Below are 144,179 nucleotides of genomic sequence, written 5' to 3'. Positions count from 1 at the left end.
CACTTCCAAAATTCCTTGCATATACTGCATCCTCCTCATTAAACAACAATTCCTCTCCCTGAGCCAACTGACTGGCCAAGCTAGTTACCAATTTCTCTTTATTGGGATCTGTCTTTACTGCTTCCATGTGCACTTTAAAGTGTCTATTAAACAGTAATTCAGAAGGAGATTTACCAGTAGTAGAATGAACAGTTTTCCTTTGATTATATAAAAATCTACAAAGCCTTGTATTAATAGTACCTTCCGTAAACCGCTTTAACCCTTCTTTCAAGGATCTCACTACTCTCTCTGCTAGACCATTTGAAAAAGGATTATAGGGGGCAGGTGTTACATGTTTAATACCATTTTTCCGAAAAAAAATCCTCCATTTCCATAGAAACAAAATAAGGAGCATTGTCTGAGACAATTATGTCTGGCAATCCAAAATTACAAAATGTTTTGCTTAGTAATTCACAAGTTACAGATGTGGTGGAATTACACACATGCACATCCAGAAATTTGGTGTATGAATCCACCACCACTAGGTAATATTTATTATCCATAGGTCCCGCATAATCTACATGAAGTCTAGACCAGGGTTTTCCAGTACATGGCCAAGAAAGTACTGGGGCCTGGGGTTTCTGATTATTCTTAAAGCAAATATGACAATTTTTTGTTACCTCAGCAATATCCTGGTCTATTTTTGGCCACCAAACCCAACTTCTAGCTTCTGCTTTCATAGCATTTATGCCATTATGGCCTACATGCAGCTGTTCCAAAATCTTTCATTTCAGTTCCCCAGGCACCACCACTCTATTCTTATACAAGAGTACATCCTGGTGAATACTAAGGTCTGCCTTCACTGCAGCATACTCTGACAATAACAAATTATCATTCCAACCATATTTGACATTTTTCAACAACAGACTTAATTTAGGATCTCTACCAGTTGCCTTCCTAATAGTCTGGAATGAAATATCCTCAAAAGACATAGATTCCACCAGGTTAACATACTCCACTGGAATACTGGAATTTAATTCTTCTGTCACAGGCAATCTACTTAATGCATCAGCTACTACATTATCCTTGCCTGGCTTAAACTCTAAATCATACTCAAACTGAGAGAGTAGTAATGCCCATCTTTGAATTCTAGCATTGGCATTAATTGGAATCTGCTTACCTCTGCCAAACAATCCTAGCAGGGGTTTATGATCTGTTCTAGCAAGAAATTTCCTCCCCAGCAGAAAATACCTCAGCTTTTTTACAGCATATACCAAAGCTAAGGCTTCTTTATCTAACTGAGAATAATTCTGTTCCGCAGGAGATAATTTCTTGCTAGCAAAATATACTACTTTATCCTGACCATCTACTTCCTGTAATAATACACAACCCACTCCTACTGGGGAAGCATCTACCTCCAGTTTTAACGGGAGTCTACCTGTAAAATTAGTGAGCACTTTAGAATTGATCAATTCCTGCTTAATATTCCTGGATGCATTTTCTTCTCTTGCTGCCCACTTAAATCTAGCCCCTTTTTTCAACAATTCATACAAGGGTGCTAATTTTATTGAAAAGTTCTTCACGAACTTACAAAAATATGTAACCATCCCAACAAAAGACTGTACTTCCCCAACTGATGTTGGGGCTGGGGCATCTATTATAGCAGCTACATTTTTGTGAGAAGGAGCAAAGCCCCTTACCTGAAATATGGTACCCCAGATATTCAATGGCCTTGGTCTTCAACGTTGTTTTTCCCTTATTAATCCTCACATTGTGCTTTTGCAAAACATGCAAAACTTGTTCTAATCTAGCATCATGCACTTCCTCATTCTCCCCACATACAATAATAGTAGTGTAAAGTGCGACTACAACCGTCCCAAACCCGAGGAGAACCTCCGGGATTGAACTCTGCCATAGTCAAAAGTGGTGTGGGAGTCCGTAGAATGGGACGGGTTGCGTCGTGGGGGACGGGTAGCGTCGCAGGGGTAAAATGTAAGGGATGTTGTGGGTCATGTAGGTAAGAGGGGAAGATAAGTATGTGGGCATGTGCACATCATCTCAAAGGTTTCCCGGATGTTATGACGCATGGCGTCCGGCCAGGCATCGCTTGAGAGCGTCATGTTGGGTAGGGGCTGGAAGCTAAGTGGATGGTATGCAGTCATGTAGGGAGGAAGAGGAGGAGTATGTAGGTTATGTTGTGTAGGGAGAGGGGAGCCCCCATTCCTGAGAGGATAACATTGACGTCCATTAGCTTCCCCTACAGGAAGCCGTAAGTGTTGACGGGGGTATGAGACCGCATCCTCTTGCGGATGTGGTCCATTTGCTTTAATGGTTTTTCGATGTCTTCAGAGTTGTCTGGAGATGTTCACTCCAGCATGGCTCTCCCTCCACTGCGGATTTGTTAAGGAGGGGCGAGGTTCATACTCCCACCAGCAGGCCCTCACCTGCCAACCATCAATCATATACCTACCACATAGCTATGAGGAGTGACACCACATGTCCACATGGGTTACCTCTTCAAAGGCTGAGGCCTAACTGTTGCGAATGTCATCATCAACCTCTAACATAGTCAGTCATCCCCCCCCTCCATCCACATAGCAGGACATACCACATACCAACACCACCACCACACTGCTGGGAGTGACAGCAATACGGCATACCATACTCTCTCCTGACACAGCTCACACCGGCACATAGCATTGAGTGTGACAATGTTCTTTCTCAAAGGTGAGCCATGAGCACAACATACAAATTCCAAAATGCAGTCCTGGGAGTTTGACACACATTGATTAACAGGCTATCTGATTATTTATACATCTCACTCTCTTTCTCTCTCTCTACATTATATGCGGGGTTACATAGTGTGTCAAGAACTACCTACGTGATGCTAAACAGTCCAATCTCACACAAGGCTGTCATATGGGCAGTAAAGGCTTGCAGAGACGCATAAAGGAGTCCAGGACTGAACCCCAACAATTCATTTTTAGCTAAGCAAGTTACAATCATGACGAGCTAGTTACAAATTTCAATATAAATCAACACATTGTCATGGAGACGCGATCTCTACCTACAAATTGTTCTTGTTAACTGTGATCATTGAAATGTATGCATGTTTACTCAATCTCCATCACCTCTTCTTCCTACACCCATTACTGCTGTGCAAACCTTGTAACACACAACGGCGTTATCATAGCAAGACAATGTCACAGAATGTTCAAGACTCCTGAATGAATGAAACAGCAATCCGTCTCGTTAAGGTCTAACCTTCGTGGCGGTTTGAGGCTTGTGAGATGGACGAGGTAGTGGGATGGCCTTACCCTCTCCGCATCCACCCCCACCAAACCCCTACCCCCCTCCCACCCCCCTTCCAAGCCCAAACCATCAAGCATCACTACACCCTTCCCAGACCGGATGTTCTGAGCAAAGCCTTTAGTATTATTTCTGATCATATGTGTAATCTTGTATCGCAATGTGACCAACATGGTATCATCATTCTTTGCTCAAATAGCATTTTTTAAGAATATCCAGTCATAAGCTGGTCTTCAATCTTATTATTATAACAAATCATAATTTGTTGTAAACACAACTGCATGGGATATACATAGCAGTCAGTGGTTTCTCTCTCTCTCTCTCCAGATCATTTAATAGTTGGGGAAAGTAACATCAACTCCTTTCTCCTGTCGCCGCTGTTCACGTATCTTTTTTTCATTTCACTTAGACTGACAGCGCACCATAGGATGGACGACTAATGTCAATTTTCGAGCCCCCATCACTCTCACCATTATAACCTTGTAAGGTAACACGATCAACATGATGACATCGTTCTTTGCCCAAATATCACTAATGTAACGTGATCAACATGGTAACTTCGTTCTTTGCCCAAATATCATTTTAAGAGTAATGAGCAACTTTCTGTCCAATGTCTGAATAATGAAATGTAAACCATGTTTAGCCATTACATCCAAACACAATAAAAGCTTATCACAAGCTTGTTTAGTTCTTGTATCACATAACGTAACGTAACGTTTATTCAATAACTGGTAGACATAACATAATGTAGCTTCATATTAACTGTCGTAAAACAAACAAACATAAACATCACGGTCAGTCCTCGCTATACCTCAAACGCGTCCTTCATTCTCACTCCCTTAGGTGAGCAGTGTTCCACACATACAAATTCCAAGCAAAGTAAACATATATAAGACAAAGTGGAAAAACATAGTCTTGATACTATTATTAAATTGACTTGTTCATTATCCCCAAGTTCAAGGCTGTCTCTTAAGACCTACATCATCCAAATGTAAACACCAATCGATGAGAATAAGACCGGATGAGTCGATAGTGAAATAGCTCTGGGCTATGTCTATTTTCAGTTCTTGTAACACAGTCAATGTAGCGTAATAGGGAAAACAGACTTTCTGCTGCATACATAAATAGCATTTGAACATGTATGCAAGTCTAGACAATCTCCTATAGCCCCTACATTCTAAACACAAATAAAATATTAGGACACGCTTGCATCGTGGAAAACTTCTTTCTGTCTTATGATCAAATATCATTTTTTAATAAATAACCTCAGCTTGGTCTTATGCCATCAGGACTGTATTACACTGTGCGCAACAGTAGACTTGTAATATCATAGCAAGACAATGTCGCAGAATGTTCAACGTTCAATTCTGAAGATGTGAGCGAGACACTTAGTAACGTAACGTGGAGATCAACTTTCTGGCTGTTGTCCAAATATCATTATTGAAATGTGAACCCCATTTAGCCAAACACAATATCTCCATTAGATCTCATACCATATAAATATTACGGTCTGCAAGTTTTAGCCCTCTGTAACACATTGTAACGTAACGTAACGCAAATCAACTTTTTGCAGTCCAAAATGTCATTTTGAAACGAAAAGTGAGGCTTAGTCCATTTCCATTACATCTCTTACCATATAAATATTGGTGTCTACCAGTTTAGACCCTGTAACACATTGTAATGTAACGTGGAAATCATCAAATTTCTACAGACTAAATATCATTTTTAAATGAAAGTATGACTTAGTCCATCTCCATTACATCTCTTACCATATAAATATTACGGTCTGCAAGTTTTAGCTCTCTGTAACACAATGTAACGTAACGTAACGTAACGCAAATCAACTTTTTGCAGTCCAAAATATCATTTTGAAATGAAAAGTGAGGCTTAGTCCATCTCCATTACATCTCTTACCATATAAATATTGGTGTCTACCAGTTTTAGGCCCTGTAATACATTGTAACGTAACGTGGAAAATCAACTTCGTCTGATGACCAAATAACATTATTGAAAATGTCAACCATGTTTAGCCATTACATCCAAACACAAAGAAAAATAATACCGCTTTTCTTTGAGAAACTTATATGTGGAGATCATATCTCCAGAGTCCACACAATAAGCCACACATCACCCATCTTCTGTTTTCAAATCACAGCTCGCCTCTAATTTAATATTATTTTTTTTTTGCAGAAACTATGTTTTGAGAATATGCTCAATGTCAGCAATTACTATTCGTATCATCAAACTCCTTTCAGTCATCAAAACAAGCAGAGGTGCTGCATAAACCACTAAAGATTTGATGTATGCAAGGTACATCATTTTGACAATTCTGTCACTGACCTGCCTTAGCGAGATGACTGTGCGCAACAGTACCCTAGCACTCTTAATAATTTTAATAATTTCACTTACTGAGTTGTTAACTGAATGCCTGAGCTATCCAATACATAGTTGGTAATAGTAGTATTAATTCAAGATGGAAAACTTTAAACTAAACTAAAATGAGCGCACATGAAGTGATTCTCACGTTCATTAAACACTTACTAAGTTGTTAACTGAATGTCTGAGACATCCAATACATGGTTGATGATAGCAGTATTAATGACATTGATAATAAGAGATCTTGAACTAGATACTGGCAGGGGTGCAACAAAGCTGTGATATTGAAAAGAAACTGAACTGAATTTGTAAATTGATTAATATATGTAATGTGAAGCCAATCTACTGGAAAACAGTAAGCAAACTTTATTTGAAAAGAATATGAGAAGACTGAAAAGCTGGGGGCAAGAAAAATGTTAAAAATAAGAAGTAATGATCTTCATAAACATAACATAACATATCCATGACCATAATTAGTGCAGTGTGAACTCTCTTAAACTATGCTCACCGTGAAATCTCGTCACTAGGCATAACTTGTCACTCTGCGAAACAAATTATTGACTATAGTGCGACAGTGAGAATAAAAATGACCACTTATGTTTTGGAGTGCTATTTTTGTCAAGAAATACTGTAAAGGATGATTATTGACTAAAGGGAATTTCGCGGACTGTTGGTGTTTGATGTGTTGAACTGCTTAAAGGAAGCATATTTGCTAGAAAAAATTCCTGTGAAATAATGCTTGTTATATGTTTTGACTATCTAGCTAATAGCGTATTGCCTGGCTAATAATGAAATGTCACATTTTGTCTGACTCACTTAGCACAAGTGAAGAGAAAACATTGAAAAACTGGCAAAGGTTAAAAACTCTGTGAAATCATATCTGTTATGTTAAGTTTTGACTAGCTGCAAGCTATGTTTGCTTTCTCTCTCTCTCTCTCTTTCTCAATATGGAAGTGGGTTGGTGTGGATTATTTGTGTGGACTCGGGAGATATGATCACTACTTATAAGTTTCTCAAAGAAAATGATAAGCTATGTAAGGACCTAATATTTAACACACACACACACACACACACACACACACACACTGTGTGTGTGTGTGTGTGTGTGTGTGTGTGTTGTGTGTGTGTGTGTTGACTACATGATGGAGCTTAAAATTGTGACCAAAGGACAAGAGGTCCGGGAAAGGAGACTTGATTACAGAAAAGGGGACTACAGAAGGATAAGGGACTACCTGGGAGAAGTGCAGTGGGAGGAAGAACTTAGAGGAAAAACAGTGCAAGGTATGATGAACCAAGTCATATTGAAATGCAAGGAGGCTGAAGATAGATTTATTCAAACAATAAAGGAAAAAAGCAGGAGGGAATATAATAACCCATGGTTTAATAGACAGTGTCAGGAAGCAAAGGTGAGAAGCAGGAGGGAGTGGAGGAAGTACAGAAGACAAAGGACAGAGGACAACAGGATTAGATGTAACAGAGCTAGGAATGATTACATTAACATAAGACGGGTGTCGGAAAGAAATTATGAGAACGATATTGCAGTCAAAGCGAAAAAGCAACCAAAATTACTACATAGCCATATAAGAAGGAAGATGTCGGTAAATGACCAAGTGACAAGACTGAGGAAAACAGAAGGGGCATATACAGAAAGCGACAAGGAAATCTGCGAGGTACTGAATGCAAAATTCCATGGAGTGTTCACAACCGAGCCTGAGCAGCTCCCATTGTTAGAAGAGATTACCCAAGATGAAAGACTATCAGATATAGAGGTGACAGCAGAGGATGTAATGAAACAGTTGACAACACTGGATGCAAATAAAGCTGTTGGACCAGACAAAGTATCACCGTGGATAATTAAAGAGGCAGCGCAGGCTCTCAGCGTGCCTCTGGCAATGATCTTTAATGAGTCACTTATGTCGGGAGAATTGCCCAGTTGCTGGAAGGAGGCAAATGTCGTACCGATTTTCAAAAAGGGTGATAGGGAGGAGGCACTTAACTACAGACCCGTATCACTGGCAAGCATCCCCTGCAAAATACTTGAAAGAATAATTAGGCTAAGACTTGTTGAGCACCTGGAGAGCATTGGGTTTGTAAACAAGCACCAACATGGGTTCTGGACAGGGAAATCATGCCTAACAAACCTTTTAGAATTCTATGATAAAGTAACAAGGATAAGGCAGGACAGAGAAGGCTGGGCAGACTGCATATTTCTTGACTGCCAAAAGGCCTTTGATACGGTACCGCACATGAGACTGCTATACAAACTTGAGAGGCAGGCAGGAGTAAGCGGAAAGGCCCTAGTATGGGTGAAGAACTACCTAACAGGAAGGAGCCAGAGGGTAATGGTAAGGGGCGAGAAGTCGGACTGGCGAACAGTAACAAGTGGAGTACCTCAAGGATCGGTGCTGGGACCAATCCTCTTTCTAATTTACGTAAATGATATGTTTACAGGAGTGGAATCATACATGTCAATGTTTGCAGATGACGCAAAATTAATGAGAAGAGTTGTGACAGACGAGGATTGTAGGATCCTCCAAGAGGACTTAAACAGGCTGCAGAGATGGTCAGGGAAATGGCTACTGGAGTTTAACACCAGTAAATGTAAAGTTATGGAAATGGGATCAGGTGACAGGAGACCAAAGGGACAGTACACAATGAAGGGGAACAGCCTACCTGTAACGATTCGAGAAAGAGACCTGGGAGTGGATGTGACACCTAATCTAACTCCTGAGGCACATATAAATAGGATAACGACAGCAGGGTACTCTACACTGGCGAAAATTAGAACTTCATTCAGAAACCTAAATGAGGAAGCTTTTAGGGCGCTTTACACTGCCTACGTGAGACCCGTCTTAGAGTATGCCGCGCCATCATGGAGCCCCCACCTGAAGAAACACATAAAGAAACTGGAGAAGGTTCAGAGGTTTGTGACGAGGCTTGTCCCAGAGCTAAGAGGGATGGGATATGAAGAGCGGCTGAAGGAACTGAACCTTACGACACTAGAGAAAAGAAGGGAGAGAGGAGATATGATAGGGACATATAAAATACTCAGGGGAATTGACAAAGTGGAAATAGATGAAATGTTCACACGTAATAATAACAGAACGAGGGGACATGGGTGGAAACTGGAAACTCAGATGAGTCACAGAGATGTTAGGAAGTTTTCTTTTAGCGTGAGAGTAGTAGAAAAATGGAATGCACTTGGGGAACAGGTTGTGGAAGCAAATACTATTCATACTTTTAAAACTAGGTATGATAGGGAAATGGGACAGGAGTCATTGCTGTAAACAACCGATAGCTAGAAAGGCGGGATCCAAGAGTCAATGCTCGATCCTGCAAGCACATATAGGTGAGTACACACACACACACGACATCCGTGCAGTAGTGAGATTCCCCTTTGATGGCTGTACACGTGACAATGTAAAATTAAAATGTGCAAAGATGATTCGGAGTGCTATTTAGTAGAGAAATGATACAAAATTGTGTTTATTGACTAATGAGAGCCCGCAGCATGTATGGTGTGGGATATTGCGGTCCTTAACCTAGTCAAGCGATACACAGACAGACAGACAGACAGACAACAACAATTGGTAGTGGTCCTCGTGTCTATTTGATTTGATAGAAGAAAAAATTAAGACTAGTAGTCCCTGTATTTTAAGATGAAAAACTTTTAACTATAAAAATGTTTGACTGAGTGACTGACTGCTTTTCTGGACAGGTCTGCAGGTCTGCAAGAAATAATAGTAATGTAGGTAGGGAACATGTCTCCTCGGCTCTTTTATCTTCCACAAAGCCTTTCCTCCTATCTAAACCCTATTAGTTCATGCTCTCGTGTTTCACTTTTGTTAAAACTAAATCTACACACGCGATATGAAATGTGAAAAAAAATCTTACATTATGCTATGTTAATAGTGCTTGAATAAAATTATTAAGAGTGCTAGGGTACTGTTGCGCACAGTCATCTCGCTAAGGCAGGTCAGTGACAGAATTGTCAAAATGATGTACCTTGCATACATCAAATCTTTAGTGGTTTATGCAGCACCTCTGCTTGTTTTGATGACTGAAAGGAGTTTGATGATACGAATAGTAATTGCTGACATTGAGCATATTCTCAAAACATAGTTTCTGCAAAAAAAAAAATAACATTAAATTAGATGCGAGCTGTGATTTGAAAACAGAAGATGGGTGATGTGTGGCTTATTGTGTTGACTCTGGAGATATGATCTCCACATATAAGTTTCTCAAAGAAAAGCTGTATTATTTTTCTTTGTGTTTGGATGTAATGGCTAAACATGGTTGACATTTTCAATAATGTTATTTGGTCATCAGACGAAGTTGATTTTCCACGTTACGTTACAATGTGTTACAGGGTCTAAAACTGGTAGACACCAATATTTATATGGTAAAAGATGTAATGGAGATGGACTAAGCCTCACTTTTCATTTCAAAATGATATTTTGGACTGCAAAAAGTTGATTTGCGTTACGTTACGTTACGTTACATTGTATTACAGAGAGCTAAAACTTGCAGACCGTAATATTTATATGGTAAGAGATGTAATGGAGATGGACTAAGTCATACTTTCATTTAAAAATGATATTTAGTCTGTAGAAATTTGATGATTTCCACGTTACGTTACAATGTGTTACAGGGTCTAAACTGGTAGACACCAATATTTATATGGTAAGAGATGTAATGGAGATGGACTAAGCCTCACTTTTCGTTTCAAAATGACATTTTGGACTGCAAAAAGTTGATTTGCGTTACGTTACGTTACGTTACAATGTGTTACAGAGGGCTAAAACTTGCAGACCATAATATTTATATGGTATGAGATCTAATGGAGATATTGTGTTTGGCTAAATGGGGTTCACATTTCAATAATGATATTCGGACAACAGCCAGAAAGTTGATCTCCACGTTACGTTACTAAGTGTCTCGCTCACATCTTCAGAATTGAACGTTGAACATTCTGCGACATTGTCTTGCTATGATATTACAAGTCTACTGTTGCGCACAGTGTAATACAGTCCTGATGGCATAAGACCAAGCTGAGGTTATTTATTAAAAAATGATATTTGATCATAAGACAGAAAGAAGTTTTCCACGTTACTTAATGATGATATAATGCGATGCAAGCGTGTGCTAATATTTTATTTGTGTTTAGAATGTAGGGGCTATAGGAGATTGTCTAGACTTGCATATATTTTCAAATGCTATTTATGTATGCAGTAGAAAGTCTGTTTTCCCCATTACGCTACATTGACTGTGTTACAAGAACTGAAAATAGACATAGCCCAGAGCTATTTCACTATCGACTCATCCGGTCTTATTCTCATCAATTGGTGTTTACATTTGGATGATATAGCGGCCTCGTAGCCTGGTGGATAGCGCGCAGGACTCGTAATTCTGTGGCATGGGTTCGATTCCCGCACGAGGCAGAAACAAATGGGCAAAGTTTCTTTCACCATGAATGCCCCTGTTACCTAGCAGTAAATAGGTACCTGGGAGTTGGTCAGCTGTCACGGGCTGCTTCCTGGGGGTGGAGGCCTGGTCGAGGACCGGGCCGCGGGGACACTAAAAGCCCCGAAATCATCTCAAGATAACCTCAAGATATGTAAGTCTTAAGAGACAGCCTTGAACTCGGGGATAATGAACAAGTCAATTTAATAATTGTATCAAGACTATGTTTTTCCACATTGTCTTATATATGTTTACTTTGCTTGGAATTTGTATGTGTGGAACATTGCTCACCTAAGGGAGTGAGAATGAAGGACGCATTTGAGGTATAGCGAGGACTGACCGTGATGTGTATGTTTGTTTGTTTTACCACAGTGAATATGAAGCTACATTATGTTATGTCTACCAGTTGTTGAATAAACGTTACGTTACGTTATGTGATACAAGAACTAAACAAGCTTGTGGTAACCTTTTATTGTGTTTGGATGTAATGGCTAAACATGGTTTACATTTCATTATTCAGACATCGGACAGAAAGTTGCTCGTTACTCTTTAAATGATATTTGGGCAAAGAACGAAGTTACCATATTGGTCACGTTACATTAATGATATTTGGGCAAAGAACGATGTCATCATGTTGATCGTGTTACCTTACAAGGTTATAAGGGTGAGAGTGATGGGGGCTCGAAAATTGACATTAGTCGTCCATCCTCTGGTGCGCTGTCAGTCTAAGTGAAATGAAAAAAAGATACGTGAACAGCGGTGGCAGGAGAAAGGAATTGATGTTACTTTCCCCAACTATTAAATGATCTGGAGAGAGAGAGAAAAACCACTGACTGCTATGTATATCCCATGCAGTTGTGTTTACAACAAATTATGATTTGTTATAATAATAAGATTGAAAACCAGCTTATGACTGGATATTCTTAAAAAATGCTATTTGAGTAAAGAATGATGATACCAAGTTGGTCACATTGCGATACAAGGTTACACATACGATCAGAAATAATGCTAAAGGCTTTGCTCAGAACATCCGGTCTGGGAAGGGTGTAGTGATGCTTGATGGTTTGGGCTTGGAAGGGGTGGGTAGGGGTTTGGTGGGGGTGGATGGGGAGAGGGTAAGACCATCCCACTACCTCGTCCATCTCACAACGCCTCAAACCGCCACGAAGGTTAGACCTTAACGAGACGGATTGCTGTTTCATTCATTCAGGAGTCTTGAACATTCTGTGACATTGTCTTGCTATGATAACGCCGTTGTGTGTTACAAGGTTTGACAGCAGTAATGGGTGTAGGAAGAAGAGGTGATGGAGATTGAGTAAATATGCATACATTTCAATAATCACAGTTAACAAGAACAATTTGTAGGTATAGATCGCGTCTCCGTGACGATGTGTTGATTTATATTGAAATTTGTAACTAGCTCGTCATGATTGTAACTTGCTTAGCTAAAAATGAATTGTTGGGGTTCAGTCCTGGACTCCTTTATGCGTCTCTGCAAGCCTTTACTGCCCATATGACTGCCTTGTGTGAGATTGGACTGTTTAGCATCACGTAGGTAGTTCTTGACACACTGTGTAACCCCGCATATAATGTAGAGAGAGAGAGAGAGAGATGTATAAATAATCAGATAGCTTGTTAATCAATGTGTGTCAAACCCCCAGGACTGCATTTTGGAATTTGTATGTTGCGCTCTTGGCTCACCTTTGAGAAAGAACATTGTCACACTCAATGCTATGTGCCGGTGTGAGCTGTGTCAGGAGAGAGTATGGTATGCTGTATTGGTATGCCGTATTGCTGTCACTCCCAGCAGTGTGGTGGTGGTGTTGGTATGTGGTATGTCCTGCTATGTGGATGGAGGGGGGGAGGGTGACTGACTATGTTAGAGGTTGATGATGACATTCGCAACAGTTAGGCCTCAGCCTTTGAAGAGGTAACCCATGTGGACATGTGGTGTCACTCCTCATAGCTATGTGGTAGGTATATGATTGATGGTTGGCAGGTGAGGGCCTGCTGGTGGGAGTATGAACCTCGCCCCTCCTTAACAAATCCGCAGTGGAGGGAGAGCCATGCTGGAGTGAACATCTCCAGACAACTCTGAAGACATCGAAAAACCATTAAAGCAAATGGACCACATCCGCAAGAGGATGCGGTCTCATACCCCCGTCAACACTTACGGCTTCCTGTAGGGGAAGCTAATGGACGTCAATGTTATCCTCTCAGGAATGGGGGCTCCCCTCTCCCTACACAACATAACCTACATACTCCTCCTCTTCCTCCCTACATGACTGCATACCATCCACTTAGCTTCCAGCCCCTACCCAACATGACGCTCTCAAGCGATGCCTGGCCAGACGCCATGCATCATATCATCCGGAGAAACCTTTGAGATGATGTACACATGCCCACATACTTATCTTCCCCTCTTACCTACATGACCTACAACATCCCTTACATTTTACCCCTGCGACGCTACCCGTCCCCCACGACGCAACCCGTCCCATTCTACGGACTCCCACACCAATTTTGACTATGGCCGAGTTCAATCCCGGAGGTTCTCCTCGGGTTTGGGACGGTCGTAGTCGCACTTTACACTACTACTAATGTCATCTAAAAACCTAGCCACACCTTCAATGTTAACTAACAACTGGGACATGAATCTCTGAAAAATTGCTGGAGACGAGGAGAGTCCAAAAGGAAGTCTTTTATACTTAAATAACCCCTTGTGGGTATTAATCACTAACAATTTCTGGCTCTCCTCCTCTACAGGAATTTGCAAGTATGCATCTTTCAGGTCAATCTTAGAAAAAATTGTTCCCTTGCAGACCACTGACAACAACTCATCTATCTTAGGTAAAGGGTACTTCTCACAGTGTATGCGGTTGTTCAGTTCTTTGAAGTCTGCACAGATTCTCATGGATTTCCGATCTGCCTTCAACACTTGTACAATTGGGGCTGCCCACTCACTATGTGTAATTGGCTCTAAGATGCCTTCTGCCACATGCTTTTCTAAGGCTGATTCTACCAATTGCTTGTAATGAAACGGCACTGTTCTTGCCTTGAAAAATTTAGGTGAAGCCCCACTTTTCAGGTGAATTTTTGCCACCATGCTATTAATTGGCTTATCTGCCTCCACTGAATATTTGTCTAACATTTGTTCGGCACTTTTAATTGTTTTAACTATCGACAATTCATCTAGGCCCGCCAAGAAAATTCCCACTTTTTCCATGAGATCCTTACCACATACGCTAGGGTTATGTGAATCCACTACATAAAAATCCTGGACAATTTCTTTTCCATTATAACCTACTTTTGCCGACACCTTGCCATAGACCTAAATCGGTACATTATCATAAGCACTTAAAGATTTTTTACCTGGTTTTACATTCAATTGCAAAGTATCTGCCCAATCTCTAGACAATGTTGACACTGCAGCACCAGTGTCCAGTTCCAAGGGAACTAACTTCCCATTAATTACAAAATTCACCACTTGTGACTTCACTGAACATACCTTTTCTTTCACCGAATATAGTCGGTTTTCCTCACCTGCAGGTTCTTCAGACTGGTTACCTTCCTCTACTGCCTTGACCACAGTACCACAACCTCTTCTTCCTGCATTCCCTGGTCGTCTCCTCTCCCAGCCCTTGTTGTTCCTGTTCAGATATTCCTTACACACTCTCTGCAAGTGTCCCTCCTTGTTACAAAAGTTGCATATATATGCACGAAACTTGCACTTGCTACTTATGTGCTTGTATCCACAGTGTGTACATCTGGTCTGGCCCTGTACGACCATAATTTCCTGAGTAGAAGTCTTACTTCCAAAAGCCCTTTCCAGGTTCAACCCAGCAAACAATTTTAGGTTGCCACAACATATCTGGAAAGTATTTGAAAGTATTGGAAACGTTTGTTTTATCGTATCAGATACGATATTGTGTGTGGACTTAAATAGGTTTCCAAAACTTATAACCAAGACTTATGTATCTAACACTAATTTGAGATGTTGTGGCAACTTTACACTCCTAACATGAGTCATTCATAATCCATTCATATACCAATATGAATCTCTTATGAAAGGTTTGAGCCAATAATCTGAACCCTTTTCACATCTTTGTGTTTAAAGTTAAATTTCTTGAAATTAAATTATATTTTATATTATATTATTTTTATTATAATTTATATTATATTATTATTTTCAATTTAAATATTAAAACCAATTTAAGGGTAAAAAAAATCTAATAATTTATATTTCTTTTATTATTTACTAACAATTATAATTATTTACTAACGGAGAGAGGGGAGGCTGTACGGCGAAGAGTGGCGGCTGTGGCGGACAGTGGCGGCGGTGGCGGATAGTGGCGGCGGGCGGACAGTGGCGGCGGGCGGACAGTGGCGGCAGTGGCCGATAGTGGCGGCGAGCGGACAGTGGCGGCGGTGGCGGATAGTGGCGGTGGGCGGACAGTGGCGGCGGGCGGACAGTGGCGGCGGTGGCGGATAGTGGCGGCTGTGGCGGATAGTGGCGGCGGGCGGACCGTGGCGGCTTTGGCGGCGGTGGTGGACAGTGGCGGCGGGCAGACAGTGGCGGCGGCGGGCGGACAGTGGCGGCGGCAGGCGGACAGTGGCGGCGGCGGGCGGACAGTGGCGGCGGCGGGCGAACAGTGGCGGCGGCTGTGTAACACTGTAAAAGTGTTTGAGTTAGTTTATTTAAAATATATATAGAGTACATGAGTCACAGACAAGGATCTGAGAGGCGCCAGTTGTCTGCCTGAGATCTCACACCTCAAAGCGTTAATGACCTCAAGTGACCTGAGGTCAGATCATGAGAATTTCACCTTGCTTCCGCTAAGCTCTTAATTGTAGTCTGGTAGCCTTCAAACAAGCCGACGTTTAAGGAGTGGCTTGGTAGTGCCGGAGGCTATCTACTTGTGGGCGGAGTTAGCTACTAGGTTCCCCAATATAAACTCGGAGAGCTATCCACCAGGAGGCATTAACAGACAGAGCAGCAGACGAGCCAGGAGAGCAGAGAGAAGACAGCCCTACCAGGGAGGCTGTCGGCCGGCAGGGCGGGAGTCTCTGTCAACTACAGACCCCCCCCCCCTCTCTATTCAACTTAGACTCAGTCCTCGGTGAGTGAACATTAAGGTGACTTGGTCGTGTTTACATATGTTGTGTGATGATCAGGGGCAGTCAAGTTGTAGGGTTCTCAGATTCTTGGAGGATGACTCACTTTAAATATTAAACTGGAACATTTTAATTGAATTGCTAAATTATGATACTTCATGGGAAATATAATTATGAATTTATTATTTAAATTGTGTTTAACTTTGTTCCCTAGAGATTTTGAGTTGAGGTGAGAAAGCCTGTGATTACTGGTTTCATGATTTAATGAGTACATGTTTGGAGTTGATACATGGTAATAACATCTTTTGAGAATATTTTGATACAGGCAAGTTCCATTCCTTGTCTTGTATGTAATGATCATGAATGGATGGTGGCAGCATTTCGTCTTCTACTATCTACTCTTCTACGTCTACTTTCTACTCTTCTACTTCTACCTATCTACACCTCTCTCTCCACCCCTCTCTAAACTCTCACTTTCAACTAATGACCCTCCTCGCTCCTCCCACCTCTCTACCTCTCACCCCAAACCCTCACTAATTACTTCACTATTCATTTCTTTCCTTTCGTTTTCTCGTATACGTTTGTGGCAGTGATTATGTATTCTAGAGTTCTCTCTAGAGTTTCGGGTAACTGATCAAGTGACGGCGCCTTGTAGTCGTAGCACCTAGGTAGTCAAATACCTAGGTTACAAGGTGTTGAACGAGAGAGGTTGTCTTAGGAGCTCTGGAGGGTGCTCTAGAATAGTTAGCTAACTGGGGACGGGATAACGGACTAGAGAGAGCTGTTTCCCCCGGCCTCGTTAGTTAACTGGGGGGTGGAATAATGGACAAGATAGAGCTATTTCCCCCACCCCCCGTTACAATGGTGGCAGCGGTGTTGAACAATGTTGTAGGTAGTTGGTGTTCTTTTAACATTGTTCAGTCCCACGTGTCTTTTGCCGCTCAGGCGCTATCAGGGAGATCTTGACAGGTGTTTTACTTTCGCGATTTAGCGAGCTTTGTTCAGGTTAGGAGATGGTGATTCTCTAGTGTTGTGGTTTAGTGATTTTGTGAGTTTTGTGGTGTTCAGGGAATGTTCTCCAGAACTTGCGTGTGTAGTGATTAATGTTAGTAATAAGATTTGGCGATTTGGGAACTTAGCGGTGTTGGTAGTGCAGGTCAGCTGAGTGTGACAGGTGACCTCGCATGTCCCACGGGGACACCCAGCCACCGCTGGTCTCCAGGTCAGTGGGGAGTGGCAGGTGTAGTTCTTAAATAGATTTTAAGTAGTTTTAGTGGTTCTGCTCAGATTATTGCGATCGACTGTTTTACTCCATTTGAACGCAATAACCCGAGGTGTACTGGTATTGTACAGCATGCTAGGGGGAGGCTTAGTATGTCAGTAGACTTCACGTTGGGGACGCTCGACGTTAGATAGTCTGGTCACAGGGGTGGCAACAGTTTGGGGTTGTTGACCGGCGGAGAAGCTAGGAAAACACTCTGGGTCACGTAGGTGGCTGTAGGTTAAGGGTGGGAGTAATGTTTAATTATGTACTTAAGATTAGGAAAGGTACAGTTAAGTTTAGGCTAGTGTTTTGTCTATTAGTTTTGATTTTTTTTTGTGACAAGTTAAAAGTAGTGATGACCTTATTCTCTCTTCTCTAACTTTCCTCTGTTACTGTCTTATGTTCCACCAAGTCAGTATCATTCAGTGTTAATTGGATTATTTAAAAAAAAATTTTAAGTGTAGTTGTTGCCAGGAGGAGAGCGGTATAACTGGACTGTGTAAACCCTATACAAACTACAGGGTCACATAACATATCTTGGGAGCACGATATTGTCGCCTTTCTGTTCATCCACAGGTGGGAGCCAGAAGAGAGGAGAGACGCACATACAAAAGAGGGAGACGGCTGCTGTGTACCATACTCACGGGCGTTTATCACCACCACCACCACCAGCCCACTACCTGGAGGTCATGGCTCCATCACCATCACCACCCCAGGGGACCCCAAGATGCAGCCCTCTCGGTCGGTCAACATTGGTCTACCCAGTGGACCCCAGGACGGACGGACCCCAGTGGACCCCAAGACGGACGGACCCCCAGTGGACCCCAGGTCGTTCTGCAGACGTCCCCAGACGACCCAGTAAAGATGGAAGAGGAACAACAACGACTCCAGTCTGTCCCACCAACATCGGTCTACCCAGGATGGACCCCAGGACGGACGGACCCCAATGGACCCCAGGTCGCTTGTCAAAGACCCATGGGAGGAGGAAGAGAGAAGAAAGAAGAGAGAAGAAGGAAGAGAGAAGAAGGAAGAGAGAAGAAAGAAGAAAGAAGAAAGAAGAAGAAGAAGATAAGACAAGCTGAGTGAGACACGATGCCTCGTGTCCCTTGCTGGTGTCAGCATCATTGCATGGAGCGTAATTGCAAGACAGGATCGTTTGCCTTAACTGGCCGCCCCTCCTACAAGCAGGTAGCTCTGTTGAGTGATTCTTCCTGTGTCGTGCGGACTTGATGTGGCTGTCAGAAGTAGCTCTCTGAAGGAGGCGTGCTGGAGCAACAGGGAGGAGAAGAGTAGGATGGGATTTCTACTGTTGGCAACTATATGAAGGTCTCGAAACTTGTAGTCCCTATAGCTGTGAAGAACCCCAATATACGTCTCTCATGGTGACTGACGTAGGGCCAATTACAGATCAGCTGGGACAACCGAATTCCACGGTCCTGTGCACAGTTCAAGTAGTAACGGCTTTCGGGTTGACCAAGTGTTGTTGTGCGTTAACGACGGAGAAGCGACGGAGGCAGTTGTGTTGAAGAAATGTGGTACAGGATTATCTACAAGACCAAGCAGTGACGTCGCCCAGCCAGAGACAATGGACGTCTGTCTATATATTTCATTTTTTAGAGTAGGATGATGTATATTTGTTTAGCTAGGATGTATTTTTTTTTCGTTAATAAAGTTGTTGCACACAGCTAGCTTGCTTTAGCAGTGTTGCAAAAACTTTATTTCGGGGAGAAGGGGAGATGTAACACTGTAAAAGTGTTTGAGTTAGTTTATTTAAAATATATATAGAGTACATGAGTCACAGACAAGGATCTGAGAGGCGCCAGTTGTCTGCCTGAGATCTCACACCTCAAAGCGTTAATGACCTCAAGTGACCTGAGGTCAGATCATGAGAATTTCACCTTGCTTCCGCTAAGCTCTTAATTGTAGTCTGGTAGCCTTCAAACAAGCCGACGTTTAAGGAGTGGCTTGGTAGTGCCGGAGGCTATCTACTTGTGGGCGGAGTTAGCTACTAGGTTCCCCAATATAAACTCGGAGAGCTATCCACCAGGAGGCATTAACAGACAGAGCAGCAGACGAGCCAGGAGAGCAGAGAGAAGACAGCCCTACCAGGGAGGCTGTCGGCCGGCAGGGCGGGAGTCTCTGTCAACTACAGACCCCCCCCCCCTCTCTATTCAACTTAGACTCAGTCCTCGGTGAGTGAACATTAAGGTGACTTGGTCGTGTTTACATATGTTGTGTGATGATCAGGGGCAGTCAAGTTGTAGGGTTCTCAGATTCTTGGAGGATGACTCACTTTAAATATTAAACTGGAACATTTTAATTGAATTGCTAAATTATGATACTTCATGGGAAATATAATTATGAATTTATTATTTAAATTGTGTTTAACTTTGTTCCCTAGAGATTTTGAGTTGAGGTGAGAAAGCCTGTGATTACTGGTTTCATGATTTAATGAGTACATGTTTGGAGTTGATACATGGTAATAACATCTTTTGAGAATATTTTGATACAGGCAAGTTCCATTCCTTGTCTTGTATGTAATGATCATGAATGGATGGTGGCAGCATTTCGTCTTCTACTATCTACTCTTCTACGTCTACTTTCTACTCTTCTACTTCTACCTATCTACACCTCTCTCTCCACCCCTCTCTAAACTCTCACTTTCAACTAATGACCCTCCTCGCTCCTCCCACCTCTCTACCTCTCACCCCAAACCCTCACTAATTACTTCACTATTCATTTCTTTCCTTTCGTTTTCTCGTATACGTTTGTGGCAGTGATTATGTATTCTAGAGTTCTCTCTAGAGTTTCGGGTAACTGATCAAGTGACGGCGCCTTGTAGTCGTAGCACCTAGGTAGTCAAATACCTAGGTTACAAGGTGTTGAACGAGAGAGGTTGTCTTAGGAGCTCTGGAGGGTGCTCTAGAATAGTTAGCTAACTGGGGACGGGATAACGGACTAGAGAGAGCTGTTTCCCCCGGCCTCGTTAGTTAACTGGGGGGTGGAATAATGGACAAGATAGAGCTATTTCCCCCACCCCCCGTTACAGCGGGCAGACAGTGGTGGCGGCGGGCGGACAGTGGTGGCGGCGGGCGGACAGTGGAGGCGGCGGGCGGACAGTGGTGGCGGCGGGCGGACAGTGGTGGCGGCGGGCGGACAGTGGTGGCGGCGGGCGGACAGTGGTGGCGGTGGCAGACAGTGGTGGCGGTGGCAGACAGTGGTGGCGGTGGCGGACAGTGGTGGCGGTGGCGGATAGTGGCAGCGGGCGGACAGTGGCGGCGGGCGGACAGTGGCGGCGGTGGCGGATAGTGGCGGCGAGCGGACAGTGGCGTCGGGCGGACAGTGGCGGCGGTGGCGGATAGTGGTGGCGGGCGGACAGTGGCGGCGGGCGGACAGTGGCGGCTGTGGCGGATAGTGGCGGCGGGCGGACAGTGGCGGCGGGCAGACATGGCGGCGGCGAGCGGACAGTGGCGGCGGGCGGACTGTGGCGGCGGGAGGACAGTGGTGGCGGTGGCAGACAGTGGTGGCGGTGGCGGACAGTGGCGGACAGTGGAGGCGGTGGCGGACAGTGGCGGCGGTGGCGGACACTGGCGGCTGTGTCTGGCGGTGGTGGCGGGCGGTGGCGGGTGGCGGCGTCTGTGATGAGTGGTGGCGGCTGGCGGTGGTGGGTGGTGGCGGCGGTGGTGGTGGGTGGTGGTGGCGGCGGTGGTGGTGGGTGGTGGTGGCGGCGGCGGCGGCTGGTGGTGGTGGGTGGTGGCGGCGGTGGTGGTGGGTGGTGGTGGCGGCGGCGGCTGGTGGTGGTGGGTGGTGGCGGCGGGTGGTGGGTGGCGGCGGCGGCTGGTGGTGGTGGCGGCGGGTGGTGGGTGGTGGCGGCTGTGGTGGGTGGTGGCGGGCGGTGGCGGGCGGTGGCGGGCGGTGGCGGGCTGCGGCGGCTTGCGGTGGCGACTGTGGCAACGGGCGGTGACGGCTGATAGCGGGCGGTGGTGGCGGCTGGTGGCAGGTGGTGGTGGCGGTGGTGGCGGCTGGTGGTGGCGGCTGGTGGTGGTGGCAGCTGGTGGCGGTTATGGCGGCTGGTGGTGGTGGTGGTGATGGCGGCTGGTGGCGGGCGGTGGCGGCTGGTGGTGGCGGCGGTGGTGGGTGGTGGTGGTGGTGGTGGTGGCGGCTGTGGTGGGTGGTGGCGGTGGTGTCGGCGGCGGCTGTGGTGGGTGGTGGCGGCGGTGGTGGTGGGTGGTGGTGGCGGCGGCGGTGATGGGTGGTGGCGGCGGTGGTGGTGGGTGGTGGTGGCGGCGGCGGCTGGTGGTGGTGGGTGGTAGCGGCGAGTGGCGGTGGTGGGTGGCGGTGGCTGGTGGCGGGTGGCGGCTGGTGGTGGGTGGTGGCGGCGGGTGGTGAGTGGCGGTGGTGGGTGGCGGTGGCTGGTGGCGGGTGGCGGCTGGTGGTGGGTGGTGGCGGGTGGCGGCTGGTGGTGGCAGGTGGCGGCTGGTGGTGGGTGGTGACAGGTGGCGGCTGGTGGTGGGTGGTGGCGGGTGGCGGCTGGTGGTGGGTGGTGGCAGCTGGTGGTGGGTGGTGGCGGGTGGCGGCTGGTGGTGGGTGGTGGCGGGTGGCGGCTGGTGGTGGGTGGTGGCAGGTGGCGGCTGGTGGTGGGTGGTGGCAGGTGCCGGCTGGTGGTGGGTGGTGGGTGGTGGCGGGTGGCGGCTGGTGGTGGGTGGCGGGTGGCGGCGGGTGGCGGCTGGTGGCGGCCAGCTGGGACACACCCTTCACCACTGAAGGTCTGAGCACAACTAACCATGTGTGTCTCTCTCACCACCAGAACAGTGTTGCCAGCTCGCGCTCTCAAAATGTTTCCTTCAAAGATTGTACATTATCTTTGAACAACAAGTTTGATTATCAAGGAAATAATGCATATATTATTGTCACATTAATACTGTGCAATATCTTATTACATTCCTGCTAAATAATTATAATTTGAAACAGGACAAAAAATCCAACATATATATAAAAACCAACATTAGAGATCACGAGGCCTAGGCCTCGCCTGTGACCACACATCCTGCCTCCCTGGCCTGCTACCCTCTCACACCTCACACTCTTAACTCTCTCATAATCACTCTCACTCTCAATCACTCATACGCACTATTACTCACTCTTACTCTCAATCACTCTTACACACTATTACTCACTCTTACTCTCAATCACTCTTACGCACTATTACTCACTCTTACTCTCAGTCATCCTTACTCACTCTCATACTCACTCTTACTCTGTCACTCTTACTCTCTGTCACTCTTACTCTCTGTCACTCTTACTCTGTCACTCTTACTCTCTGTCACTCTTACTCTCTGTCACTCTTACTCTCTGTCACTCTTACTCTCTGTCACTCTTACTCTTTGTCACTCTTACTCACTCTCAGTCACCCTTACCCATTCATACTCACTCTCTCACTCTTACTCTCATACTCTTACTCTCAATTACTCTTACTCTCAATCACTCTTACTCCCAATCACTCCTACTCCCAATCACTCCTACTCTCAATCACTCCTACTCTCATTCTTACTCTTACTCTTACTCCCAATCACTCTTACTCTCAATCACTCTTATTCTCATTCTTACTCTTACTCTCACTCTTACTCTTACTCCCAATCACTCTTACTCCCAATCACTCTTACTCTCAATCACTTTTACTCTCAATCACTCTTACTCTCAATCACTCTTACTCTCATTCTTACTCTTACTCTCCATCACTCTTATTCTCATTCTTACTCCTACTCCCAATCACTCTTACTCCCAATCACTCTTACTCTCAATCACTCTTACTCCCAATCACTCTTACTCTCAATCACTCTTACTCTCAATCACTTTTACTCTCAATCACTCTTGCTCTCAATCACTCTTACTCTCACTAACTCTCAATCACTCTTACTCTCACTCTAACTCTCAATCACTCTTACGCACTATTACTCACTCTTTCTCTCAGTCATCCTTACTCACTCTTACTCTGTCACTCTTACTCTCTGGCACTCTTACTCTCTGTCACTCTTACTCTCTGTCACTCTTACTCTCTGTCACTCTTACTCTCTGTCACTCTTACTCTCTGTCACTCTTACTCTCTGTCACTCTTACTCTCTGTCACTCTTACTCTCTATCACTCTTACTCTGTCATTCTTACTCTGTCACTCTTACTCACTCTCAGTCACCCTTACCCATTCATACTCACTCTCTCACTCTTACTCTCTTACTCTCAATTACTCTTACTCTCAACCACTCTTACTCCCAATCACTCCTATTCCCAATCACTCCTACTCTCATTCTTACTCTTACTCTTACTCCCAATCACTCTTACTCTCAATCACTCTTATTCTCATTCTTACTCTTACTCTCACTCTTACTCTTACTCCCAATCACTCTTACTCCCGATCACTCTTACTCTCAATCACTCTTACTCTCAATCACTCTTACTCTCAATCACTCTTACTCTCATTCTTACTCTTACTCACTCTTACTCTCAATCACTCTTATTCTCATTCTTACTCCTACTCTCACTCTAACTCCTACTCCCAATCACTCTTACTCCCAATCACTCTTACTCTCAATCACTCTTACTCCCAATCACTCTTACTCTCAATCACTCTTACTCTCAATCACTCTTACTCTCAATCACTCTTACTCTCAATCACTCTTACTCTCACTAACTCTCAATCACTCTTACTCTCACTCTAACTCTCAATCACTCTTACTCTCATACTCACCCTTACTCTCAATCACTTTACTCTCACTCTTACTCATTCTGTCACCCTTACTCTCACTCTTACTCACTCTCAGTCACTCTTACTTATACTCACTCTTACTCACACTTACACACTCTCTGGCACTCTCACTCACCTTCAGTCACTCTTACTCACTCTTACCCACTCTCGCTCACTCTTACTCACTCTAGTTAATAACAACACGCCAATATAAGACAACAAAACGTTTTCAGATTCTTTCTCACCACTTTCCAGCAACTTTTATAATTTTTATAAATTATCTTAGGGAATAATACATAAATTATATATTTAAACATGATATTAGTGTTTAGTGGAATGCATAAGGAGTCAAATTGTGTTAAAAAGAGCGATTTTTAGAAAATTTGGAAAACTACTTTTTTCTGTTCTTATTATAACTAAATGGATTTTAAAGGTTTCACTCAGCCAATATATATCATTCACAATTTATTAATGAATTTTACAAAAAAACACCATAAATTTTATATTTAAACATGTAAAAACTATTTGTTTTACATTTGGAAGAAAATAATTGTAGAAAAACAATTTATAATTAAACCTTTGTGTTTGGATTTTTTGAGTAAAAGTTTCTCAAAGGCTCTCCTGCACCATTCTCAATGCAAATCATTCCCACACCTATGGGAAGAGATAGGCGAACGTTGTGTAGATGATTTGTGTTTGCTGGGAATATCTTCTCGAGCACTGTCCATGAAGTCATCGATTGTAGATCCAAATTTTCTGCCACCAGGTTAGGGAAATAATTCTCCTTTTCCACTGCCATGAACAACTGGTCCCCTAACCCTGCCGTTCAACTGTGCTCCGAAGTTGCAGTGGTTAGCCAATGCCTTCAATTCCGCAAATAAATCCTGTACGGACTCCTGCTGCTTTTTCGTCCTCTTCTGGAAATCCATCAAACTCCTCTGATATGATGGTTTCACCACATACTGACGTATAAGCAAAGCAGTCAAGTCTACATAGGTCTTCGTGTGCGGTAGCTCAGGTGCACACAAATTTCCGAGAACACTATATGCTTCAGAACCCAGTGAAACTAAGAGTACCACTTTCTTGGTGGCATCCTCCTTAATCTCCCGGTACTGAAAGTTTGCTTCCAGCAGGCTGAGCCACAGGTCCAACGAGATCTTGGCAGTGTTTAACGGCTCGATAGACATGGTAGCCATGGCCACGGTGTAACACACTCCACTGTTATATGCGAAGCGTCCACTCGTTCACACGACGTACCCTGCACTGGCTTGATCCTCACACCACGTCTCGTACCCAGGCTCTCTCCCAGCAATGCTTAATTCTCGTCGCCACTGTTATGGTTTTGGTCAGACAAACAATCTTCGTCCACATGGTTTTATTCTCCGCCAGTAACAACAACAAAACAATTATCAGGTACATGAAATATTATTAACAAGATCATAAACAAAAGAGCATCTGCTCCAAACATGCTACCTAGACATCTGTAGTACTCAATCCCAACAGAAAGCTAATTCCCTACCTAAGTAAATATCATCATCTCTGACCGACGTGTAGGGGTGCGAGTGTCAACTGGTGACGAGAACTGCTGCTGAGGTCCCAACTCAGCAACGTAGTCCGTGCTAGAGGAACTATGGCCCTCTGTATCCTCCTTCGGTCGGATTGCAGAAGATAGGGTGCTTTGACCCGAAGACAAACCAAAGTACCAGGGTACCACAATGATGATCTGCCGATAATATGAGAAATATCCTAGGGACAAAAGGTGGAAAACACGAGTAATAACCCGGAGGGAGAGATGACCAATTAAGAGAATGACTAAGGACTTCAGTCACCACGTAATCCAAAGTTATCCCACACTCACAATATGCTACTCTCGGAATGCACAATACACTCAGCACCATATAAATATTAAAAGTAATGAAAATATTGAAAAGCAACTGTATCAAAGCCAAGTACACTTACCACAAATTGATGTTCTGGTACTAGTACCTGAGTGAAGCTCCTAGGACAGGCCCCCATTAAATGTGACGGGAAAGTGTAGGAGTGTAGATATTCAGCAGTCCTCCAATGGCAGGTGTCAATGCCTAGTCACACTTACAAAAAAAAAGATAGACTGCTTGCCTGTTAGTCTGTGGTAAAGTAAGGGAAGACACGCAAAACACATAGTATGTACAATTAAACTTTAATTAATATAGAAAACAAATTATAAACAAAGACAATCCCTTGGCTATGTACAGTGCAAACAAACAAGTCAAAAACATATAACATAAATGAATAATAGGGATGAAGTTACTCTACAATAATATTAATACACAGTGAAAAAAAATTCCGGTGCTGAGAATATGGCGCTAGCTGAGAAACATCCACCTGATACACAGCGTATATCAGTTAGTTGTTCACTGCTTGAGAGCACAAGGATATTCTGACTTCAATGGCTGGTTCAAGCCCAGACATCGACTCAAGTAGAGGGCACTGAGGTGCACAAGTGCAGGTGTTCAGTCGGCGAGTCACCAATCAGGAGCAGGCAGGCTGGGAAGGGTAGTTGGCTGGTTAATGACGAGCCGGCGTGGAGGGAGTGTGGAGTAGGAGGTGAGTCGTAGGTACGTTTGCCTCCTGGTCAAACCGTTTTGTGCTACTGGTAGATGTATCTTGAAGGTAGCATCTTATTGTTGTATAATATACGTAGGTTTATGTAGAGAAGAGCAGGCTCAATGTCTCTTGAAAGAGATTATCGTCACAAAATATATATATATATATATATATATATATATATATATATATATATATATATATATATATATATATATATTAGTATATTTTGGTAGCAGTCTTTCCTGTAGACAGAGGCAGGTCCCTCTTCAGAGGGACCTGCCTCTGAAGAGACAACTAACACAACACCTGTACCCCCCTATTAGACTATTTTACAGGAACTTCTTTTCCACAGCTCAAAAAACAGAGGAAAAAATCCTGAAAGATATTGTTAATAAAAATGTTATCCCTATAGACAAAAATCAGAAGATACAATTGACGATTTATTATAAAACCAAGAAAACGGCCAACCTACTCATGAGAAACTCTCCAGACACAAGGCAGAACGCTTTGAAAGAGACCAATGTCGTCTATGCCTTCAAATGCCCACTTGGGGACTGTAAGCCTCAAAGAACTCAGTATATAGGCAAGACAACAACATCTCTTTCCAGGCGATTAACGATGCATAAGCAACAGGGCTTCATTAAGGAACATATAATCTCTTCCCACAACCAGACCATCACCAGAGAAGTCTTAACAAAAAAGACGGAAATCATTGATAGATACAGTGATAGCATGCAGCTTGATATCTGCGAGGCACTACACATTAAGAAGTCAACACCAGCAATCAACAGCCAATTAATGCACACCTATATTTTACCCACTTCAAGACTCAGCACCAATATAGAAGCATCAAGAAATATGGGCCAATAGGCCCTTTGCAGTTATTTTCATTCTTTCCTTTAACTTACCCAATATTATACCCATTGTTTCGTGTTCTGTCTTGTGTTGAAAGTTTGTTTTCACATCATCCAAAACTGTTGTAACATATCACTTCACCCCAAATGCAGGTATAAAATGAAAGCTGTTTAAACTCTGTTTAGTGTTTGCAGGTTATAGTTGTGTGTGTGTAAACTAAAGTCTTTGAAAAGGTAATAAGTTATTACGAAACACGTTCAAGTGTCGCGTCAGACTAGAAATAAAAATGAATTTTGGAGAATTGATTTTTCAATTACCATCGACAGTGATAAGAAACAGGAAATATTGGGAAAATTTGTGTTAGAATTATTAATCTTACTTTTTCGGTCATATTTAAAAGTATATATATATATATATATATATATATATATATATATATATATATATATATATATATATATATATATATATATATATATATATATATATATATATAAATATATATATATATATATAGCCTCTAGCTGGAAGAAGGGGGACCCATAGCCTCGGAGGAAACCACGCATAACGCATTAGAGGGAATGTTTAGATCCCCTCCAATACAGTTTCTGTGTGCTTTTCTCCTACCACTCCCTTCCTTAAATATTTTTTGTGCTTTATTATGCATTTGATGGTTAAAAGATGGTTATATATATATATATATATATATATATATATATATATATATATATATATATATATATATATATATATATATATATATATATATATATATATATATATATATATATATATATATATATATATATATATATATTTATATATATATATATGTATATATATTATTAAATATGACCGAAAAAGTCAGATTAATAATTCTAACACGAATTTTCTCTATCTTTCGTACATTTGTTTTCACTGTTGGTGGTAATTCAAAAATCAATTCTCCAAAATTCATTTCTATTTCTAGTCTGACGCGACACTTGAGCGTGTTTCGTAAAACTTATTACATTTTCAAAGACTTTAGTTTACACATACACAACTGAATAGAACTTACACATCTCCGATTTGTTTATATCTACTTTTGAGTGAGGTGGATGGGGTGAGGTGATATTAATAGGGTATTAATTTCATCAACACAAGACAGAACACGAAACAATGGGTATTGAATGGAAGTGATTGTAGAACGCCTATTGGTCCATATTTCTTGATGCCTTTTTGCTCTACGCGAGGTTTCTGTCCACGCTGAGCTGGCCATAGGACACCTGCGTTATCATTTGAAAGATGTACCGCCCCAGTCAAACTCCCCACCTGATAATGTCCTCAGAGCGGAGTCTTGAGGTGGGTAGAATATAGGTGTGCATTAATTGGCTGTTGATTGCTAGTGTTGACTTTTTAATGTGTAGTGCCTCGCAAACGTCAAGCCGTCTGCTATCGCTGTATCTATCGATGATTTCTGTGTTGTTTACAAGGATTTCTCTGGCGATGGTTTGGTTGTGGGAAGAGATTATATGTTCCTTAATGGAGCCCTGTTGTTTATGCATCGTTAAACGCCTAGAAAGAGATGTTGTTGTCTGGCCTATATACTGGGTTTTTTGGAGCTTACAATCCCCAAGAGGGCATTTGAAGGCATAGACGACGTTGGTCTCTTTTAAAGCATTCTGCTTTGTGTCTGGAGAGTTTCTCAAGAGTAGGCTGGCCGTTTTTCTGGTTTTATAGTAAATCGTCAGTTGTATCCTTTGATTTTTGTCTGTAGGGATAACGTTTCTATTAACAATATCTTTCAGGACCCTTTCCTCCGTTTTTAATTACAGAAACACCATACTGTCCCCCCAAGCTCAATGCGGCAGCTAAAAGCCTTCGTGAGAACAAGGAGATAGTTGTCAGGAGAGGTGACAAGTCGCCAATATATGTCATTCTTAAAAAAGACGAATATCTCGCGAAAATGAACCTCATACTCTCTGACCAAACTAAATTCCAAAGGGTAACGGAGGACACTACAGCCGAATTGAAAGCAAAGGTCAACAAACAGATTGAAACTGTGAACGCCAAGAAATCCGGACTCCACCTGCCAAAGAATATTGGGGAATATAAACCTGGATATGCGTATGGAAATGTCAAGACACACAAGCCTGGAAACCCACTTCACCCAATAATTAGCCAGATACCCACACCCACGTACAGACTGGCGAAGCGACTCAACGGCCAGCTGACTCCTTATGTCCCTTGCGCCTTCAGCCTGAAGTCTCCAAAAGAATTTGTTGACTTACTGCAGGGCACACGGGCCACAGGGATAGGAGCCTCGTTGGACGTAGAATCACTGTTCACCAATGTACCTGTGGACGAGACAATCGGGATGATAGCCGACAGAGTGTATCGTGATCCAGCCTGTACTCCTCTTGACATACCAGAGAATATTCTAAGGAAACTACTCCAAGCTTGTACTAAAGAGGCACCCTTCTTGAGCCCGGATGGGCACATGTATAAGCAAGTAGATGGGGTCGCCATGGGTTCTCCCCTCGGTGTCCTGTTTGCAAACTTCTACATGGGTACCATCGAGCAAAAAGTCTTAGTCGACATGAACTTGAAACCGGCCATATACTGCAGGTATGTTGACGACATTTTTACACAGGTACCTGATGTCAGACATCTGCAGGAGCTGAAGGAGGCGTTTGAGCAGAGTTCCATGCTGCGTTTCACTTACGAGATGGAAAAGGATGGGAAGCTGCCCTTTCTAGATGTAACAGTCATGGAAAAGAGCGGAGGTTTCCACACTGCAGTCTACACTAAGGAAACGAGCATAGGAATGTGCCTAAATGCCAACAGCGACTGCCCAGACAGGTACAAGAGGAGTGTTGTTAACGTATATGTTGACCGTGCTCTCAGCCACAGCTCAGAATGGAAGCAAGTCGACGAAGAACTCTGTAGGGTAAGGCAGGTCCTAGTCAACAACGGCTTCTCCAATGGTTTCGTCGAAGACATCATAAGAAGGAAAGTGAAACGCCATGCAACCTCTGAAGAGACAACTAACACAACACCTATACCCCCTATTAGACTATTTTACAGGAACTTCTTTTCCACAGCTCATAAAACGGAGGAAAGGGTCCTGAAAGATATTGTTAATAGAAACGTTATCACTACAGACAAAAATCAGAGGATACAACTGACGATTTACTATAAAACCAGAAAAACGGCCAGCCTACTCATGAGAACTCTCCAGACACAAAGCAGAACGCTTTAAAAGAGACCAACGTCGTCTATGCCTTCAAATGCCCTCTTGGGGATTGTAAGCTCCAAAAAAAACAGTATATAGGCAAGACAACAACATCTCTTTCTAGGCGTTTAACGATGCATAAACAACAGGGCTCCATTAAGGAACATATAATCTCTTCCCACAACCAAACCATCGCCAGAGAAATCCTTGTAAACAACACAGAAATCATCGATAGATACAGCGATAGCAGACGGCTTGACGTTTGCGAGGCACTACACATTAAAAAGTCAACACCAGCAATCAACAGCTAACTAATGCACAACTATATTCTACCCACCTCAAGACTCTGCTCCAATATAGAAGCATCAAGAAATATGGGCCAATAGGCTTTCTACAATCACTTCCATTCAATACCCATTGTTTCGTGTTCTGTCTTGTGTTGATGAAATTAATACCCTATTAATACCACCTCACCCCATCCACCTCACTCAAATGTAGATATAAACAAATCGGAGATGTGTAAGTTCTATTCAGTTGTGTATGTGTTAACTAAAGTCTTTGAAAATGTAATAAGTTTTATGAAACGCGCTCAAGTGTCGCGTCAGACTAGAAATAAAAATCAATTTTGGAGAATTGATTTTTGAATTACCACCAACAGTGAAAAGAAATGTACGAAAGATTGAGAAAATTTGTGTTAGAATTATTAATCTTACCTTTTCGGTCATATTTAATAATATATGTCTACAGGAAAGACTGCTACCAAAATATACTAATATATATATATATATTAGAAACAAGCCATTCAGGCTTGTTCGCATATATATATATATATATATATATATATATATATATATATATATATATATATATATATATATATATATATATATATATATATATATATATATATGTCGTACCTAGTAGCCAGAACTCACTTCTCAGCCTACTATGCAAGGCCCGATTTGCCTAATAAGCCTAGTTTTCATGAATTAATATATTTTCTCTAATTTTTTTCTTATGAAATGATAAAGCTACCCATTTCATTATGTATGAGGTCAATTTTTTTTTATTGGTGTTAAAATTAACGTAGATATATGACCAAACCTAACCAACCCTACCTAACCTAACCTAACCTATCTTTATAGGTTAGGTTAGGTTAGGTAGCCGAAAACGTTAGGTTAGGTTAGGTTAGGTAAGGTAGACGAAAAAACATTAATTCATGAAAACTAGGCTTATTAGGCAAATCGGGCCTTGCATAGTAGGCTGAGAAGTGAGTTCTGGCTACTAGGTACGACATATATATATATATATATATATATATATATATATATATATATATATATATATATATATATATATATGTGTGTATATCACGAAAATAAACACGTGATTAAGAATGTGACAATGTCAGACCACGGAGGAAAAATGAAACAGGAAATTTCCTTAAGTACTTTCGTATATTAAATACATCTTCAGAAGGTCATTTTACAGATCGAGTGATGGGTATAAATAGGCAGGAAGGAGTGGTGAAGTAAGGTGAGGTACAATACTTGGACAACGCAGAAGGCCCATTGGCCCATCAGATGCACCCAATTGGCACATCCGATGTAGCACAATGGCCCATCTGATACAACAGACATACAAGCATAATATATAGGTAATTATAACATAAAGAAGTAAATATATACAATAAATTAGTGAGACTAATTTATTGTATATATTTACTTCTTTATGTTATAATTACCTATATATTATGCTTGTATGTCTGCTGTATCAGATGGGCCATTGTGCTACATCGGATGTGCCAATTGGGTGCATCTGATGGGCCAATGGGCCTTCTGCGTTGTCCAAGTATTGTACCTCACCTTACTTCACCACTCCTTCCTGCCTATTTATACCCATCACTCGATCTGTAAAATGACCTTCTGAAGATGTATTTAATATACGAAAGTACTTAAGGAAATTTCCTGTTTCATTTTTCCTCCGTGGTCTGACATTGTCATATATATATATATATATATATATATATATATATATATATATATATATATATATATATATATATATATATATATATATGTCGTACCTAGTAGCCAGAACGCACTTCTCAGCCTACTATGCAAGGCCCGATTTGCCTAATAAGCCAAGTTTTCATGAATTAATTGTTTTTCGTCTACCTAACCTACCTAACCTAACCTAACCTAACTTTTTCGGCTACCTAACCCAACCTAACCTATAAAGATAGGTTAGGTTAGGTAGGGTTGGTTAGGTTTGGTCATATATCTACATTAATTTTAACTCCAAAAAATAAAATTGACCTCATACATAATGAAATGGGTAGCTTTATCATTTCATAACAAAAAAATTAGAGAAAATATATTAATTCAGGAAAACTTGGCTTATTAGGCAAATCGGGCCTTGCATAGTAGGCTGAGAAGTGCGTTCTGGCTACTAGGTACGACATATATATATATATATATATATATATATATATATATATATATATATATATATATATATATATATATATGTCGTACCTAGTAGCCAGAACGCACTTCTCAGCCTACTATGCAAGGCCCGATTTGCCTAATAAGCCAAGTTTTACTGAATTAATGTTTTTTCGACTACCTAACCTACCTAACCTAACCTAACCTAACTTTTTCTGCTACCTAACCTAACCTAACCTATAAAGATTGGTTAGGTTAGGTTAGGTAGGGTTGGTTAGGTTCGGTCATATATCTACGTTAATTTTAACTCCAATTAAAAAAAAATGACCTCATACATAATGAAATAGGTAGCTTTATCATTTCATAAGAAAAAAATTAGAGAAAATATATTAATTCAGTAAAACTTGGCTTATTAGGCAAATCGGGTCTTGAATAGTAGGCTGAGAAGTGCGTTCTGGCTACTAGGTACGACATATATATATATATATATATATATATGTCGTACCTAGTAGCCAGAACGCACTTCTCAGCCTACTATGCAAGGCCCGATTTGCCTAATAAGCCAAGTTTTCCTGAATTAATATATTTTCTTTAATTTTTTTCTTATGAAATGATAAAGCTACTCATTTCATTATGTATGAGGTCAATTTTTTGTTATTGGAGTTAAAATTAACGTAGATATATGATCGAACCTAACCAACCCTACCTAACCTAACCTAACCTATCTTTATAGGTTAGGTTAGGTTAGGTAGTCGAAAAACAATTAATTCATGAGAACTTGGCTTATTAGGCAAATCGGGCCTTGCATAGTAGGCTGAGAAGTGCGTTCTGGCTACTAGGTACGACATATATATGTATATATATATATATATATATATATATGTCGTACCTAGTAGCCAGAACGCACTTCTCAGCCTACTATGCAAGGCCCGATTTGCCTAATAAGCCAAGTTCTCATGAATTAATGTTTTTTCGACTACCTAACCTACCTAACCTAACTTAACCTAACTTTTTCGGATACCTAACCTAACCTATAAAGATAGGTTAGGTTAGGTAGGGTTGGTTAGGTTCGGTCATATATCTACGTTAATTTTAACTCCAATGAAAAAAAATTGACCTCATACATAATGAAATGGGTAGCTGTATCATTTCATAAGAAAAAAATTAGAGAAAATATATTAATTCAGGAAAACTTGGCTTATTAGGCAAATCGGGCCTTGCATAGTAGGCTGAGAAGTGAGTTCTGGCTACTAGGTACGACATATATATATATATATATATATATATATATATATATATATATATATATATATATATATATATATATATATATATATATATATATATATATGTCGTACCTAGTAGCCAGAACTCACTTTTTGGCCTACTATGCATGGCCCGATTTGCCTAATAAGCCAAGTTTTCCTGAATTAATATATTTTTTCCAATTTTTTTCTTATGAAATGATAAAGCTACCCATTTCATTATGTATGAGGTCAATTTTTTTTATTGGAGTTAAAATTAACGTAGATATATGACCGAACCTAACCAACCCTACCTAACCTAACCTAACCTATCTTTATAGGTTAGGTTTGGTTAGGTAGCCGAAAAAGTTAGGTTAGGTTAGGTTAGGTAGGTTAGGTAGTCGAAAACCAATTAATTCATGAAAACTTGGCTTATTAGGCAAATCGGACCTTGCATAGTAGGCTGAGAAGTGCGTTCTGGCTACTAGGTACGACATATATATATATATATATATATATATATATATATATATATATATATATATATATATATGTCGTACCTAGTAGCCAGAACGCACTTCTCAGCCTACTATGCAGGGCCCGATTTGCCTAATAAGCCAAGTTTTCATGAATTAATTGTTTTTCGACTACCTAACCTACCTAACCTAACCTAACCTAACTTTTTCGGCTACCTAACCGAACCTAACCTATAAAGATAGGTTAGGCTAGGTTAGGTAGGGTTGGTTAGGTTCGGTCATATATCTACGTTAATTTTAACTCCAATAAAAAAAAATTGACCTCATACATAATGAAATTGGTAGTTTTATCATTTCATAAGAAAAAAATTAGGAGAAAATATATTAATTCAAGAAAACTTGGCTTATTAGGCATATCGGGCCTTGCATAGTAGGCCAAAAAGTGCGTTCTGGCTACTAGGTACGACATATATATATATATATATATATATATATATATATATATATATATATATATATATATATGTCGTACCTAGTAGCCAGAACTCACTTCTCAGCCTACTATGCAAGGCCCGATTTGCCTAATAAGCCAAGTTTTCATGAATTAATTGTTCTTCGACTACCTAACCTACCTAACCTAACCTAACCTAACTTTTTCGGCTACCTAACCTAACCTATAGAGATAGGTTAGGTTAGGATAGGTAGGGTTGGTTAGGTTCGGTCATATATGTATGTTAATTTTAACTCCAATAAAAAAAATTTGACCTCATACATAATGAAATAGGTAGCTTTATCATTTCATAAGAAAAAAATTAGAGAAAATATATTAATTTAGGAAAACGTGGCTTATTAGGCAAATCGGGCCTTGCATAGTAGGCTGAGAAGTGCGTTCTGGCTACTAGGTACGACATATATATATATATATATATATATATATATATATATATATATATATATATGTCGTACCTAGTAGCCAGAACGCCCTTCTCAGCCTACTATGCAAGGCCCGATTTGCCTAATAAGCCAAGTTTTCCTAAATTAATATATTTTCTCTAATTTTTTTCGTATGAAATGATAAAGCTACCCATTTCATTATGTATGAAGTAAATTTTTTTTATTTGGAGTTAAAATTAACGTAGATATATGACCGAACCTAACCAACCCTACCTAACCTAACCTAACCTATCTTTATAGGTTAGGTTAGGTTAGGTAGCCGAAAAATGTTAGGTTAGGTTAGGTTAGGTAGGTTAGGTAGTCGAAAAACCCTTAATTCATGAAAACTTGGCTTATTAGGCAAATCGGGCCCTGCGTAGTAGGCTGAGAAGTGCGTTCTGGCTACTAGGTACGACATATATATATATATATATATATGTCGTACCTAGTAGCCAGAACTCACTTCTCAGCCTACTATGCAAGGCACGAGTTGCCTAATAAGCCAAGTTTTCCTGAATTAATATATTTTCTCTAATTTTTTTCTTATGAAATGATAAAGCTACCCATTTCATTATGTATGAGGTCAATTGTTTTTTATTGGAGATAAAATTAAAGTAGATATATGACCGAACCTAACCAACCCTACCTAACCTAACCTAAACTATCTTTATAGGTTAGGTTAGGTTAGGTAGCCGAAAAAGTTAGGTTAGGTTAGGTTAGGTAGGTTAGGTAGTCGAAAAGCAAATAATTCATGAAAACTTGGCTTATTAGGCAAATCGGGCCTTGCATAGTAGGCATAGAAGTGCGTTCTGGCTACTAGGTACGACATATATATATATATATATATATATATATATATATATATATATATATATATATATATATATATATATGTCGTACCTAGTAGCCAGAACGCACTTCTCAGCCTACTATGCAAGGCCCGATTTGCCTAATTAGCCAAGTTTTCAGGAATTAATTGTTTTTCCACTACCTAACCTACCTAACCTAACCTAACTTTTTGGGCTACCTAACCAAACCTAACCTATAAAGATAGGTTAGTTTAGGTTAGGTAGGGTTGGTTAGGTTTGGTCATATATCTGCGTTAATTTTAACTCCAATAAAAAAAAATTGACCTCATACATAATGAAATAGGTAGCTTTATCATTTCATAAGAAAAAAATTAGAGAAAATATATTAATTCAGGAAAACTTGGCTTATTAGGCAAATCGGGCCTTGCATAGTAGGCTGAGAAGTGCGTTCTGGCTACTAGGTACGACATATATATATATATATATATATATATATATATATATATATATATGTCGTACCTAATAGCCAGAACGCACTTCTCAGCCTACTATTCAAGGCCCGATTTGCCTAATAAGCCAAGTTTTCATGAATTAATGTTTTTTCGTCTACCTAACCTACCTAACCTAACCTAACCTAGCTTTTTTTGGCTACCTAACCTAACCTTACCTATAAATATAGGTTAGGTTAGGTTAGGTAGGGTTGGTTAGGTTCGGTCATATATCTACGTTAATTTTAACTCCAATAAAAAAAAATTGACCTCATACATAGAGAAAAGGGTTGCTTTATCATTTCATAAGAAAAAAATTATAGTAAATATATTAATTCAGGAAAACTTGGCTTATTAGGCAAATCGGGCCTTGAATAGTAGGCTGAGAAGTGAGTTCTGGCTACTAGGTACGACATATATATATATATATGTCGTACCTAGTAGCCAGAACGCACTTCTCAGCCTACTATGCAAGGCCCGATTTGCCCAATAAGCCAAGTTTTCATGAATTAATGTCTTTTCGACTACCTAACCTACCTAACCTAACCTAACCTAACTTTTTCGGCTACCTAACCTAACCTAACCTATAAAGATAGGTTAGGTTAGGTTAGGTAGGGTTGGTTAGGTTCGGTCATATATCTATGTTAATTTTAACTTCAATAAAAAAAAATTGATGTCATACATAATGAAATGAGTAGCTTTATCATTTCATAAAAAAAAAATTTGAGAAAATATATTAATTCAGGAAAACTTGGCTTATTAGGCAAATCGGGCCTTGCATAGTAGGATGAGAAGTGCGTTCTGGCTACTAGGTACGACATATATATATATATATATATATATATATATATATATATATATATATATATATATATATATATATATGTCGTACCTAGTAGCCAGAACTCACTTCTCAGCCTACTATTCAAGGCCCGATTTGCCTAATAAGCCAAGTTTTCCTGAATTAATATATTTACTATAATTTTTTTCTTATGAAATGATAGAGCAACCCTTTTCTCTATGTATGAGGTCAATTTTTTTTTATTGGAGTTAAAATTAACGTAGATATATTACCGAACCTAACCAACCCTACCTAACCTAACCTAACCTATATTTATAGGTAAGGTTAGGTTAGGTAGCCAAAAAAAGCTAGGTTAGGTTAGGTTAGGTAGGTTAGGTAGACGAAAAAACATTAATTCATGAAAACTTGGCTTATTAGGCAAATTGGGCCTTGAATAGTAGGCTGAGAAGTGCGTTCTGGCTATTAGGTACGACATATATATATATATATGTCGTACCTACTAGCCAGAACGCACTTCTCAGCCTACTATGCAAGGCCCGATTTGCCTATTAAGCCAAGTTTTCATGAAATAATTGTTTTTCGACTACCTAACCTACCTAACCTAACCTAACCTAACTTTTTAGGCTACCTAACCTAACCTAACCTATAAAGATAGGTTAGGTTAGGTTAGGTAGGGTTGGTTAGGTTCGGTCATATATCTACGGTAATTTCAACTCCAATAAAAAAATATTGACCTCAAACATAATGAAATGGGTAGCTTTATCATTTCATAAGAAAAAAAATAGAGAAAATATATTAATTCAGGAAAACTTGGCTTATTAGGCAAATCGGGCCTTGCATAATAGGCTGAGAAATGCGTTCTGGCTACTAGGTATATATATATATATATATATATATATGTATATATATATATATATACATATATATATATATATATATATATATATATATATATATATATATATATATATATATATATTGGTAGCAGTCTTTCTTCTAAACATATGTTGTTGAATATGACTGAAAGGTAAGATTAATAATTCTAACACGAATTTTCTCAATATTTCTTATGTTTTTCTTCACGGTCGGTGGTAATGGAAATATCAATTCTCCAAAATTCATTTTTATTTATGGTCTTATGCCTATAAGCGTTTCGTTTGGGCTTCTTACATTCTCAAAGACATCTTTACACCTAACACTACTCCTATGATACACTTTATACACTGTGTATGAAACATTAGGCTGTTATTGTTGTTGTTTTAGATTCAACTACTCAGAACAATACGTTCCAGTAGCACGGGCTATGGTGAGCCCGTAAGTGGAGGCTCTTTGGAGCCATTAGCTGTATCAGTGGCTGATACTAGAGATCTGGTGATGGATGGGGGTCTTGATGATGGATTTCAGCCTGAAAGGCTGGCTATACCAGTTATGGAGCTGGTTAGTGTAGACCTCTAGTTTTTCCGTTTTTTCTTTGCCCGCGACTTTGTCTGAGCAGTGCTGTCGTTGAAGTTTGGTGACGTGGCCTCCATGAGGAAGTCTTGAACCGTTTATGTATCGTATTTGTGATGCGGCGGTGGAGCTCCTACTATGATTTCCTCGTCTGAGGAGTCCGTAACCTCCGTAGTGGGCGTTTTTGTCTTTCGCCTCGCAGCCTTAGGTAGGCTTAGGTGTCGTTGATTGGAGGTTGTAGCTATTTCAGGAGCGCTGGTGGTGCTGTTATCGTTTGTAGACAGCACGTCGGCTAGCGCAGCTGCTAAGATAGTGATGGTAGGAATGTGGGAGCTAAAGAAGGAATTTTCTTCTTTTCACAAGGAATTGAGTCGCCCGGGTCATGGGCGGTTCTGGAGTCGGTGTTGAAGTTGACCGCATGGTCGTCCTGGTGGTAGTCTCCGGAGTGGTAGAGGAGGCAGTGAGATTTACGCCAGTGGCTATGATGGGGGCCAGGCCATTGTCTATGTATAATGCGTTTAGTTCACTGACAAAACGCCGGTTGTCTGGTCCTGCAAGCCTTTCCGCTAGACTAATAAGACCAGGGATAATGCCTGCACGTGATGCAGGGGGCTGTGAAGGAGCCTGTGGGACTTTGGGTCCCTAATGAGAAGGCTGTGTCGCCTGCTGGGAGGAGCCACATGTTGGTAAGACTGGAAAGTCTTCTGGTTGATTAGTAAGAGGTAAGGTGGTGGGTTGAACGCTTGGGGCTCTGGTTGAGGAGGTAGAAGGGTTGTTTCTCTTGGCTTCAACCTGGGCCTTGATGCTTTCCTGTCTGCGGGGGCAGCGGTAGGAATTTGCAGGGTGATTGCCATCACAGAGCAAGCAGTGATGGACTGTTGCCTTGCATATGGAGTAATGATGGTCCAGTGTGCACAGGCTGCACCTCTGGACAGGGTGCTGACACTTGGTGGTCGGGTGGGAGAGCTCGTAGCACTTAAAGCACTGCTGGATCTCATGTTATCGTTCCTTTTTTATTTGGTGGGGTGGTATTTTTAGGCCGAAGCAGTAGAATCCTTGTGTGGCAGCCTGGGTGGCCGCAGCTATGGTGGTGAACGTAATCTTCATTGATGTTTTGTCGGTGTTGCAGAACTCTAGGTTGAATACCGACAGGTTTGGATTTTCGTCCTCAATATTGTTTATGATATGATGTTGAGGTCACTCAGCGATCCACTGGCTGGTCTTGCTGGTAAAAACGGTTCTTCCGGCCAGGAACTGACGTGGGAAGTGAGGATGTAGGTGGTGCTCTTTGCGAAGAATGGCATCGTTAGTGAGGAGTTTTTCTAGCTCCTCTTCACATGAAAAGAAGAGCACGATATCTTCACCTTCCTGATTAATGTCAGCGGATTCGAGGCCAATAACGTCCTTCAAGACCTTTAAAGTATTGCTTCTCCCGATAGCATGACCGTCAAGTGGAGTAGCTCTGACCTTAAGACGTTTGGGTCGCATTGTGACCACACTGCTCCTTGTGATGTGGCAACTCCTTGGCTGTGTGAAACATTAAGCATAACTCTTGCTTTTTATTGGTTTTGGGTGAGGTGGGTATTGGGTGAGGTACACGAGAATACCCACACTGGACACTGAAAAACTCCCAATCTTCCTAAAGGAAATCAATGTTAACAAATAAATATTTAATTCATCATAGAATTAAACTTTAATACTTGATCACAAATGAATCTGTTCTTTGCACCAATAATTATGTGAACATTATAAAAAGTTTGCAATTATTTTTTGGTTGTACAATATTTATTAAATTTTTTTATATGCAAATTATTTTAATTTTTATTATAAAATATTTACTTTTAGTACAAATTTTATATTACTTTTCCAATGAAAGAATATACTTCCCAAATGTATTATGTTAGACAAATCGATTACAAATTCAGTATAAAACTTATCTTTAAATATTTAATATTTATGTATTTAGTAGCTAATGTGAATATATTGTGTGGGTGCATTTACTGATCAATATAAAGAAAGTTTTCCAACCTGACCGTCGCTCTCACCTTTATAGTTACTCTGCCCTTTATGTATCCTCTGTAATTAGCATTAAACTAGCCACTTGCGACACATTTTTCCTTGTTATCAAATATTATCATTTCCTGCCACCGCTGCCGCTACGCTCTCCAAGCAAACAAAATGTCACTGGCAGTTTCAGACTAATTTTGTACTTCTGAAACTAAGAAAATGTAGGGTAGCGTCGCTCAGAGCAGCTCGTGGGTGGGGAGGAACCCGTGTCACTGTGGGAGGTAATGTGCAGGGATGTCAGTCTTCCTGAATACCATGCTTCTGTGTGCCAGGATGTTGCGCCAGAATATGTTCTCTGGTAATACCGAAGACCCACCGACCGTGCTGACAAAAGTCAACACTGGAAAGTATGCATGAGACTGGCAGTGTGCTCAACGTGTCCAGGACTCGATGAAAGGCACCAGGGCTGGCTGGGCGGCTACTGAGTCACACACACACTTGAGTCTAATATGATAACACTTGAGTCTAATGTGATAACAATACTACTATTTCTACCACTACTACTTCTATTGCTACTTTCACTACTACTACTCGACTACGACAACTACAATTACTATTAATAATGCACATGGAGATACATTAACGTGATGTATGAATGAGAAAATCAGTAGGATCCAGGAGGAGGACTCGAACCGGCACATTGGGTACTCCCAAACGCATACCTTATACCACATAACTCCAATATGCTCAGAAACAATAAAATCTGGGATTCAACTGTATCCTCTAAGGGGTCCTAGGCTTCCAATGAAGCCAGCTCAGGGATTCACACATCACCCACACACAGTCTGGCTGTGGTTCACTTCTAGCCGAACACTTCTCTTCAAATGCACAAAGAAATCACATTAATGTGATATATTAATAAGAAAATCAGTCGGGGCCATAAGGATGTGTATCCAGTGCACAGGTTGAATTATCATGGCTTTATCTATCTATCTATCTATCTATCTATATATCTATCTATCTATCTATCTATGCATCTATATACACATCTGTGCATCCATCTATTCATGGTAATTTCCGCCTGGTATCTAACCATCTATTTCAGCATCAAACAATCCATCCATCTATCTATCCAACGACCTTTCTGTCGATCCACATATCACTCTATTTATCCATCTATGTATCCACCCATCTATCCCTCGATCCATTCATCTATTCATTCATCGATCCTTCTAGCTATCTAGCTCTCTACCCATCTATACATCCATCTATTCATCTATCCATTCATGTACCCCTCAATCTATCCATCATCTATCTCTCAATTTATCATATATTTATTAATCTACCCATATATCACCCAATCTGTCTATCTATTCTCTGCCTGTGTCATTCTCTTTATTTTTCTGTCGGGCTCTCACTGTCTTAGTCTATCTCTGTCTCGATATCTTTATACTTTTTTCTGTTTCTGTCAGTCTGTCAATCTCTGTCCTTGTTTATGTCTTTGTTTTTCTCCGTCTTAGTCTTCCTCTCTCTCTGTTTCTCTCTCTGTTTTTGTCTCTCTCTCTCTGTCTTTGTCTCTCTCTCTTATACAAAATATTTTTTTTTGGTGTTTGGTTGGTCGAAGGTGAGAGGAGTTGGTTGGTGTGAAACATTATAATATAGTTACCCCTTTTGCTTGAAAAGGGACATGCTTTGAGAAACCTTTGAAGCTCTCGAAGCATTCTGTTATATGTGAGTACGGGCAAAATTACGGCTACTTTTAATTAATTTGGCCGACATCAGTGAACAATTGTGTATATTACTATAAGATGAATTGTTTTGAGAACTTCTTACGAAAATATTCAGCCATGTAGCCGGTGAGCAGTAGCCAAAAAATCGTAGTGTGACCAGGAGGAGTCCTCGAAATCTCCCAGAGGACTCAGAAGAGATCTGGGTTGGTCAACTTTTGTATCACCATGGCCGAGCGGTTAAGGCAGGCGTCTGTTAATCACTAGGTTGTGAGTTTAAGTCACTCCATTTTCTCAAGCTGGTTTTCATTGATATATCATGTCATTGTGATTTCACTGCAATATATATATATATTCTGTTTAGTGTTTTCAGGTTACAGTTGTGTTTGTAAACTAAAGTTTTTGAAAATGTAATAAGTTATTACGAAACACGTTCAAGCGTCGCGTCAGACTAGAAATAAAAATTAATTTTGGAGAATTTATTTTTCAATTACCATCGACAGTAAAATGAAACATAAGAAATATTGAGGAAATTCGTGTTAGAATGATTAATCTCACTTTTTCTGTCATATTTAACAACAAAAGATTACAAGAAAGACTGCTACCAAAATATACTTATATATATATATATATATATATATATATATATATATATATATATATATATATATATATATATATATATATATATATATATATATATATATATATATATATATATATATACATATATATATATATATATATATATATATATATATATATGTATATATATATGTATATATATACATATATATATATATATATATATATATATATATATATATATATATATATGTATATATATATGTATATATATATATGTATATATATATGTATATATATACATATATATATGTATATATATATACATATATATATATATATATATATATATATATATATATATATATATATATATACATATATATATATATATATATATATATATATATATATATATATATATATATATATATATATATATATATATATATCACTAAGAACTCTTTTGACCTGGCCAGGATTCGAACCCATGTCGTCCAGGATCACCCCTAAACGTACACAGTACCGTGACCACCGCACCAAAGACCGTCTAGACGTCTAGATCGTCTTAGACGATCATTGGTGCGGTGGTCACGGTACTGTGTACGTTTAGGGGTGATCCTGGACAAAATGGGTTCGAATCCTGTCCGGGTCAAAGAGTTCTTAGTGATATATGGCTTGCGCGTTCATGCAGCTTTCTCACACACACACACACACACATATATATATACATATATATATATATATATATATATATATATATATATATATATATATATATATATATACATATATATATATATATATATATATATATATATATATATATATATATATATATATATATATATATATATATTACCAAATCACCTCATTCTTTGGGGCACACGTGAGGAACACAAATGCGAACAAGCCTGAATGGTCCCCAGGACAATATGCTACTGAAAACTCACACCCCAGAAGTGACTCGAACCCATACTCCCAGATGCCACGCAACTGGTATGTACAAGACGCCTTAATCCACTTGACCATCACGACCGGACATAATGAGGTGATAGCCGAGGCTATTTGAACCACCCCACCGCCGGCACTCGGATAGTATATATATATATATATATATATATATATATATATATATATATATATATATATATATATATATATATATATATATATGCAACAATGATCACAAAAACACTGATCCAAGTATGCAGAATAACCACATATGAAAAATAGAAAATGCTTAACGCGTTTTCGGCTAATTCGCCTTCATCAGAGCAAAGTAGAATATTCTACTTTGCTCTGATGAAGGCGAATTAGCCGAAAACGCGTTAAGCATTTTCTATTTTTCATATGTGGTTATTCTGCATATATATATATATATATATATATATATATATATATATATATATATATATATATATATATATATATATATATATATATATATATATATATATATTGGTGTATACTGGCAGCAGGTTTTCTTTCAAACATGTTTCATTGAATATGACCGCATATTCTGTATTTATTATTTTCTGGTTTAGGGCTTCTATCCCTGTAACTATTTTCTTAGCATCAGGGCTTAATTGAAATAGGAGTTCTCCAAAACTCATTTTCGTACTTTTAAGGTGAAGAAAAGAAGTGATTTACTATAGAGTGTATTACACTTATTTGTATAATTTGCACGACGTTTCGAACCTCCATGGTTCATTCTCAAGTGAACAGATCTTACAATACTAGTTGATTTTATACCCGCATTAGGTCAGGTGATAATACAATGAAGGTGAAAACACGGGGGGATACATAAGGGAAAACATAGGGGCTGCAGAAGGCTTATTGGCCCATACGAGGCATCTCCTATCTAAACACAAAGATTAATCCAGTGTAATTGGCCTGTTATGTTAGACATTGTCTTCTGTGTTGGCATCGATATGTTCTTGTCTTGTCCTTACTCTCATGGTGGGTAGAGTAAATAGTTCCGTGATTTGGGTGTTCATGGTAGGTCGCTCTATTCTTATGTGAATTGCCTCAAGAATTTGTAATCTTCTTGAATCTTGGGTTTTGTCTATTATGCAAGTATTCTTGTTCAACATTTCTCTTGTTAGAGTAATGTCATGGGCTTGTCTCATGTGATTCCTAGGGGCACCAGATTGAAGATGGCATGTCAAACGCCTCGTCAGCTTGGTCGACGTCATACCTATGTACTTACATTGAAGGTTACATCCTTCGTGGGGGCAAGTGTACATGTATACAACGCTTGACTGCTGTAGAGGGTTCTCCGTCGGCTTCGGGCTGTTTTTGATAAGGAGTTCGGAAGTCTTCTTGGTTTTGTAGAATATTATCAGGTTTATGTTTTGGTTAGGAGTAGTGCTTTTTACTCCTTTACGGATTATTTCTTTCATTATTCTTTCCTCTTTTATATGTTCACTGTGCATGGTTGATTTGTAATATAATTTTATTGGGGGTGTTGTGGTTTCTGTTCTAGGTTCTGAATTATACCAACGGTCCAAGTGTCTTCTTATAGCAGCGTTTATTTCCGCGTTGCTATATCCGTTGTTCACCAATACCTGAGTTACTCTTTCAAACTCTCTACTCACGTTGCTCCATTCAGAGCAGTGGGTAAGCGCTCGACGAATATAAGCATTGAGAACACTGGCTTTGTATCTTTGGGGGCACTCACTTCTACCGTTCAGGCATAATCCTATGTTGGTGGGCTTGGTATATACGTTGGTGCTTAAAGAGGTTCCTGTTTTTGTTATTAGTACATCCAAGAATGGCAGACTGTTATTTTCACTATTTTCATGTGTAAATCGGAGTACTGACTCTCTCTCTAGGTGTCTTTTTAGGTCAATTAGTTCATCTGAGTCTTTTACTATTACGAATATGTCATCTACATAACGGCAGTATACAGTTGGTTTTTGTCTGCTACTGAAGACCCTATCTTCGATGGTTCCCATATAAAAATTAGCAAATAAAACTCCTAAGGGGGAGCCCATTGCTACTCCGTCTATTTGTAAATACATGTCTCCTTGTGGACTGATGAAAGGGGCTTCCTTTGTACATGCTTCGAGAAGACTTTTCAAGTGTGGCTCAGGTATGTCTAATTTGGAAGTGCTCTCGTCTCTGTATACTCTGTCCAGTATCATTCCTATGGTTGTGTCGACTGGGACGTTGGTAAAAAGGGATTCAACGTCCAGGGAAGCGATGATTCCATCGGGCTGGGTAGATTTGATCAATTCTAGGAAATCTGCTGATGATTGTAGACTAAACTTACTTGGAGTGTATGGAGTTAGGAGTTCATTGAGTTTCTTTGCCAGGTGATAAGTTGATGTTGGTATTTGGCTGATTATAGGGCGTAGTGGGTTACCTGGTTTATGCGTTTTAACATTGTCGTAGGCATATCCTAAGCCATAGTCGCCTTGAAGTTTATTGAAATGCACACTACCTTTCTTTGCGTTGATTGCTGTAATTGTTTTGTTTACTTTCCGCTTAAGGTCTTCTACGGGGTTCCTCGTGATTCGTTGAAATTTGGAGTCGTCACTTAGGATGTCGCTAATTTTGTTCATGTATTCATGGGTAGGAATCAATACATATGCTGCTGTTTTGTCGGCTTTTCTTATTGTTACGTCTTTCAGATTTTTTAGTTCATCCTAAGTGACGACTCCAAATTTCAACGAATCACGAGGAACCCCGTAGAAGACCTTAAGCGGAAAGTAAACAAAACAATTACAGCAATCAACGCAAAGAAAGGTAGTGTGCATTTCAATAAACTTCAAGGCGACTATGGCTTAGGATATGCCTACGGCAATGTTAAAACGCATAAACCAGGTAACCCACTACGCCCTATAATCAGCCAAATACCAACCCCAACTTATCACCTGGCAAAGAAACTCAATGAATTCCTAACTCCATACACTCCAAGTAAGTTTAGTCTACAATCATCAGCAGATTTCCTAGAATTGATCAAATCTACCCAGCCCGATGGAATCATCGCTTCCCTGGACGTTGAATCCCTTTTTACCAACGTCCCAGTCGACACAACCATAGGAATGATACTGGACAGAGTATACAGAGACGAGAGCACTTCCAAATTAGACATACCTGAGCCACACTTGAAAAGTCTTCTCGAAGCATGTACAAAGGAAGCCCCTTTCATCAGTCCACAAGGAGACATGTATTTACAAATAGACGGAGTAGCAATGGGCTCCCCCTTAGGAGTTTTATTTGCTAATTTTTATATGGGAACCATCGAAGATAGGGTCTTCAGTAGCAGACAAAAACCAACTGTATACTGCCGTTATGTAGATGACATATTCGTAATAGTAAAAGACTCAGATGAACTAATTGACCTAAAAAGACACCTAGAGAGAGAGTCAGTACTCCGATTTACACATGAAAATAGTGAAAATAACAGTCTGCCATTCTTGGATGTACTAATAACAAAAACAGGAACCTCTTTAAGCACCAACGTATATACCAAGCCCACCAACATAGGATTATGCCTGAACGGTAGAAGTGAGTGCCCCCAAAGATACAAAGCCAGTGTTCTCAATGCTTATATTCGTCGAGCGCTTACCCACTGCTCTGAATGGAGCAACGTGAGTAGAGAGTTTGAAAGAGTAACTCAGGTATTGGTGAACAACGGATATAGCAACGCGGAAATAAACGCTGCTATAAGAAGACACTTGGACCGTTGGTATAATTCAGAACCTAGAACAGAAACCACAACACCCCCAATAAAATTATATTACAAATCAACCATGCACAGTGAACATATAAAAGAGGAAAGAATAATGAAAGAAATAATCCGTAAAGGAGTAAAAAGCACTACTCCTAACCAAAACATAAACCTGATAATATTCTACAAAACCAAGAAGACTTCCGAACTCCTTATCAAAAACAGCCCGAAGCCGACGGAGAACCCTCTACAGCAGTCAAGCGTTGTATACATGTACACTTGCCCCCACGAAGGATGTAACCTTCAATGTAAGTACATAGGTATGACGTCGACCAAGCTGACGAGGCGTTTGACATGCCATCTTCAATCTGGTGCCCCTAGGAATCACATGAGACAAGCCCATGACATTACTCTAACAAGAGAAATGTTGAACAAGAATACTTGCATAATAGACAAAACCCAAGATTCAAGAAGATTACAAATTCTTGAGGCAATTCACATAAGAATAGAGCGACCTACCATGAACACCCAAATCACGGAACTATTTACTCTACCCACCATGAGAGTAAGGACAAGACAAGAACATATCGATGCCAACACAGAAGACAATGTCCAACATAACAGGCCAATTACACTGGATTAATCTTTGTGTTTAGATAGGAGATGCCTCGTATGGGCCAATAAGCCTTCTGCAGCCCCTATGTTTATTCCTTATGTATCCCCCCGTGTTTTCACCTTCATTGTATTATCACCTGACCTAATGCAGGTATAAAATCAACTAGTATTGTAAGATCTGTTCACTTGAGAATGAACCATGGAGGTTCGAAACGTCGTGCAAATTATACAAATAAGTGTAATACACTCTATAGTAAATCACTTCTTTTCTTCACCTTAAAGGTACGAAAATGAGTTTTGGAGAACTCCTATTTCAATTAAGCCCTGATGCTAAGAAAATAGTTAGAGGGATAGAAGCCCTAAACCAGAAAATAATAAATACAGAATATATATATATATATATATATATATATATATATATATATATATATATATATATATATATATATATATATATATATATACATATATATATATATATATATATATATATATATATATATATATATATATATATATATATATATATATATATATATATATATATATATATATATATATATATATATATATATATATCACATCACAGACGAAAAGGCCCTTATCAAGCTAGATTTCAAAAATGCCTTCAATTTGGTGCGGAGGGATGCTGTACTCCGTGCGGTTCATAGTCATTTCCCTTCCCTCTACCCTTTTGTACATTCATGGTACAGTATGGATCTTAAGCTACTTTTTGGCGAACATGAAATTGACTCGCGAGAAGGTGTCCAACAGGGTGACCCCCTTGATCCTCTCCTTTTCTGCTTAGTCATCAAACAAGTCACAGAGGTCCTGTCCAGCGAGCTTAACATCTGGTTCTTGGATGATGGTACCCTAGCTGGTTCCCAAGACTCCCTCCTGGAGGACATCAGAAAAATCCAGGAGCAAGGTGCAGTTTTAGGCCTCACCCTGAACCCTTCTAAATGTGAAATTATATGTTCCAACCAGGGCATCGTAGAGAGAATAGAGGGTCTTCTGCCAAATATCCATAAAACTAAACCTGAAGACAGCACACTCCTAGGAGCTCCCCTGGGGTTGAAAGCCATCGATGAGGTCCTTGATAAGAAAATCGCCGACCTTAAGAGGATGGATGGGAGGATTGAGGATATTGATGCTCATGATGCACTCTACCAACATCACCAGATGTCTGTCCCTCCCCAGGTTAACCTACTTTCTGAGGTGTTCACCATCTTACAGTAGCCAAAAACTAAGTGAGTATGACCGGTTACTGAAATCAATGCTAGAAAAAGCCCTTAACCTCTCTCTCGATGACCTACAGTGGAAACAAGCCTCTCTTCCCGTAAGACCTGGGGGCCTCGGAGTTCGAACAGCAACGCAAATCGCTGTTCCAGCCTTCCTGTCCTCCTTATCAGCATCCGACGACCTTGTGAAGGAAATTCTACCTGCCCACTTACATCAGCTGGCAGGTGTACATGATCCCAATTTTACACGCTGTGCCACAGAGTGGGCCTTTCGTGCAGGCCAATCACCTCAACCACCATCCCCAAAAGCTGACAAGCAATCTAGCTGGGATGGTCCCATTGTAGACCAAGTTGCTGCAGAGTGCCTGGGTGCTGCAACAGCACAACATGACATTGCTCGCCTCACAGCAGTAGCAGCACCACATGCAGGGGATTTCCTGTTAGCAACCCCAATGTCGGCAACTGGCACGCGTCTCACACCACACGCCCTCCGAATTGCTGTGGCCCTCCGCCTTGCTGCCCCAATCCACACCAAATATAGGTGTATTTGCGGCGAGGTGGTGGCTGACAGGTACGGCCACCATGGCCTACTCTGCCAAAGCACAGGGGGTTGGCACTCGAGGCACAGTGAAATTAACGACATCATCAAGAGGAGCCTCACCACAGCTGGATGCCCAGCTGAAAGAGAGCCCCGTTACCTAACGCCCCGTAACTCTGATGCTTTTATTGGTCGCCCAGATGGTATCACAGTGAACCCCTGGAAGAATGGCAAGCAGTTGGTATGGGACTACACATGCGTATCAACCCTGGCTAACACCTACATTGACCTCAGTGTTGCACAACCAGGTGGCGCTGCCACCCACAGGGAAGCAGCCAAATCCCGTAAGTATAGAGAACTGGATCACCACTACAATTTTGTCCCCATTGCTTCTGAGACACTCGGCGCCTGGGGTAAAAGTGCTACCAGTTTTTTGAAGGAACTGGGTTCTAGGCTCATTGAAACAACAAGGGACCCGAGAGCTGCAAGCTTTCTTTTCCAGCGCCTCAGTGTGGCGATACAGAGGGGAAATGCGCACTGCATCCAGGGTTCCTGCCCGCCATCTGAGGAGCTGGAGGAACTCGACAACCTATAATAACCATCTTTGTAACCCATATGTAACTCCTTTTTTGTAATAAAGTTCAAATAAAGTAAATATATATGTGTACATACAAAAGAATGGGGGTGGTAGGAGAAGATAATATTAGTGTTCAGTGAGAAACCACAAGGTCTCCTCTGAATACTTTTTATTTTCTTCTCCGAGGCTATGGGTCCCCACATTGGCACCAGAGGTGGTACCCTCAAAAACTTATATATATATATATATATATATATATATATATATATATATATATATATATATATATATATATATATATATATATATATATATATATATATATGTCGTACCTAGTAGCCAGAACTCACTTCTCAGCCTACTATTCAAGGCCCGATTTGCCTAATAAGCCAAGTTTTCATGAATTAATATATTTACTATAATTGTTTTCTTATGAAATGATAAAGCAACCCTTTTCTCTATGTATGAGGTCAATTTTTTTTTATTGGACTTAAAATTAACGTAGATATATGACCGAACCTAACCAACCCTACCTAACCTAACCTAACCTATATTTATAGGTAAGGTTAGGTTAGGTAGCCAAAAAAAGCTAGGTTAGGTTAGGTTAGGTAGGTTAGGTAGACGAAAAAACATTAATTCATGAAAACTTGGCTTATTAGGCAAATCGGGCCTTGAATAGTAGGCTGAGAAGTGCGTTCTGGCTATTAGGTACGACATATATATATATATATATATATATATATATATATATATATATATATATATATATATATATATATATATATATATATATGCGAACAAGCCTGAATGGTCATCAGGACTATATGCGAATGAAATATATATATATGCGTACAAGCCTGAATAGTCACCAGGACTATATGCGTCACTTCTGGGGTGTGAGGTTTTTATTCATATATATATATATGTCGTACCTAGTAGCCAGAACGCACTTCTCACCCTACTATGCAAGGCCCGATTTGCCTAATAAGCCAAGTTTTCGTGAATTAATGGTTTTTTGACTACCTAACCTAACCTAACCTAACTTTTTCGGCTACCTAACCTAACCTATAAAGATAGGTTAAAGATAGGTGCTTAAAGAGGTTCCTGTTTTTGTTATTAGTACATCCAAGAATGGCAGACTGTTATTTTCACTATTTTCATGTGTAAATCGGAGTACTGACTCTCTCTCTAGGTGTCTTTTTAGGTCAATTAGTTCATCTGAGTCTTTTACTATTGCGAATATGTCATCTACATAACGGCAGTATACAGTTGGTTTTTGTTTGCTACTGAAGACCCTATCTTCGATGGTTCCCATATAAAAATTAGCAAATAAAACTCCTAAGGGGGAGCCCATTGCTACTCCGTCTATTTGTAAATACATGTCTCCTTGTGGACTGATGAAAGGGGCTTCCTTTGTACATGCTTCGAGAAGACTTTTCAAGTGTGGCTCAGGTATGTCTAATTTGGGGGTGCTCTCGTCTCTGTATACTCTGTCCAGTATCATTCCTATGGTTGTGTCGACTGGGACGTTGGTAAAAAGGGATTCAACGTCCAGGGAAGCGATGATTCCATCGGGCTGGGTAGATTTGATCAATTCTAGGAAATCTGCTGATGATTGTAGACTAAACTTACTTGGAGTGTATGGAGTTAGGAGTTCATTGAGTTTCTTTGCCAGGTGATAAGTTGGGGTTGGTATTTGGCTGATTATAGGGCGTAGTGGGTTACCTGGTTTATGCGTCTTAACATTGCCGTAGGCATATCCTAAGCCATAGTCGCCTTGAAGTTTATTGAAATGCACACTACCTTTCTTTGCGTTGAGGTAGTGTGCATTTCAATAAACTTCAAGGCGACTTCAAGGCTTATACATGTGCCCATCCGGGCTCAAGAAGGGTGCCTCTTTAGTACAAGCTTGGAGTAGTTTCCTTAGAATGTTTTCTGGTATGTAAAGAGGAGTACAGGCCGGATCACGATACACTCTGTCCGCTATCATCCCGATTGTTTCATCCACAGGTACGTTGGTAAACAATGATTCTACGTCCAACGAGGCTCTTATCCCTGTGGCCCGTGTTCCCCGCCTTAAGTCAACAATTACTTCAGAGACTTAAGGCTGAAGGCGCAAGGGACATAAGGAGTCAGCAAGCCGTTGAGTCGTTTCGCCAATCTGTATGTGGGTGTGGGTATCTGTCTGATGATTGGCCAAAGTGAGTTTCCAGGCTTATGTGTCTTGACATTTCCATATATATATATATATATATATATATATATATATATATATATATATATATATATATATATATATATATATATATATATATATATATATATATACATATATATATATATATATATATATATATATATATATATATATATATATATATATATATATATATATATATATATATATATATATATATAATATAGTGAGGGTACCACCTCTGGTGCCAATGTGGGGACCCATAGCCTCGGAGAAGAAAATAAAAAGTATTCAGAGGAGACCTTGTGGTTTCTCACTGAACACTAATATTATCTTCTCCTACCACCCCCATTCTTTTGTATGTACACATATATATTTACTTTATTTGAACTTTGTTACAAAAAAGGAGTTACATATGGGTTACAAAGATGGTTGTCATAGGTTGTCGAGTTCCTCCAGCTCCTCAGATGGCGGGCAGGAACCCTGGATGCAGTGCGCATTTCCCCTCTGTATCGCCACACTGAGGCGCTGGAAAAGAAAGCTTGCAGCTCTCGGGTCCCTTGTTGTTTCGATGAGCCTAGAACCCAGTTCCTTCAAAAAACTGGTAGCACTTTTACCCCAGGCGCCGAGCGTCTCAGAAGCAATGGGGACAAAATTGTAGTGGTGATCCAGTTCTCTATACTTACGGGATTTGGCTGCTTCCCTGTGGGTGGCAGCGCCACCTGGTTGTGCAACACTGAGGTTAATGTAGGTGTTAGCCAGGGTTGATACGCACGTGTAGTCCCATACCAACTGCTTGCCATTCTTCCAGGGGTTCACTGTGATACCAACCGGGCGACCAATAAGAGCATCAGAGTTACGGGGCGTTAGGTAACGGGGCTCTCTTTCAGCTGGGCATCCAGCTGTGGTGAGGCTCCTCTTGATGATGTCGTTAACTTCACTGTGCCTCGAGTGCCATCCCCCTGTGCTTTGGCAGAGTAGGCCATGGTGACCGTACCTGTCAGCTACCACCTCGCCGCAAATACACCTATATCTGGTGTGGATTGGGGCAGCAAGGCGGAGGGCCACAGCAATTCGGAGGGCGTGTGGTGTGAGACGCGTGCCAGTTGCCGACATTGGGGTTGCTAACAGGAAATCCCCTGCATGTGGTGCTGCTACTGCTGTGAGGCGAGCAATGTCGTGTTGTGTTGTTGCAGCACCCAGGCACTGCAGCAACTTGGTCTACAATGGGACCATCCCAGCTGGATTGCTTGTGGGATTTTGGGGATGGTGGTCGAGGTGATTGGCCTGCACGAGAGGCCCACTCTGTGGCACAGCGTGTAAAATTGGGATCATGTACACCTGCCAGCTGATGTAAGTGGGCAGGTAGAATTTCCTTCACAAGGTCGTCGGATGCTGATAAGGAGGACAGGAAGGCTGGAACAGCGATTTGCGTTGCTGTTCGAACTCCGAGGCCCCCAAGTCTTACGGGAAGAGAGGCTTGTTTCCACTGTAGGTCATCGAGAGAGAGGTTAAGGGCTTTTTCTAGCATTGATTTCAGTAACCGGTCATACTCACTTAGTTTTTGGCTACTGTAAGATGGTGAACACCTCAGAAAGTAGGTTAACCTGGGGAGGGACAGACATCTGGTGATGAGGTAGAGTGCATCATGAGCATCAATATCCTCAATCCTCCCATCCATCCTCTTAAGGTCGGCGATTTTCTTATCAAGGACCTCATCGATGGCTTTCAACCCCAGGGGAGCTCCTAGGAGTGTGCTGTCTTCAGGTTTAGTTTTATGGATATTTGGCAGAAGACCCTCTATTCTCTCTACGATGCCCTGGTTGGAACATATTATTTCACATTTAGAAGGGTTCAGGGTGAGGCCTAACACTGCACCTTGCTCCTGGATTTTTCTGATGTCCTCCAGGAGGGAGTCTTGGGAACCAGCTAGGGTACCATCATCCAAGAACCAGATGTTAAGCTCGCTGGACAGGACCTCTGTGACTTGTTTGATGACTAAGCAGAAAAGGAGAGGAGCGAGGGGGTCACCCTGTTGGACGCCTTCTCGCGAGTCAATTTCATGTTCGCCAAAAAGTAGCTTAAGATCCATACTGTAGCATGAATGTACAAAAGGGTAGAGGGACGGGAAATGACTATGAACCGCACGGAGTACAGCATCCCTCCGCACCAAATTGAAGGCATTTTTTAAATCTAGCTTGATAAGGGCCTTTTCGTCTGTGATTTTGGCGTTGAAGGCTCGAGCTGCATGGGCTGCCGCCTCACACCCTTGTGGAATGCCAAACCCGAGCTGTTTTGGCTTCAGCATGTTGGCCGCTGCATCACTAACTGTTCTTGCAGCTGCCTTTGCGACGAGACGCCGGAGAGAATTGCCCACAGCTATTGGCCTGATCCCTCCATCCTTTTTCTTTAGAGCACAGAGAGATGCTCCAAAAAAGATAGGTCTTATGGACGATGGTATGTTGCCAGCTAGACATGTGTTGGTGAATCTGGTTAGTTCCACCAAGAGGTTCTTCGCGATGTCACCCAGTGCAGGGTTGAGCATTTGCTTGAGGTGGTTGGGTTTTAGTCCTGTGAACCCACCTGCTGATCCTGTAGGGAAGGACATGGCTGCTTTATGGACCACAGATTCAGCCACCCAGAGAGGTTCTGCTCCGGTAGCCCCCACTTGTACAATGTCGTCCTCACGCGGAGCCCTGGGTGGGTGTTTCCCCCTTAGGGCTTGAGCTGTTGCGGCATCTCTGTCGGCAATTGAGTCCTCACTGGTGATGACTCTTATTGCGCCAATAGTGTTTCCTTCTTCTATTTTCTTGGTGACTGATGTTCTGATTTTTGATGTCTCGGATATGCCACTGTTGCTCTTCCTGCCGTGGGTGTTTCTCGCGCGAGTGGGAAGGCGCACCTGGTTGTCCTCCCTGGGAAAATCATTTATAGCTTTGATGACTGAGGCAGCTAAGGTTTTGTCTCTCCTTGCAGGGGTGGCTAGACATATGTTGCCAAACATTAGGAGGTTGTGCCATGCTTGGGTCGTTCCAGGAGAGTCGTTGACCTTTCTCAGGAGGGCAGATAATTTGGCTGCTGCATGGGGGCGGGCTGCTTTAGGGATGTGTTGCAAGGTTCTGGCCGATGTTGCTTTGATAGCTTCTAATAAATTTTCTGTGGGAATGAAGGTCTGGGAGGTGTTTTGCCTTACGGGCGGTGTGGGCTGTTGATTGGTGTTCTCCCTGGGAGGGCGCCCAGAACCCAAACACCTGGCTCCGTTGTGGTAATGAATGCGCACATTATCGTCACTCAACCGGATATAGCATACCCGGTCACACGTCTGACATCTACCTTGTCTACCCCTGCTTGATGGCTCATCTTGGCTTGGAGAAGCCTGGCTATCTGTTGGGAGCTGCGACATGGGCGGGCGCTGGGCTGGCGCTGGGCGGGCGCTGGGCGGGAAGGTGGACGGCGGGTGGAGACTGGAGGGTGGGCGGCGGTTGGAGGCTGGGGGGGTGATCAGCTGGCCGTGGCACTTACTACTCAGGTGAGTGGTAATACATATACCACCTCTATACAAAGTGTGGGTATACACCCACTACACAATATGTGGGTATACATTGGGTGGGTGGGTAGCGTAGACACACATGGGAGCCTCCCGGCTTCTATGGGCGGGTGGCAAGGTGGCCTCGTGGGTGGGGAGGCGGCGTGGTGGGGTGGGTAGGAGGGGGAAGAGCAGGTACTTCCCGGCCTGGGCGCTGGGTGGGGGCGGGGGTCAGGGCGACACTAACACTGGTATAATTTCCCCGTATATCACTGCACAATAATGAATGAATCACACACTTGTAATCTGACTCAATGCACGCGTGATGTATATATATATATATATATATATATATATATATATATATATATATATATATATATATATATATGCAGAAAATCCACAGATATATATATATATATATATATATATATATATATATATATATATATATATATATATATATATATATATATATATATATATATATATGTCGTACCTAGTAGCCAGAAAGCACTTCTCAGCCTACTATGCAAGGCCCGATTTGCCTAATAAGCCAAGTTTTCATGAATTAATATATTTTCTCAAATTTTTTTCTTATGAAATGATAAAGCTACTCATTTCATTATGTATGAGGTCAATTTTTTTTATTGGAGTTAAAATTAACGTAGATATATGACCGAACCTAACCAACAATACCTAACCTAACCTAACCTATCTTTTTAGGTTAGGTTAGGTTAGGTAGCCGAAAAAGTTAGGTTAGGTTAGGTTAGGTAGTCGAAAAACAATTAATTCATGAAAACTTGGCTTATTAGGCAAATCGGGCCTTGCATAGTTGGCTGAGAAGTGCGTTCTAGCTACTAGGTACGACATATATATATATATATATATATATATATATATATATATATATATATATATATATATATATATATATATATATATATATATATATATATATATATATATATATATATATTATATATATATATATATATATATATATATATATATATATATATATATATATTATATATATATATATATATATATATATATATATATATATATATATATATATATATATATATATATGTCGTACCTATATATATATTATATATATATATATATATATATATATATATATATATGTCGTACCTAGTAGCCAGAACTCACTTCTCAGCCTACTATTCAAGGCCCGATTTGCCTAATAAGCCAAGTTTTCCTGAATTAATATATTTACTATAATTTTTTTCTTATGAAATGATAAAGCAACCCTTTTCTCTATGTATGAGGTCAATTTTTTTTTATTGGAGTAAAAATTAACGTAGATATATGACCGAACCTAACCAACCCTACCTAACCTAACCTAACCTATATTTATAGGTAAGGTTAGGTTAGGTAGGCAAAAAAAGCTAGGTTAGGTTAGGTTAGGTAGGTTAGGTAGACGAAAAAACATTAATTCATGAAAACTTGGCTTATTAGGCAAATCGGGCCTTGAATAGTAGGCTGAGAAGTGCGTTCTGGCTATTAGGTACGACATATATATATATATATATATATATATATATATATATATATATATATATATATATATATATATATATATATATATATATATATATATATATATGTCGTACCTAGTAGCCAGAACTCACTTCTCAGCCTACTATGCGAGGCCCGATTTGCCTAATAAGCCAAGTTTTACTGAATTAATATATTTTCTCAAATTTTTTTCTTATGAAATGATAAAGCTACCCATTTCATTATGTATGAGGTCAATTTTTTTTTATTGGAGTTAAAATTAACGTAGATATATGACCGAACCTAACCAACCCTACCTAACCTAACCTAACCTATCTCTATAGATTAGGTTAGGTTTGGTAGCCGAAAACGTTAGGTTAGGTTAGGTAGGTTAGGTTGTCGAAAAAACATTAATTCATGAAAACTTGGCTTATTAGGCAAATCAGGCCTTGCATAGTAGGCTGAGAAGTGAGTTCTGGCTACTAGGTACGACATATATATATATATATATATATATATATATATATGTCGTACCTAGTAGCCAGAACGCACTTCTCAGCCTACTATAAAAGGCCCGATTTGCCTAATAAGCCAAGTTTTCATGAGTTAATATATTTTCTCTATTTTTTTTCTTATGAAATGATAAAGCTACCCATTTCATTATGTATGAGGTCAATTTTTTTTTATTGGAGTTAAAATTAACGTAGATATATGACCGAACCTAACCAACCCTACCTAACCTAACCTAACCTATCTTTATAGATTAGATTTGGTTAGGTAGCCGAAAAAGTAAGGTTTGGTTAGGTTAGGTAGGTTAGGTAGTCGAAAAACAATTAATTCATGAAAACTTGGCTTATTAGGCAAATCGGGCCTTGCATAGTAGGCTGAAAAGTGCGTTCTGTCTACTAGGTACGACATATATATATATATATATATATATATATATATATATATATATATATATATATATATATATATATATATATATATATATATATGTCGTACCTAGTAGCCAGAACGCACTTCACGGCCTACTATGCAAGGCCCGATTTGCCTAATAAGCCAAGTTTTCGTGAATTAATATATTTTCTCAATTTTTTTTCTTATGAAATGATAAAGCTACCCATTTCATTATGTATGAGGTCAATTTTTTTTTATTGGATTTAAAATTAACGTAGATATATGACCGAATCTAACCAACCCTACCTAACCTAACCTAACCTATCTTTATAGGTTAGGTTAGGTTAGGTAGCCAAAAAAGTTAGGTTAGGTTAGGTTAGGTAGGTTAGCTAGTCGAAAAACAATTAATTCATGAAAACTTGGCTTATTAGGCAAATCGGGCCTTGCATAGTAGGCAGAGAAGTGCGTTCTGGCTATTAGGTACGACATATATATATATATATATATATATATATATATATATATATATATATATATATATATATATATATATATATATATATATGTCGTACCTAGTAGCCAGAACTCACTTCTCAGCCTACTATTCAAGGCCCGATTTGCCTAATAAGCCAAGTTTTCCTGAATAAATATATTTACTATAATTTTTTTCTTATGAAATGATAAAGCAACCCTTTTCTCTATGTATGAGGTCAATTTTTTTTTATTGGAGTTAAAATTAACGTAGATATATGACCGAACCTAACCAACCCTACCTAACCTAACCTAACCTATATTTATAGGTAAGGTTAGGTTAGGTAGCCAAAAAAAGCTAGGTTAGGTTAGGTTAGGTAGGTTAGGTAGACGAAAAAATATTAATTCATGAAAACTTGGCTTATTAGGCAAATCGGGCCTTGAATAGTAGGCTGAGAAGTGCGTTCTGGCTATTAGGTACGACATATATATATATATATATATATATATATATATATATATATATATATATATATATATATATATATATATATATATATATATATATATATATATATATATATGTATATATATATATATACATATATATATATATATATATATATATATATATGTATATATATATATATATACATATATATATATATATATATATATATATATATATATATATATATATATATATATATATATATATATATATATACATATGTCGTACCTAATAGCCAGAACGCACTTCTCAGCCAACTATGCATGGCCCAATTTGCCTAATAAGCCAAGTTTTCATGAATTAATGTTTTTTCGACTACCTAACCTACCTAACCTAACCTAACCTAACTTTTTCTGCTACCTAACCTAACCTAACCGATAGAGATAGGTTAGGGTTGGTTAGGTAGGGTTGGTTAGGTTCGGTCATATATCTACGTTAATTTTAACTACAATAAAAAAAATTGACCTTATTCATAATGAAATGGGTAGCTTTATCATTTCATAAGAAAAAAATTAGGAAAAATATATTAATTCAGGAAAACTTGGCTTATTAGGCAAATCGGGCCTTGCATAGTAGGCTGAGAAGTGCGTTCTGGCTATTAGGTACGACATATATATATATATATATATATACATATATATATATATATATATATATATATATATATATATATATATATATATATATATATATATATATATATATATATATATATATATATATTGTTGGGGTTCTCAGTTCTCTCTCTACTCGGTAAGCAACCTTAACTGTACCTAATCCTGGCGAGGTCGCCAATGTTGGGGTTTATACTCTATTCTTACTCTGGGGTGACCACCAGTTATCTCAAGGTCACTCACCGTAGCCCTGCGGGTCTTCACTCTAATCCTCTCGGCGCCACTGCACTCCAGGAGAGCATCCCAGTCAATCCCAACCGGCCATCAGATTGAGAAGGAGTGGGACACACTTCTTGTTTACTTAACTGTTGTGTGGCCCGCCCCAACAAGAGGGCTTTACTATTAACCACAAGGTCGCCAACTGGGGTTTTCGGTGTCCAGTAACACCTCAGTGGACTGGTTGAATTAGTGGTAGCCTTGGCAAGGTCACACTCAAAAGATCAGGAATCAGGCAGGTACTTACTTTTATCACTCTTTGCTTTCCAGTATAATATAGCCACAAGATCACTGGAGGGGATGATATAAACACAAAAGTAGTTTTGTATTTTACTTAAAATTCATGAAAGATGTCACAAGGTCAATCAATAAATAAATCAGCTGATCCTGGCAATAGCCGGTAGTTCCCACGAATATTATGCACTCGCTAAGTGGCAACACCTCCCCCTCTCGTCAATGTCAAGAACAGCTGATTGCCTGGCTCCGCGCGAAAGTTTATTGCTTGTTTTCTAGATTCACGCGCACTGTTTCTTTAAGTTCTCCAATATTACTAGAAACTCGCACACTCGAGATTGGCAACAATAACACGTATTACTTAGTTACACTATACTCGGGCTCAAACATTCGTTTCTACAATCAATGCGACAATGACTCACTGTAATGGTTTTACCTGCCCTTCATTCAATGATATATTATGAAGTATTTAACACTGGAGTTTCAGTACTTTCTCTCGTGGGCGATAACACAATAATTCACTGTACTCACAAATGATTAATCACTGCATGAACACAGACATATATAATGTATATAAATCAGACATCAATAAATGGTAAATAAATAGTTTCTGGGCACATAGCCTAACTTCCAAATACTGGCATAATATTATATATAATTTAACACTATATGTTCTCATCAAAGTCTCTAGAAAGATATACAAAACACAGTAAATTTATCACTTGTTCCGGGTGCCTGTACACACCAATAATAAACATGAATATTACAAGTACTCTTGATAGTACTACACTGCACACTGGTGCCTTACTGTGACACGGGTGAGACTTGCTCACGATATATAAAATCCTCTGGCTAGATAATATAGCCGAATAATATAGCTAACTAAAGGGGAATGGGGAGGGAAACTAGAAACACCTACTTCAACCTATCCTCCGATGAGAGTTGAGTTCTAGCTCCTGGTCCTCGTGTCGGGAACGCCCCCACACACACGTTGTCGTGTCCTACCGGAACCACTCGTCGTCCCACCGTTTAGGGCGTCGTCTCCGTGCCTTCTTCCCTGCAGGTCCGTGCTCCTTCTCGACTTCTTGAAGGGTCGGAGTCGGTCTCCTGGCCGTCGACTTCTCCCAGCTGCGGCTGCCGCCTACGTCTCGGCTGCAGTCGTCCGGATTCCCCAATTAGTCCTCTTCTTCCTCTGCTACCCAGTGGCTCTGTCAGCCACTATGCCATCACGACTGGGTGAACTGCTTCAGACGTCGCCTACGTCACTGCACAGTCTTCACTTCTTCTTGCACAGTACCTGACTGGAGCACTTGTTGCTCAATAACCGTCGATTCCCTCTCTGGTTCAACACATGAACTAGGGAAGACCTCACAGAGTACTGGCAGACTTCAGGTGACGCGTAAATCCATGGGAGCGGGAAACAACTGTCAAACTGACAGGACCAATCGTCGCACGTCCAACCTCCTTGACGTGTCGTGTCTGACTGCTGGCGCCAACGCGGCGCGCTGCCCGGACCCCCTTCCTTTCGTGACGTCACTTTCGCCACGGGAAGTTCTCATTGGCTCCCGGTGCCACATTGCTGTCGGTGACCAATCCTGTGTCACTGACGTCACACCGTTTTGGCGGGGAATCAGGAGAGCCAGCGCCATCTTGGCTTCCTAAAGGGCCTATACCACAGGCCAAAATATTACTGTTTCACAAATTTCTCGGCTCTCCGAGAACACTCCACTCTCTCCCATATATCAAATTGATGCCTGCTACGTAGAGAACGCTTGGGAAAAGTAGACATGACTCTTACTGCAGGCGTGGGAGAAATATAAGGGGGGGGGGGGAACACCGTCACAATATATATATATATACATATATATATATATATGTGTGTATATCACGAAAATAAACACGTGATTAAGAATGTGACAATGTCAGACCACGGAGGAAAAATGAAACAGGAAATTTCCTTAAGTACTTTCGTATATTAAATACATCTTCAGAAGGTCCAATCTGAACCTTTTGGACTTTCTGAAGATGTATTTAATATACGAAAGTACTTAAGGAAATTTCCTGTTTCATTTTTCCTCCGTGGTCTGACATTGTCATATATATATATATATATATATATATACTAGCAGTACCCGGCCACACGTTGCTGAACCACAGCAACTTTCCCTGTCGCCCAGAGAGAACAGTGAGAAGGTTGGACCTCCCCACCATTGCCCCCTTTAACCGTCTCCTCGGCCTCCCTACCATTCCCCCATTAACCGTCCTCGCGTCCTCCCCACCATTCCCCACTCCACCATCCCCTTTTCCTTCCCACCATGCCTCACTCCTCCTGTCCCTTTGTCCTACCCACCATTCTCCATTCCCCCATCTCCTCGTCCCCACCATCTCAAACTCCCCCGTCTCCTCGTCCTTCCCCACCAGTACCCCCTCTTTAGTCCCCTCGTCCTTCCCACCATCTCTGACTTCCGTCCTCTTATCATCCCCACAATTCCCCACTCCCTCATCCCATGCTTTCCCAAGTGGTCCGATGTTCCGATCAGAAAATTGAGAACATCAAGTAATTTGATGTTCCCATCACTGAAATATGAGAAAAACAGTACAAAAGTGAAATGAAAATATGAACAAATAAAAAAATATATATACTCAATGAACAGTGTGGTAAACAACAGAGCTCAATTCCAATGCAATTCACACAAAATAATTAAATCAAAATGAAAATAAATCAAAATATATGAAAATTCAATTTATCAATGCAATCTGAAACATTGAAATGGAATTGTAACATATTTAGTAAAGCATGTGTGTTGCTCTTACATGCAACAGATGGCGCTGTTTGTTAGGGAAAGAATAGTTTTACCGGTCACAAGTGTGGGATGTATACTTATACTTACGAAATGAACTGTATGGTAAATAATACAGCTCAATGAACGGTATGCTAAACAACACAGCTCAATTTCAACACAATGTCACACAAAATAATTCAGTAAAAAAAATGGAAATCTATGAAAATAAAAATTTTCAATGCAATCGGAAACATTGAAATGGAATTCGGTACATATTTAGTATAGCGTGAATGTTGCTATTATGTGCAACAGATTGCGCTGTTTTTCAAAAACGCACGTTTTTACCTGTGACAGGGGAGGCATCTATATAGTAGGTATATGAAAAGACGCGCCTATTCGAATGCAATGTTGTGTCAAAATTTCTAAGCAATCGATGAAGAACTTTCGGAGATTACAGCGTGTGTTGCTCTTACGTCCAACAGATGGCGCTGTTTTTAAAAAAAAACATGTTTTTTCCTATCACAGTTGAGGCATGTATATAGTAGATATATAAAAAGATGCGCCTATTTGAAGGCAACATTGTATCAAAATTTCAAAGCAATCGGTAAAGAGGTTTCGAAGATTTCCCTCACATGATTTTTTTTCAGAAAAAGCATGTTTTTTTCAGTCACACACTTCACATCTATATAATATGTATATAAGTACCTGGCCGGATGCGAATGGAACATTGTGTGAAAATTTTAAAGCAATCGGTGAAGAACTTTCGGAGATTAGCGATTTTGAATAATCGAACATTTCCATTTTTATTTATATAGATATATATAGTCTGCCATTCCTGGATGTACTAGTAACAAAAACAGGAGCATCTCTAGGCACCAGTGTATATACTAAGCCTACAAACATAGGGTTATGCCTAAACGGTAGGAGTGAGTTCACTCAAAGATACAAAGCCAGTGTTCTCAACGCTCTTATCGTCGAGCCTTTACCCACTGCTCTGAATGGAATAACGCGAGTAGAGAGCTTGAAAGATTAACTCAGGTGTTGGTGAAAATGAATACAGTAACACAGAAATAAGCATTACTATAAGACGTCACCTGGACCGATGGTAAAACTCTGAACCTAGAACGGAAACCAGAACACCTACAATCATATTATAATATAAATCAATCATGCACAGTGAACATAAAAAAAGTAGAATGAATAATGAAAGAAATAATCCGTAATGGAGTAAAAAGCACAACTAACCAAAAATAGAGCTAATCATATTCTGTAAAACAAAGAAAACTACTGACCTTATTAAAAACAGCCCGAAACAAGACGGAGAACCCTTTACAGCAGCCAAACGTAGTATATTTGTGCACCTGCCCACACGATGGATGTATCTCTCAATCTAAGTACATCGGTCTGACGTCGACCAAGATGATTGACCTGTCATCTTCAATCAGGTGCCCCCTTCCCTCCCCTCCCCTCCCCTCAAAAATAAAAATCACATGAGGCAAGCCCATGACATCACCGTAACATGAGAAATGTTGAATAAAAACACTTGTATAATAGATAAAACCCAAGATGTAAAATAATTACAAATCCTTGAAGTAATCCATATAAAAATAAAACAACCCACCACAAATCCCAAAATTACAGAACTATTCACTCTACCCACCATAAGAGTAAGAACAAGACCGGAACGTGAAGATGCAAACGCAGAAGACGCTGCTCAACATGCTACGCCCACTACACCTGATTAATCTTTATATGTGCTTTGAACCCTATTTACGCCTTATTTTCCCTACTCTAATACCTTACTCTTCTCCCCTTTTTGCCTTATTCTTGACCCATTTGTAATTAGCTATTTGTCTACACCTCACCTTCTAAGGGTATAAATCTAATATGCCCTGTACTGTCCGATCACTTGCGTCATCATTTCGAACCATATAGGTTCGAAACGTTGTGTAATTTTATAATAAGTGTAATATATTCAACAGTTCTTTATTTCTTTTTCTTCACCTCGAACGAAGATGACTCTTGAAGAAATCCTCTTCCAATTAAACCAAGATGCAAAATCACTATTAAGAGGGATAGAAACCCTAAACAAGGGAATAATCAATATTGTATATGCAGTCATATTAAATGAAACATGAATATATTATATATATATATATATATATATATATATATATATATATATATATATATATATATATATATATATATATATATATATATATATATATATATATATATATATATATATATATTTTGTGACGATAATCTCTTTCAAGAGAGATTGAGCCTGCTCTTTCCTACCTAAAGTTACGTTAAGTCTACAAGTATAAGATGCTACATTCAAGATACGTCCACCGGTAGCGCAAAACGTTTTGACCAGGAGGCAAAACGTACCCGAAACCCCTAACTCCACACACGCTCCATGCCGGCTCGTCGTCAACCAGCCAACTCCCCATCCCAGCCTGCCTGCTCCTGATTGGTGACTCCCCGACTGCACACCTGCACACTGCACCCCAGCGCCATCTACCTGAGTCGATGTCTGAGCCTGGACCAGCCATCAACTTCAGAATATTCTTTGTGCTCTAAGAGTTGACATCTCTCTCTGGCATACTAAGCTCTCTGGCTTTTGTATACTAAGGGAGGTCTCAGCCATAGCCAATATTCTCAGCACCATTTCACCATTAAACTATTTGATCTATTGTGTTTTTGCATTTATCTTTGTTATTTAAATTGCACTTTATATTGCACTATTGATGCCTGAGATTTGTCTTTATTTTTATTTATGTTTAAAGTATATATTAAAGTTTCATTGTTCATACTTTGTGTTTTACGTGTTCCTCCATCTAACTTACCACAGACAACAGGCAAGCAGTCTATTTTTTTTTGTAAGAGTGACCAGGCATTGACACCTGCCATTGGAGGACTGCCGAACATCTACACTCCAACACTTTCCCGTCACATTTAATGGGGGCCTGTCCAGGATCTTCACTCAGGTACTAGTACTAGAACATCAATTTGTGGTAAGCGTACTTGGCTTTGCTAAAGTTGCTTTTCAATATTATTGTTACTTTTCATATTTATATGGTGCTGTGTGTATTGTGCATTCCGAGAGTAGCATATTGTGAGTGTGGGATAACTTTGTATTACGTGGTGACTGGAGGCCTCAGTCATTCTCTTAATTGGTCATCTCTCCCTCAGAGTTATTACTCGTGTTTACCACCTTTTGTCCCTAGGATATTTCTCATATTATTGGCAGATCATCATTGTGGTACCCTGGTACTTTGGTTTGTCTTCGGGTCAAAGCACCCTATCTTCTGCAATCCGACCGAAGGAGGATACAGAGGGCCATAGTTCCTCTAGCACGGACTACGTTGCTGAGTTGGGACCTCAGCAGCAGTTCTCGTCACCAGTTGACACTCGCACCCCTACACGTCGGTCAGAGATGATGATATTTACTTAGGTAGGGAATTAGCTTTCTTTTTTCAGAGCACAAAGTTCGCTAATTCTGTAAGTATCATTTCATTTAGTGGGAGACCCTTGCTTATGTCCTATCGAGACTCGGCAAGGTATGCCTACATTCTTGGACAACCTAATTCACTTTTGGAGCAATTAAATGTTACATTTGTTTTAGAGACTCAGTTTCATTTATTTAATAGGATTTTCTTGCCCATATTCTCTTACATTGAGTACAAGATTTCCTGCGATTATGATTGACTAATCATTTACCATCCTAAAATTAACGTTAATTGTTAAAGATTAAAATTCCAGAGGATAGTTACCAGTTGCCACGTTATCCTGTTTCTGACATTTACCATATCACAACTATATTCGTTGTACATTTATTTGCTATCTTTCACCATGTTTCGTCTCCAAGCTTTTCGTAACGATCCAGCAGGTGAAATAGGGACCTTATGTCGTGCCAAGAGGACCAAATTACAAACTCTTGCACACGAGTATCAACTAGATTTTCCCCATGGAGCCAACAAAAATTAATTGCATAACTTAATTATGGATTACCTCTTAGATGAAGGGACAATTGACTCTGAAACTCACGAAACTCATTCTATTGCAGATAAAAATGCTCTGACAACTATGAAACTCGAACTCGCAAAGCTCGAGAGGGAGCAACAGCAAGAAGCTATCCACATGAGAGAAAGAGAGGCTGCCCTGGCGAAAGAAGCTCTACAAATGAGGAAAGAAGAAGCTGCAATGAGGAAAGAAAAGCAGGAGAGAGAGGCTGCAATGAGGAAAGAAGAACAAGAAAGAGAGGCGGCCCTGAGGAAAGAGGAACCTGCAATCAGGAAAGAAGATCAAGAACGAGAGGTGGCCCTCAAAGAACGTGAGACTGCAATACTCCGTGAGCGTGAGCGAGTACAGCTTGAAGCAAAACAGCGCCACCTGGAGATACAACGCGAGCATGACAAACAGCAAGCGGATATGGTTATAGTATCTCGTCAACGAGAACTCACGTTGGAGACTTAACACCACACTCAGCGCCAACAAGCTACCGCTAGTCTTCCAGTAAGTTTCAATGTCTCCCATGCAAGTAAGTTAATGCCACCGTTCGTTGAGACAGAGATTGATGTCTTTTTTACCACCTTTGAGACCCTAGCTAGTAAACTTAGCTGGCCTGCAGATCAATGGTCTACCCTTCTCAGAGTGCATCTTACAGGTAGAGCTGCAGTTACTCTCAGTACCTTAGCGTCTGAGAATGATTACCAGACCTTGAAGCAAGCAGTTTTGGACGCCTACCTTCTCTCCACCGAAAGCTACAGACGAAAATTCCGTGACCATCTAAAGGCAAGTACCACCACCTTTCTAGAATTTGTCAATACAAAGAAAAGATATTTCATGAAATGGCTGGAAGCAGCACATGTCTCTACATTTTCAGAACTCGTCAACCCCATGCTTTGAAATTCTCTCAAAGCTACTAACACGCACAACAGCCATGACAGGTTGCTATCTGGCAGGTGATTCATATGCATCTTATCTTGAGATGATTTCGGTTTTTTTTTTTTTTTTTTTTAGTGTCTTCGCGGCCCGGTCCTCGACCAGGCTTCCACCCCCAGGAAGCAGCCCGTGACAGCTGACTAACACCCAGGTACCTATTTTACTGCTAGGTAACAGGGGCATAGGGTGAAAGAAACTCTACCCATTGTTTCTCGCCGGCGCCTGGGATCGAACCCAGGACCACAGGATCACAAGTCCAGCTCGGCCGACCAGCTCCCTCCCTAAGAATATAACAATATCATCTAAATGACCAACTGATATCAGAATGATATTCAACTAAATTTTAACCACAGTAACATTATTGTTTGCAGGTGAAGGCAGGAAGCTATATATTACAGATAACTGAGAAGAAAAGTGAAATTCTAGATTCCAGCAACTAAATTAAATTAACTATTGATGTTTAAAGTACAAAATAATATTCTGTATAAATTAAATTATAAACAATAACTCTTCAAAAGTTATCTAATAAGAACCTAATATGATGACCAAACCAAACCTAACCAACCGAGACAGGACGATGTCCTGAACTATTATCAAGACTTGTGATAGAAGAGAGAAAGGTTCAGGTATGTGAATTAGGTAAGAGAGTGAGGTGAGAGATGAGGAGCAAATGAGGTGACGACAAAATGGTAAGAATGATCCATGAAAAGAATCGAGTCTAAATTTTATCATTGAAGGATTGCCAGTTAAAAAAATCAGCATGTGACCCGCAGAGGCTCAAAGCAGTTGAAGAACGACAAATGGAAACCACCTCAAGACCTACAACGACTCACATCTTCACAGATGGATCAGTTGATCAAGAAAGAAGTTCTGCTGGGGCAGCAGTTTATACTACCAACCATGAAGCCTACTGGAGCTGAATAGTGGGTGCTCAATATTGCAAATAGAATGATATGCCCTGAAGGAAGTCATAAACTATACAATTGAAAATAATTTACATCATGTCAACATCCATACAGACTCCTAATCTTCGCTCCAGGCATTGTTATCCAGTCAACACAGAGATAGTATACAACTTCACAGAAATCCAACATATGGGAAAAGAAGCCCATAATCTAGGGCTGTAAATCACCCTAAATTGGATACCAAGTCACATTGGCATAGATGGCAATGAAAAGGCAGACTCACTAGCAAAAACTGCCACTGCTTTACCTGTTGTACTGGTTCAAATATCTCCAAGTTTTTCACAGGTTAAGGAGTAAATCAAGAAGAAAATACTCCCAACTATCAAAAGTCGCCACAGAGCCAAAGTAGTGGAAGGAAGATCCACTGTGATATGGTACGAACAAGCCACTGTACTACTCTTTCAAGCCTGACAAAAATATATCCAGAGATATTGCAGTAGCCATATACAGACTCAGACTTGGTTACAAGTGCTGCTGGGAGGTAATAAATCCAATAGTTAAAGAGTGTCAAATCTGTGGAACAGAAGCAGAGGCGCCACAATTGCACTACTTACTGGAATGTGAAGCTACTGAAACCCTACGCATCAAACTCAACATTAATCCAACGACAGCAGCTGCATTAGATGCACATTCCTCAGCGACTACAATGAATAGAAAAGCCATTAAAGAATGGGACTCACTATATGAACATTCTGCACCTACATCCCCGACCAAGATCATGTTATTATAACAAGACTAAAAGAGAAGCGAAAAAATAAATCGAGAAAAGTGAGGAAACCCCACCTACATTTAAAACTTTTACCCAAATATCAGAGTAACAAGGTTATCGCGAATAACCGAGCTCAATTATGGGCTCACCATAGCCCGTGCTACATGGACGCTTTATTCTTTATTCTGAAACCTATATCTATGGGCAGCACAAAACATCCACTAGACTGTGCGACACAGTGGTTGCAAGGATCAGGTTGGGTTACCGTTACCTGTGGCAGGTGGCTGCAGGTGACGGGTCTCCCAATCCTGAGCACTCCAGTTGCAAACTCTGTGAGCAGGAACTACGGCACGATCTCCCGCACTACATCACTGAATGCCCAGTTATTAGACCTTTCAGACCAGTTGGCATGTGGTACCTGGAGCGCTGCAATTACTTTATTCACTCTCGTATTCTTGAAGATATCCTCACAGCGTACCCAAAATTTGCCAGTGCCGGCTACTAAACATATAGCCCTGTATGACTAACCATCCTGCGAGATGGGGACTTTTATTACCACTGCTATCTTATTCAATCTTGTGTTGATGATATCCTCAAAATGCATCCGGAGTCTGCCAGTGCAGACTGCTTATCACATGCCTCTGTATGACAAACCATCCTGTGTGATGGGGATTTTTTAGCATCACCTAGTTAGTTTTTTTTTTTTTTTGACACACTGTACTCCACTTCATATAGTCTAGGGTAGCTGCACTAATGCAGATGTACCTCATATTTGAATAAAAAAAAATTATTCTGAGTAGCTAAATCTAAAACAACAACAACAACAGGTAAGAATGAGAATAGAATAGGAGGAGGGTAAGAATAAGAGGAGGGTAAGAATAAGAGGAGGGTAAGAATAAGAGGAGGGTAAGAATAAGAGGAGGGTAAGAATAAGAGGAGGGTAAGAATAAGAGGAGGGTAAGAATAAGAGGAGGGTAAGAATAAGAGGAGGGTAAGAATAAAAGGAAGATAAGAAAAAGTGGAAGGTAAGAATAAGAGGAAGGTAAGAATAAGAGGAGGGTAAGAATAAGAGGAAGGTAAGAATAAGAGGAGGGTAAGAATAAGAGGAAGGTAAGAAAAAGTGGAAGGTAAGAATAAGAGGAAGGTAAGAATAAGAGGAGGGTAAGAATAAGAGGAAGGTAAGAATAAGAGGAGGGTAAGAATAAGAAGAAGGTAAGAATAAGAGGAGGGTAAGAATAAGAAGAAGGTAAGAATAAGAGGAAGGTAAGAATACGAGGAGGGTAAGAAAAAGAGGAGGGTAAAAATAAGAGGAAGATGAGAAAAAGAGGAAGGTGAGAATAAAAACAAAGGTAGGAATAAGATATAGGGTGAACAAATGTCATACAAACAAGAGAAGGTAAGAAAAAATAACAATATAATAATAATGAAAATATTAACACTGTAAAAATAGTTTTATATTATTAGAAATACAATTTAAAAACCCAATTCAAAATAATTATATTCAATAACATGAGTATTATATAAACGGGGACTGGGATATTGAGAGTCCAGAGAGACTAGCATGAAAAAAAAACTAGTGTTCAGTTAGTTGACTTTAATTGCTTAAATGTCTATAGTCTTCAAGTCCAACATGAAAGTTCATGTCATAATACAAAGTTCATGTCAAGTATAAAATTTAAAAATAATTTTATGTTCATCTCAAAATATAAATTTATATATATATATATATATATATATATATATATATATATATATATATATATATATATATATATATATATATATATATATATATATATATATATATATATATATATATATATATATATATATATATATATATATATATATATAGTTTAATAGCTAATATATTTTATTCAACCAATCTCCCTGAAATGATATTACTTTTTAGAATTATGTGGTCGTAAGTACCAATATGAGTAGGGGAGCCCCATACTCAACTTTTTGTACTTTTTTTGAGTCCGGTAAAATATAGCTAAAACCAAACTTAAATATTCCTAGGTCTAGTATAGTACATATATATGTACTCTATTAGGTCTTAGATAGCATGTACAAGGCCTAGGATGGTAAGATTTGTTTTATTTGCAACATAAATATTTAAACAATTTTGGTTTATCCAAATTCTGTAATACAAAAGTCTACTTTCTTGATGTTATCACGACATATTTGTACTTTTGACCATAATAAAATGAAAATAATATAATAATAATTTTCATTTTAAAAAGATTGCTGGTTTTATTATTATCGTTAATGAAATTCTAACCAATGCTTTTATTATTTCTATCTTGCACAAATAAGCTGATAAATATTTACATTAAAACATTTTGCCACAGTGGGTACTTTATATAACAAATGTGTGAGAACATGTTTACAAGTGCAGCGCCGCCCCTCTGACCGCGCCAGTGTGCCCGGCGGCACTGGCCTGGCGTCTCCTGGTTGTAGAATTATAATTGCTGGAAGGTTAAGAACAATTATTAAGAAGGCTAAGAGCGATAACTAGATGATAAATAGTGATAACTATGAAGGCTAAGAACGATAACTATGAAGGGTAAGAGCGATAACTAGGAAGGTTAAGAACGATAACAAGGAAGTTTAGGAGCGATTACTAGGAAGGTTAAGAGTAATTACTAGGAAGATTCAGAGCAATAAGTAGCAAGGTTAAAAGCGATAACGAGGAATGTTAATAATAATAAGTAGGAAGGTTAACAGTAATACCTATGATGAATAATAGTGACAACTAGGATGGTTTATAGTGATAACTTGGAATGTTAATTGAGATATAGTGATAACTAAAAAGGTTAATTCTGATATAGTGATAACTAAGAGTATTAATTGTGATATAATGTTTATTCGGGTCAAAGAACATACATTCAAAATGAATTTCAAACAGAATTTTGAATTTGTAGACAGAGCTAGTACTTACTATGCCTAAAACCACTAATATGCACAGCGTTTTGGACAAAAAACTAAATTGATAACTAGGAAGGTTAAATGTGACACAGTGATAACTAGGAAGGGTAATTCTAATATAGTGATAACTAGGAAGGTTAAATGTGATATAGTGATAACTAGGAAACGATAATTGTAATATAGGGATAACTAGGAAGGGTAATTGTGACATACTGATAAATAGGAAGGTTAATTGTGATTTAGTGATAAGTAGGTTTGTTATCTAGTCCATGTTATTATGTTATAGTGATAACTTGGTTCCAAGGGTTGTCATAGCCAGAGGGAAGGGTTGTAGAGATAAGCTCCCACAACCTGTAAAGTGCCCCAGATGGCATGCGTCTCAAATTGCCTCTGACAACCAAGTCCAGCTCCTGGCCTGCACGTGTAGCTTAGCCTCTAGGTCCGGCGGAACTGCTTCTACCAACAGGAGAAAAGACGAAGGCTGGCCTCTGGAGCCTAAAAAAAAATTGCTTCGGGCAGATGGGACTCGTTAGCCTGGGAAGGCAGCTTATCTAGGGGAAAGAAAACCCCTGAATTCAAACCTCTGCTTTCTTCCGGCTAAACACATTCATGGGAAAGGAATCAATTCGGGAATCAACACCGAGAAAAAATCCGGAGTCGGAGTCCCTAAGGCAGTTTGCAGCTGTTTACAGCTACATTCTGGCAACTCCTGTGACGACCCAAGTGCCAAGCGTATCGGCGCCCGCCCTTCCCTTGGATCACGTTGGTGGAGTGGAGAGGGTGGATCTGCTGCATGGACAACAGCCGGTTCTCCATAATTACTGCCCAGGCCTGGAGAGGACACTCCAGCATCGCCTTGGCGATAGCTCAACACGGGAAGCGACAGTTGTCGGTGATAAGCCTACCACTCAATTGGCGTAGAGTGAGGCGCCAGGGGTTGCTTCCGGCGGTGGGAGAAATCATCCGATTTCATAGGACAGCTACCGCCTGCCTCAAGCTGGGCAGCCCTCATCTAATAGGATGCTGTCCCGCCACGGTCTGCCTGCTCCACTGGGTGCGTGGGGATTAGGCCACAATCCAATAAGCGGATTGTGAACCTTGCACCAGGCAAAAGAAAACAAACACAGAGCCACCCAACACTCAAACTGGGCACGTGGAATGTAAGGACCATGACACCGGGTCTCTCGGAAGATCTATTCGAAGTGAACGACACCTGCAAGACAGCTGTGATCAGCAATGAACTACGCAGGCTCAAGATGGACATAGTCGCCCTGCAGGAAACATGTCTGCCTGTCATCAGCAGCATATGGGAGAAGGTGTTTACCTTCTCCTGGCAGGACAAACCACCAGAAGAGGTAAGGAAGCATGGCGTTGGCTTTGCTATCAGGAACAGGTTGTTAGGGTCCATAGTACCGCCCACGGAGGGGTCTGCAAGGCTCATCAAACTTCAGCTTCATACAGCAGCCGGAATGGTCAGCCTCATCAATGCCTATGCACCAACACTGACTTTCTCTACCGAAGCGAAGGTCAAGTTCTATGATGACCTCAGTCTAACTCTCAGCTACATACCTCGACAAGAGCCAGTCTTCCTCCTGGGAGATTTTAATGCAACGTTGGTTCTGATCACTGCTCTTGACCTTCCTGCCTGGGTCAGTTTGGATTTGGGAAGATGAATGAGAGTGGGCCGCGCCTCCTGGAGTTCTGCTGTCGTCATGATCTCTATATCACCAATTCTTTCTTCGATACCAAGCCCCAGCATAAGGTTTCGTGGAGACACCCCAGGTCTAAGCATTGGTACCAACTCGACCTGGTGCTGACGGGGCTTAGCAATCTGAATAGCATCAAACTGACCTGCAGCTCCCAGAGCGCAGATTGTGACACCGTCCACTCTCTCGTCGTTTGCAGTGTAAAGTTCTAGCCCCAGAAATCCACAGAGCAAAGAAGGAGGGAAGACCACGCATTAACGTAAACAAGACCCGTGATCTTCACAAGGTGGAGGAATTCACTGCTGCGCTGGTAAATGCCCTTCCTGTACCATCCTGCGACAGCGCAAGTGAGAGGTGGTCATTTCTCAGGGGCACTAATTTCAGCAATGCCATATCCGCCTTCAGTAAGACGCAGAACAAGTCAGCAGATTGGTTCGAGGACAGTGCAGAGGAACTATCACCCCTCGTAGAGGAAAAAGAGACGAGCTCTCTCATCCTACAAGAACCTGCCCTCAGAAAGGAACCTACAGGCCCTCCGTACTGCCCGCAGTAGAGTTCAACAAACTGCGAGGCACTGTGCTAACGATTACTGGCTCCTACTATGTTCCAGCATCCAGACTGCGGCCACTTTCGGCAACATAAGAGGCATGTAGAAAGGGATCAAACAGGCAACAGGCCGTACAAAAAACAGGACGGCTCCTCTGAAGTCAGCCACTGGAGAGATCATTAAAGACCGTGATCAGTAGATGAATCGCTGGGAGGAACATTACTCCAAACTCTACTCCAGAGAGAACTTGGTCAGCGTAGAAGCCTTGGATGCAATCGAGTGCCTGTCCGTCATGGATGAGCTTGATCTTGAACCAACTATAGAAGAAGTTGAGAAAGCACTTGATTCACTTTCCTCAGGGAAGGCCCCCAGCAAACGACGGGATTCCGCCTGAAGTGCTCAAGTGCGCTCGTAGAACACTTAAAACTGAGCTTCATGACAATCTGTGCCAGTGCTGGAGGAAGGGCTCGGTGCCACAAGACATGAGAAATCCAAACATCATCACTCTATACAAAGGTAAAAGTGACAGAAGCGATGTCAACAACTATCGCGGCATCTCCCTCCTCAGCGTCGTCGGCAAATTCTTCGCCAGGGTCGTCATGGTCAGCCTTGAGATTCTTTCTGAAACAGTGTACCCTGAGTCCCAGTGCGGTTTCCGAGCAGAGAGGTCGACCAATGACATGCTGTTCTTCTCTAGACAGCTTCAAGAAACGTACAGGGAGCCGAGAAAAGCCTTGTACATCGCCTTCATTGACCTTGCAGAGGCTTTCGGCCTTGTAAGCAGGGACGGACTCTTCAAGATCTTGGCCAAAATTGGCTGCCCACCCATCCTACTCAGCATGATACAATCGTTCCACAAGGACATGAACGGAACAGTCGTGTACGACGGCTCAACTTCTGAACAATTTAACATCAACAGTAGTGTGAAGCAGGGATGCGTTCTTGTTCGAACCCTGTTCGACATCTTTTTCGCGATCCTCGTCAAGCATGCCTTTGGAACAACCACAGAGGGCATCTAGCTCCGTACATGATCTGATGGAAAGCTCTATAATCTATCCAGACTCCGAGAACAGACAAAAGTACCGATGCGAATCCTCAGGGAGTTCCTCTTCGCCGACGACGCAGCGATCACCACACACACAGTAGAAGGCCTGCAGCAGCAATTTAATCGCTTTGCCGCAGCCTGTTCCACATTCGGCCCGACAATCAGCCTGAAGAAGACACAGGTGATGGGACAAGACGTCAATGAGCTACCCTGTATAAACATCGCAGACTATGTGATGGAGGCAATTCACGAGTTTGTGTACCTGGGCTCCACAATCTCAGACACCCTTTCCCTGGACGCTAAGCTCAACAGGCTTATCGGGACGACCGCAGCAACACTGGCCAGGCTCATAAAGCGCGTTTGGGAAAATGCCAAACTGACGGTACTCACCAAGGCACAAGCCTACATGGCATGTGTGATGAGTACACTTCTCTACGGCTCAATACCTTTCACGTGTAACCTGCAACGCATCCTTGACATCACGTGGAAAGACCACGTCACCAACAACACAGTACTCGAGAGAACAGGAGTCCATTCAATGTTCACTCTCCTGAAGCAGAGACGTATGCAATGACTGGGACATGTCACACGCATGGAAGATGGCCGCATACCGAAGGATCTGGAGAACTGGCATCAGGAAGGAGACCCACTGGATGACCTCAGCTGCGTTTCAAATACGCCTACAAACGCGATCTCAATCAGATGAACATCGACATCAACACTTGGGAGGCAGCAGCTGCGAACAGATCTGCCTGGAGGTGCAAAGTGCAGAAGGGGCCTCAGCAATTCAAGGATGAACTGAAGAGGCAGGCGGAGGATAATAGACTTCAGAGGAGGTCTCGACCACTGTAAGACGCACCCGCTTCGGCGTTTATCTGCGCTCGCTACAATCGGGGACTATCATGCTCGGGTTGGTCTTCACAGCCACAGCAGACGTTGCATCCAGTTAGACTACAACAACTAGACACCCAGGGCACAACTCCATAACCCCACGGGATTGGCGGATGCCTACTACTAATAACTAGGAAGGTTAATTATGATATGTTGATAACTAGGAAGGGTAATTGTGACATAGTGGTAACTAGGAAGGCTAATTGTAATATAGTGATAACTAGGAAGGTTAATTGTGATAAAGTAATAATTAGGAAGGTTAATTGTGATATAGTGATAACTAGGAAAGTTTTTATAAACAATTTTGAAGATTGATGGTGATAACTCGGATAGTTAGAAGTGATAAATGGAAAGTTAATAGAGACTAGTACTGAGATAAATACTAATATAATGAAAGCTTAATAGTAACATTATTAATGTTAATAGTGATAAAAACGAGTGTTAAAAATAATAATTAGCAAAGTTAAAATCATTACTTAGTTTAATATGGATACGAAGGGTGTTTATAATGAAAATTAGGAAGGTAAATAGGGATAAATATGATGGTTATTAGGTTAACTACAAGATTAATATTTATAACTAAAGAGGGAAGCAAATTAATATAAGTTGCAACAGTAATGTAATATTCACATGAGCAACACACACACAATGAGAGAGAGAGCACTAATATTAATAAAATCGCAATGAAACACAATGGCATGATATATCAATGAAAATCATCAATGATCTTCATTAGTATATCATGCCATTATGATTTCTTTGCCTTCTGAGTGAGGCGTATGAGTGTGAACACCATTACCGTACGACTGACGGGCCGGTGGCTGACTGGACAGCACGCTGGACGCGTGATTCTGTGGTCCCGAGTTCGATTCCAGGCGTTAGCGAGAAACAATGGGCAGTTTCCTTCACCCTGATGCCACTGTTACCTAGCAGTAAATAGGTACCTGGGAGTTTGTCAGCTGTCACAGGCTGCTTCCTGGTGTGTGTGTGTGTGTGTGTGTGTGTTTGTGTGGTGTGGGGGGGGGAAGTAGTTAGTAAACAGTTGATTGACAGTTGAGAGGTGGGCCGAAAGAGCAAAGCTCAACCCCCGCAAGCACAACTAGGTGAATACTGAGTGTGAACGCCATTACCGTACGACTGAGTGTTGTCGGGTCGACTTTAAAACCCTGGTTGGGCTAAAGTTCTGGGCTTCCAGAACCGCCCAGTGAATTCAGTTGAGTTCCGGGTTGTTCGATCCCTGGTTCCGATGGTATGTTTGTACCATCATGGCTGAGTCGGTTAGGGCAGGTGTCTGGGAGTCACTAGAACGAGGGATCAAGTCAGTGTATTGCCCCAAAATGATTTTCATTAATGAAGATGACAAAAGTAATGTTGCTGGAATGTGTCTACTATGTTAAGGTAAACTAGTAAACACATCCGTTCCCCCTCACTTACCTGCTCTGCACTTCTACAACTTATTACGTAAACAATACACCACTATACCTGAGGTGCAATATGTGCAAACCTCAAGTCTACACATTTTGGAATATGCTCAACAGTATGAAGCGACCAACATGAACTGTCACTTCAACAATAGAGGGAAACCACAGAGTACTGTCACTTTAATGATAGTGACAACCACCGTGTACTATTAATTCAACAATAGTAAACCCTATTGTTTCCTATCCGGGAGCTGGAATTCGTGATATTGTTGGCAACATGAATGAAATTATGGCAGGAAATGGGAACAAACTCATTATTTGTGTTAGTCGAAATGGGTAGAAATGTTGTTGGACGAGTTAGGAGTGAGGAACTGATACAGAAATTTAGGACAGCCATATAATTAGTTAGGAGCAAGGGAGAAATTCCGATCATATGTGGCATTCTTCCAAGAAAGGGAGATGGAAATGAATGGTTGTCAAGGACACTTGGTGTCAATTGCCGGCTGGAAAGATATTGCAAATCAAAAGCAATATCTTTCACAGATACATGGGAACACTTCTATGGAAGAAATGAAATGTATGCTTGGAATGGGGTGCAACTATCGAGGACTGGGGTTGTTGTTGTTGGGAACTCGTTGGAACCAGTTGTTGGAGGCGTTTGAGTTTGGGTTTAAACTGTTAGTAGATAGTAGGCATCCGTCAATCCCGTGGGGTTATGGAGTTGTGCCCTGGGTGTCTAGTTGTTGTAGGTCTCGTTGGATGAAGCGCCTGCTGTGGCTGTGAAGGCCAAACCGAGAATGACAGTCCAGACTGCAGCGAGCGCAGATAATCGCCGAAGCGAGTGCGTCTGACAGTGGTCGAGACCTCCTCTGTAGTCTATTATCCTCCGCCTGCCTCTTCAGTTCATCCTCGAATTGCTGGAGTCCCCTTCTGCACTTTGCATCTCCAGGCAGATCTGTCTGCAGCTGCTGCCTCCCAAGTGTTAATGTCGATGTTCATCTGGTTGAGATCGCGTTTGAAGACATCTTTGAAACGCAGCCTAGGTCTTCCAGAGGGTCTCCTTCCTGATGCCAGCTCTCCATACAAGAGGTCCTTCGGTATGCATCCAGCGTCCATGTGTGTGACATGTTCCAGCCATCGCATGCGTCTCTGCTTCAGGAGAGTGAACATTGAAGGAACTCCTGTTCTCTCGAGTACTGTATTGTTGGTGACGTGGTCTTTCCATATGATGTCAAGGATGCGTCTCAGGTTCCACATGTGAAAGGTATTAAGCCGTCTCTCCTGGCGAGAGCGCAGGGTCCAGGATTCCGAGCCGTAGATAAGTGTACTCACCACACATGCCATGTAGACTTGTGCCTTGGTATGCATTGTCAGTTTGGCATTTTCCCAAACGCGATTTGTGAGCCTGGCCAGTATTGTTGCGGCCTTCTTGATACGTCTGTTCAGCTCAGTGTCCAGGGAAAGGGTGTCTGAGATTGTGGAGCCCAGGTACACAAACTCGTGAACTGCCTCCAGCACATAGTCTGCTATATTTGTACAGGGTAGCTCATTGACATCTTGTCCCATCACCTGTGTCTTCTTCAGGCTGATTGTCAGGCCGAATGCAGAACAGGCTGCGGCAAAGCGGTTGAGTAGCTGCTGCAGGCCTCCTGCTGTGTGTGTGGTGATTGATGGGTCGTCGGTGAAGAGGAACTCACTGAGGATTCGCATCTGTACTTTCGCCTTTGCTCGGAGTCTGGATAAATTATAGAGCATTCCATCAGATCTTCTACGGAGATAAATGCCTTCTGGGGTTGTTCCAAAGGCATGCTTGACGATGATCGCGAAGAAGATGCCGAACAGGGTTGGAGCAAGAATACACCCCTGTTGATGTTGAATGGTTCAAACGTTGAGCCATCGAACACGACTGTCCCGTCATGTCCTTGTGGAACGATTGTATCATGCTGAGTATCAGCCAATTTTGGCCAAGATCTTGAAGAGTCCGTCCCTGCTCACGAGGACGAAGGCCTTAGTAAGGTCAATGAAGGCGATGTACAAGGATTTTTTCTCTGCTACCTGCACTTTTCTTGAAGCTGTCTCAGGAAGAACACCATGTAAGTGCTCGACCTCTCTGCTCGGAAACCACACTGTGACTTAGGGTGCACTCTTTCGGCAAGAATCTGAAGCCTGACCAAGACGACCCTGGTGAAGAGTTTGCCGACGACGCTGAGAAGGGAGATGCCGCGATAGTTGTTGACATCGCTTCTGTCACATTTATTTTTGTAGAGAGTGAAGATGTTTGCATCTCTCATGTCTTATGACACCGAGCTCTCCCTCCAGCACTAGCACAGAAGTTCATGAAGCTCAGTTTTAAGTGTTCCACGAGCACACTTGAGAACTTCAGGCGGAATCCAGTCGTCTCCTGGGCCTTCCCTGAGGAAGGTGAATCCACTGCTTTCTAACTTCTTCTACAGTTGGTTCAAGATCAAGTTCTTCCATGATGGGCAGGCACTCGATTGCATCCAAAGCTTCTATGCTGACCAAGTTCTCTCTGGAGTAGAGTTCCACCCATCGATTCATCTGTTGATCACAGTCTTTAATTATCTCTCCAGTGGCTGACTTCAGAGGAGCCGTCCTGTTTTGTGTAGGTCCTGTTGCTTGTTTGATCCCTTCGTACATGCCTCTTATGTTGCCGACAGAGCCGCAATCTGAATGCTGGAACAAAGTCGAAGAAAGTAATCGTTAGCACAGCGCCTCGCAGTTTGTTGAACTATACTGCGAGCAGTACAGAGGGCCTGTAGGTTCCTTTCTGAGGGCAGGTTCTTGTATAATGAGAGAGCTCGTCTCTTTTCCTCTACGAGGGGTAACAGTTCTTCTGCACTGGCCTCGAACCAATCTGCTGACTTGTTCTGCCTCTTACCGAAGCAGTGTTGTAAGTTTTGAAAATAGTGCCCCTGAGATGTGACCACCTCTCACTTGTGCTATCGCAGGGTGGTACAGGGAGGGCATTTACCACCGCAGCTGTGAATTCCTCCACCTTGTGAAGGTCACGGGTCTTGTTTACTTTAATGCGTGGGTTTTCCCTCCTTCTTTGCTCTGTGGATTTTCCGGGGTTGGAACTTAACTCTGCATACGACAAGAGAGTGGTCAGTGTCACAATCTGCGCTCTGGAAGCTGCGGGTCAGTTTGATGTTTCTCAGATTGCTACGCCCTGTAAGCACCAGGTCGAGTTGGTGCCAATGCTTAGACCTGGGGTGTCTCCACGAAACCTTATGCTGGGGCTTGGTATCGAAGAAGGAATTGGTGATGCAGAGATCATGACAGCAGCAGAACATCCTGGAGGCGCTGTCCACTCTCATTCATCTTCCCAAATCCAAACTTGCCCAGGCAGGAAGGTCAAGAACTGTGATCAGAACCAACTCTTGCATTAAAATCTCCCAGGAGGAAGACTGGCTCTTGTTGAGGTATGTCTCTGAGAGTTAGGCCTAGATCTTCATAGAACTCGTCCTTCGCTTCGGTAGAGGAGGTCAGTGTTGGTGCATAGGTATCGATGAGGCTGACCATTCCTGCTGCTGCTGTATGAAGCTGAAGTTTGATGAGCCTTGTAGACCCCTCCGTGGGGGGTACTATGGACCCTAACAACCTGTTCCTGATGGCAAAGCCAACGCCATGCTCGCTTACCTCTTCTGGTGGTTTGCCCTGCCAGAAGAAGGTAAAGTCCTTCTCCTGTATGCTGCCGGTCGCAGGCAGACATGTTTCCTGCAGGGCGACTATGTCCATTTTGAGCCGGCGTAGTACATTGTTGATCACAGCTGTCTTGCGGGCGTCGTTCACTTTCAGTAGATCTTCCGAGAGACCCGGTGTCATGGTCCTTACATTCCACGTACCCATTTTGAGAGCTGGGTGGCTCTGTGTTTGTTTTCTTTTGCCTGGTGCAAGGTTCACAATCCGCTTATTGGATTGTGGCCTAAGCCCCACGCACCCAGTGGAGCAGGCGGACTGTGGCGGGACAGCACCTTATTAGTTGGGGGATGCCCAGCTTGAGGCAGGCGGTAGCTGTCCTATGAAATCGGATGATTTCTCCCACCGATGGAAGCAACCCCTGGCGCCTCACTCTATGCCAATTGAGTGGTAGGCTTTTCACCGGTAACTGTCGCTTTCCGTGTTGAACTATCGCCAAGGCGATGCTGGAGTTTCCTCTCTAGGGCACAGGCCTGGGCAGTAATTATGGAGAACCGGCTGTTGCCCATGCAGCAGATCCACCCTCTCCTTGCCACCGATACGATCCAAGGGAAGGGCAGGCGCCGATACGCTTGGCACCAGTGTCGTCACAGGAGTTGCCAGAATGTAAATGTAAACAGCTGCAAACTGCCTTAGGGACTCCGACTTCGGGGTTTTTCTTCGGGGTTGACTCCCGAATTCTTTCCCATTACTGGGGTTAGCCTCAAGACAGCAGAGGTTTGAATTCAGGGTTTTCCTTCTCCTAGATGAGCTGCCTTCCCAGGCTAACGAGTCTCATCTGCCCGAAGCAATTGGTTTTAAGGCACCAGAGGCCCGCCTTCGTCCCTTCTCCTGTTGGTGGAAGCAGTTCTGCCAGACCTAGAGGCTAAGCCACACGTGCAGGCCAGGAGCTGGACTTGGTTGTCAGAGGCTATTTGAGACGCACGCCATCAGGGGGCACTTTACAGGCAGTGGGGAGCTTATCTCTACAATCTTTTTCCCCCGGCTATAACAACCCTTGGAACCTGTTAGCAGATAGTGGTATGCGAATGATATTGAGAAAGGAGGTAATAAAAGTATGTGTTTGTAAGAAACAAATTGGCAAAATTATCAGGGAACGAGAAGGGACTCAAAATACCAATACTCTTAGGGTAAATTACACTAACAGTAGAAGTCTAAGAAACAAAACAAACAATTTAAATGCTCTTGTCTGCACAGAAAAAAAAATAGATATTATTTGCACTTACCGAAACGTGGATGCATGTAGAAAATAGAGAACAATTAGCTGAATATCAAATAAATGGATTTAAACTATTTCACACAGAGAGATATATTAGACGAGGAGGTGGAGTAGCCATATATGTTAGGGAAAATTTAAAATGTAGTCTCAAATAGGGAATCAAAACTGAGTCACACACACACAGAAACTATTTGGATAGAATTAAACGAAAAAGCAAATAATCTTATAATAGGAGTTATATACAGGCCACCAAACTTAGACAGGATGAAAGCAAAGCACTAATGGGATGAAATATCTAGAGGATCTAGGTCTAGCAGTATTTGTGTCATGGGTGACTTTAATTATAGTGGAATAAATTGGTTTAACAGAATAGCGAATAATGAAGCAGAAGATTCTCTAGAATTAATTAACGATTGCTTTCTTATGCAATCATTAAGGAACCAACGCGGGGAAACATTATTTTAGATTTAGCTTTAACTAACAAGGAAACGCAAATTAATGACATCGAAATAGGGAGTGAGCTAGGGAACAGTGATCACAAAGAAATCAGATCTAGCATAAAATGGAATAGCTCTGTAGGAGAAAATTCTGTTACAGTGCCAGATTTTCGAAAAACTGATTTTAATAGCCTAGAAATTTTTTTGGGTCAAATAGATTGGAAAGTCTTGGACATGGGGGGTGGGCTGGTCTTGGAGCAAGACGTGAACCTACTGATAGGTGACGTTAAAAGGGATTTCGATGTGGATTCTAAATGTAACTTATTTAAAAATATTCTAAGCAAAGCACAGGAACGTAGTGTACCATACAAATTGAATAGATCAAGTACTAATGACCCAAAGTGGATAACAAAGTCAAATTAGACTGGCTGAACCTTGATAGACAGGGAAAGACCCCCTTCTCTGGCCGGAACAGAGGCGGTTCACATCTACTAGGCACAGTGTCACAGGACAGAATAATGCCTTGGGGGGGAAACTTGATGCCGCGGCTCCCTTTGCAGTGCCTGGCTCGACTAATGGGGTTCAAGCATCGGTGGAGGCCTCATGCCGCTCCCAATCGGAGCAAACCTGCCGATGATGGGACGTCATGGCGACTATTGACTCCAGGGCCTTCTCTCTCCCTCTCTCTCTCTCTCTCTCTCTATTGCTAGGCGCCTTAAGTACAGTTCTCAGGCAAAAACTGTGACTATTCACTGAGAATACCTACAGTAACGAGGGTTGGTTCTTTATAACGCTGAAGGCATATTGAATCCAAAGACACCTAATTTCGACCTCATATCTCTTATACCAAGAAAAATAGACTTTGGTGCACATACATCTCAGAAATTGTCTAGGGTCAAAATACCTCTTTCATCTACAATCTAATAAAAGTAAACTAGCTGAGAAGTCGGCCGAAGGCCACCTTCTCACATATAACCTCTCACTCAAAAGTGAAATTTACCTGAGGAAAATTTTACTCACAAAACACAGCTATCTTACATGTGCACCCATTTTCTATAAAGGTAAACACCTGTATGTATTTTGAAGGGAGTGTCTGACAGCTACTCGTCTCCCGCAGAGAGGGGGTTCCCCGCTCTCCCATCTGACAGCACGCCGCACCTATCACGTGGCTGTCGCTAGACCCTGGTAGAGGGTGGCGATCGACATTAGTTTCGACTCACGGCCGGGTCAACCCCTCGAAATCGTTTGTCTGACTAAGCCTCCCGTCCTCAACTGGTGTCTGCGTCATGCAAGGAGCAATAACGACATTGGGGAGGATAGGTGACGGCTGAGAATTAACTTGTAACTTTGCTAGGGAAACTTCGGTTGACAGCTCCTGACTCTCTTCTGATTTACTAGTATGACAGGGCACATCACTCTGCCCTATTCTTCCTGGCGATGGATCTGTTACGAGAACATTATTTGACAATTCCTCGTAACCCTTCAACATATTCACATGATATCTCTTACAAATTCTCTTTACTATAACTACGTACGTCAATGCATGGATGCTTACCACGATCAGGAAGGGACCCCTTCCATTTTAACAGGAGCTTGTTCCTGCTTTTGGGCAGTAGCAACACTTTGTCTCCTACCCTGAATCTTCTTTCTTTAGCTCGCTTATCATACTTACCTTTCTGGTACTCCTTCGCCTTGGCGAGCTCCTCCCTAGTGAGTTTACAGTGTCTCCTCCAACCTCTCCCTCAGGTCCAAGACGTAATCGTACGTCGTCTTCGTCTCAGGGATACAGTCCTCCTCCTCCCACAAGTTCTATAGCATACGGAGGGGTCCTTTGACTGTGAGGCCGTCAACCCGTTCTCACACAAGACAGCACATATATGACTTAATGCTTAAAGTCAATATGATGAATATGAATTAGTAAATATGTGATATATTCCCAGTTACTTTTTTCCAAGGCCCAAACTCTTCCTCGCGTACCAATTTACGTCTCACAGTACCCGTCCGTCAACATAGATAGCAGAATAGTCGTGATTGGTTCAATTATAAGGAAAATTGTAGTTTTCAGGTCCCACATGGGTTGTGAAATTTACCTACTATTGTCCATACTCTTAGAATATTATAGATCAGCTACTTCCTATTGAAGGCTCATAGTTTTGTTTTGAGAAATATTAGTTGTTCTTAGTAAATTATAATAAGCACTAAAAATGATTACATAGAATAACAGTCCTTCACCAATCAATATTATATACCATAGTTTGTGCTTTACAAATCTTTAAAGGATGTTTTGTAGGAACGCTAACAGAAAACGATGGTACATTGGAATGTCTATGGGGTAAACTACTGTAAACAGGATGGTATTGTGTCTACTATACCAACTACAGGATCGGTATATTGTCCACTACCACCTGTTAGGTGAGTAAGGGGTGCAATACCACCCACAGGATGGGTATGAGGGTCACATCCACCCAAAGGATGAGTATGGGGATCACATCCACCCACAGGAAGGGTATGGGGTCCAATACCACCCACAGGATGAGCATGGCGTCCACTACAATCCACAGGATGGGTATGGGGCTCCAACCACCCATAGAATGGGTATGGGGCTCCAACCACCCATAAAATGGGTATGGGGTCCAATAACACCTACTGGATGTGTATGGCGTCCATTGCCGCGCGTCGAGCTCGAAAACCGCAGCATTCATCTCAGAACCATGCCTATTTCACACAGATTCCTTAATAAACGTAAGAGTTTTATATATCACAAGAAAGATAGAAATATAAGCTTCATTCTAAATACCTTACCATGGGCATATTTAAATTTAAAGCGAAGATACGTGTACTTTTATAATAGCCGAGCTCCGACCCCGGACAGATCGATCGACCGAGCAACTCTCTCTCAGAAAAATGTTTATTTCACGTGAATTCGTTAGTAAACATATATGTTTTATATGTCTCAAGAAAGGCAGACATATAAGCTTCACTTTAAACACTTTACTATAGACATATTTAAAGTTCTAATGAAGATTCATGTATTTTAAAAATTACGGAGCTCCCACCCTGTACAGACTGAACGACAGAGCAACTCTCTCTCAGATCAATGTTTATTTCACGTAAATTCGTTAATAAACACAAATGTTTTATATGTCTTAAGCAAGATAGAAATAAGAGCTTCATTTTAAATACATTACAATAGACATATTTATAGCTCAAGTGAAGATACATATGTTTTTATAGTAGCGCTCAGTAGCTTGTCGGGCATGGAGTGCAGACGCCTACGCACTTGCAGATATATTGTATAATTAACAAAGATACGTTAATAAAGCCTAAAATCTTATATGCCTCCAGAAAGACCGAGATATGAACATTATTATAATTGCACCACATGAAATATATCATGTTCGAGAACAAAGATATATCAATTTTAATTTAAGTTTCAACTCTCTCTCGGGTGAGACAGATGGGGCGACTCTCGCCCCATCTATTGGAGATTCTGTGCACTAAAGACCCAAAGCTACTCAAACCCTCCTAGCATTATTTAAGTAATGACGTAATATGGTATATTTACTCACTATAATGTGGGTGCTGAATGCAGAACATGAGAAAACATATATTTACTCCACACTAATATAATTTCATTATGAAATAAGTAGCATCAAAGGAAGTCGATGGTCCAAGCGGCAATGTTGTGGAGCGACTTATCCAAGATATATCGTTGTTTGGTAAGTGTTTGTTGGCATATCCAGTTGTCGCACTTCTCTGCACAAATTATCACAAATTTAAATTATAATGTTAACAAGTAGAATACGTATTTTTAATAAAATCTAACATAACTAGCTAGAAAACATTTAACATTTATTAAAAATATATATGTTTGGAAGTTAAATCGACTTCATAGGACAATGGTTTTGTTATATATACTCGTTATTCGTTGACATGCGTTCGCTACTTAAACTACCATGTACTGTACTTATGTAAAATCTCCCATGTCTCTTCACTCATCTCACCGAACCCTACAGGCTCTGTGATATATTGTTTAATTAATTGAGATTCACAAATAAAGCTAATAATTGTATATGTTATCAAAAAGGCAGAGCTTAGTTTAGTTCATTTATTATGCACCCCATACCCATCCTATGGACGATAGTGGAGTGTTACAGAGGCACATAATGGGCTCAGGGACTGAGCCCCACAATTCATATAGCCAAGCAAGTTTTAATCTTGATAGGCTAGTTACAAAAGTCAATACACATTGCCACATCAACAATGGGCTCGAGACTGACCACAAGTACAGTTTATAATTTAAGCAACTGATTTATATGGAGGGCTAGTGTCACAATTGATATGTTTATCCTACACATAACCCCCTCTCCCCCATCCAATAGGCAGCGGTGGATAGGTTACAATCAAGTCTTTTTTTTTGCGTTTTATTCAGAGATTAGGTCTTATTAGGTGAGGAAAGATATTCATATTTTAAAGAAGGCTTCTTGGCTGATGCTCTCCATTGATGGAAAATATACAACCTTTTGAAAATCAATATTAGTTTGATCTAGATATTGTAATTAACGAAAGTATTTATGTCATCAGAAAGGTAGAAATATAGGCTACATTTAAAATCCTTTGTCATAAATATAACTGAAGTGAAAACGAAGATATATGCGTTTTGATAGTTACTTGATGGCTTGCTCTGAGAGTGTGAAGCCCTGCACACCAGCCAATAAATTGTATAATTAGTTTCCATATATTTTAATTAATCTTAAAAATCTATATGTCCGAAGAAAGGAAGATGTAGTCGTTAATGTGACAACATTTAAAAATATATATCTCTTAAGTTAAATAAATAATACCACCTTATCGCCGGTGTCCGGACACATGAAAACTACCTAGGTATCAGTATCCAGCCAGGCGGGGATCACAGCCTGCACAATACTGATAAATTATATAATGCACTACTTGTGGTCGATCTCGAACCCATTTATGATGTGACGACTTATAGTGAATTTTGAACTAGCTCATCAAGATTGTAACTTGCTTAGCTAAATGAAATGTGGGGTTCGGCCCATTCATTTTCTTTCTTTATTATGCACCCCATAATACCCATCCTGTGGGCGGTGGTGTAAAGGATTACAGAGGCACATAATCGGTTCAGGAAGTGAACCCTCTAGTTCGTTTAGCTAAGCAAATAACAATCTTTTGACGCTAGTTACAAAATTATTAATGTACACATACTTATGCATACATGTACATATACATACGTATACATATATAAATACACATACATATTTAATCACCCACACAAATACACACATCAGTAATCTTTTGTGTCACAAGTGATTCAACAAGAGGCTCACAACAGTCACTATACAAGGCACTTTACATTTATGAGGAGTCGCGCAGTTACTAGTCTTGCTCCACACCCACCCAACTGGGCGGCAGCTTTACAGTTAACTGGTGTTATTCTTCACCTATATCTTTTTCTGGTTAATCCCTATTTACATTATGCAGTTCAGGTTTCGTCGCCATACTATAGTTTTTAGTTTAGTTAATTTATCACATAATGGGTTCAGGGACTGAACACACAATTTATTTATCTAAGCAAGTTACAATCTTGAGGAGCTAGGCACAAAATTCATAACACATCGTCACATCAACAACATGTGTTCGAGATCGACCACAAGTACAGTTTCTAAATTAAGCAAATGCCATATGTGGAGAGCTAGTGTCACAATTGATATGTTTGTCCTGCACATTTCCACAGTAGTTTGCTTGGGTTCTTTTAATTATCTTAGATATCATTGAAGAGAACCTCCTAGGTACTATACTGTATATATACTGGTAAGAAGTATAATAATCCTGAAAAATCGTGTAAATTATGTTGTACGAGTGCTTCCAGTTAAGTAACATAGTTCATTTGTGTGCGCGTGCTTGAAGAGGAAATTTTATCCCCCCCCCCACTTTGTAAATATTTGTGAGTTTCAGACCATACGGCCGCGGCTTACCCTCGCCGCCGTCGAGGGTAAGAACACCGGATGTATACCCAGTATTACAAGTAAACATTAGCAATAACAATTATGGAAAGTTCCTTCACCTATACATAGACAAGAGACTGAACTTCAGCACCCACATACAACACATAAAGGGATGCTCTGAGAGAGAGAGAGAGAGAGAGAGAGGGAGAGTAAAAATATCCACTGAGGTCTGTTTAAGTCCTTTTGGGGACCTTAATCATTAGGACGTCCAATGATTAACGCAAAGTGAAGCGTATGCAGATGGTATATTGACAACATTCAGCATATCTCATAATGACCTAGTAGTACTTGGTGCACAAATACCTTTTCCAAAGGAATCGCAAAACATAATTAAACACAACTGTACCGTACAGTGTTATATATTTATTTCAGTTTGAACAATTTTTAACATTAACATTCCAACATTCATTTTAGCAAGTTCTCTCAGAATGACGTGTGGGTTAGCAATGTCAAAGGCTGACTTAAGATCTAGGAAAGTGGTATATGACCTATCAGTATGCAGGGTGATGAATGTGGTAATACAGTGATGTACACTCTTTTCATGCATAAAGCCATATATCTGGGGAGACAACATATTATTAATTTTGTAAAGGAGACGGTTGAGAACCATCCTCTCAAGACACTTATAGAGACAACTAGTGAGGGAGATTGGGCGAAAAGCACTCGGCTGGTGAGGTTTAGGAATGGGAATAATAACACTGTTGGTCCATGACTTAGGAAGCTCCCCAGTTACATAGCTCATATTATACAATTGAAGAAAGGTATTCCCTGGAACTAACAGAAGCATATGCAGTATGCCGTCAGTAACTCCATCCTCCCCGGGTGATGTAGCTTTGCCTTTATGTAGAGCAGAATCTAGTTTGTATTCAGTAAAAAGCATGTTTTAGTCATCCTCTTGATGACGCATGAAGTCAAGGAGCCTTGCCCTATCAGTATATCTATCATTTAATTCATTCTGTGAGGGTAGAGGAAGACTGTCAAAGCTGGAAGTCGTGGCCCAAGCACCAACAAGCTCATTTGCTCTGTGCAGAGGATTAGGGTGCGCGATCTCTGCAGCATTTTTTCCTTTGATCTTGTTGATATCCTTCCATGCCCGACTTAGTGGCGTGTGAGAGTGAGACCACAGACAAAAGTTTCCCAGTCTGTCTGCCTCAGCTCCACCATACGTTCCCTGGCCTTAGCCAGAGCCACTTGAAAGAGCCGAAGCATTTCAGTAGTGCGGGTCCTTCTATAAGCTAGTCCAATTATTCTGGCAGTGCGTTTTAGTGTATGCAATTTAGAATCATTATAATAAGCATAAGTGCTATGACCAGTGTAATTTGGGTTACGTGGCCTGGACGATGGATCAAGTGATTCTATAAACTGCTTGATAGTACCTGTGAGCTCATTGTTAAAATCTTCAACTGATGAAGGCTCAGATGAACTGCACCAATCTGACACATGATCAACAAAATTGTCTCGTTGATCGATGGGCACAGCCAGCCTCTTCCGCTTGAACACTCCACCGGGGAGGATAGAGCTTCCAATGCTTACAGTGGCTAATATGGCCAGATGATCAGACGCCATATCTGGCACTATTGACTAGGCGCACACGGTGTGGGAGACGTTGACACCCAGACATAGATCAAGAATACCTCCGTAGATATTCGTCGGTTCAAGGTCACCCACAATCTGTGCATCACGTGACTACCTAATAGTGACACCAGTTGGTTGCCGTTACGATTATTGAACTGCGAATTACCCATATTCCTATGTCTAGCGTTATAATCACCTATAATGATGGTAGGCACAGTCTGAATACAGATAGGAAGGTCAGCATAATTAAAGTTACAAGGAGTTGATTATTTAGTACATAGTTGTTTTTCTCTTTAATTGGATGATAGAGGGGGAGTCTTTAACGTGATTGGGAATACATACATACACACATACATACATACATACATACATACATACATACATACATACATACATACATACATACATACATACATACATACATACATACATACATACATACATACATACATACATAAATACGTACATACATACATACATACGTACATACATACATACATACATACATACATACATACATACATACATACATACATACATACATACATACATACATACATACATACATACATACATACATACATACATACATACATACATACATACATACATACATACATACATACATGCATACATACATACATACATCCATACATACATGCATGCGTACATCCATCCATCCATCCATCCATACATACATACATACATACATACATACATACATACATACATACATACATACATACATACATACATACATACATACATACATACATACATACATACATACATACATACATTCTAAGTTTGAAACTTAGAACAGGCGAGGACAGGTATACAGAGAATGACAGAGAGGTGTGTGAGGAACTCAACAAGAGGTTCCAGGAGGTCTTCACAATAGAACAGGGTGAGGTCACTGTGCTAGGAGAAAGGGAGGTAGACCAGGCGGCCTTGGTGGAGTTCGAAATTACGAGAGAGGAGGTCAAGAGACACCTGCTGGATCTGGATGTTAGAAAGGCTGTTGGTCCAGATGGGATCTCACCATGGGTACTGAAAGAGTGTGCAGAGGCACTTTGCCTGCCACTCTCCATAGTGTATAGTAAGTCACTAGAGACGGGAGACCTACCAGAAATATGGAAGACGGCGAATGTGGTCCCAATATACAAAAAGGGCGACAGACAAGAGGCACTGAACTACAGGCCAGTGTCCTTGACTTGTATACCATGCAAGGTGATGGAGAAGATCGTGAGAAAAAACCTGGTAACACATCTGGAGAGAAGGGACTTCGTGACAAATCGCCAACATGGATTCAGGGAGGGTAAATCTTGCCTTACAGGCTTGATAGAATTCTACGATCAGGTGACACAGATTAAGCAAGAAAGAGAGGGCTGGGCGGACTGCATTTTCTTTGATTGTCGGAAAGCCTTTGACACAGTACCGCATAAGAGGCTGGTACATAAGCTGGAGAGACAGGCAGGTGTAGCTGGTAAGGTGCTCCAGTGGATAAGGGAGTATCTAAGCAATAGGAAGCAGAGAGTTACGGTGAGGGGTGAGACCTCCGATTGGCGTGAAGTCACCAGTGGAGTCCCACAGGGCTCTGTACTCGGTCCTATCTTGTTTCTGATATATGTAAATGATCTCCCGGAGGGTATCGATTCATTTCTCTCAATGTTTGCGGACGATGCTAAAATTATGAGAAGGATTAAAACAGAAGAGGACTGTTTGAGGCTTCAAGAAGACCTAGACAAGCTGAAGGAATGGTCAAACAAATGGTTGTTAGAGTTTAACCCAACCAAATGTAATGTAATGAAGATAGGTGTAGGGAGCAGGAGGCCAGATACAAGGTATCATCTGGGAGAGGAAATTCTTCAGGAGTCAGAGAAGGAAAAAGACTTGGGGGTTGATATCACGCCAGACCTGTCTCCTGCAGCACATATCAAGCGGATAACATCAGCGGCATATGCGAGGCTGGCCAACATACGAACGGCATTCAGAAACTTGTGTAAAGAATCATTCAGAACTTTGTATACCATATATGTCAGGCCAATCCTGGAGTATGCAGCCCCAGCATGGAGTCCATATCTAATCAAGGATAAGACTAAACTGGAAAAGGTTCAAAGGTTTGCCACCAGACTAGTACCCGAGCTGAGAGGTATGAGCTACGAGGAGAGACTACGGGAATTAAACCTCACTTCGCTGGAAGACAGAAGAGTTAGGGGGGACATGATCACCACATTCAAGATTCTGAAGGGGATTGATAGGGTAGATAAAGACAGTCTATTTAACACAAGGGGAACACGCACAAGGGGACACAGGTGGAAACTGAGTGCCCAAATGAGCCACAGAGATATTAGAAAGAACTTTTTTAGTGTCAGAGTGGTTGACAAATGGAATGCATTAGGAAGTGATGTGGTGGAGGCTGACTCCATACACAGTTTCAAGTGTAGATATGACAGAGCCCGATAGGCTCATGAATCTGTACACCTGTTGATTGACGGTTGAGAGGCGGGACCAAAGAGCCAGAGCTCAACCCCCGCAAACACAACTAGGTGAGTACAACTAGGTGAGTACATGCATGCATACATACATACATGCATACATGCATGCATGCATACATACATACATACATACATACATACATACATACATACATACATACATACATACATACATACATACATACATACATACATACATACATACATACATACATGCGTATATACATGCATATATACATACATACATACATACACACATACATACATGCATACATGCATACATACATACATCCATACATACAAGCATGCGTACATACATACATCCATCCATCCATCCATACATACATACATACATACATACATACATACATACATACATACATACATACATACATACATACATACATACATACATACATACATACATACATACATACATACATACATACATACATACATACATACATGCATACATACATACATCTATACATACATATGCAGGCGATGAGTCACAATAACGTGGCTGAAGTATGTTGACCAGACCACACACTAGAAATTGAAGGGACGACGACGTTTCGGTCCGTCCTGGACCATTCTCAAGTCGATTGTCAATATACATACATGCATGCGTACATACATCCATCCATCCATCCATCCATCCATCCATCCATACATACATACATACATACATACATACATACATACATACATACATACATACATACATACATACATACATACATACATACATACATACATACATACATGCATACATGCATACATGCATACATCCATACATACATGCATGCGTACATACATACATCCATCCATCCATCCATACATACATACATACATACATACATGCATACATACATACATACATACATACATACATACATACATACATACATACATACATACATACATACATACATACATACATACATACATACATACATACATACATACATGCATACATGCATACATACATACATCCATACATACATGCATGCGTACATACTGTTACGGTGCCCTCTCCTATTTCTTCCGTTTGCCGGCTTAAAGAGTCATATCATGCTGGACCTAGAGGAGTGTACTAGTTATGACGCGATTAAGAATGCGGTTCTCCACTCATTCCGGCTGACTCCGGAGATGTACCGGAAGCGGTTCAGAGAGTGTACAAGAGCGTCGGGAAAGACTTACGCCGAGACCGCCAGGGATATGGAACGGAAATTCCTACGATGGTTGAAGGCGGAGGAAGCGGAGTCGGTGGATGATGTTAAACGACTGATAGTGATGGAGAAGTTCATGTCGGTGCTCCATCCTGAGTTGCGAGTAAGGGTGAGAGAAGCAGGTATTAAGGACCTGAAGGCTGTAGCGGATCGAGCCGACATGCTGGAGGAGGCACTACATATCAGGAGGGAGGGGCCGCCCAGACACTCGCCTTACCCCAGGTTGGGAGGGAACCTTAGGAGTTCAGGAGGAGCGAGGACGAGTGGGGACTCTCCCATGAGTAGTGTGCCCGATGAAGTAACGTGGTTCAAGAGCTCAAGAGACGCGGGGAGGAAGCCCTAAGCTGTGAGCAGCGGACCTAACTCGGGAGCAAGTGCTGCAGTCCCGGACACGACGACAGGGAGTCCAAGGAGGACCCAGGGGACGTCTGCAAGTGGTACCGCCAGAGTGACTAGCGAGTGGCCGCCCAGGGGAGGTGGTCGATGCTACAACTGTGGTGTGAAAGGACATTATGCCCGCGAGTGTGAGGAGCACCAAAGGAATGTAGGATTAATGTTGGAAGAGGAGAGAGTGTTTGTTCACACCCCATATTATAGTGGACCCAACGTGAATGGTTGGGAAATGAAGTTGGGTGAACATCCCTTCGTTTTCGGGGCCAACGTGAAGTTTGGAAAGTCAGACCCAGTGGAGGTTGCCGTGCTTCGAGATACGGGTGCTGACATAAGTATGGTGACCAGGAGTATTCTCCCCAAGGAATTTAATGATTCACCTGTGGGAGTGGTGAGGATACGCAGTGTGGGGGAGGAATACAGGTTGCCACATCACGAAGTACAGCTGATTGCCGACTGCGGAGTCGAGAAAGCTATAGTAGCTGTAGCCCCTAAGTTACCCCTAGAGCATGTACAGATGGTGCTGGGTAATGACCTCGGAGGAGGCAGGATACAACCCGATTGGGCCAGGAGTGCCTATGTTGTAAGCAGCGGTACAACCCTGCCAGGTGAGGTATCGGTCGTTCCAGATGGTGGTGAGGAAGCCGACTTCGCCAGGGAAAACGTCGCCAGAGACGACGACAACGAGGGCGAGAGTGCAGAGAGGTCGTCGGAGGTTGTGGAAAACCCCGACGAAGCCCTCCGACTAAGCCTGATGATGCGTGTGGAGGAGTGGCGAGGAGCAGCTGTACAAACTCCTGGGGCGGTGAAGAGGCTGCAGATCGCACTCCCTCCATACAGAAACGTAAATAAAGTAAGCTCAGTGGATGAGCGAACGGCAGTGAGGGGCAGAGAGGAGGAGCCACGACGCAAAGCACCCAATGCCGGCCAGATGAATAGTGGTAGGTGCAAGATGAACCACCGTGGTGAGGTGAGCCACAGGGATGTGGATGAGCCCAACCACGAACCGAAGAAGACGTCTGCAGGGAAGAGAATCTCATGGAGGAGTGAAGATGTTCGTCGGGAACGAAGGAGCGAGTGGTATAGGAAAGGCAATACGAAGAAAGCAGGGAATAGGTACACCCAGGGTAGGCGCCAGCCTAACCAGAGGGGCATTGGGCCATCGCAAAAGCCTAGTGTGGAAGAGAGGAAGCTGCTGGATGGAGTACAGGTTACAAGTGCCACTGTGAGGAGACAACGCACCTACGGGAGAAGAGGAACCGAGAAGAGAGAAGATTGGCGAAGAGGAGATCATGAGAGGAAACATCGAGTACCTGTAGGACGCAGTGGAAATGCAAGGCTATCTCGGAGTGCACGACGCGGTGGAGGCACTGCATGCACTGAATATTACAGTGGTAACGAGCCGTGGGAGTACACTCGTAGCCACGGAGAGGGGATTTCTTGTAGGTGTTCAGGGAACACCCATCACACCCGGTACTATGCGAGGTGGAGATACAATGAGGCAAGTGACTGGCAAGGTGGTACGAGCCACGTCACCAACTGGAGGAGTGACACTTCAGGAACGGAGGGAGCAAGAGTATAGATTGCCCTCTTGAGTGCTGCTCTTCCGATATGACTCTTATTTTAAGGGGAGGGGTATGTTACGGTGCCCTCTCCTATTTCTTCCGTTTGCCGGCTTAAAGAGTCATATCAGCTCTCCCTACTGATTCTCTGAGGTTCAGGGAGTCTAATGATATATGTGGCGACCAGACCGGCTGCCAGTTAAGGGAAGGAAGTTATATTATAAGTTGTAAATAAAGGAAAATTGGCGCCCTGTTATAAAATGAAACAGTATCCCCTACGGCAGATATGACCTTTTGGAAGGGAGACAAGCCGATCGCGGATTGGCCGACGTAGGTCGCGGGCGACAAATCAGGGCCCGCCATGACGTCACCGAGTGCCCCGGACGGCGCCATCGTCAGAGTTGTACTGACCGTGGAAGCGACAGGACGCGCCTCGGTCTGCTCTCAAGGATTGGAGGCTCTGCAAGCCTTGTTCAGTGGATTGAGCTGGCCTTCGCAGCCCATCACAGTTATTGGAGACCCTGCGCTTCTGGGAAGCAAAAGAGGAACCAAGTTCAGTGAGCAGAGAAGTGCCAAACTTGGAAAATAGTCGGCGACGACGCTGGGCGGCGCCGCTGGCTGGACGTTGAGGTCTGGAAGGTGGGCGAGCAAGCTAGCTGTGACTGGGGTCACATCCACTGAGAATCTTGGAAGGACGACACCGTGCCTAGGACAAGGAGCGACGCCCTGTGGGAGAGGCGAGTGTGGGGAAAAATAGTGATTAGCTCAGCGCCCATCGATGAACCAGGATTGGGGCAGCTGAATCTCAGGGATTGGAACGGCGACGACGCGAAGGCTTCACGACACCTGAGGACCTGTGGAACGTCCTGGATCGTCGAGGATCGACCCAAGGAAGCGTGGGAACCTCACACCATCGAGGGACAGGCGTCGTGAGCCAGGAGTGTAAGGTAGATCATTTTTCCCTCCCATTACCCCTTGTATGAGTAGGCTAGTTAGGCCACAATATTTACTTGTGTATGTGGCAGCAAGACTTTATTACTTTAATAGTAGAGTAGGCTGCAAAGCAGCTTGTGTCCAGGACTGTCAGAGAGGACAGTGTGTATGGATGGCAGGACAGTGAAGAAGAGGTGCCGACGTGGTGAAGAGGCCCTCCTGTGAGAGTGTGAGACTCCTGTCTTCCTGCCCAGTTGAAGGAGTGTTGGAGGTCGTGGAAGAAGAGGCTGACGATCTCCAGACTCATTATCCATATTCCATATTCATGTATTACTTGTGATTGTGTGTGTGTGTTCATGTAATTTGCATCAGTAAATCCACACATTTTATTACTGTGTTTGAGTGTGCCTCCATTTATGATATTTCTCTATGAGCATACATTTCTGGCTACAAACAATATATAATACACCCACTGACCTGCATTGCTGGGGTGCAGATATAATAACCCAGCTGGCGACCTTGCTAAGAGGAAGATAGAGAAGACAGGCGGGAAAGGAGTTCCTGCAACCTTTTTTTGTCTGGCAGGCAAGGCTCAGGGAGGTTATGGTTATAAGGTAAGCCTGAGTCTTCCTTCACTCCCCCACGGGTCTAGGCCGGAACTGTTAACAGCAGTTTCCCCGTGTTTGACTGAAGGGCTTCCAGGGTGAATCAGTGGCACCCCCTTTTGTGGTGGAAGCAAAGACCTGCGGAGGTGGGCATTGTTGGTCCTATCTTGTGTGACCAAGGAGACTCCGGTGAATCCCGGGAGTCGGAGGGGCTGAGTATTTGGGCCTTTTGAGCCCCTAGCAGCCGAGTGTTAGCAGAGCCCCGGACCGCCCACCCCCACGTGACAATACATACATCCATCCATCCATCCATCCATACATACATACATGCATACATACATACATACATACATACATACATACATACATACATACATACATACATACATACATACATACATACATACATACATACATACATACACGTCCAGTCAGCATATAGCTATTTCGGGACAAAATCCAATACAATTTATATTGGTGAGACGCCACTGTGATGAGGAGTTTAAATATCACAGGAACTGTAGGTTAATGTGTGACATAGGTGAGGTTAGATGAAGCATCTACAAGCATCAGCTGGAGGCTGATGGAGTGTTGTGGAGGCTGGTGGTACTATGCCCAGATGTTGGAGGGTGAATTTGACTCTCCCACCCTCCCTCCCCCCCACATTGACCGCAGTACGTCTAAGGTTACTTTCCACTCTCGCTTACCAAGGGTATAACCCCCTCCCCCTCCCCAACACACACACATGCATCAGATTCTTAACTTACAATATTTATGATTTACCAATTTATGTTACTACACTGACTCTCAATTTCACAATATTGTATAAACTTTGATGAATCGCTCGTCTATGGGTTAGTTAGTTTAGTTCATTTATTATGCACCCCATACCCATCTTGTGGGCGGTAGTGGAAAGGGTTACAGAGGCACATAATGGGCTCAGGGACTGAACCCCACAATTCATTTAGCTAAGCAAGTTACAATCTTGATGAGCTAGTTACAAAATTCAATATAAGTCATCACATCAACAATGGGTTCGAGATCGACCTCAAGTACAGGTTCTAAATTAAGCAACTGACATATGTGGAGAGCTAGTGTCAAAATTTATATGTTTGTCCTGCACACCGCCCCCCATCCAGTGGGCAGCGGTGGATAGGTTACAATCACTTAGTTACTACCTACAGTTAGCAAACTGGGGATATTTGGCTAAAATTTCTGGTAGCAGATCATTTTGAATGAATTATTGACACATCGCTGGAACATTGGTTATAGAATTGTCTCTAAATTCACGTATCTTTTCGCACTCCATCACATAGTGACGGAGGGTGTGCGAATAATTTTGTTGACACAGTTTACATTTGGTCAGGTCTACATCAGCAGATAATGAGAATTCCCAGAGATACTTGTAACCGAGTCTAAGCCGAGCAGTAGTAACATGTAGAAGTCTGCTGATTTTATTGGATGATCCATAGATGTGTGGCTCCTCTTGCATGATAGTATGATGATAGATGGAATTACTGGTGTCAATTTCACTTTGCCTCAGATCTACAAGATCTTGTTGAAGTTCTCGGTGTACTGCTGCTCTCAGATTGCTCATAGACAATCCAAGGTTACACTCAACGGCTCCTTTAAAGGCAGATTCTTTGGCTAACTTATCAGCTCTATCATGCATTCGGAGGCCAACATGAGATGGAGACCACATGAAATGGACTCTGTTACCATCCTTAATAATTTTGTTGTATTTGTGTTTAGCTTCGGGCACGAGCATGTTACAGTTATGTCTTAAAGAGTTGAGAGCATTTAAGGATGATAAGGAGTCACTTACAATTAATGTATCAAGTTTTGAGACTTGTACACATTTCAGTGCAAGGATCAAGGCAAATAGTTCAGTCTGAAGGGTAGAGGCCCAGTTGTTTATACGGACTCCCCACTCAAAGTATAGGCCTTCGCCCATTGTCAGGACAACTGCACTTCCAGCTGCACCCGTGGTGCGGTGTAGGGAACCATCAGTGTATATAATTTGAGAGAGAGAATGCTCTGTGGACAGAGCATCAATATGGCTTAAGAAATTAGAGATCAGCCCAAGCTTCGTCTTGAGGCAAAGCTCAACGTCTATGGGTCATCCAATAATGTTAGCAGACTTCTAGATGTTACCACTGCTAGGTTTAGGCTCGGCTACATGTACCTCTGGAAGTTTGTAACATCTGATGATGTAGATTTGACTAAATGTAAACTCTGTCAGCAGAACTATTTGCATACTTTGCGTCATTATATAATGGAATGTGAAAAATCGCGGAATTTAAAGATAACAACATCAATAGTGTCCATGAAATGTGTAAGTACGTCATTCATAATGATGTGCTGCCCGAAATCTTAGCGAAGTATCCAAAATTTGCTTACTGTAGATAATGCATGCACATGACTGTAAAGCTGCCGCCCAGTTGGGTGGGTATGGAGCACATGACTGTAAAGCAGCCGCCCAGTTGGGTGGGTGTGGAGCACATGACTGTAAAGCTGCCGCCCAGTTGGGTGGGTGTGGAGCACATGACTGTAAAGCTGCCGCCCAGTTGGGTGGGTGTGGAGCACATGACTGTAAAGCTGCCGCCCAGTTGGGTGGGTGTGGAGCAAGACTAGTAACTGTGCGACTCCTCATAAATGTAAAGTGCCTTGTCTAGTGACTGTTGTGAGCCTCTTGTTGAATTACTTGTGACACAAAAGATTACTGATGTGTGTGTTTGTGGGGGTGAATAAATATGTATGTGTATGTATATATGTATACGTATGAATATGTACATGTATGCATAAATATGTGTACATTAATAATTTTGTAACTAGCGTCAAAAGATTGTTATTTGCTTAGCTAAACGAACTAGAGGGTTCACTTCCTGAACCGATTATGTGCCTCTGTAATCCTTTACACCACCGCCCACGGGATGTGTATTATGGGGTGCATAATAAAGAAAGAAAATGAATGGACCGAACCCCACAATTCATTTAGCTAAGCAAGTTACAATCTTGGTGAGCTTGTTACAAAATTCACTATAAGTCGTCACATCATAAATGGGTTCGAGATCGACCACAAGTAGTGCATTTCATAATTTATCCGTATTGTGCAGCCTGTGATCCCCGCCTGGCTGGATACTGATACCTAGGTAGTTTTCATGTGTCCGGACACCGGCGATAAGGTTGTATTATTTATTTAACTTAAGAGATATATATTTTTTTAAATGTTGTCACATTAACGGCTACATCTTCATTTCTTCTGACATATAGATTTTTAAGATTAATTAAAATATATGGAAACTAATTATACAATTTATTGGCTGGTGTGCAGGGCTTCACACTCTCAGAGCTAGCCATCAAGTAACTATCAAAACGCATATATCTTCGTTTTCACTTCAGTTATATTTATGACAAAGGATTTTAAATGTAGCCTATATTTCTACCTTTCAGATGACATAAATACTTTCGTTAATTACAATATCTAGATCAAACTAACATTGATTTTCAAAAGGTTGTATATTTTCCATCAATGGAGAGCATCAGTTAAGAAGCCTTCTTTAAAATATGAATATCTTTCCTCACCCAATAAGATCTAATCTCTGAATAAAACGCAAAAAACGACTTGATTGTAACCTATCCACCGCTGCCCATTGGATGGGGGAGAGGGGGTTATGTGTAGGATAAACATATCAATTGTGACACTAGCCCTCCATATATGTCAGTTGCTTAAATTATAAACTGTACTTGTGGTCGGACTCGAGCCCATTGTTGATGTGACAATGTGCATTGACTTTTGTAACTAGCTTATCAAGATTATAACTTGCTTGGCTATATGAATTGTGGGGCTCAGTCCCTGAGCCCATTATGTGCCTCTGTAACACTCCACTATCGCTCATAGGATGGGTATGGGGTGCATAATAAATGAACTAAAATAAGCTCTGCCTTTTTGATAACATATACAATTATAAGCTTTATTTGTGAATCTCAATTAATTAAACAATATATCACAGAGCCTGTAGGGTTCGGTGAGATGAGCGAAGAGACATGGGAGATTTTACATAAGTACAATACATGGTAGTTTAAGTAGCGAACGCATGTCAACGAATAACGAGTATATATAACAAAACTATACAATACAATACAATACAATTTTATACAATACAATTTTATACAATACAATTTTATTTAGGTAAGGTACATACATACAATAAATTTTTACAAGGATTGGTTGACTTGTAGGTAGAGCTAGTACATACAATGCCTAAAGCCACTATTACGCAAAGCGTTTCGGGCATATATTGTCCTATGAAGTTGATTTAACTTCCAAACATATATTTTTGTAATAAATGTTAAATGTTTTCTGGCTAGTTATGTTAGATTTTATTAAAAATACGTATTCTACTTGTTAACATTATAATTTAAATTTGTGATAATTTGTGCAGAGAAGTGCGACAACTGGATATGCCAACAAACACTTTCCAAACAACGATATATCTTGGATAAGTCGTTCCACAACATTGACGCTTGGACCGTCGACTTCCTTTGATGCTACTTATTTACTTATTTCATAATGAAATTATATTAGTTTGGAGTAAATATATGTTTTTTCATGTTCTGCATTCAGCACCCACATTATAGTGAGTAAATATACCATATTACGTCATTACTTAAATAATGCTAGGAGGGTTTGAGTAGCTTTGGGTCTTTAGTGCACAGAATCTCCAATAGATGGGGCGAGAGTCGCCCCATCTGTCTCACCCGAGAGAGAGTCGAAACTTAATTTAAAATTGATATATCTTTGTTTTCGAACATGATATATTTCATTTGGTGCAATCATAATAATGTTCATATCTCGGTCTTTCTGGAGGCATATAAGATTTTAGGCTTTATTAGTGTATCTTTGTTAATTATACAATATATCGGCAAATGCGTAGGCGTCTGCACTCCATGCCCGACAAGCTACTGAGCGCTACTATAAAAACATATGTATCTTCACTTGAGCTATAAATATGTCTATTGTAATGTATTTAAAATGAAGCTCTTATTTCTATCTTGCTTAAGACATATAAAACATTTGTGTTTATTAAAGAATTTACGTGAAATAAACATTGATCTAACAGCGAGTTGCTCTGTCGTTCAGTCTGTACGAGGTGGGAGCTCCGTAATTTTTAAAATACATGTATCTTCATTAGAACTTTAAATATGTCTATGGTAAAGTGTTTAAAGTGAAGCTTATATGTCTGCCTTTCTTGAGACATATAAAACATATATGTTTATTAACGAATTCACGTGAAATAAACATTGTTCTGAGAGAGAGTTGCTCGGTCGATCAATCTGTTCGGGGTTAAAGCTCGGCTATTATAAAAGTACACGTATCTTCGCTTTAAATTTAAATATGCCCATGGTAAGGTATTTAGAATGAAGCTCATATTTCTATCTTTCTTGTGACATATAAAACTCTTACGTTTATTAAGGAATCTGTGTGAAATAGGCATGGTTCTGAGATGAATGCTGCGGTTTTCGAGCTCGACGCGCGGCAATGGACGCCATACACATCCAATGGGTGTTATTGGACCCTATACCCATTTTATGGGTGGTTGGAGCCCCATACCCATTCTATGGGTGGTTGGAGACCCATACCCATTCTATGGGTGGTTGGAGCTCCATACCCATCCTGTGGGTTGTAGTGGACGCCATACTCATCCTGTGGGTGGTATTGGATCCCATACCCTTCCTGTGGGTGGATGTGATCCCCATACTCATCCTGTGGGTGGATGTGACCCTCATACCCATCCTGTGGGTGGTATTGAACCCCTTTCCCACCTAACAGGCGGTAGGTGACAATATACCCATCCTAGCTATAGTTGGTATAGTAGACACAATACCGTCCTGTTTGCAGTAGTTTACCCTATAGACATTCAAATGTAACATCGTTTTCTGTAAGCGTTCCTACAAAACATCCTTTAAAGATTTGTAAAGCACAAACTATGGTATATAATATTGATTGGTGAGGGACTGTTATTCTATGTAATAATTTTTAGTGCTTATTATAATTTACTAAGAACAACTAATATTTCTCAAGACAAAACTACGAGCCTTCAATAGGAAGTAGGTGATCTGTAATATTCTAAGAGCATGGACAATAGTAGGTAAATTTCACAACCCATGTGGGACCTGAAAACTACAATTGTCCTTATAATTGAACCAATCACGAATTTTCTGCTATCTATGTTGACGGACGGGTACTGTGAGACGTAAATTGGTACGTGAGGAAGAGTTTGGGCCTTGGTAAAAAAAGTAACTGGGAATATATCACATATTTACTAATTCATATTCAACATATTGACTTTAAGCATTAAGTCATATATGTGCTGTCTTGTGTGAGAACGGGTTGGAGGCCGTACATTAACTCAAAGGGGGAGAACTTGGTACTGGCCTGGGGTACTTCCCGGTAGGCAAACAGTACTGGGTGTATATTTATGGGGCCACTCCTTGGGCTGCTCGGTGCACATCCATTTCAACTTATGCTTTATTGTACCATTAAACCGTTCCACCAGCCCGTTACCCATAGCGTGGTAAGGGGTAGTGAAGGAAGACTTCAGCATAAGCAGTCTTCCTACCTCTTTCATCATCTCGCTGGTGAACTGGATGCCCCTATCACTGTGGATCCTCTCAGGGATACCCAGGCGACTAAAGAAACCAATCAAAATCTCGGCGACTGTAGTCGTCTCGATGTTTCGCATCGGCGCTGCCTCAGGGTATCGAGTTGCATGATCGACCATCGTCAGGGTATAGCGACTACCATCCACCGCTTGGGCTCAATAGGTCCAATAATGTCGACGCTGACCAGTTTGAAAGGCTAATCAATGATGGGAAACGGCTGAAGTTTTCCTGGTGTCACCCGCTCGTGATCTACAGTGCGTCGATACGCATCGCAGGATCGGGTATAATGCTGTATGTCACCTGTCATGCCTGGCCAGTAAAAGGATGACTGAATCTTTTCGCTGGTCTTCGCGTGGCCCATGTGACCACCCATGATACCCTCATGGCCTAGTTTGAACACTGCCAAGCGGTGTTCCTGGGGTACCACCAGCTGTTCCCAGGTATCCTGGGGGGGTCTCCACCCTTCGGATCAGCCTTCCCCTAACCTCTAAGTACTGGTACTTCCGCTCGTTTTGTTTGAAATCTTTACCCTCGGCTGCATGCTCCCGAATTTTCACCAGTGTGGGATCGTTCCCTTGGGCTTCTTAGAACTCTCGGGCGCTTACCCCCTTAATCGATTGCAGCTTCAGAGACTTGGTCGGCCTCTCGACCTGCTAACTCCTCGAGCAGGTGGTCACCCTTGCAATCAGCGACCGGCCCCGCAGGTTGAGGACTCCTGGCGTCCACTATCTCTTTATCCTTCCCCTTGCGCCCGTGCCTCTTCCTCCTTCTCTGGGGCAGGCCAGAGGGTGATGAGCACGGGGGTGGTTTAGTACCCCCGGGCTGAGCGCTCGACTTCCGCATTCGAGAGTTTCCAGCCTGCTCCGTTTTCTTTGGAGCTGGCCCAATCTGATTGGGTACTACCGGGATATTTCCAAGTAATAACCCGTACACGGCTTGCTCACTCTGGACGGCTCTTATCTTTCCCTTAACATATGGGGTGTCTACCTGAAGGAATACCACATCCGTTTGCTTCCAGGTACCAACAGGGTACAAGATCTTTATGATCTTACCCGTTTTGCTCCAAGGGTCACTAGACTCTTTCTTACCACATTAATAGTGGCTCCCCTGTCCCTGAACACTCGGGTATACTTCTCATTAACGAGACCATTCAGCATTCAGTCAGGTGCTTTCACAGTGAGAGGTTGTGTTAGCTGGAGCTCGGGAGTAACATTATTATTGCAATAATGGAAGGATTAGTGAAGGATTTGGTGAGTTTGGTTGGAGCTCTGAGAGCAGAGATGGATTCCCTGCGGGAGGAGGTACGACGGCTGAGACTTCGGGAGGAAACGAAGGGGGAAACCAGTGTTGACGAGACCTCATCGTGGAGAGTCATGAAGGACAGGGATCATAAGAAGACCTTGACAAGGCCGCCTACAGACGCCCTAAGGACAGCAAATTCATTTGCCGTGTTGGAGGACGAGTGCTGTGGTGCGCTTGCAGCGAGGAGCTGCGGAGCGCAGGCCCCTCAGGCTGCTCAGAAAGTTAAGGAGATACCGAAGCGAATTTTGGTTGTTGGAGATTCCCAGGTGAGGTATTTAGACAGAACGTTTTGTGCCAGAGACAGGGGGAACAGATGAAGGGTTTGCTATCCAGGAGCTAGAATTGGTGATATTGTTGGAAACATGAATGATATTATGACGGGAAATGGGAACAAGCCCATTATTTGTATTAGTGCAGGGGGTAATAAGAACATAAGAACAAAGGCAACTGCAGAAGGCCTATTGGCCCATACGAGGCAGCTCCTATTTATAACCACCCAATCCCACTCATATACATGTCCAATATGCAGGCGATGAGTCACAATAACGTGGCTGAAGTATGTTGACCAGACCAGGCTAGAAATTGAAGGGACGACGACGTTTCGGTCCGTCCTGGACCATTCTCAAGTCGATTGTGATGAGGAGGAAGGGACAGGCAATAAATAGGCAAGAGAGAGCTGAGGAGGAAAGTCAGGTGTAGGGGATAGTAGTAATGAGAACTGCAGCAGGCCTATTGGCCCATACGAGGCAGCTCCTATTATAACCACCGAAGGAGAAAGTAATAGGAAAAAAGAAGAGGATAGCAAGGGAGCGTAGGAGAAGACAATGAACAGAAAAAGGGAGAAGAGAGAAAGAAAAGGAAAGAGAAAGAAAGAAATGGAAGGGGGAAAGCTTATGTTAAGTCACGTTTGTTAGAAAGATTAGAGCATTTGAGTACATGTCCAACCCATGCTTGAAACAATCGAGGGACCCCACCTCCACAATGTTATGCGGCAATTGGTTCCACAAATCAACAACCCTGTTACTGAACCAGTATTTACCCAAGTCTTTCCTAAATCTAAACTTATCCAATTTATACCCATTGTTCCGTGTTCTGTCTTGTGTTGATACTTTTAATACCCTATTAATATCCCCTTTGTTATGTCCATTCACCCACTTGTAAACCTCCACTTGTAATGATGTTGAGCGAGTTAGGAGTGAGGAACTAATACAGAGATTCAGGACAGTCATGAATTAGTTAGGGGCAAGGGAGGAATCCCGATCATTTGTGGCATTCTTCCAAGAAAGGGAGTGGGAAATGAATGGATGTCGAGGGCACTTGCTGTCAATTGCCGGCTGGAAAGATATTGCAAATCAAATGCAATATCTTTCATAGACAACTGGGAACACTTCTATGGAAGAAATGAAATGTATGCTCGTGATGGGGTGCATCTATCGAGGGCTGGGGTTGTTGCTGTTGTGAACTCGTTGGAACAAGTGGTTAGAGGTGTTTGTTTGGGTTTAAACTGTTAGTAGATAGTGGTATGGGAATTGATTTGGAGGAAGGTGGTAATAAAAGTATGTGTTCGTGGGAGAAAAGAATTGGCAAAATGATCAGGGAAAGAAAAGGGCCTCAAAAAAACAATTCACTTAGGATATATTACACTAACAGTAGAAGTCTAAGAAATAAAATTAATGAAGTAAATGCTCTTGTCTGCACAGAAAAAATAGATATTATTGCACTTACCGAAACGTGGATGAATGTAGAAAATAGAGAACTATTAGCTGAATATCAGATAAATGGATTTAAACTATTTCACACAGATAGATATATTAGACGAGGAGGGGGAGTAGCCATATATGTTAGGGACAATTTGAAATGTAGTCTCAAAGAGGGAATCAAAACTGAGCCACACACAGAAACTATTTGGATAGAATTAAACGAAAAAGCAAATAATATTATAATAGGAGTTATATATAGGCCACCAAATTTAGACAAAATGGAAGCAAAGCATCTATGGGATGAAATATCTAGAGCATCTAGATCTAACAGTATTTATGTCATGGGTGACTTTAATTTTAGTGGAATTAACTGGGTGAACAAAACAGGGAATAGTGAAGCAGAAGATTTTCTAGAACTAATTGACGATTGCTTTCTTACGCAACACATCAAGAAACCAACGCGGGAAAATAATATTTTAGATTTAGTGTTAACTAACAGAAAAACACAAATTAATGACATCGAAATAGGGAATGAGCTAGGGAACAGTGATCACAAAGTAATCAGATTTAGCATAGAATGGAATAGACCTGTAGGAGAAAATTTTGTTAAAGTGCCAGATTTTCGAAAAGCTGATTTTAACAGCCTAAGAAATTTTTTGGGTCAAATAGATTGGAAAGTCTTGGGTATGGGGTATGGGCCGGTCTTAGAGAGAGACATGAACCCAACGACAGGTGACGTAAAAGGGGATTTCGATGTGGATTTAATATATAACTTATTTAAGAATATTCTAAACAAAGCACAGGAACGTAGTATACCATACAAATTGAATAGATCGAATACTAATGACCCAAAGTGGATAACAAATAATTTAAAGAACCTTATAGGTAAAAAGAGAGCTTGGTACAGAAGGATTAAAAATGGGGAAGTCAGTTTAGAACAGGAATTCATACAACTGGTTAGAAATGTTAAAAAAGAGATTAGGAAAGCAAAAAGAAACTATGAAGTTCGCATAGCAGAGCAAGCAAAGTCAAATCCTAAAGGGTTTTTTCAGTTATATCGAACTAAGACTAGGGAAAGGATAGATCCATTAAAATCTGAGACAGGTCCAATAACGGATAATGACAAGGAGATGAGTAGTATTTTTAACAAATATTATATATCTGTATTTACTAAAGAAGAAATTAACAATATGCCTTCAGCTGAACAAGTCTATGTGGGTGGGGATGAGGACAGGTCGACTAGTTTAGCAGTTACCAGGGAGGATGTAATTAAACAATTAGAAAAACTAAAACCAAACAAATCCTCAGGGCCGGATGGAGTGTTTGCCAGGGTGCGTAAAGAATGCAAAGAGGAGCTTTCCGAGCCACTGTCTACCATATTTAATAAATCAATAGAGTCAGGCAAAGTTCCAGAGTCATGGAAGGTAGCTAATGTTGTACCAATTTTTAAGAAAGGAGATAGATGACTTGCGTCAAACTATCGGCCAATTACCCTAACGTCTATTGTGGGAAAGTTACTTGAATCAATAATTGCAAATACAATTCGTCTCCATTTTGAAAAACAAAAATTAATAAATGAGTCACAACATGGTTTTACAAATGGCCGTTCATGTTTGGAAAATAATATTTTAGATTTAGCGTTTGGAAAGTTGCTAATGTGATACCAGTTTTTAAGAAAGGAGATAGATCACTTGCGTCTAACTATCGACCAATTAGCCTAACGTCTATTGTGGGAAAGTTACTCGAATCTATAATAGCAAATAAAATTCGTCTTCATCTTGAAAAACATAAATTAATAATTGAGTCGCAACATGGTTTTATAAATGGCCGTTCATGTTTAACAAATTTGTTATCTTTTTATTCTAGCATTGTTGAGGCAGTTGATAGTGGTAAGGATTGCGATGTTGTATACCTTGACTTTAGCAAAGCTTTTGATACAGTGCCACATGAAAGACTGATTAAAAAAATAGAGTCTCATGGTATTGGGGGTGCTATATTAAGCTGGTTTAGGGCATGGCTATACCAAAGGAAACAGAGAGTTAGTATAAATGGAATCAAGTCAGAGTGGGAAAATGTTGTAAGTGGAGTGCCTCAAGGCTCTGTCCTGGGACCTCTGTTGTTTATAATATATATAAATGATTTAGATTCAGGTTTGAGTAGCAACATTTGCAAATTTGCCGATGATACGAAAATCGGTAGGGAAATTAATTCGGAGGAGGACTCACTATCACTTCAAGTTGATCTAGATAGGGTTTTGAAATGGTCAAAGGATTGGCAGATGCAGTTTAATGCTGATAAATGTAAAGTTCTGAGGTTAGGTAATGATGATAGAGTTACAAGATACGAGCTAGATGGTGTTGTGATTGCGAAGTCGGATTGCGAAAGGGATCTGGGAGTTATGATTAGTAAGAATTTAAAACAAAAGGATCAATGCATAAATGTTCGTAATAAGGCAAATTGGACACTTGGATTTATTAATCGCAGCGTTAGTAACAAGACACCTGGTGTGGTTCTCAAGCTATATCTTGCTCTAGTTAGGCCCCATTTAGATTATGCAGTTCAGTTTTGGTCGCCATATTATAGAATGGATATAAATTCACTTGAACGTGTCCAGCGTAGGATGACTAAGTTAATTCCCCAAATTAGAAATCTTTCATATGAAGAAAGATTAACAAAGCTTAAGTTGCATTCACTGGAAAGGCGAAGAGTTAGGGGTGACATGATAGAGGTTTACAAGTGGATGAATGGACATAACCGGGGGGATATTAATAGGGTATTAAAAGTATCAACACAGGACAGAACACGAAACAATGGATATAAATTGGATAAGTTTAGATTTAGGAAAGACTTGGGTAAATACTGGTTCAGTAACAGGGTTGTTGATTTGTGGAACCAATTGCCGCGTAACATTGTGGAGGTGGGGTCCCTCGATTGTTTCAAGCACGGGTTGGACAAGTATATGAGTGGGATTGGGTGGTTATAGAATAGGAGCTGCCTCGTATGGGCCAATAGGCCTTCTGCAGTTACCTTTGTTCTTATGTTCTTATGTTAACAGGGAAACACAAATTAATGACATCGAAATAGGAAGTGAGCTAGGGAACAGTGATCACAAAGAAATCAGATTTAGCATAGAATGGAATAGACCAGTAGGAGAAAATTCTGTTAAAGTGCCAGATTTTCGAAAAACTGATTTTAATAGCCTAAGAATTTTTTGGGGTCAAATTGATTGGAAAGTCTTGGGTATGGGGAGTGGGCTGGTCTTGGAGCGAGACATGAACCCAGCGATAGGTGACTTAAATGGGGATTTCGATGTGGATTCAATATATAACTTATTTAAGAATATTCTAAACAAAGCACAGGAACGTAGTATACCATACAAATTGAATAGATCGAATACTAATGACCCAAAGTGGATAACAAAGAATTTTAAGAACCTTATAGGTAAAAAGAGAGCTTGGTACAAAAGGATTAAAAATGGGGAGGTCACTTAAGAACATAAGAACACAGGCAACTGCAGAAGGCCTATCTGCCCATTCGAGGCAGCTCCTATTTATAACCACTCAAATACATGTCCAACCCATGCTTGAAACAATAGAGGGACCCCACCTCCACAATGTTACGCGGCAATTGGTTCCACAAATCAACAACCCTGTTACTGATCCAGTATTTACCCAAGTCTTTCCTAAATCTAAACTTATCCAATTTATACCCATTGTTTCGTGTTCTGTCTTGTGTTGATACTTTTAATACCCTATTAATATCCTCTTTGTTATGTCCATTCACCCACTTGTAAACCTCTATCATGTCACCCCCAACTCTTCGCCTTTCCAGTGAATGCAACTTAAGCTTTGTTAATCTTTCTTCATATGAAAGATTTCTAATTTGGGGAATTAACTTAGTCATCCTACGCTGGACACGTTCAAGTGAATTTATATCCATTCTATAATATGGCGACCAAAACTGAACTGCATAATCTAAATGGGGCCTAACTAGAGCAAGATATAGCTTGAGAACCACACCAGGTGTCTTGTTACTAACGCTGCGATTAATAAATCCAAGTGTTCGATTTGCCTTATTACGAATATTTATGCATTGATCCTTTTGTTTTAAATTCTTACTAATCATAACTCCCAGAACCCTTTCGCAATCCGACTTCGCAATCTCAACACCTTCTAACTCGTATCTTGTAACTCTATCATCATTACCTAACCTCAGAACTTTACATTTATCAGCATTAAACTGCATCTGCCAATCCTTTGACCATTTCAAAACCCTATCTAGATCAACTTGAAGTGATAGTGAGTCCTCCTCCGAATTAATTTCCCTACCGATTTTCGTATCATCGGCAAATTTGCAAATGTTGCTACTTAACCCTGAATCTAAATCATTTATATATATTATAAACAACAGAGGTCCCAGGACAGAGCCTTGAGGCACTCCACTTACAACATTTTCCCACTCTGACTTGATTCCATTTATACTAACTCTCTGTTTCCTTTGGTATAGCCATGCCCTAATCCAGATTAATATAGCACCCCCAATACCATGAGACTCTATCTTTTTAATCAGTCTTTCATGTGGCACTGTATCAAAAGCTTTGCTAAAGTCAAGGTACACAACATCACAATCCTTACCACTATCAACTGCCTCAACAATGCTAGAATAAAAAGATAACAAATTTGTTAAACCTGAACGGCCATTTATAAAACCATTTTGGGACTCAATTATTAATTTATGTTTTTCAAGATGAAGACGAATTTTATTTGCTATTATAGATTCGAGTAACTTTCCCACAATAGACGTTAGGCTAATTGGTCGATAGTTAGACGCAAGTGATCTATCTCCTTTCTTAAAAACTGGTATCACATTAGCAACTTTCCAAAACTCTGGCACTCTGCCTGACTCTATTGATTTATTAAATATGGTTGACAGTGGGTCACAAAGCTCCTCTTTGCATTCTTTAAGCACCCTGGCAAACACTTCATCCGGCCCTGGGGATTTGTTTGGTTGGAGTTTTACTATTTGTTTAAGAACATCCTCCCTGGTAACTGCTAAACTCGTCAACCTGTCCTGGTCCCCACCCACATAGACTTGTTCCGCTAAAGGCATATTGTTAAGTTCCTCTTTAGTAAATACAGATACAAAATATTTAGTAAAAATACTACTCATCTCTTCATCACTATCTGTTATTTGACCTGTCTCAGTTTTTAATGGACCTATCCTTTCCCTAGTCTTTGTACGATATAACTGAAAAATCCCTTTAGGATTTCTCTTTGCTTGCCCTGCTATGCGAACTTCATAGTTTCTTTTTGCTTTCCTTATCTCTTTTTTAACATTTCTAACCAGTTGTATGAATTCCTGTTCTAAAGTGACCTCATCATTTTTAATCCTTTTGTACCAAGCTCTCTTTTTACCTATAAGGTTCTTCAAATTCTTTGTTATCCACTTTGGGTCATTGCTTAGGTACTTCCTTTACTCTCTGAGGGGCCTGCGCTTCCTTGCTCTTCATTGCTTTCCCTTTTGCGCGAACCGCAGTGTCACCACAGCACTCGTCCTCCAAAACGTCAAATGAATTAGAAGTTGCTATGGCGTTTGAAGGCGGCTTTATCAAAGTCTTCTTAAGGCCCCTGTCTTTCACAACTCTCCAAGACGAGGTCCCTTTACTACTGGTCTCCTCCTTCGTTACTTCTCGTTGTTCTTTCAGCTGACGCACCTACTCCCGCAGAGAGTCCAACTCTGTCCTCAGGGCTCCCACTAGAGTCACCAGGTCCTTCACTACAACTTCCATATTGCTATGATAATATGAAAGTTGAACTTTCTTTAAAAAAAACTTTAGAACAGGAATTCGTACAACTGGTTAGAAATGTTAAAAAAGATATAAGGAATGCAAAAAGAAACTATGAAGTTCGCATCTCAGGGCAAGCAAAGACAAATCCTAAAGGGTTTTTTCAGTTATATCGTACTAAGACTAGGGAAAGGATAGGTCCATTAAAAACTGAGACAGGTCAAATAACAGATAGTGATGAAGAGATGAGTAGTATTTTTAATAAATATTTTGTATCTGTATTTACTAAAGAGGAACTTAACAATATGCCTTCAGCCGAACAAGTCTATGTGGGTGGGGACGAGGACAGGTTGACGAGTTTAGATATATTAGACGAGGAGGTGGAGTAGCCATATATGTTAGGGACAATTTGAAATGTAGTCTCAAAGAGGGAATCAAAACAGAGCCACACACAGAAACTATTTGGATTGAATTAAACGAAAAAGCTAATAATATTATAATAGGAGTAATATATAGGCCACCAAATTTAGACAGAATGGAAGCAAAGCATCTATGGGATGAAATATCTAGAGCATCTAGATCTAACAGTATTTATGTCATGGGTGACTTTAATTTTAGCGGAATAAACTGGTTGAACAAAACAGGGAATAGTGAAGCAGAAGATTTTCTAGAATTAATTGACGATTGCTTTCTTACGCAACACATTAAGGAACCAACACGGGAAAATAATATTTTAGATTTAGTGTTAACTAACAGGGAAACGCAAATTAATGACATCGAAATAGGGAGTGAGCTAGGGAGCAGTGATCACAAAGAAATCAGATTTAGCATAGAATGGAATAGACCAGTAGGAGAAAATTCTGTTAAAGTGCCAGATTTTCGAAAAGCTGATTTTAATAGCCTAAGAAATTTTTTGGGTCAAATTGATTGGAAAGGCTTGGGTATGGGGTGTGGGCCGGTCTTGGAGCGAGACATGAACCCAGCGATAGGGGACTTAAAAGGGGATTTCGATGTGGATTCAATATATAACTTATTTAAGAATATTCTAAACAAAGCACAGGAACGTAGTATACCATACAAATTGAATAGATCGTATACTAATGACCCAAAGTGGATAACAAAGAATTTGAAGAACCTTATAGGTAAAAAGAGAGCTTGGTACAAAAGGATTAAAAATGGGGAGGTCACTTTAGAACAGGAATTCGTACAACTGGTTAGAAATGTTAAAAAAGAGATAAGGAAAGCAAAAAGAAACTATGAAGTTCGCATAGCAGGGCAAGCAAAGACAAATCCTAAAGGGTTTTTTCAGTTATATCGTACTAAGACTAGGGAAAGGATAGGTCCATTAAAAACTGAGACAGGTCAAATAACAGATAGTGATGAAGAGATGAGTAGTATTTTTAATAAATATTTTGTATCTGTATTTACTAAAGAGGAACTTAACAATATGCCTTCAGCCGAACAAGTCTATGTGGGTGGGGACGAGGACAGGTTGACGAGTTTAGCAGTTACCAGGGAGGATGTTCTTAAACAAATAGTAAAACTCAAACCAAACAAATCCCCAGGGCCGGATGAAGTGTTTGCTAGGGTGCTTAAAGAATGCAAAGAGGAGCTTTGTGACCCACTGTCAACCATATTTAATAAATCAATAGAGTCAGGCAGAGTGCCAGAGTTTTGGAAAGTTGCTAATGTGATACCAGTTTTTAAGAAAGGAGATAGATCACTTGCGTCTAACTATCGACCAATTAGCCTAACGTCTATTGTGGGAAAGTTACTCGAATCTATAATAGCAAATAAAATTCGTCTTCATCTTGAAAAACATAAATTAATAATTGAGTCGCAACATGGTTTTATAAATGGCCGTTCATGTTTAACAAATTTGTTATCTTTTTATTCTAGCATTGTTGAGGCAGTTGATAGTGGTAAGGATTGCGATGTTGTATACCTTGACTTTAGCAAAGCTTTTGATACAGTGCCACATGAAAGACTGATTAAAAAAAAAAAAAAAAATAGAGTCTCATGGTATTGGGGGTGCTATATTAAGCTGGATTAGGGCATGGCTATACCAAAGGAAACAGAGAGTTAGTATAAATGGAATCAAGTCAGAGTGGGAAAATGTTGTAAGTGGAGTGCCTCAAGGCTCTGTCCTGGGACCTCTGTTGTTTATAATATATATAAATGATTTAGATTCAGGTTTGAGTAGCAACATTTGCAAATTTGCCGATGATACGAAAATCGGTAGGGAAATTAATTCGGAGGAGGACTCACTATCACTTCAAGTTGATCTAGATAGGGTTTTGAAATGGTCAAAGGATTGGCAGATGCAGTTTAATGCTGATAAATGTAAAGTTCTGAGGTTAGGTAATGATGATAGAGTTACAAGATACGAGCTAGATGGTGTTAAGAACATAAGAACATAAGAACAAAGGTAACTGCAGAAGGCCTATTGGCCCATACGAGGCAGCTCCTATTCTATAACCACCCAATCCCACTCATATACTTGTCCAACCCGTGCTTGAAACAATCGAGGGACCCCACCTCCACAATGTTACGCGGCAATTGGTTCCACAAATCAACAACCCTGTTACTGAACCAGTATTTACCCAAGTCTTTCCTAAATCTAAACTTATCCAATTTATATCCATTGTTTCGTGTTCTGTCCTGTGTTGATACTTTTAATACCCTATTAATATCCCCCCGGTTATGTCCATTCATCCACTTGTAAACCTCTATCATGTCACCCCTAACTCTTCGCCTTTCCAGTGAATGCAACTTAAGCTTTGTTAATCTTTCTTCATATGAAAGATTTCTAATTTGGGGAATTAACTTAGTCATCCTACGCTGGACACGTTCAAGTGAATTTATATCCATTCTATAATATGGCGACCAAAACTGAACTGCATAATCTAAATGGGGCCTAACTAGAGCAAGATATAGCTTGAGAATATTTGCAAATTTGCCGATGATACGAAAATCGGTAGGGAAATTAATTCGGAGGAGGACTCACTATCACTTCAAGTTGATCTAGATAGGGTTTTGAAATGGTCAAAGGATTGGCAGATGCAGTTTAATGCTGATAAATGTAAAGTTCTGAGGTTAGGTAATGATGATAGAGTTACTAGATACGAGCTAGATGGTGTTGTGATTGCGAAGTCGGATTGCGAAAGGGATCTGGGAGTTATGATTAGTAAGAATTTAAAACAAAAGGATCAATGCATAAATGTTCGTAATAAGGCAAATCGGACACTTGGATTCATTAATCGCAGCGTTAGTAACAAGACACCTGGTGTGGTTCTCAAGCTATATCTTGCTCTAGTTAGGCCCCATTTAGATTATGCAGTTCAGTTTTGGTCGCCATATTATAGAATGGATATAAATTCACTTGAACGTGTCCAGCGTAGGATGACTAAGTTAATTCCCCAAATTAGAAATCTTTCATATGAAGAAAGATTAACAAAGCTTAAGTTGCATTCACTGGAAAGGCGAAGAGTTAGGGGCGACATGATAGAGGTTTACAAGTGGGTGAATGGACATAACAAGGGGGATATTAATAGGGTATTAAAAGTATCAACACAGGACAGAACACGAAACAATGGGTATAAATTGGATAAGTTTAGATTTAGGAAAGACTTGGGTAAATACTGGTTCAGTAACAGGGTTGTAGATTTGTGGAACCAATTGCCGCGTAACGTGGTGGAGGTGGGGTCCCTCGATTGTTTCAAGCGCGGGTTGGACAAGTATATGAGTGGGATTGGGTGGTTATAGAATAGGAGCTGCCTCGTATGGGCCAATAGGCCTTCTGCAGTTACCTTTGTTCTTATGTTCTTATGTTCTTAACCACACCAGGTGTCTTGTTACTAACGCTGCGATTAATAAATCCAAGTGTCCGATTTGCCTTATTACGAACATTTATGCATTGATCCTTTTGTTTTAAATTCTTACTAATCATAACTCCCAGATCCCTTTCGCAATTCGACTTCGCAATCACAATCAATTTTTGGGTCAAATTGATTGGAAAGGCTTGGGTATGGGGTGTGGGCCGGTCTTGGAGCGAGACATGAACCCAGCGATAGGTGACTTAAATGGGGATTTCGATGTGGATTCAATATATAACTTATTTAAGAATATTCTAAACAAAGCACAGGAACGTAGTATACCATACAAATTGAATAGATCGTATACTAATGACCCAAAGTGGATAACAAAGAATTTGAAGAACCTTATAGGTAAAAAGAGAGCTTGGTACAAAAGGATTAAAAATGGGGAGGTCACTTTAGAACAGGAATTCGTACAACTGGTTAGAAATGTTAAAAAAGAGATAAGGAAAGCAAAAAGAAACTATGAAGTTCGCATAGCAGGGCAAGCAAAGACAAATCCTAAAGGGTTTTTTCAGTTATATCGTACTAAGACTAGGGAAAGGATAGGTCCATTAAAAACTGAGACAGGTCAAATAACAGATAGTGATGAAGAGATGAGTAGTATTTTTAATAAATATTTTGTATCTGTATTTACTAAAGAGGAACTTAACAATATGCCTTCAGCCGAACAAGTCTATGTGGGTGGGGACGAGGACAGGTTGACGAGTTTAGCAGTTACCAGGGAGGATGTTCTTAAACAAATAGTAAAACTCAAACCAAACAAATCCCCAGGGCCGGATGAAGTGTTTGCTAGGGTGCTTAAAGAATGCAAAGAGGAGCTTTGTGACCCACTGTCAACCATATTTAATAAATCAATAGAGTCAGGCAGAGTGCCAGAGTTTTGGAAAGTTGCTAATGTGATACCAGTTTTTAAGAAAGGAGATAGATCACTTGCGTCTAACTATCGACCAATTAGCCTAACGTCTATTGTGGGAAAGTTACTCGAATCTATAATAGCAAATAAAATTCGTCTTCATCTTGAAAAACATAAATTAATAATTGAGTCGCAACATGGTTTTATAAATGGCCGTTCATGTTTAACAAATTTGTTATCTTTTTATTCTAGCATTGTTGAGGCAGTTGATAGTGGTAAGGATTGCGATGTTGTATACCTTGACTTTAGCAAAGCTTTTGATACAGTGCCACATGAAAGACTGATTAAAAAAAAAAAAAAAAAATAGAGTCTCATGGTATTGGGGGTGCTATATTAAGCTGGATTAGGGCATGGCTATACCAAAGGAAACAGAGAGTTAGTATAAATGGAATCAAGTCAGAGTGGGAAAATGTTGTAAGTGGAGTGCCTCAAGGCTCTGTCCTGGGACCTCTGTTGTTTATAATATATATAAATGATTTAGATTCAGGTTTGAGTAGCAACATTTGCAAATTTGCCGATGATACGAAAATCGGTAGGGAAATTAATTCGGAGGAGGACTCACTATCACTTCAAGTTGATCTAGATAGGGTTTTGAAATGGTCAAAGGATTGGCAGATGCAGTTTAATGCTGATAAATGTAAAGTTCTGAGGTTAGGTAATGATGATAGAGTTACAAGATACGAGCTAGATGGTGTTAAGAACATAAGAACATAAGAACAAAGGTAACTGCAGAAGGCCTATTGGCCCATACGAGGCAGCTCCTATTCTATAACCACCCAATCCCACTCATATACTTGTCCAACCCGTGCTTGAAACAATCGAGGGACCCCACCTCCACAATGTTACGCGGCAATTGGTTCCACAAATCAACAACCCTGTTACTGAACCAGTATTTACCCAAGTCTTTCCTAAATCTAAACTTATCCAATTTATATCCATTGTTTCGTGTTCTGTCCTGTGTTGATACTTTTAATACCCTATTAATATCCCCCCGGTTATGTCCATTCATCCACTTGTAAACCTCTATCATGTCACCCCTAACTCTTCGCCTTTCCAGTGAATGCAACTTAAGCTTTGTTAATCTTTCTTCATATGAAAGATTTCTAATTTGGGGAATTAACTTAGTCATCCTACGCTGGACACGTTCAAGTGAATTTATATCCATTCTATAATATGGCGACCAAAACTGAACTGCATAATCTAAATGGGGCCTAACTAGAGCAAGATATAGCTTGAGAACCACACCAGGTGTCTTGTTACTAACGCTGCGATTAATAAATCCAAGTGTCCGATTTGCCTTATTACGAACATTTATGCATTGATCCTTTTGTTTTAAATTCTTACTAATCATAACTCCCAGATCCCTTTCGCAATCCGACTTCGCAATCACAACACCATCTAGCTCGTATCTTGTAACTCTATCATCATTACCTAACCTCAGAACTTTACATTTATCAGCATTAAACTGCATCTGCCAATCCTTTGACCATTTCAAAACCCTATCTAGATCAACTTGAAGTGATAGTGAGTCCTCCTCCGAATTAATTTCCCTACCGATTTTCGTATCATCGGCAAATTTGCAAATGTTGCTACTCAAACCTGAATCTAAATCATTTATATATATTATAAACAACAGAGGTCCCAGGACAGAGCCTTGAGGCACTCCACTTACAACATTTTCCCACTCTGACTTGATTCCATTTATACTAACTCTCTGTTTCCTTTGGTATAGCCATGCCATAATCCAGCTTAATATAGCACCCCCAATACCATGAGACTCTATTTTTTTAATCAGTCTTTCATGTGGCACTGTATCAAAAGCTTTGCTAAAGTCAAGGTATACAACATCGCAATCCTTACCACTATCAACTGCCTCAACAATGCTAGAATAAAAAGATAACAAATTTGTTAAACATGAACGGCCATTTATAAAACCATGTTGCGACTCAATTATTAATTTATGTTTTTCAAGATGAAGACGAATTTTATTTGCTATTATAGATTCGAGTAACTTTCCCACAATAGACGTTAGGCTAATTGGTCGATAGTTAGACGCAAGTGATCTATCTCCTTTCTTAAAAACTGGTATCACATTAGCAACTTTCCAAAACTCTGGCACTCTGCCTGACTCTATTGATTTATTAAATATGGTTGACAGTGGGTCACAAAGCTCCTCTTTGCATTCTTTAAGCACCCTAGCAAACACTTCATCCGGCCCTGGGGATTTGTTTGGTTTGAGTTTTACTATTTGTTTAAGAACATCCTCCCCGGTAACTGCTAAACTCGTCAACCTGTCCTCGTCCCCACCCACATAGACTTGTTCGGCTGAAGGCATATTGTTAAGTTCCTCTTTAGTAAATACAGATACAAAATATTTATTAAAAATACTACTCATCTCTTCATCACTATCTGTTATTTGACCTGTCTCAGTTTTTAATGGACCTATCCTTTCCCTAGTCTTAGTACGATATAACTGAAAAAACCCTTTAGGATTTGTCTTTGCTTGCCCTGCTATGCGAACTTCATAGTTTCTTTTTGCTTTCCTTATCTCTTTTTTAACATTTCTAACCAGTTGTACGAATTCCTGTTCTAAAGTGACCTCCCCATTTTTAATCCTTTTGTACCAAGCTCTCTTTTTACCTATAAGGTTCTTCAAATTCTTTGTTATCCACTTTGGGTCATTAGTATACGATCTATTCAATTTGTATGGTATACTACGTTCCTGTGCTTTGTTTAGAATATTCTTAAATAAGTTATATATTGAATCCACATCGAAATCCCCATTTAAGTCACCTACCAGATAAGGTATTTGGATAGAACGTTTTGTGCTAGAGATAGGGGGAACAGGTTAAGGGTTTGCTATCCCGGAGCTGGCATTGGTGATATTATAAACAACATGAATGATATTATGGCTGGTAATGGGAACAATCCCATTATTTGCATTAGCGTGGGAGGAAATGATGTTGGTCGAGTCAGGAGTGAGGAACTGATTCAGAGGTATAAAACAGCCATAGAGTTAGTTAGGAGCAAGGGAGGAATCCCGATCATATGTGGCATTCTTCCAAGAAAGGGAGTGGGAAATGAATGGATATCGAGGGCACTTGGTGTCAATTGCCGGCTGGAAAGATATTGCAAATCAAATGCAATATCTTTCATAGACAACTGGGAACACTTCTATGGAAGAAATGAAATGTATGCTCGTGATGGGGTGCATCTATCGAGAGCTGGGGTTGTTGCTGTTGCGAACTCGCTAGAAGAAGTGGTTAGAGGTGTTTGTTTGGGTTTAAACTGTTAGTAGATAGAGGTATGGGAATTGATTTGGAGGAAGGAGGTAATAAAAGTATGTGTTTGTGGGAGAAAGGAATTGGCAAAACGATCAGGGAAAGAGAAGGTCCGCAAAATAACAATTCACTTAGGGTATATTACACTAACAGTAGAAGTCTAAGAAATAAAATTAACGAATTAAATGCTCTTGTCTGCACAGAAAAAATAGATATTATTGCACTTACCGAAACGTGGATGAATGTAGAAAATAGAGAACTATTAGCTGAATATCAAATATATGGATTTAAACTATTTCACACAGATAGATATATTAGACGAGGAGGTGGAGTAGCCATATATGTTAGGGACAATTTGAAATGTAGTCTCAAAGAGGGAATCAAAACAGAGCCACACTCAGAAACTATTTGGATTGAATTAAACGAAAAAGCTAATAATATTATAATAGGAGTAATATATAGGCCACCAAATTTAGACAGAATGGAAGCAAAGCATCTATGGGATGAAATATCTAGAGCATCTAGATCTAACAGTATTTATGTCATGGGTGACTTTAATTTTAGCGGAATAAACTGGTTGAACAAAACAGGGAATAGTGAAGCAGAAGATTTTCTAGAATTAATTGACGATTGCTTTCTTACGCAACACATTAAGGAACCAACACGGGAAAATAATATTTTAGATTTGGTGTTAACTAACAGGGAAACGCAAATTAATGACATCGAAATAGGGAGTGAGCTAGGGAGCAGTGATCACAAAGAAATCAGATTTAGCATAGAATGGAATAGACCAGTAGGAGAAAATTCTGTTAAAGTGCCAGATTTTCGAAAAGCTGATTTTAATAGCCTAAGAAATTTTTTGGGTCAAATTGATTGGAAAGGCTTGGGTATGGGGTGTGGGCCGGTCTTGGAGCGAGACATGAACCCAGCGATAGGTGACTTAAATGGGGATTTCGATGTGGATTCAATATATAACTTATTTAAGAATATTCTAAACAAAGCACAGGAACGTAGTATACCATACAAATTGAATAGATCGTATACTAATGACCCAAAGTGGATAACAAAGAATTTGAAGAACCTTATAGGTAAAAAGAGAGCTTGGTACAAAAGGATTAAAAATGGGGAGGTCACTTTAGAACAGGAATTCGTACAACTGGTTAGAAATGTTAAAAAAGAGATAAGGAAAGCAAAAAGAAACTATGAAGTTCGCATAGCAGGGCAAGCAAAGACAAATCCTAAAGGGTTTTTTCAGTTATATCGTACTAAGACTAGGGAAAGGATAGGTCCATTAAAAACTGAGACAGGTCAAATAACAGATAGTGATGAAGAGATGAGTAGTATTTTTAATAAATATTTTGTATCTATATTTACTAAAGAAGAACTTAACAATATGCCTTCAGCCGAACAAGTCTATGTGGGTGGGGACGAGGACAGGTTGACGAGTTTAGTAGTTACCAGGGAGGATGTTCTTAAACAAATAGTAAAACTCAAACCAAACAAATCCCCAGGGCCGGATGAAGTGTTTGCTAGGGTGCTTAAAGAATGCAAAGAGGAGCTTTGTGACCCACTGTCAACCATATTTAATAAATCAATAGAGTCAGGCAGAGTGCCAGAGTTTTGGAAAGTTGCTAATGTGATACCAGTTTTTAAGAAAGGAGATAGATCACTTGCGTCTAACTATCGACCAATTAGCCTAACGTCTATTGTGGGAAAGTTACTCGAATCTATAATAGCAAATAAAATTCGTCTTCATCTTGAAAAACATAAATTAATAATTGAGTCGCAACATGGTTTTATAAATGGCCGTTCATGTTTAACAAATTTGTTATCTTTTTATTCTAGCATTGTTGAGGCAGTTGATAGTGGTAAGGATTGCGATGTTGTATACCTTGACTTTAGCAAAGCTTTTGATACAGTGCCACATGAAAGACTGATTAAAAAAATAGAGTCTCATGGTATTGGGGGTGCTATATTAAGCTGGATTACGGCATGGCTATACCAAAGGAAACAGAGAGTTAGTATAAATGGAATCAAGTCAGAGTGGGAAAATGTTGTAAGTGGAGTGCCTCAAGGCTCTGTCCTGGGACCTCTGTTGTTTATAATATATATAAATGATTTAGATTCAGGTTTGAGTAGCAACATTTGCAAATTTGCCGATGATACGAAAATCGGTAGGGAAATTAATTCGGAGGAGGACTCACTATCACTTCAAGTTGATCTAGATAGGGTTTTGAAATGGTCAAAGGATTGGCAGATGCAGTTTAATGCTGATAAATGTAAAGTTCTGAGGTTAGGTAATGATGATAGAGTTACAAGATACGAGCTAGATGGTGTTGTGATTGCGAAGTCGGATTGCGAAAGGGATCTGGGAGTTATGATTAGTAAGAATTTAAAACAAAAGGATCAATGCATAAATGTTCGTAATAAGGCAAATCGGACACTTGGATTTATTAATCGCAGCGTTAGTAACAAGACACCTGGTGTGGTTCTCAAGCTATATCTTGCTCTAGTTAGGCCCCATTTAGATTATGCAGTTCAGTTTTGGTCGCCATATTATAGAATGGATATAAATTCACTTGAACGTGTCCAGCGTAGGATGACTAAGTTAATTCCCCAAATTAGAAATCTTTCATATGAAGAAAGATTAACAAAGCTTAAGTTGCATTCACTGGAAAGGCGAAGAGTTAGGGGCGACATGATAGAGGTTTACAAGTGGATGAATGGACATAACCGGGGGGATATTAATAGGGTATTAAAAGTATCAACACAGGACAGAACACGAAACAATGGATATAAATTGGATAAGTTTAGATTTAGGAAAGACTTGGGTAAATACTGGTTCAGTAACAGGGTTGTTGATTTGTGGAACCAATTGCCGCGTAACATTGTGGAGGTGGGGTCCCTCGATTGTTTCAAGCGCGGGTTGGACAAGTATATGAGTGGGATTGAGTGGTTATAGAATAGGAGCTGCCTCGTATGGGCCAATAGGCCTTCTGCAGTTACCTTTGTTCTTATGTTCTTATGTTCTTATCGCTGGGTTCATGTCTCGCTCCAAGACCGGCCCACACCCCATACCCAAGCCTTTCCAATCAATTTGACCCAAAAAATTTCTTAGGCTATTAAAATCAGCTTTTCGAAAATCTGGCACTTTAACAGAATTTTCTCCTACTGGTCTATTCCATTCTATGCTAAATCTGATTTCTTTGTGATCACTGCTCCCTAGCTCACTCCCTATTTCGATGTCATTAATTTGCGTTTCCCTGTTAGTTAACACTAAATCTAAAATATTATTTTCCCGTGTTGGTTCCTTAATGTGTTGCGTAAGAAAGCAATCGTCAATTAATTCTAGAAAATCTTCTGCTTCACTATTCCCTGTTTTGTTCAACCAGTTTATTCCGCTAAAATTAAAGTCACCCATGACATAAATACTGTTAGATCTAGATGCTCTAGATATTTCATCCCATAGATGCTTTGCTTCCATTCTGTCTAAATTTGGTGGCCTATATATTACTCCTATTATAATATTATTAGCTTTTTCGTTTAATTCAATCCAAATAGTTTCTGTGTGTGGCTCTGTTTTGATTCCTTCTTTGAGACTACATTTCAAATTATCCCTAACATATATGGCTACTCCACCTCCTCGTCTAATATATCTATCTGTGTGAAATAGTTTAAATCCATATATTTGATATTCAGCTAATAGTTCTCTATTTTCTACATTCATCCACGTTTCGGTAAGTGCAATAATATCTATTTTTTCTGTGCAGACAAGAGCATTTAATTCGTTAATTTTATTTCTTAGACTTCTACTGTTAGTGTAATATACCCTAAGTGAATTGTTATTTTGCGGACCTTCTCTTTCCCTGATCGATTTGCCAATTCCTTTCTCCCACAAACACATACTTTTATTACCTCCTTCCTCCAAATCAATTCCCATACCTCTATCTACTAACAGTTTAAACCCAAACAAACACCTCTAACCACTTCTTCTAGCGAGTTCGCAACAGCAACAACCCCAGCTCTCGATAGATGCACCCCATCACGAGCATACATTTCATTTCTTCCATAGAAGTGTTCCCAGTTGTCTATGAAAGATATTGCATTTGATTTGCAATATCTTTCCAGCCGGCAATTGACACCAAGTGCCCTCGATATCCATTCATTTCCCACTCCCTTTCTTGGAAGAATGCCACATATGATCGGGATTCCTCCCTTGCTCCTAACTAACTCTATGGCTGTTTTATACCTCTGAATCAGTTCCTCACTCCTGACTCGACCAACATCATTTCCTCCCACGCTAATGCAAATAATGGGATTGTTCCCATTACCAGCCATAATATCATTCATGTTGTTTATAATATCACCAATGCCAGCTCCGGGATAGCAAACCCTTAACCTGTTCCCCCTATCTCTGGCACAAAACGTTCTATCCAAATACCTTATCTGGGAATCTCCCACAACTAATGTTTGCTTAGGTACTTCCTTTACTTTCTGAGGGGCCTGCGCTTCCTTTCTCTTCGTTGCTTTCCCTTTTGCGCGATCCACAGTCTCTCCACAGCACTCGTCCTCCAAAACGTCAAATGAATTTGAAGTTGCTATGACGTTTGAAGGCGGCTTTATCAAAGTCTTCTTAAGGCCCCTGTCTTTCGCAACTCTCCAAGACGAGGTCCCTTTACTGCTGGTCTCCTCCTTCGTTACTTCTCGTTGTTTTTTAAGCTGACGCACCTCCTCCCGCAGAGAGTCCAACTCTGTCCTCAGGGCTCCCACTAGAGTCACCAGGTCCTTCACTACAACTTCCATATTGCTATGATAATCAGTCTTTCATGTGGCACTGTATCAAAAGCTTTGCTAAAGTCAAGGTATACAACATCGCAATCCTTACCACTATCAACTGCCTCAACAATGCTAGAATAAAATGATAACAAATTTGTTAAACATGAACGGCCATTTATAAAACCATGTTGCGACTCAATTATTAATTTATGTTTTTCAAGATGAAGACGAATTTTATTTGCTATTATAGATTCGAGTAACTTTCCCACAATAGACGTTAGGCTAATTGGTCGATAGTTAGACGCAAGTGATCTATCTCCTTTCTTAAAAACTGGTATCACATTAGCAACTTTCCAAAACTCTGGCACTCTGCCTGACTCTATTGATTTATTAAATATGGTTGACAGTGGGTCACAAAGCTCCTCTTTGCATTCTTTAAGCACCCTAGCAAACACTTCATCCGGCCCTGGGGATTTGTTTGGTTTGAGTTTTACTATTTGTTTAAGAACATCCTCCCTGGTAACTGCTAAACTCGTCAACCTGTCCTCGTCCCCACCCACATAGACTTGTTCGGCTGAAGGCATATTGTTAAGTTCCTCTTTAGTAAATACAGATACAAAATATTTATTAAAAATACTACTCATCTCTTCATCACTATCTGTTATTTGACCTGTCTCAGTTTTTAATGGACCTATCCTTTCCCTAGTCTTAGTACGATATAACTGAAAAAACCCTTTAGGATTTGTCTTTGCTTGCCCTGCTATGCGAACTTCATAGTTTCTTTTTGCTTTCCTTATCTCTTTTTTAACATTTCTAACCAGTTGTACGAATTCCTGTTCTAAAGTGACCTCCCCATTTTTAATCCTTTTGTACCAAGCTCTCTTTTTACCTATAAGGTTCTTCAAATTCTTTGTTATCCACTTTGGGTCATTAGTATACGATCTATTCAATTTGTATGGTATACTACGTTCCTGTGCTTTGTTTAGAATATTCTTAAATAAGTTATATATTGAATCCACATCGAAATCCCCATTTAAGTCACCTATCGCTGGGTTCATGTCTCGCTCCAAGACCGGCCCACACCCCATACCCAAGCCTTTCCAATCAATTTGACCCAAAAATTGATTGTGATTGCGAAGTCGGATTGCGAAAGGGATCTGGGAGTTATGATTAGTAAGAATTTAAAACAAAAGGATCAATGCATAAATGTTCGTAATAAGGCAAATCGGACACTTGGATTTATTAATCGCAGCGTTAGTAACAAGACACCTGGTGTGGTTCTCAAGCTATATCTTGCTCTAGTTAGGCCCCATTTAGATTATGCAGTTCAGTTTTGGTCGCCATATTATAGAATGGATATAAATTTACTTGAACGTGTCCAGCGTAGGATGACTAAGTTAATTCCCCAAATTAGAAATCTTTCATATGAAGAAAGATTAACAAAGCTTAAGTTGCATTCACTGGAAAGGCGAAGAGTTAGGGGTGACATGATAGAGGTTTACAAGTGGATGAATGGACATAACCGGGGGGATATTAATAGGGTATTAAAAGTATCAACACAGGACAGAACACGAAACAATGGATATAAATTGGATAAGTTTAGATTTAGGAAAGACTTGGGTAAATACTGGTTCAGTAACAGGGTTGTTGATTTGTGGAACCAATTGCCGCGTAACATTGTGGAGGTGGGGTCCCTCGATTGTTTCAAGCACGGGTTGGACAAGTATATGAGTGGGATTGGGTGGTTATAGAATAGGAGCTGCCTCGTATGGGCCAATAGGCCTTCTGCAGTTACCTTTGTTCTTATGTTCTTATGTTTAGCAGTTACCAGGGAGGATGTTCTTAAACAAATAGTAAAACTCAAACCAAACAAATCCCCAGGGCCGGATGAAGTGTTTGCCAGGGTGCTTAAAGAATACAAAGAGGAGCTTTGTGACCCACTGTCAACCATATTTAATAAATCAATAGAGTCAGGCAGAGTGCCAGAGTTTTGGAAAGTTGCTAATGTGATACCAGTTTTTAAGAAAGGAGATAGATCACTTGCGTCTAACTATCGACCAATTAGCCAAACGTCTATTGTGGGAAAGTTACTCGAATTTATAATAGCAAATAAAATTTGTCTTCATCTTGAAAAACATAAATTAATAATTGAGTCGCAACATGGTTTTATAAATGGCCGTTTATGTTTAACAAATGTGTTATCTTTTTATTCTAGCATAGTTGAGGCAGTTGATAGTGGTAAGGATTGTGATGTTGTGTACCTTGACTTTAGCAAAGCTTTTGATACAGTGCCACATGAAAGACTGATTAAAAAGATAGTATCATGGTATTGGGGGTGCTATATTAAGCTGGATTAGGGCATGGCTATACCAAAGGAAACAGAGAGTTAGTATAAATGGAATCAAGTCAGAGTGAGAAAATGTTGTAAGTGGAGTGCCTCAAGGCTCTGTCCTGGGCCTCTGTTGTTTATAATATATATAATTGATTTAGATTCAGGTTTGAGTAGCAACATTTGCAAATTTGCCGATGATACGAAAATCGGTAGGGAAATTAATTCGGAGGAGGACTCACTATCACTTCAAGTTGATCTAGATAGGGTTTTGAAATGGTCAAAGGATTGGCAGATGCAGTTTAATGCTGATAAATGTAAAGTTCTGAGGTTAGGTAATGATGATAGAGTTACAAGATACGAGCTAGATGGTGTTGAGATTGCGAAGTCGGACTGCGAAAGGGATCTGGGAGTTATGATTAGTAAGAATTTAAAACAAAAGGATCAATGCATAAATGTTCGTAATAAGGCAAATCGGACACTTGGATTTATTAATCGCAGCGTTAGTAACAAGACACCTGGTGTGGTTCTTAAGCTATATCTTGCTCTAGTTAGACCCCATTTAGACTATGCAGTTCAGTTTTGGTTGCCATATTATAGAATGGATATAAATTCACTTGAACGTGTCCAGCGTAGGATAACTAAGTTAATTCCCCAAATTAGAAATCTTTCATATGAAGAAAGATTAACAAAGCTTAAGTTGCATTCACTGGAAAGGCGAAGAGTTAGGGGTGACATGATAGAGGTTTACAAGTGGGTGAATGGACATAACAAAGGGGATATTAATAGGGTATTAAAAGTATCAACACAAGACAGAACACGAAACAATGGGTATAAATTGGATAAGTTTAGATTTAGGAAAGACTTGGGTAAATACTGGTTCAGTAACAGGGTTGTTGATTTGTGGAACCAATTACCGCGTAACGTGCAGGAGGTGGGGTCCCTCGATTGTTTCAAGCGCGGGTTGGACAAGTATATGAGTGGGATTGGGTGGTTATAAATAGGAGCTGCCTCGTATGGGCCAATAGGCCTTCTGCAGTTGCCTTTGTTCTTATGTTTAACAAATTTGCTAACTTTTTATTCCAGCATAGTTGCGGCAGTTGATAGTGGTAAGGATTGTGATGTGGTGTACCTTGACTTTAGCAAAGCTTTTGATACAGTGCCACATGAAAGACTAATTAAAAAAATAGAAGCTCATGGTATTGGGGGTGCTATATTAACTTGGATTAGGGCATGGCTATTCCAAAGGAAACAGAGAGTTAGTATAAATGGGGTTAAGTCAGAGTGGGATAATGTTGTTAGTGGAGTACCTCAGGGCTCTGTCCTATGACCTCTGTTGTTTATAATATACATAAATGATTTAGATTCAGGTTTAAGAACATAAGAACATAAGAACAAAGGTAACTGCAGAAGGCCTGTTGGCCCATACGAGGCAGCTCCTATTTATAACCACCCAATCCCACTCATATACTTGTCCAACCCGCGCTTGAAACAATCGAGGGACCCCACCTCCACAATGTTACGCGGCAATTGGTTCCACAAATCAACAACCCTGTTACTGAACCAGTATTTACCCAAGTCTTTCCTAAATCTAAACTTATCCAATTTATACCCATTGTTTCGTGTTCTGTCCTGTGTTGATACTTTTAATACCCTATTAATATCCCCCCGGTTATGTCCATTCATCCACTTGTAAACCTCTATCATGTCACCCCTAACTCTTCGCCTTTCCAGTGAATGCAACTTAAGCTTTGTTAATCTTTCTTCATATGAAAGATTTCTAATTTGGGGAATTAACTTAGTCATCCTACGCTGGACACGTTCAAGTGAATTTATATCCATTCTATAATATGGCGACCAAAACTGAACTGCATAATCTAAATGGGGCCTAACTAGAGCAAGATATAGCTTGAGAACCACACCAGGTGTCTTGTTACTAACGCTGCGATTAATAAATCCAAGTGTCCGATTTGCCTTATTACGAACATTTATGCATTGATCCTTTTGTTTTAAATTCTTACTAATCATAACTCCCAGATCCCTTTCGCAATCCGACTTCGCAATCACAACACCATCTAGCTCGTATCTTGTAACTCTATCATCATTACCTAACCTCAGAACTTTACATTTATCAGCATTAAACTGCATCTGCCAATCCTTTGACCATTTCAATACCCTATCTAGATCAACTTGAAGTGATAGTGAGTCCTCCTCCGAATTAATTTCCCTACCGATTTTCGTATCATCGGCAAATTTGCAAATGTTGCTACTCAAACCTGAATCTAAATCATTTATATATATTATAAACAACAGAGGTCCCAGGACAGAGCCTTGAGGCACTCCACTTACAACATTTTCCCACTCTGACTTGATTCCATTTATACTAACTCTCTGTTTCCTTTGGTATAGCCATGCCCTAATCCAGCTTAATATAGCACCCCCAATACCATGAGACTCTATCTTTTTAATCAGTCTTTCATGTGGCACTGTATCAAAAGCTTTGCTAAAGTCAAGGTATACAACATCGCAATCCTTACCACTATCAACTGCCTCAACAATGCTAGAATAAAAAGATAACAAATTTGTTAAACATGAACGGCCATTTATAAAACCATGTTGCGACTCAATTATTAATTTATGTTTTTCAAGATGAAGACGAATTTTATTTGCTATTATAGATTCGAGTAACTTTCCCACAATAGACGTTAGGCTAATTGGTCGATAGTTAGACGCAAGTGATCTATCTCCTTTCTTAAAAACTGGTATCACATTAGCAACTTTCCAAAACTCTGGCACTCTGCCTGACTCTATTGATTTATTAAATATGGTTGACAGTGGGTCACAAAGCTCCTCTTTGCATTCTTTAAGCACCCTAGCAAACACTTCATCCGGCCCTGGGGATTTGTTTGGTTTGAGTTTTACTATTTGTTTAAGAACATCCTCCCTGGTAACTGCTAAACTCGTCAACCTGTCCTCGTCCCCACCCACATAGACTTGTTCGGCTGAAGGCATATTGTTAAGTTCCTCTTTAGTAAATACAGATACAAAATATTTATTAAAAATACTACTCATCTCTTCATCACTATCTGTTATTTGACCTGTCTCAGTTTTTAATGGACCTATCCTTTCCCTAGTCTTAGTACGATATAACTGAAAAAACCCTTTAGGATTTGTCTTTGCTTGCCCTGCTATGCGAACTTCATAGTTTCTTTTTGCTTTCCTTATCTCTTTTTTAACATTTCTAACCAGTTGTACGAATTCCTGTTCTAAAGTGATCTCCCCATTTTTAATCCTTTTGTACCAAGCTCTCTTTTTACCTATAAGGTTCTTCAATTTCTTTGTTATCCACTTTGGGTCATTAGTATACGATCTATTCAATTTGTATGGTATACTACGTTCCTGTGCTTTGTTTAGAATATTCTTAAATAAGTTATATATTGAATCCACATCGAAATCCCCATTTAAGTCACCTATCGCTGGGTTCATGTCTCGCTCCAAGACCGGCCCACACCCCATACCCAAGCCTTTCCAATCAATTTGACCCAAAAAATTTCTTAGGCTATTAAAATCAGCTTTTCGAAAATCTGGCACTTTAACAGAATTTTCTCCTACTGGTCTATTCCATTCTATGCTAAATCTGATTTCTTTGTGATCACTGCTCCCTAGCTCACTCCCTATTTCGATGTCATTAATTTGCGTTTCCCTGTTAGTTAACACTAAATCTAAAATATTATTTTCCCGTGTTGGTTCCTTAATGTGTTGCGTAAGAAAGCAATCGTCAATTAATTCTAGAAAATCTTCTGCTTCACTATTCCCTGTTTTGTTCAACCAGTTTATTCCGCTAAAATTAAAGTCACCCATGACATAAATACTGTTAGATCTAGATGCTCTAGATATTTCATCCCATAGATGCTTTGCTTCCATTCTGTCTAAATTTGGTGGCCTATATATTACTCCTATTATAATATTATTAGCTTTTTCGTTTAATTCAATCCAAATAGTTTCTGTGTGTGGCTCTGTTTTGATTCCCTCTTTGAGACTACATTTCAAATTATCCCTAACATATATGGCTACTCCACCTCCTCGTCTAATATATCTATCTGTGTGAAATAGTTTAAATCCATATATTTGATATTCAGCTAATAGTTCTCTATTTTCTACATTCATCCACGTTTCGGTAAGTGCAATAATATCTATTTTTTCTGTGCAGACAAGAGCATTTAATTCGTTAATTTTATGTCTTAGACTTCTACTGTTAGTGTAATATACCCTAAGTGAATTGTTATTTTGCGGACCTTCTCTTTCCCTGATCGTTTTGCCAATTCCTTTCTCCCACAAACACATACTTTTATTACCTCCTTCCTCCAAATCAATTCCCATACCTCTATCTACTAACAGTTTAAACCCAAACAAACACCTCTAACCACTTCTTCTAGCGAGTTCGCAACAGCAACAACCCCAGCTCTCGATAGATGCACCCCATCACGAGCATACATTTCATTTCTTCCATAGAAGTGTTCCCAGTTGTCTATGAAAGATATTGCATTTGATTTGCAATATCTTTCCAGCCGGCAATTGACACCAAGTGCCCTCGATATCCATTCATTTCCCACTCCCTTTCTTGGAAGAATGCCACATATGATCGGGATTCCTCCCTTGCTCCTAACTAACTCTATGGCTGTTTTATACCTCTGAATCAGTTCCTCACTCCTGACTCGACCAACATCATTTCCTCCCACGCTAATGCAAATAATGGGATTGTTCCCATTACCTGCCATAATATCATTCATGTTGTTTATAATATCACCAATGCCAGCTCCGGGATAGCAAACCCTTAACCTGTTCCCCCTATCTCTAGCACAAAACGTTCTATCCAAATACCTTATCTGGGAATCTCCCACAACTAATGTTTGCTTAGGTACTTCATTTACTTTCTGAGGGGCCTGCGCTTCCTTTCTCTTCGTTGCTTTCCCTTTTGCGCGATCCACAGTCTCTCCACAGCACTCGTCCTCCAAAACGTCAAATGAATTTGAAGTTGCTATGGCGTTTGAAGGCGGCTTTATCAAAGTCTTCTTAAGGCCCCTGTCTTTCGCAACTCTCCAAGACGAGGTCCCTTTACTGCTGGTCTCCTCCTTCGTTACTTCTCGTTGTTTTTTAAGCTGACGCACCTCCTCCCGCAGAGAGTCCAACTCTGTCCTCAGGGCTCCCACTAGAGTCACCAGGTCCTTCACTACAACTTCCATATTGCTGAAGCATCAAGTGAGTAGCAACATTTGGAAATTTGCCGATGATACGAAAATCGGTAGGGAAATTAATTCGGAGGAGGACTCACTATCACTTCAAGTTATCTAGATAGGGTTTTGAAATGGTCAAAGGATTGGCAAATGCAGTTTAATGCTGATAAATGTAAAGTTCTGAGGCTAGGTAATGATGATAGACTTACAAGATACGAGCTAGATGGTGTTGAGATTGCGAAGTCGGATTGCGAAAGGTATCTGGGAGTTATGATTATTAAGAATTTAAAACAAAAGGATCAATGCATGAATGTTCGTAATAAGGCGAATAGGACACTGGGATTTATTAATCGAAGCCTTAATAACAAGACACCTGGTGTGGTTCTTAAGCTATATCTTGCTCTGGTTAGCCCCATTAAGATTATGCAGTTCAGTTTTGGTCGCCGTATTATAGAATGGATATAAATTCCCTTGGGTGTGTCCAACGTAGGATGACTAAGTTAATTCCCCAAATTAGAAATCTTTCATATGAAGAAAGATTAACAAAGCTTAAGTTGCATTCACTGGAAAGGCGAAGAGTTGGGGGTGACATGATAGAGGTTTACAAGTGGGTGAATGGACATAACAAAGAGGATATTAATAGGGTATTAAAAGTATCAACACAAGACAGAACACGAAACAATGGGTATAAATTGGATAAGTTTAGATTTAGGAAAGACTTGGGTAAATACTGGTTCAGTAACAGGGTTGTTGATTTGTGGAACCAATTGCCGCGTAACGTGGTGGAGGTGGGGTCCCTCGATTGTTTCAAGCGCGGGTTGGACAAGTATATGAGTGGGATTGGGTGGTTATAGATAGGAGCTGCCTCGTATGAGCCAATAGGCCTTCTGCAGTTACCTTTGTTCTTATGTTCTTATGACCCTTAGCGGTTTCCAACGTGTGCCGTAAGGGATCACGCTCCTTGACAGCTTTCATCCCTGCCACCTGAGCACTTGCTTTCTTCACAGAACCAGCTGTGCGTCTCCTGCAGATAGGTCTCCTGTGCAGTCAGCTGCACGGTGACCTATCAAATTTCAGTCTCCGTGGTGTAGTGGTAAGACACTCGCCTGGCGTTCCGCGAGCGCTATGTCATGGGTTCGTATCCTGGCCGGGGAGGATTTACTGGGCGCAATTCCTTAACTGTAGCCTCTGTTTAACGCAACAGTAAAATGTGTACTTGGATGAAAAAACGATTCTTCGCGGCAGGGGATCGTATTCCAGGGACCTGCCCGAAACGCTACGCGTACTAGTGGCTGTACAAGAATGTAACAACACTTGTATATATCTCAAAAAAAAAAAAAAAAAAAAAAAAAAAAAAATTACAGTTATAGCACCTTTAGTTACGGCCTGAGGGTTACTGAAGGTTTATCTTAGATAGGCCCATTTTCCATTGACTTGGCTCCCCCATTAGTGGGAGGAGCAGAGCGTTTGACAGCTGCCACCCTCTCTCTGACAGATCGGCGAGCCTCTGCCCACAAATCGGTTTATTCTGCCATAGCCTCGTTAGAGACTATGACGCTCTCTCTCAACTTAATACAGAAGGTAGGCTTGTATGCCATAAGGAATTGCTCTCTTACTATCATGTCAAAGAACTCGTCCTCCCTTAAGGACAACTTTCCTTAACTCGCAACTCCTATGGAAAATGGACTCTACTCTCTGCAACATTAATGCATTTGTCTCAATAGGCTGCAACTTTATCTGGCGGAATATCTCCATCATTCTGTCAGCGGAGATACCAAAACCTTTCATCAAAGCTAATTTAAGCGCATCTAAGTCATCATGCTGATGAGTTCCCAACCCATTATAGATCTCTAATACACGACCTTTCAACAGAGTGGCCAGTGCCCTAGCCCACGAATGTTTAGCCCATTTGGCATCTGATGATGTACGTTCGAAACGTCTCAGATAAGCATCCATAGAATCTACTTTCTCGTCAAAGGCTTCCATATTTGGCAATTTAATCTTCACAACAGGCTCAACCTGGGGAGATGAGCTGGGTTGGGTTTGAACTACCTGCCCTACCTGGGATCGATTTGCGGCAATCCTTTCCTGAGTACCTCGACTCTCTTGGGCATTCCACATATCGGTAACATACCTAGCTACACTATCCCCTCGAAGATTTGAAGTGGCTGCTTGATCTCTGAGATTATCTATGGTGAATTCACCCTGAGGATGTACGGGCCTCCTGAACACGGGTGATACCAGCACTTGTCCATCAATAGACATATTGCTCCCACTAGAGGGAAACTCAACATGGAGCACCGTCTGAGGTCATGACTCCTCAATCGATCTCCTTCGAGGCGTACTGGTACCTGGACGTGCTGCCACTGAGACAACAATGTCATTACCAGTGCCTGCCCCTGCTGTCACTGAGACACCAATGCCTGCACCCGCTACCACTGAGATAGCAGTGTCGCCAGACCCTGCTATTTCATCTCCTTGCTCACTCGCATTGACTTGTTCAACAGTAATGAAACTGTCATTTTCTATTTCAAGCATTTGCAACGCATGACCGTGCAACAGGCGTTCCATCTTGGCCCGTTGCGCTTCGACACACTTCCGACAGTCCTCTTCTGTGAGGCTGTCATGATCCACTAGCAAACATCTGTGGCCTCCAACATAACCTTCCAGATATCTACTTCTATACGTTCCAGACATACTGTATGTGTGTGTGTGTATCTACTAATGACAATGGTGTTCAAATACACTTCGAACACTCCTGTACTTGTATAACTTTGCACAATATCCGTTTTTACTTTTAAGTGAAATGTTACTTTTTTTTGAGTGAAGTTCATGCGCTCGAACTGAAGTTATTCACGGCCCCACATTGGGCTCCAGATGTGAGATTATCCCTTTTGAGCTGCATAGGTTTCAAGTATCTGTTGGCCAGATGGGCTCCTAGTAGAGCTCAAAATAATAATTGAACAGCACCATGTGGGCACCAGAGGTGACCTCAATAATAAAGCATGTGACCTCAGTCAAGAAGGAGTGAAGTAGCATCAAAACAAATGCTGAGGGCAGATTATACTTTAATGACTGACCAGGGATGCACAGACCAACATGCAGGAGTCCAAATCCTTGGCACTCCTTATCCACTGAGTCGTGGAGCTTCTGGTACCACTGAGGGTGGTAACCAGAGTAGCTCATATGGTCCTCACATCAAATAAATTTTTATTTGATGTGTATGGCTATGAAAAAGGTTCACGTCCAAGTAATCCAGGCAACGTACAAATGATCACTATTTAAACAGAGCCAGCAAAGCAATTACTAGATGCAAGGGTTTTGAAGGTGTGAACGTAAAGGCACTTGTAGTTCAACAAACAGTTTATTCATAAGACTTAACACTAGCGATACATGGCAAGAATAATCTGACGTTACGTTAATGTTTGTCGTGGCACTTGACAAAGCTAGGCTAACCGGAATCACTGCTTCCGGTTCGGAATGCTAACTAATCTAACTAATCATTCCGGTTCGGAATGCTTTTCAACAACAGTGGGCGACCACTCCAGACGCAAATGCAGCTCGTTATGACTGCAGCAAGCAATACTACAACACAGTTAAACGTCAACAGACAGACCTGTCACAGAGACTACTCTTCCGTGCAACACTCAGTTACGTTAACATGATGACAGATGACAATGGATCCAATCAATTTCAATCAAAGCAAAACAGATGTATACTTTACTTAGTAAATCCAATTACGTTATTATGTCACCAAGACATACACATCAAAACAATGTAAACTACGTTAACACACTGCCAACACAGACAGGCTAACAGATCAAAATAATAACAATGAAATCAACAATAGCTTACAGGTAATTAGCAATCCCTGAGTAATCGCTCAAGGATCTGTCACAACTCGACAGCTCAACTCGATTCACGAAGAATTTACGTTATAGCTCAGCGTCACTGAGACCACTTAACAAACACCGATTAGTCAATACGATTACTAATCACCGCGTACTAAATCAAATGATAATCAATTAAGTTAAATTAATACGCTGACGTCTCAAGAACAAAGAACACTGGGTACACTGACTACTCCCGAATAATGAACACCAAGTTACACTGACGGACGCCAGATGTGAGATCTGGGATCAATGTTGGGTGATTACAACTGGATCATTTCACGGATGATGAACACAAAGTATACTGACTTCTCAAGGATAAATGAACACGGAGTTTCACTGACTTCTCAAGGATAATGAACACGGAATTACACTGACATCTCAAGGATAATGAACACAAAGTTGAACAACACTGGGGTCACGGAGACAAATGATGACAATGAGACCAATGATGTTCACAATGATGACACTGAGTCACAACAACACGGGTCACACAGACCGGCACAATAATTACACTAAATCAAAGTACACCGGGTCACAGAGACCAACATATTATAGTACACACTAATGAACACAACACACTGACACACGTGTCAATAAAATAATAATAAGGAATACACAATTAACCTCACTTGTTACTTACAACATGTCTCCTGGAAGTAAAGAATAGAATGGCATGGAAATGTGTTAAGCAACACAGTAGTGGTATAATATGAAACCACACTAAATACTATAAACACACAAATGCCACTGAGATGCTGAATGTGTAAAACTGTAATGTAAGATGATAAACACACTTAAGATCTTGCTACAGTAATCACACAGAATAACTGTAGTGGATCTTTACCAATCGTGCCTCCTCGAGGAATCAAACTCGGTCCCGTAGGCACCGAGTTTGACCGAGTTGGACTGAGTTTCGTAGGCACTCGGTCCCGTTAGGCACTAAGGAGAACGAACACCTGACGACTGAAAAAAATTCCACATAAGGAATTTGGCATGTACTAAAGATACATAGAAATAATGTTTGAGTACTCACGTAAATTATACTAGTATGACACACACTCGTTAGCATACACACTCACTGCTCCAGCTGTTGATTGAAGCACACGCTGGTGGTGACGGCAACCCGTTCTCGCACTTTCTTATAGTCAATATTGACTTATTAAATACGTGCATATGTGACATACTAAACATAATAGTTTACCTTGAAAAGCTTCATAGAAAACACCGACCTTACCTAACCTTCTTAGTATGTTAACATAAGTATCTTATTGCTCCGTAATTACAATTATTACTTAACCTATACCTATAATAGGTTAAGTAATAATTGTAATTACGAAGCAATAAGAAGCTTATCTTTACATACTAAGAAGGTTAGGTAAGGTCGGTGTTTTCTATGAAGCTTTTCAAGGTAAACTATTATGTTTAGTATGTCACATATGCACGTATATAATAAGTCAATATTGACTATACGAAAGTGTCAGAACGGGTTGGTGACGGAGTGAGGTGGAGGTATGAGCGGCTGGATGCTACCTCAGGGTAGCGAGGCGAAGGGGTAAGGTGATGCTGCCTGGCTGGGGGTGCAGCTACAGTTGGAGGTAGCCACACACGCGCGCGACCCTAAGGCCGAGATTTGCTTAACTCCCACACCAATAAACAGGAAAAGCGTGTACACAATATACACCGGTTTACACACTAGCGTGATATTTGCTGAAGGCTGACTGAAAGCACGCTGGAATATCTTTGGGGGCACCATAAATGTTCGCCTGGGAACAATTGCGTTGACTGGAAAATAAACAGAATCTATGCTTCCCCCTATTTCGAAGATTTAAACACGATCTTCACTCAAACACTTGGAATCACCAATTATTTATATTTTTCCACAGTTTGCTGAGCAATAAAATGACGGATTGATCTCGGTGGAGCCGTCAACTCGCGATCACTTGAACACAGTCTGAGTTGCACCTGTGGGTGACGTTTGTGACGGCTACGACTTCACGTATCTTCGTTAAATTGACTTCCAGCTGCGCCCCGCTACTGTAGGATTCTGCAACTACAGTGGGGGACGGCGTAAAGTCAAATTAGGCTGGCTGAACCTTGATAGACAGGAAAAGACCCTTGCTTTGGCTGGAACAGAGGCGGTCCACGTCTACTAGGCACAGCGTCGCAGGACAGAATAACGCCTTGGGCGGGAAAACTCGACGCCGCGGCTCCCTTTGTGATGCAAGGCTCGACCAATGGGGTTCGAGTATCGGCGGAGGCCTCGTGCTGCTCCCAATGACAACAAACCTGCGGGTGACGGGATGTCACGGCGACCGTTGTCACCAGGGCCAGGCTAGGGCCTTCTCTCTTCCTCTTTCTTTCTATTGCAAGGCACTGTAAGTACAGTTCTCAGACAAAACCTTTGACTTTTCACAGAAAACACCTACAGCAACGAGGGGTGGTTCTTTACAATGCTGAAGGCACATGGAATACAAAGACATCTAATTTCAACCTCCTATCTCTTATACGAAGAAAAATAGACTTTGGTGCACATCCTGTGCACATGTAAGAAATTTTCTAAGGTCAAAATAGCTCTTTCTTCTACTATCTAATAAATGTAAGCTAGATGAAAAGTCGGCCGAAGGCCACCTTCTCACAACTGTCACTTCAACAAAAGCGACAATAGTGAAAACAACCGTGTACTGTCACATTCAGGAAATTGGTCCAGGACGGACCGAAACGTCATCGTCCCTTCACTTTCTAATGTGGTTTGGTCAACTAAAGCGACAACCAACGTGTACTTTCACTTCAACAATAGGGACAACGCACCGAGCAATGTCTTTTCATCTATAGTGACAATCACTGTGTACTGTCCCTTCAACAGTAGGGACAACCCCCGAGTTATGTCATTTCAACAATAGTCACAACTACCGTAAACTGTTACTTGAAGGATATGGACAGCCACCATCCCGCTAAACACACAGCGAAACTACGACATTGGTACAACGTTCGAACAAGTTTTAACACCTAACCAGTTATAACAACTAATATAGCAAGTTGTAACAACGTTCTAATACGTCATAAACACATTAAGCCAAGATGTAACAACTTTATTACAAGTTGTAACAAGCGGAAAATACAGTTTCGGTTTGTGTTTCCAGGGATGTACATTCACTTCAACAATAGTGACAGCCCCGTGAACTGTCCCATCAATGATAGTGACAACCACCGTATACTGTTACTTCAACGAAATAGACAACTGCCATTTTCTGTCACGTAAACAGTAGTGACAGTCACCGTGTACTGTTACTTTAATGATTGTGACAATCACTGTAGTAGTGGAAACTAGGCCATCTCGAAGCCGTTTTCATTTCCCATGGGCCTAGGCGTTTTTAGTTACAACGGCGAACCCCACAGACGCAGCAAAATCCTAATGGTCAATGACCTCACAGCCGGTCAGTCTTCACTGAGCAAGTCCTGTTTTCCATGAGAGATGTATTTAACCCCATCTTCCCATATTAAACCCGTTTTCTGTAATATCATATTTAAACTCATTTTCATATTGTTTCCAATTTTCAAAGATTATTTTCTAGCCAGGACCAAATATTAAACATAAGAAATTAAATTGCAGAAGGCTTTTATAGGGGACAATACAGGATCTCCTATTTACTTCAAGTCCATGTTGACCAAAAACAACAACTGTTACTGTTAGATAGAAGGTCTATGTATGAGAAGCAAAGGAAATAATGCAATGTGCACACTGGTATTTTACCTTTGTATTACCTAATGTCTATTATATGTCCCTATTTATTAATTCCATCTCAATTTATCCACTTATTCCTTTCAGTCATGTCACTTCATCAATACGCAGAAGGTTCTTCACCCAATATTTATGGTGTCCAGTCACATCGTTTATTGTGCATAGGCATAAATGAAATCCACTATCTCCCATTTATATGAAGCAAAGGAGTCAACACAGAATATTAACTGACTAAGATCTCACTCGCGGAATAGTTAAATATTGGAGTCTCTGAGCACATGTTCATTTTTCCACGGCCTGTTGAAGTCTTTAAGAACCTAGACCCACAACGCACATATATTTTCAAATATATAATTCTAGAAACGAGATGTAACATCACACTGGCATTTTTACTTAATCCTCCCTCACTGCTAATCCCTTTGGGATATTAATAGAATATTAAAAGTATTAACATAAAATTGAACACAAAACAATAGATATACATTGGATAAGTTTAGATTTAGGAAAACAAAAACAAAATAAAAAAATAATAACCTTGGTAAATACCTGTACTGTAACAGGGTTGTTTATTTATAGAACCAATTACCACATAACATAATAGAAGGTCCCTTGTTCGACTCAAGCAATGGGTATACGTATATATATGAATGAGATTGGGAAGATATAAATAGGAGCTGCCTCGTATGGGCTAATACGCCTTCTTCAGTTATCTTCATTCTTTTGATATATTCTTATTCAGGTCGTTTTGTATCTTACCTC

At 40.8% G+C, this 144,179-nt stretch overlaps 1 protein-coding gene across 1 annotated transcript; it reads left to right on the top strand.

The window, feature by feature from the left end:
- Positions 1-77,455: 77,455 nt before the first annotated feature.
- LOC138357994 (uncharacterized) lies at positions 77,456-77,989 on the top strand. Its single transcript, XM_069315393.1, has one exon. It carries the CDS (start codon positions 77,456-77,458, stop codon positions 77,987-77,989), a length of 534 nt encoding a protein of 177 aa, XP_069171494.1.
- Positions 77,990-144,179: the final 66,190 nt, after the last annotated feature.

This window comes from Procambarus clarkii, chromosome 7 (assembly GCF_040958095.1).
Source record: "Procambarus clarkii isolate CNS0578487 chromosome 7, FALCON_Pclarkii_2.0, whole genome shotgun sequence".
Taxonomy (NCBI): domain Eukaryota; kingdom Metazoa; phylum Arthropoda; class Malacostraca; order Decapoda; family Cambaridae; genus Procambarus; species Procambarus clarkii.
The sequence above is the reverse complement of the archived record's forward strand: the minus strand, read 5'-3'. Positions and strand labels throughout refer to the sequence as shown.

What these genes read in the sequence shown, in the direction of transcription:
- LOC138357994 (XM_069315393.1), top strand. Translation starts at nt 77,456, where the DNA reads ATGCGAATCCTCAGGGAGTTCCTCTTCGCCGACGACGCAGCGATCACC.